Here is a 144,179-nt window from a genome sequence, read left to right as displayed (position 1 = left end):
AAGCCAGAGTTGGGATCTGAGGTGTGAAAACGGAATGTTAGCTGTGAAGAAAAGTACTCCTAATACTTGATGTAGGTGTAACTCAGTAGTGTTACTAGCCTCCATTTACACTTTGGCGACACATCCTTAGAACATATGTCCAGCATCAAAGACTATTCCGTGAAACATCTTTGGATCAAACTGAAGTTGGGTGACACGTTTCAAGCTGAGCAGATCTGTTAAGATGACATTTTCAGGAACAGGAAGAGCAATGCGAGTTGAGGATCTGAGATGTGAATCTCTATTCTCATTCTCTCAGTACTGAAAGGACACAGAAGGTGCTGAAATATCCCAAGTGTCATCACTTCCTGGTGAGACTGGCACATATTTGAGCGATGTTAGACACTCTGCTAAGACACGTCTCGATGGAATTATGTTGGTGAAATTAACCAAGGATCTAGTTTTTGTCATGAAAAATCTTATTTGTCTTTTCAAAATCCATGTCTCTTCTAAAGTGCAAAGAAGGAGGTTTTCTAGCCAAAACACATTCAAACAGTAGATTGAGGATAAATCAAGTAAAAGATTGCGGAAATGCCTGCTTTCCATCCTTTTACACTCTCTCCCTTTCGCACAACTTTCCTTTCCTAGAGCTCACTTCTGAGGCAAGCAGCTTCCTTGAGATATTGGCAAGAATATTCCCCAAAAGTATGTGAACTTGAAAGGAAAATGGAATTTGTAGATATTTCAGAAGTAACATTCACCTCTCTGCCAGATCAAAAGTGTCTCTTTTCTTCCAATTTGATATTCATCCAAATAGAACGAAGAACAATATACCAGCATACTTCAGGCTGATATACTCGAGTTGCCTCGTTGTAACCTATCCCTAAAAGCCTTCCAGTTGTACAGGTACAAACTGTTTAATTGCTACCAAGTAAGGATGTTGTAGTACTTGGTGTTAGGATCAGCGAGAGGAGTACTGAATAATCCGCAGGAATAATGTTACAGGGCTTTGAGAGATAGATGTGTTTGAATGCAATTTAAAGCACATCAGTGCCAGCTATGCTTATCACAAAACTATAAAAGAACACCATGTTATGATACATTTTGCCAATAAAAAAGAGAAAAAAAATTATTCCACCTGCAGGAGGGAAATGGCCCGACATTGAGTTTTCACAACTGAAGCTCTGAATTTGTAAGGGAGTACACACCTCTAGTAGGTACAGAAACAGAAGATAATTTTCTTTGCCCTCTGTTTTCTAGAACATGTAACATGTAGACTACAGGAAAGTGGAAGAACTATTCACAGCCTACTTTTTCTGTCTCTTCTCTCCCATCCAAACATCAGTGATGTGGCTGGAATTAAGTTCTAGAAAGACCGAATTTCTGCTTTCAGATTTTGAAATCATCACCTTAAAACACAGATTTAATTTATTTTTCTTGTTAGCTTTCGCCTGGGAATTCTTTTATCATTATTTTATCAAACACAGAGCTAATCCTTGTTTACTTTATGGAGTATAATTTGATAGAGCAAAATCCCATGACAATTCGGGGCTGGCCAGTAGTGCAGTGGTTAAGTGCGCACGTTTGGCTTCGGGGAGCCCAGGGATTGCCAGTTTGAATCCCAGGTGCGGACATGGCGCCACTTATCAAGCCATGCTGTGGCAGGCGTCCCACATATTAAATAGAAGAAGATAGACACAGATATTAGCTCAGGGCCAGTCTTCCTCAGCAAAACGAGGAGGATTGGCAGCAGATGTTAGCTCAGGGCGAATCTTCCTCAAAAAAACAAATCCCATGACAATTAAACAAGCAGTATAGAGTACAAAGTAACGAATTTAGGAATTACCAATAGTTTTTATCAGCTTTCAAAGACTAAAGAGTCATGGGTTGTAACAATATAGTAGCAAAAACAGAAGCAAAAGAAAAAAAAGGATCACTCTGAAACTGACAGTCTGTTGTCCCGGATAATCTCTTGCAATGCTACTGTCAACACCAATGGGTCAGGCCATTGGAAACATAAATGGGAGAAAAGGAGGTTGGAGGGAAGGTGAGCCAAGTAGGTGTAACAGACTCTAATTAAAAAGAGAATGAAATGATTTCTAGCATAGTCAAAGAAAATATGTTAATTAAAAAAAACTAATGATCTGAATAGATAAGGATTCAACTACAGTTAGATGTGGACCCAGATGTACAATTTAGAGATCAGCAAACTGCTCCCTTTCTTTTTTTTTTTTTAAAGATTTTATTTTTTTCCTTTTTCTCCCCAAAGCCCCCAGGTGCATAGTTGTGTGTTCTTAGCTGTGGGTTCTTCTAGTTGTGGTATGTGGGATGCCGCCTCAATGTGGCTCGACAAGCGGTGCCATGTCCGTGCCCAGGATTTGAACTGACGAAACCCTGGGCCGCCTGCAGCAGAGCACGCAAACTTAACTACTCAGCCATGGGGTCGGCACTGCTCCCTTTCTTAATATGCAACAGCAATTTTCATTTGGCCTAGATTAAATTATCTTTCTAACACGTAGAACACAAATTCACACCCAAAACAGAAATGTGTTTCTGTCTTATATTACTACTTTATTATGGATGTTAGAAACAATGAAGTTTGAACTTTCCTTGTGCAAAATACTTATGTTAAAGAACTGAATCTTACTTCTAGCAGCCTGAGCACTTTCCAAGGAGTATAGGACAGCTAAATGGTTTGAGGAATTTGCTTAATTTTTTTTCATATCTACGTATTATATCTTCAAATGATTATCTGATGATAAGCTGAAAAAATTAACATTTAATTATTCTAATGAAAGGAGCTTTTGACAATAAATTTAAAAAATGCATTTTTATCACAATTTTCCCCTTTGTCGTCGTCCTTTTTCTACTTTCTTTTTAAGTAAGTAGAGAGCAAAATCAACTTATAGAAAAAGATGAAATTAACAGCCAAAATCCAATCACTTAATCATCAAACAATGAACAATTTTGTTGTTTTAAACAATTTTATAAGTAGTTTTAATTATATTCAAATGTATGTATATTGTGTAATGAAACATCATTATTTTTTCACATTTTTCTTTCATCAATTTTTATGCCAGGAATATTTTTAAATGCTTTTCATTAATTTACATGAACAATTAATATTCACTTATCTTTATTTTACATCAATGCAAAAGAGCAATCTTGATTTAGAAGGTTGATTAAAAATATAAGCATTGTTCAATACTTTCCTCTGTTGAGGTTCTCTTAAAATCTTATTTTAATAGGCCAGATAATTTTACTTATTTAATATTTAACTCTCTCTTAAAACTGCTTCTGTAAATGAACATATCTTTTTGTTGCTGTGGAAAAATTTAATTATGCATGTATTCTCTCTTGCTAAAATGAATCCTTAATTTCACAAATAGAGCTAAGATTAATTCATATTTTATTAACATTATTTTCTACTTTTACAAAGTTGAAATCTTGCAAAATTAGAATATTACCCACTAAAAGCTCTCATTTTGAAGACATAATAAAAAGCAAAATGATAAAAATTTCCCTTAATAATGGTTGCATATATTACAACAAAGAAAGAGTTTGGTTATTTGCTCAGGTAATTTTTATTCAATTAATTCATGAAACTCCTATCCATTGTGTTACAGTGCATTACAATAATTACATTGCATTGTAACTTGGTGTTAAATTATTTCAATGGAAGAAACTATTTATGGACCATAAAATATTAAACTCACAAAAACATTTTTTTTCAGTGCTTTAAATTATAAAGCTACTTTTATATCCTAGTGTGTATTGGTATGTTAAGAAAAACCTAATTGGTTGATCAGAACTGACTAAAACAAGAGTTTTATTATTTGTTCTTCCAGCCACACAGCTCTGAGTTTCTCTCCTTAACTCTGCACTTTTGCGTGAGCGTGGCTCCTAAACACGAACAGTATATTTAAAATAAACAACAATAGGAATAAACTATGCAATGGTAAAAATAGAGCCCTCCACTCAATAAAACTTTCCTATATTTTAAGATGTTGGGTGATAACCTGAGCGCTATTGCCAATTAACTGTGGCAACTTAGGCAAGTCTGCTTTTTTTTTTTGAAGATTGGCACCTGAGCTAACATCTGTTGCCAATCTTCTTTTTCTCCCCAAAGTCCCCCAGTACATAGTTGTATATTCTAGTTGCAGGTCCTTCTAGTTGTGGTATGTGGGACGCTGCCTCAGCATAGCCTGATGAGCAGTGCTAGGTCCAAGCCCAGGGTCTGAAGTGACGAAACCCTGGGCCGCCCAAGGGGAGTGCGTGAGCTTAACAGGGCTGGCCCCTAGGCAAGTCTGTTTTTTAATTTTATGTCTCAATGGACTCATCTGCAAAGGAAGGAATGGAATCCATATCATTTAGAGGGGGACAAACAATATTGCACAGTTGTAAGATTAAGAGCCCAAACTTTCAGACAGGCAGATCTTAGAGTGAAACCCAACTTTTTGGGCAAATTACTTCACCCCTATAAACTGTAGCTGTATTTGTAAAATGGAGATAATTATACTTGCTGTACACAAAAAACAGCTAATGAAACATAACATAATGTCTAGTACCTAGTATGTGTACAAAGTAATGACTATTAAAATAATACTCTAAGATGCCTTCTGATTCTCTAATTTTCAAATTCCCTTTACTATGAGCCTTTTATATGAGTGAGCCTACTCATAAATGAGGGAGTAACAATACAAAGTACATCAGTAGATGTAATATATCTGCAACAATATTAAGAATTATTAATCAAAACATAAATCTATTATATTTGGAGATGAAAATGTATTATGTATTTAGTAGAAAGAACATGTTGAGTTCATGAATTCAAGGTAAGACAAGATAATGTCAAGGGAGACTGGGAAGAAATATGAAGATAAGAAAAAGGAAGCTGCATATTCAGTGCAATCCCAATCAGAATCCCAACATCATTCTTCATGGAAATAGAACAAAAAAATCTTAAAATTCATATGGGGCAACAAAAGACCCTGAATAGCCAAAGCAATCCTGAGAAACAAGAACGAAGCTGGAGGCCTCACAATCCCTAACTTCAAAACATACTACACAGCTATAGTGATCAAAACAGCATGGTACTGGTATGAAAACAGGTACACAGATCAATGGAAAGAATTGAAAACCCAGAAATAAAACCACACATCTATGGACAGCCAATCTTCTACAAAGGAGCTGAGAACATACAATGCAGAAAGGAAAGCTTCTTCAATAAATGATGCTGGGATAATTGGACAGCCACATGCAAAAGAATCAAAGTAGACTATTATCTTTCTCCATGCACAAAAAATAGACTCAAAATGGACCAAAGACTTGAAGGTAAGACCTGAAACCATAAAACTGCTAGAAGAAGATATAGGCAGTACACTCTCTGACGTAACTCTCAAAAGGATCTTTTCGAATACCATGTCTTCTCAAACAAGGGAAACAAAAGAAAAAATAAACAAAAGTGGGACTTCATCATACTAAAGAGCTTCTGGAAAGCAAAAGAAACGAGGAACAAAACAGAAAGACACCCAACCAACTGGGAGAAAATATTTGCAAATCGTATATTTGACATGGAGTTAATCTCCATTATATATAAAGAACGCACACAATTGAATGACAAAACCACAAACAACTCAATCAAAAAGTGGGCAGAGGATATGAACAAACATTTTTCCAAAGAAGATAAACAGATGGACAGTAGGCACATGAGAAAGATGCTCACCATCACAAATCATCAGGGAAATGGAAATCAAATCTACACTTAGGTTCCACCTTATGCCTGTTAGAATGGCTGTAATCACCAAGACAAAAAATAACAAATGTTGGAGAAGTTGTGGAGAAAAGGGAACCCTCATACACTGTGGGTGGGAATGCAAACTGGTGCAGCCACTGTGGAAAACAGGATGGAAATTTCTCGAAAAATTAAAAATAGAAATACCATATGACCCAGCTATCCCACTACTGGGTATTTATCCAAAGAACTTAAAATCAACAATACAAAGAGACTTATGCATCCCTATGTTTACTGCAGCATTATTCACAATAGCCAAGACATGGAAGAAACCCAAGTGCCCATCCACTGATGATTGGATAAAGAAGATGTGGTATATATATACAATGGAATACTATTCAGGCATAAAGAAAGAAAAAAATCGTCCCATTTGCAACAACATGGATGGACCTTGAGGGTATTGTGTTAAGTGAAATAAGCCAGACAGAGAAGACAAAAACCAGATGATTTCACTCCCATGTGGAAGATAAACAAACTTACGGACAAAGAGACAGTTTAGTGGTTACCAGGGGGAAGGGGGGTAGGGGTGGGCACAAGGAGTGAAGGGGCACATTTATATGGTGACTGACAAATAATAATATATGACTGAAATTTCACAATGTTGTAAACTATTGTGACCTCAATAAAGTTTTTTAAAAAGAGAAAGAAAAAGGAGGCTGCGTAATATTTACATTCTTGCCGACATCACGATTGTTCTTTGGACAAAGAGTAAGTTTCACGGGAATGCTGTTTGTGAGTTTTGCAGTGAGAAGGTGAGCTGGGAACTTCCGCCGATCTGTTGCTCTCTCAATGACCTGATTTTAGTCAGCTTGAAGGAACATGTGTTCCTGCTTCTGTTGCCTTATCTCATCAACCGGGGGCCATTTCTGAGGACAGGAACCTGTTGCATTTGGCTTTTGTAGATGTGTTCTTCCTGAGGTAGCAGCTCTTTCAATTGGCTTTGGTTACTAGCAATTTTGGCAGCTTGCTTCTTTGTTTACACCATCTGCTTTTTGCTGCCAACACTTTGATCTCTCTGCAAAGTTGACTCTACGCTTTGGGCCCTCTCTCTCCATCAAACTCTCCAAGCAAAATCTCAATGCTGGTTAAACCCATCTCTCTATACATTGAACTCTTGCTTCCAAAGAGGCGAATGTGGCAGGAGAAAAACTACCAATTGTGCTGATGTCTCACTTTAAATTTATGACCCCCAATCACAAGTGAGGACTTAGCGCTGCCTGACAATTCTATTGACATTCCTAGTAAAATTGTCCCCTTTATGCAATGACTATTTCACTTTTCAAGCCAGTTGTTCAATTTCCCCTCCTTCTGTGTCACTCCCAGCTGCTTGGCTCACTTCATACTTTCTTCACTGAGAAAGAAGAAACAATCAGACAAGTACTACTTTATCTTCCCACCACCGAATATATGAGCCCACTGGAGCGGTAACAAAATATGCTGCTCCCACTCTTGTAATGGTGATCAAACTACTCCTGCTTCTTCCAAGGCCAAATTCAACCTGTGGACGCAAAATCCAACACCATTTCACCTGCTCAAGGATTTCACTCCTGCAATCATCTCCTCATCCCCCACCACATTACCAATTCTACTCTCTCTACTGAATCATTTTATCAACATAAAAATTGCCGTAATATCCCCCAATTTGAATATATCACCCTTTACCCATATCCCTATTCAGCTCTCTTTCCATATCACTGCATCCTTTTTGGGAAAAGTTTACATTTGCTTTTTCTGCTTCTACACACTTTATTCTTATGCCCAATCAGATTTTTGTTTCTACTACCACAAGAAAATACTTTTGTCAACATGAACAGTGGCTCTCAATCTTACTAAATGTAATTTCTGAACCTATCTCATTTCCTCAGTATTTAACCCAGTTGAATGTTTCTTTACTAGAGAATAGCCATCTCAAATGAACATAGTCAACACTGACCTCTTGATTTCTTACCAAGCACCCTTTCCCCCACCTGTGCCTCTTTGAATTCCTCCTCTCACTTAATTATATATAATTCACTTAATTATCCAGGTCAAAAACCTAAGTGTTATGGTCCCACTTTTTTCTCCCCCTTGATATTCAATTATCAGCAAGTTCTCTTAGCTTTTCCTTCAAAATATACCCTGAATCTAACCACATCTCACCAATTCTTCTACTTCTGGTTAGGTCTAAGTTAGCATCTCCCTCACGTATAACACAATAATCCTCTAACCAGGCATCTTGCTTCATTTCTCGCTACATACCTTCCCTGGTATATTCCTAACATAATAGTTAGATTTGTCATTTAAAAGTGTAAAAAAAAAAAAAAATGTAACTTCCCTGAATAAAACTGTGCTGGCTTCACACCGCGCGGAGAATCAAATCTAAACTTATTTCTGTGACCTATGAAACCATTTCTGAAAGATATGGCCTCTCTCTTCCTTCCTCTCGGATCTTATAGGCTACCACTTCCCTCTCCCATCACTCTCCAGACATGCAAAGTTTCTGTCTGGTCATAGAATGTCCTGGTATTTTCTCTGTTCCATGGACTTTGGGACTCTATATTTGATCTTCCTCTGTTGAGAGTGTGACATTCTGGAAGATGTTAATAGCTGTAGAGGAACTCACTTATTATATTATTCAGGCTCCATCCTTTTCTTATTTTATGCAGTTTTAGTATAGCTATAAATCAAGATAACATTTTTTGTTCTGGCCAAATAGCCAATCTTTAGCTTTTACAATTCCTGGAGATAACCTTATTTGCATTCTTTCTGAGACTTGGTTGTTCAGTAACATATTTGTTAGGGCTGCCATAACAAAGTACCACAGATTGGGGGGCTTAAACAATAGAAATTTGTTTTCCCATAGTTCCGGAGGCTAGAAGCCAACATCAAGGTGTCAGCAGAGTAGGTTTCTTCTGAGGCTTCTCGTATTGGCTTGTAGATGGGGCCCTCTTCTCCCTCTGTCTTCACATGATCTTTCCTTTGGCATGTTTCTGTCCTAATCTCCTCTTCTTATAAAGACACCAGTCATATTGGATTAAGGCCCACCCACAACATCTCATTTTATTTTAATTACCTTTTTAAAGGTCCTATCTCCAAATACAGTTCACATTCTGAGGTACTGGGTGGGGCGGGTTGGGACTTTAACATGTGTATTTTGGCGGGGCACAATTCAACTCAAAACAAGTAATCTCTTTGATTTTGAGACTGACCTGTAGTTTTCTAGCACACGTACACATTATGTTTTGCTGAGTCTGAAGCAGTCTCTGTTGCTTGCAGTCAAAGAACTCAAATGAGTATAATGGACCACAGTTGCTTTCAGTATATATATATTTCAGGTATTGGACTCATTGAACAATTATGCCATTTTATGTCCTGTTTACAGAGAATATAAAAATACACGGCCATTCAGTTGCGTGAAAGAAACTTTATAACGCATGACTGAGTATGGACACTTTGCTACCTTTGTTTAAGGCCAAACAATTTCTTTGAATGTTTGTATTCATAGCCTTTTTTTTTTTTGCAACTGAAGGAGATTTTTCCTTGTTCAAGGGGAAGGAAAAGTCATTGGCGAACAGAGGAGAAATAGCAGCTAACTTTTATTAAGCTTACACCAACCTAAAATCAGATTCTTAACTTTGTACAAATTTTACATATCAGTCCTCATTTTGTTATTGAAAATCTTAGTTCCCTAATGAAATAAAGAGTGATTTTAGTCATTATTTCAATCCTTATTAAAGAACCATTAATTATTTATTTATTTAAGCTCAAAGAATAACAAAACATCATATCACACTTGCCATTTGAAGGAGTGAGTTGCACACTGAGACATCCAGTCTACTCTACACAAGGATTCTGGTAGCAGATTTTTAAAAAACATTATACTCATATAAAACTTAAAATAGTATGTAAAATCAAAATATAGCACGTAAACAGAAAAGTCTTCATTTCGTAACCTTTGTCCAATAGTCTCTCATCATCTATTTCCTTTTAGGCAACCCTAACCAATTATCCCAATGCCACCTGAAAGTCAAATTGTTCAAAACTGGATATGTTGTCCTATTCTTGCCTTAAACTTACTCTTGTTTCTGCTTTGACATTTATCTATTTTCACATGTACTCAGTTATCCAAGATAAGGAACTTGAAATCACACTTGAGTTTTTAAAAATGTGGGCCTTATTCAATGGACCAAGGTCCATTTCCCTTGAGTTACCACTTCACTCTCAGTCCCTGAGGATTAGGTGGAGATGACTGTGTCATTCAGTTCTGGGGCATCCCACTTTACTTCACAGAAATGGGAAATGATGACCCAAGCTGGTCTAATAAGACTCAGTCTTGGAATTTGTGTGTATGTGTGTGTGTGTGTGTGTGTGTGTGTGTGTTATTAGAAAGGAGTAGCCATATTTTTCAGAGATGCTGCTGAGCTGGGAGAATATAAGCCTGAAGCTGCCATTAGCCACCTTCCATCATGACGTGGAAATCTGTCTGAGAATATGGCCAACCAGAGTAAATCACTGATTGACTAGAAAGATACAGATGTTCAATGACATTATTAATTAATTAGTTAATTAATTAATTTGAGGAAGATTAGCCCTGAGGTAACATCTGCTGCCAATCCTCCCCTTTTTTGCTGAGGAAGACTGACCCTGAGCTAGCATCCATGCCCATCTTCCTCTACTTTATATGTGGGATGCCTACCACAGCATGGCTTGCCAAGTGGTGCCATGTCCTCACCTGGGACCTGAACCAGCGAGCCCCTGGCTGCCAAAGCAGATTGTGCGAACTCAACTGCTGCGCCACCACCAGGCCAGCCCCCAATGACATTTTTGAACTCCTAGTTCTGTCTGTTTCTGAAGTTAGCAGATATCTCTTGAGCTTTTGAGTTCCCTGAGCAAATAAATTCTCCTTTGTTGTTTCACTTTGAGTTGGGTTCTGTCAACTACAATAAAAAAGAATCCAGAGCATTACAACAATGAATAAGTAAGGAGCTACTGTTTTAATAATTTGGAAGCCATTTTCGAAATATACTAACACTTATCCCTCATTTCATCATCTCCACTTGATTCTCCTATGGCATATTTAGATTATTGTTACACCTTCTATTCCTTTTACCTTATGGTGCAATTTACAGAAACATATCCACATTTGGCCTTTGGCTCTTCTTTCATGGTGCAAAATAAGGAAGTGTGTGTGTGTGTGTGTGTGTGTGTGTGTGTGTAAGGAGTAGGGGTTATGCTCCATTTCCTTGAGGGTGGAGTATCTACATAAATTATTTAAATTATTTGGAATTCTTCTGTGTTGGAAATTTGTCCCTTCTCCTACATCTATTTATTTAATCATGTATCTATTTATGTTAGCATGGCCTCATGGATATTTATTTTATTATTAGGATTAAATTCCAGTATTAGATTATTTTGTTGTTCAAATTGTTCCAGCTTTAACTTTTATACATTCTTTCAGTTGGCTCCTGTGTCCCTTGGAGATACTCCCATTGCTATATTTGTTTTTTGCTTTGAGTACTTCCTTACTTTCTGAAATTACAAGATGCTCCAGGCTCGTCCTGTATATTTTCTGCCTGTCCTAGGATCAGCCATTTCTCCAAGGAATCCTGGTCCTTTTATCGGAGAATGATAGTAGCAAACAAGATGTGGGCATTAGGTGCTGTCATTGGTACTAGAGTGTCATTGTTTCTAGGACCTCTCAGCTGACAGAGCCAAAAAATGTGTGTATACTACACCATGTATATACATATATGTACATAAATATATATATGAAGTGTATAAATACTTTATATTTATCTATTTGTAGCTATATTAAGCTAAACTTCAGATAATATTGATGTCTCCAACTCTAAACCATTATCACATTGATCATCTTAGCCTTCTTTCCTGGCTCCTCTGAAAAGTCCCATGCCGACAGTGAGAAACCTGACTGTCACAATTCACCATCTATTGACTTAATTGTTCAATTCCAGTATACACATATAGTGGTGTCCAAATTTGCCGGGAGCCATGTTACCGACGCCTAAACAGCCATCTGACAGGGTCCGGGCTGAGAAGGGCCGAGGGACGCAGGGACGCCCCTCGGTGAAGAATGGCCGGCCAACACCCCTGATATTTTCTGAAATGTATGCATGCTTTCTATCAAGGTTATGACTATACTTGTTTCTGCTTTTTATTCTTGAAGATATATAGTTTAGCTTAGCTTTTCAGCCCTTTACCTTACTAACAAAATGATATTTTCTCTGGGCAGTGTGCTCGAAGGACTGTTAGCCCTTCCTCCAGAAAGACAAAGGAATGCTTTCACCCCCTAAGGGGCGCGGGAATGTAAAGATGTTTAACTGCCCGCTGAGAAGGCAAATAGCCCTGGGGATGAGATACCCTGGAGTTGCCTTTTGTTCCCATTAACCATCTACACTAATGGCGTAAATGATTGAGGGAGGCAGGGGTGGCTCCCCCAGGATGTAAACAGACGGAATGCTGTCCTGTCCGGAGGTCTGGACCTTCTCTCTTTGATTTAACTTTACCATGAATTACAACAGATGTCAAGGTACCTATCTCTTTCAGCTTAGAGACAACAAACACTAGTTTATTGCAGAGAAGACGATCATTAACCTTGTGCTCTATAGAATAGAATGCTAATAAATATTCTTGTGCTCATTTTTTTTACTTCCTTATCTCTCTGAGAATATTTGTAGAGCTATTTCTGTACTAATCCTGAAAAATATAAAAACGACACTTGTGCACAGTAAAGTTGGACTTGATAACACCAACCCAAGTCTCACGTCTCCTCCCTCATTCCGCCGACTCCGTCCATCCCTCAGGAACCTGGACTCAGCCGGAGCGGGACTCCGGCACAAATTGTTACTCACACTCCTGCAGGGGGAAAAACATTCATGAATTAGAGGACAGTGCTTATGTGTACTTCCTTTTGCTTTAGTCTTACAGACTCCAATCATTTCCAAGCTTATTTAGGCCAGCAACGTTTTTGCCAGCCCCTTCAGTGAGGTTATTTCATATACTTATAATACAGTTCAATTTTTTTATAGCCTTCATTCCATTCCAAGAGCCACCAAATTCTTAAATAATTTAATTATATATATTTTAAATTTATTATTATAAATTTTATATATTATATAATTGTATATATTATTATATAATATATAATGTAGTATATTATCACAATTAATTATAAAGTCTGTTATAATACATAATATATTATATATAAATTATATAATATATTATAAATTATTATATATTAAAGTATTAATATAATTTAATTTAAATATATATACATACATAATTTCATGTATCCATGATTACAGTATCATACAGAATAGTTTCACCATCATCAAAAAAGTCCTCTTGTGCTTTACTGACTCAATCCATTACCTGTTTTTCATGCAAAGGATTCCTTTTTCTTAAAAAAAAAATAGCTTTTGAATTTAGAATAGACTTAGATCTACAGAAAACTTGTGAAAGTAGTACAAAGAGTTCTCATATAGCCCAAGCCTAGTTTCTCCTTTTCGGAAATTCTTTTTTTTTATGACCTTATAGTCTTAAGGAGTGGTGATCAGGTATTTTGTAGAATACCCTTCAGTTGGAATTTATCTGCTGTTTCTCTCATGATTAGACTGTGATTGTGTGTTTTGGAGAGGACGATCACAGAGTTAAAGGGTCATTTTTGTCTCATTGAATTAAGGTTTCCAAGAAACCCTGACAACCACTGATTTGTTTACGATTTCCATAGTTTTGGCTTTTCCAGAATATTGAAAGAATGAAATCTTATAGTATGTAGCCTTTTATGACTTGCTTCTTTCACTTAGCAACATGCATTTAAGATTCATCAATATCTTTGAGTGGCTTAATAGTTTATTCCTTTTAATGGCTAAATAGTATTCCATTGTATGCTAGCACCATATACTATGTGCTAATACTATACATATTGTATGCTAAACAGTATTAATAGCTAAATAGTATTCTACCATGGCTTGTTCATATTTTCACTTATTCAAGCACATCTTGCTTGTTTCCATTTTTTGTGAAACATTATTTGGCTAATTTAGACATTTACACGCAGGCTTTTGTGTGGCTATAACTTTCAGATAAGTTGGATTGTATCTTTTGCTTTATAAGAAACTGTCAGCTGTCTTGCATTTCCACTAGCAATAAATGAGAATTCCTATTGATCATTCTCTCCAGCAATGATATTGTCAGTTTTATGGACTTTAGACATTCTAACATGTATGTTGTAGTGTCTCATTGTCATTTTAATTTTCACTTCCCTGATGACAAATTCTGCTAAACATTTTCTTCATATGATTATCTGTCATTCATATATATTCTTTGTTTTTCAGATCTTTTGTTGATTTTTAAATTAGGTTGTTTGCTTTCTTACAGTTTAGTTTTAAGATATCTTTGTGTATTTTGGATATAGGTCTTTTATCAAATATGTTTTGCAAATTATTTTTTCAGTCTGTACATTGTCTTTTCATTCTTTTAAAAGTGTCTTTCTCGGAGCAGGCATTTTCAATTTTAATCAAGATAAGCATCAATGTTTTCTCTCATGGATCATGATTTTGGTGTTGTATCTAAAAAGTCACCACTAAAACCAGTCATGTATATTTACTCCTAGGTTTTTTCCTAAAAGTTTTATAGTTGTTAAATTTTACTTTTAGCTATAGGATTGTTTGTGTGTTATTATTTGAGAAAGGTGAAAGATCTTTTACTAGGTTCACTTTTTGAAAAAATATTTGGATGTCCAATCACACAATTCCATTTGTTGAGAAGATTGTCCTTTCTCCATTGAATTGCCTTTGCAACTTTGTCGAAGATTGGTTGCCTATATATTTGTGTGGATCTATTTCTGGGCACTTAAATTGTGGATTCCTGGATCCAATTCCAATGTGTGTGGGGGGGGGGCGGGGGGTGTTTCTCCACACTAACAAGCAAATCTCAGGACATCAGCTGAGTGTCCTATAATTCGACTCAGTTCTGACACTATTTGCCTGGAGATAGCATCAGATCCCACAGGTTAAAGGTTCAGTCTACAAGACTCCCCCCCTCCCAGCACTTCAGATGCCAGTCGCAAGTCCACATTATTACTTACGCTTCTGATCAACTGGCTATAAATCAGAAGTTCCCACAACCCCCTGACCCCGTCCCTGGGTTCCATTAATTTCCTAGAGCGGCTCACAGAACTCAGGAAACCCATTTACTCATGAGACTACCAATTTATTGTACAAGGATACAACTCATAAAGAGATGGAAGAGATGAGTAGGGCAAGTTATGTGGGAAGGGGCATGGAACTTCTACGCCCTCTCCAGGCTGACCATTCTCCCTTTATCTCCACATAACCCAGAAACTCTCAGAACCTTGGCCTTTTGGGTTTTTATGGAGCCTTCATTGCATAGGCATGGTTGATTAAATCATTAGCCATTGGCAATTGATTCAACCTCCAGTCCTTCCCTCTCTCCAGAGATCAGGGACTGAAAGTTCCAACCCTCTAATCACAGGGTTGGGTCCATGGGAAACCAACCCCCATCCTTAGGTGCTTTCCAAAATCACCTCATTAATGTAACAGAAGACATCTTATCACTCTCAGGCCTTAGGAAATTTCAAGGATTTGGGGAGATATGAGCCAGGAACTGTGGGCAAAGACCAAATATACATGAGAAATATATCTTCGTCATCTGAATGACCAAATATATATTTTTTATAAATCACACTATCACAGTCCTCTATTCTGTTCCATTGATCTGTCTTTCGCCAATTCACCAACACCATGCTATCTTGATTACCATACGTTTATATTAAGTATTGAAATTGATGTGAGTACTTCCACTTTTTCTTGTTTTTTAGTATTGTGCTGCTTATTATACATTTGGCTTTTTCATATAAACTTTAGAAACAGTTTATTGATATGTGCAAAATAGTTTGCTGGGATATTTATTGGCGTTCATTGAATTTGTGGATCAAGTTTGGAAGAATTCACACTTTAATGATGTTGAGTCTTCAAATCCGTGTACACAAGATATCTCTACATTTCTGTTTAGATCTGCTTTGATTTCCTTCATCAGCATTTTGTATTTTCTGCCTACAGATCCTCTACATATTTTCTTGGATTTATACCTAAATATTTCACTTATTTTGGTGTTATTATAAATTTATTGTCTTTTAAATTTCAATGTCTAATATTTATCACTGATATATAGGAAATAACTGACTTTTGTTTATTGACCTTTGTATCCTGTGACTTTGCCATAAAGTCGTATGTTACTTAAGGACAGGGATACATTCTGAGAAACGTGTCATTAGGTGATTTTGTCATTGTGTGAACATCATAGGGTACACTTACACAAACCTAGATGGTAGAGACTACTACACACCTAGGCCATATGGTACTAATCTTATTGGACCACCAGCATATATATGGTCTGTCATTGACTGAAATGCCATTATGCGGCACATGACTGTACTTACTATTAATTCTAGGAGATAGTTTTTGATTATTTTGGGTTTTATACGTAGACAATCATGTCATCTATGCATAAAGACAGTTATTTATTCTTTTACAATCAGTATATCTGATATTTCTTTTCTTTTTCTTGTCTTATTGCACAAGGTAGAACTTCCAGCACTATGGTGAACAGGAGTGGTGAAAGGGGAAATCCTTGTCTTTTACCTGATCCTCTAGGGAGCTCTGTAGTCTCTCACCACTAAATATGATGTTACTTGAATTGTTTCTTGGTAGCTATTCTTTATCAAGTTGAAGAAATTCCTCTCTATTCCTAGTTTGCTAAGAGTTGTTATTTTGAATGTGTTGGTTTTGTCATATGCTTTTTCAGTGTCAATTAATAAGATCATATGATTTTGCTTCTTTATGTTGTCCATGTTGTACATTTCACCAAATGATTTTCAAATTTTGATCCAGTCTTCCATCCTTGGATAACTCACACTTCATGGTGGCATATAATTCTTCTTATACATTTTGAATTTAAGTTTTTAATATTCAGTTGAGAATTTTTACATCTATCTTGATGAGAGATATTGGTCTGCAATTTACTTTTCTTATAATTTACTTCATTTTGGTGTTAGGGTAATGCTGGACCCATAGAATGAGAAAGTATTAGACATTGCTTTCAGAAGAACATGTAACTGGGGCTGGCCCCATGGCCTAGCAGTTACGTTCGGTGTGCTCTGCTTCAACAGCCAGAGTTTGTGGGTTTGGATCTCAGGCATGGACCTACACCACTCATCAGCCACATGTAAAATACACTCAGTGACCCACATATAAAATAGAGGAAGATTGGCACAGATATTAGCTCAGGGCTAATTTCCTCAAGAAAAAAAAAAGAACACGTAATTCGTACGACATGATGAAAAATTCATTTTTTTATTTTACATAGAAACTTTATTTTGTAGAGTAATTTAAGTTGGCAGCAAAATTGAGCAGAGAGTACAGAAAGTTCCCATAACACCCTCTGCCCCCACACATGCACAGCCTCCTCAGCTATTGGCATCTTGCCCCAGAGTGGTACATTAGCTGCAATTCAAACTCATTTTAATAATTATTTTATTTATTCATTTTATACAATGAAATATATAGAGCTATATGGGAGGCAGTACCTCTTTATTCATGATTTATGTTTTATTTCAAGGAGTACACTAGTGATTACAATAAAATTTATTGAAATCACAGAGTAGAATCTCTTTATAACCTTTCTTCAATAATTTTATAAAATCCTCATGAACAGGAACCATAATCATATTTCTTTGTATCTCTCTGGCATATACAACATTGCAGAGGGCTAAGCACAATGTAGATACTTAATAAATATTAATTGTCTGGAAGTGAGTTTATATTTTTTAACTATAGTATTAAGATATGAAACAGCATAAAAAAACACTTAAACAGTTAATTTCTGTATATTTTACCCAACCAGACTGTACGCCAATTAAAGACAAACATATTTTTTACTTATACTTTCTCATAATCTTAGTATACACTCATAGGATGCATCTAATAATTAACATGTGGTAACTTGAGATGAAATGAATTCTATCAGTATATTTTTGAGATAGTTGGCATTGTCTCTGACTCTTAGAAGCTTACAGACCAAAACACCGAGAACTATTAATCCAATATTGTGAGAAAAATATACTTCTATTCTACTTAAAATATTTCCTCATCACATTCCAGTCTATAATTTGGCTGGACTGAGGAAGTAGAAGAATTCTCCAGGAATAATTTACAGGACAGTAATTTATTTACAGGACATGGATGGACGAAGACATGACTGGAATGACGATCAGTGTCTGAGCCCATTTACTTGCTCCTCCTGCAATCTAGCTTGCCCACATCAGGAAACAGGCTCAATTAGCCTATGTCATCTTTAAGAAACTTTATTGATTTACCTTTCCATTTAGATATATGATCCATCAGGAATTGATTGAGGTGTGGACAAAGGTTCTTTTTGTAAAAATGAATTTTCAATTTATTTAGCAGTAATTATCAGGTTTATTCCTAGCGATTTGATTTTGATACTTTCATAAATACATTGCTTTGAAAATCCTCCCTATTTTCAGTCCCTTGCAGTATTAAGATACAGATATAGTTCATTTTATACATTTAACTTGTATTCAGCAATGTCCCTTAAATCATTAAATAATTGTTATAATTTATTGTTGAATCCTTTTAAACATTTCAATATACACATTCATGTTGTATGTGAATAATGACAGTTTTCTTTCTTACTTTCCAATGCTTACATCTCTAATTTTTGGGGATGGAGTGGGGCTTATCTACTAGCTTTGATTTTTTTCAATACATCATTGAATAGAGTTGGTGCTAATGGGCACCATTGTCTTATTTTTCATCTCAGGAGAAAATTTTCAATATTTACAGCTAAATAAAATATTGCGTTTTGCGAAAATTTTATAGATTATGGAAGTTCCATTTTATTCTTAGTTAGCTGAGAGGTTTTTTGTTCTTGTTGTTGTTATAAATGGGTAGTAATCATTATCAGATTCTTTTTTATATATAGCAAATGATAATTGTGATTTTTCCCACTTTATTTTGTTAACCTGGTGATTGACATCCATTTAATTTTTTGTATTTTGACAACTTTGCATTACTAGAATAAATTTCAACTTGTTATGATATATTATCCTTTTTGCCTATTGCTGTAATTTATTTGCTAATATTTTGTTTAGGATTCTTGCACTTAGATTCATGAGAAGTCTGTTCTGTGATCTTATTAATTTATAGTATCCTTGTCAGATTATGATATCAAAGCTTGTCTCGTAAATGAAGTTGAGAATTTCAGAAAAATGGTGATGGTAGCTTTCCAAATCCACAAAGAAAAGCAGGTAGAACAACTATATAGCAAAAGCAAAAACCCATAGTCAATATTTACCACAAAACTGAGTGACAAATTCTTTCTATGGACACTAAAATGTAAGTGAGTACAGGCAAACCATCAAAAGTCCCAAGACCTGAATGGTATTGGCACCAATGCTGGAGAAATAAGAAGAAAGGCATAAGAGTGTCACATGAGGACCTCAGAAATGGACAATCCCCCAACAGCCAATTGCTGTTCACTGCAAAGTAAGGGGATTGATCTGAAGACAACAGCTGAGATGGGTGAGGTGTTGTTCCCCTTATCAGTGAGTGAGTACAAGGGGCTTCAGTAAGGGCTAAATGAACCTTAGAGCAGGCTCACCGTTATGACTTCTTAAGAGGACCACCAAGTTTCCCTTCTGGAATAGAGCCCATGATGAAAAATTTAAGGATGGAATCAAAATTGAGCAGGATAGACACAAGAAAGAGAAAGGAAAGAGAATGTACAAACCAAAGTTTGTCAGAGAGTAGCCAGGAAATCCCAGAGAGCAAGCTTCCTTGTTTGTGAACTTTACACAAAAGAAAGCTCTGTGAAGTTAGAAATGCTTTCCTAAACCCCCCTTCATTCTAAAAATTTAGTCATGCTAATTTCACATAAAGAGTGGCAGAAAGGTATCAAGATAAGATCTAATACAAAGTTATTATAAGGAAAAAAATCATAAGGAGCAGAATAACCTCCTTGCAGGGGCTATGTGAATGAAACCAGATCAAAGCCGTAACCCACTATTTTAAAATGAGCTAACAGATACTTAGAAACGAAAAACATGAGGAAATAATATAAATCACAAGGATAACAACTCAGAAATGTTAGGAGAAAACGCAAGGGAAGTTTTGATGATTTTTCTCTTATCCTTGGCTTTTAGCAGTTTCACCATTATATGGCAGGATATATTTTGTTTTGTTTTATTTTGTTTCTGTATTTACTCTGTTTGGGGTTCGTACGTTTTCATGAATCTGTAGATTGATCTGTTCCTTCTCTTTTGGAAGAATCACAACTGTTATTTCTTCCAATATTGCTTCTGTTCTATTTTCTTTCTCCTCTCTTTCTAGGCCTCTGATATACATGTTAGAAGTTTTCACTATATACACAGACACACGTATACATACAGACATATACATTACGCACACACACATACATATTTTATGTTCTTTTCTGCATTTTAAAAATTCTTTGTTTTTGTACGTGGATATTTTTCTACTAATGTCTTTTCCAATTCACTTACCCTTTCTTCTGCCATGTCATATCTATTAAATCTATATGTTCAATTCTGAGTTTCAATTGTTACAATTTCCACTTCTTGGCAATGACTCCTCTTTTAAAAAGTTCTGTGCTGAAAGTTTCCAACTTTGTCTATGTTTTATTGAAAAGATTAATCATAGTTATATGTCTTTCTGATAACTACAATATCTGAACCACTATGGATCTATTTCTATTATTTATTTTTTCCTTGGATTTAATTTACTTCTTTTTGGGGCTTGTCCTGCAATTTATGAATGAATTCTGTTTATTAAATATGAAAAACCTGATATGGCTCTGGCTGATGTTATCTTCTTTCAAACTTAATTTAATATTTTTCTGGAAAGCAGCTAGTGTTCAGCCAAAATTGGGTTTTAAGGTTTTGTTGGGAAGGTTCTTTCTCTTTGTTCTTGTTCTCTGCTCTCACTCCTAGTAGGATATCCCATGCATCTCGGGTGTAGCAAATTAGGCCTCAACTGAAAGCCTGGGGATTTTTCCAGATCCTCCCTACCTTTGCAGAATCTGAATTCCAACTTCAGTCTCCTCCGCAGTGCAAGACTGAATATATCTCTATTCAACATCCAGTTTTCTATCTGACTTTGCTTAGATTATAGATAAGGGCTGTCTGATCCAGATGGTTCTGAAAGGGATCGTGCTTATGTTTAGTCCTTTTAACTTAATTAATATAACTTAGTAAGGAAGTAAAAATTACAAAAATGTTATAGGAAGCTAGATCTTTCTTTTGTGAAGCTGTAGCCACTGGAGACTTGAGGATCTGAGGGGTAGATTTTCTTCAAAGGTAGGGAGAACATGGAGTGAGATGTGAAAACCGACAGTATGATATCTGAAATTCTTGCTGGGACCAAGGAATGAATGAATTCCTCACCGAAAATATCAACTTAACAGATAAGTGCTTCCTTTGTAATGACCTCTAGCTATCTTCTCCCAGCTGCACCTGTCCCATGGTAGATGAATTGGAGACATTTGTGTTGTATGTGAAAAGGATCCATAGAATTTCCATCACCTACAAACATTCCTGAGAAACTTTCACGCAGGTTCTGTATTTGTGTGTGCCTACTATCTACATAAGGAACATATTTCTGGTTGTTCTTCTCACTTGGAAAATTTGTTTCCGCCTTTCCTCTGTGGTAGATTTTTATTGCCAGTCCAAGATTACCAGTTTCACTTAGCACCATACTTTCTCCTGGAAAGAGATCCATCAATCTGGCTAGGAAAATCTCATCTATAACGCACTTAGTTGATCAGTACTTTTCTTCTCAGTCTTCTAATCATTCTCTTTATGGCCTTCATTTTCTCCTCTAGTTGGTGGGTTTTTGTTTTGTTTTTTGCTTTTGGGGGTTATTTTTGCTGAGGAAAATGCACCCTGAGCTAACATCTGTTACCAATCTACCTCTGTTTTATATGTGGGCCACCTCCATGTGGTCACTCACAAGTGGTGTAGGTCCACTCCCGGGAACTGAACCCGGGCCACTGAAGTGGAGCACGCTGAACTTAACCAGTAGGCCACCAGGGTTGGCCCCAGTTGTCACTTTCTTATTCAATTAATTTCTCCTACATTAAGTAGGACTGAGTTTTTGTCTCAGAGACCATGTCTAGTAAGATGTCCATGGTTCACCACAGAGCATGATTGTCTTCCTCCAACTACTAGTTGTACCCATGAAGACACAAAGTTAGATATTGATATTGGAAAGGACAAAGTAATACTATGTCTATTCAAAGACGCTATGAATTTGTATGGCGAGAATCCTGTGGCGATGCCATGAAAAGGCTTTTGAAACTAATAAACAAGTTCAGTAAGGTATTAAGGCACAAAGCAAATATGCAAAAATCTATTGTATTTTTATAGACTAGCAATAAAATGAGGCATATATAATTGTAGTTAAGAAAAACATTTCATGTACAATAGCATCAAAAGAATAAAGTATTTTGAAATAAATTTGACAAAAGAGCAAAAGACTCGTATACTGGAAACTACAAAATATTGATTTAAGGGACAAAAGGAAACTTCAAAAAATAGAAGACATTTCATGTTCATGGACAGGAAGACTTAGTGTTACACAGATGTTAATAGTCCCTAAATTTATCTTCAGATTCTATGAAATCTCTGTCAAAATTCCTGCTGGCTATTTTGCATAAATTGACAAAGTAATCATAAAATTCATGTGGAAAGGTAAGGAGCACAGAATAGCTAAAACAATGTTCAATAACGAAGTTGTAAGGCTCACTCTTCCCAATTTCATATCTTACTACAAAGCTACAGTCATCAAGACAGTGTGGTGCTAGTATAAGTCTAGTCCTATAGACCTATGGAATAGAATTGAAAGTCCAGAAATAAGACTTTACATTTATCGTCAGTTGATTTTGAAAAGGGTTTCAAGACCATTTAATAGGGTAAGTCTTCTCAACAAATCCTCCTGGGACAACCAGATATCCACATGCAAAAGGATGAAGTTCATACAATTTACAAATATTAACTGAGAATGGATCATAGAACTGAATATAAGAATTAAATCTGTAAAAATCTTAAGAGAGACCATCAGAATAAATTTTCATGTCCTTGGATTAGGCAATTTTTTAAACATATGACACCAAAAGCGTAGATAACATAAAATAAATAAATTGGATTTCATCAAAATTAAATTTTTTTTGAGGAAGATTAGCCCTGACCTAACATCTGCTGCGAATTCTCCTTTTTGCTGAGGAAGATTGGTCCTGAGCTAACATCTGTGCCCATCTTCCTCTATATGTGGGATGCCTGCCACAGCATCGCTTGATAAGTAGTGCTAGGTCCGCGCCCAGGATTCGAACCAGCAAACCCCAAGCCATCAAAGAGGTGCATGCAAACTTAACTGGTATGCCACCAGGTTGGCCCCCCAAATTAAAAATTTTTGTGCTTCAAAAGACACAATCAAGAAAGTGAAAAGGCAAGCCATAGAATTGGAAAAATGTTTCAAAATGGTGTTCTGATAGTGGAATTCGTATTCGTATTCAGAATAAATAAAGAACTCTTACCCTCAATAATAAAAAGACAAACAACACAAGCAAAAATTGGTGAAAATAGGGGGCTGGTCTTGTGGCATAATGGTTAAGTTCTCATGCTCTAGTTCAACAGTCTGGGGTTCGTGGGTTCAGATCCCAGGAGCAAACCTAGCACCACTTGTCAAGCCACACTGTGGCAGCATCCCACATAAAATAGAGGAAGATTGGCACAGAGGTTAGCTTAGCAACAATCTTCCTCAAGCGAAAAGAGGGAGATTGGCAACAGATGTTAGCCAAGGGCCAATCTTCTTCAAACACACAAAAAAATTGGTGAAAATATTTGAATAAACATTTTCCAAAGAAGATACATAAAGGACCAATAAATGTATGACAAAATGATCAAAATCATTAATCATTACAGAAATTAGGGTCAAAACCAAGGTGAAATGAGACTTCATACCAACTAAGATGTCTAAAATAAAAAGATGAAAAATAATAAGTGTTGACAAGGATGTGGATAAACTGGAATCCTCATATATTGCTTGGGGCAGGGGTTGTAAAATGGTACAGCCACTTAGGAAAAGAGTTTGGCACTTCATCGATACGTTAAACATTGATTTGCCATATGATCCAACAATTCCATTCCCAGGTATGTATCCAAGGGAGTTGAAAACTCACATCCACATAGCCTCTATACAAATATTCATAGCATATTGCTCATGATAGCCAAAACCCCAGAAATAATCCAAATGTACATTTACTGATGAATCAATAAACAAAATGTAATATATTCATACCATGGGATATTATTCAGAAATAAAATGAATGAAGTTCTGGAATAAATAAATGTTCAAATAAATAATTAGATGGGGGAAAAAAAGCGATTCTCCCATGCACAAGAATTATGTATAATTTATCTAGGTACTCTGCCTTCAAGCACATGGAGCATAACTACTTACGCCTTAAATATGGCCTGCACATACGGACCATTTTCCAAAGAGTACAGCATGGAAAGGCAAGAAAAAGAATAACTTTACAGTGGAAGAATCTGACAAGTACTATTTCAGCCAGATTTTCAGAGTCAACATCTACAATAATGAATCCTGTTGATAGTAAGTACCTTTGATGTGAGCTGAAAATGGCACTTTATCTTTTATTCCCCAAACCCATAACCCTAATCTAACCATGAGAAAAACATCAGACATATCCCAATGGAGGGACATTCTGTAAAGTATTTGAAAAGTACTCCTCAAAATGGCCAAAGTAATTGAAAACAAGGAAATTCTGAGGAACAGTCACAGCCAAAGAGAAGCCTAAAAAGTCATTGTGACTAAATGCAATGTGATATCATGAATGGGATTCTGAAACTGATAAGTTTTATTAGGTAAAAATTAGGGAAATATAAATAAAGCATAAACTTTAGTTAATAATAATGTACCAATATTGGTTCATTAATTTTAACAAAAGGACGATACTAATGGAAGATGCTAACAGTAGGGAAAGTGGGTGTGGAGTGTGTGGGAACACCTTCTACTATTTTTCTTTACAATTTTCTGTAAATCTAAAACTACTCTAAATATAAAGAGGAAAGAATGAAATTCTTATACATGCTACAACATAGATAACTTTGAAAACTGTATAAGTGAAAGAAGCCAATCTCCACAGGCCACATGTTGCATGGTTCCATTTCTATGAGATGTTCAGAATAGGCAAATTCATAGAAATAGAAAGTAGATTAGTATTTACCAAGGGCTGGGGGAGAGCGGAAAATGGAGATTGAATGATAATGAGTACAGAATTTCTTTTTAGTGTGAAAAAAGTCTTCTGAAATTAGATAGCGGTGGTTACACACCTTGTGAACATTCTAAAACCTACTGAATTGTACAACTTTAAGAATGGATTTTATGGCATATGAATTGAATTATATATCAATAAGCATGTTATTGAAAAAAATATGGAGATCTAACATTGAAATAAAATTGAAAATGAACTGGTCAGAAAAGTTCAAATCTGTTCCTATTGACCCAATCTTTAATGAATCTCTTTGATGTAGGTGGCTTTCAATGGATGAACATGTAAACATCACTTTCTTTTATTTCTTTGAAGCCACTTAGGTTGGAATGTCTCTATTAAACAACAAGTTTCATTTCTTGGACACATTTACAGCCTTCCATGCATATGGGTTGAGGTGGGAAAGGCGTAAAAAGTCTATATTGCCAGATTTCTTCTTCTGATATAACAACCATAGAAATTTGGATTGTTAAGGTGTAGCATGAGGGGCTAAAGAATCTATTCATGAGTAATTTAAAATTTTAAGGAATGGGAAAAGATTTTTCAGTACAAAAAATTAAAGGTGCAAAACTTCTCAATATTTTTCTTTACACTCCCCTTCCCTTTTGTATGTGGGTATTTCTGTTGTTAAGTTCTGTATTTTCCAACAGGTAACCTAAACATCTGCTAGATTACAGCACATGTGGAGCACCAAAGTAGTAAAATAATTGAAATAATTTCATATATGACATTTTTAAAAATTCACAAGAGCTGTCATGAATCAAAAAGTACTAAGATGTTCACTGGACTTCCTTACTCATTTTATTTTGGGGGTTATGAAATTTGAAATGCACACACAGAAACGTGATCTTAGTTCAATAACACTTTAAGGATGTCCCTGAGCATGTCTTATTAGAAGAGAAGTATGAGAATTGGCAAATGATTGAGATATTGAAATTGATACAACCTCCTTGAACATTTGTTTTTCAGTCTTGGAGGACATCATGTGTTCAATAAAATCTCCTGAATGTTTACTGACCAAGTATTTCCTGTAGAATCCTATGAGTACAGAGAAGACGGTCCTTCTTAACTGGCTCAGAGTTGGAGACTTAGAATATGCATTAGAGAAAATGGGGGCTCAGGCTGACCAAGGATATCTCAAATGAGTGATGAGTAATGAGTACACAGAGAATCATGGTAATTTTGGACACTATGGGTTTAGCATGTTTATAATCAAGAAGATTTAACTTTTTTTCTCCAACAGTAAGCAGCAATCTAAGAAGATGTTTGTTCACAGCAGAGCTGTTTTCCTAGGAAATATACTAGTAAGGTAAGTGTGCTAGCAAATGGGAGCTACAGGTGAGAAAACAGTTGAGACAATCCAGCTTGTGGTTCCATTAAGGTAGGGAAGAGATGCAAAGAGGAGGTGTACAGGTTGAGGAAATCAGACAAATCAAAAGATTGGAAATCTCCATGAGAACAAAGTACAGAAGCAACGAGAACAAGATGATGAGAGCCTTTGACTGATGGCGCTGGTGTTCAGAGAACAAATATTGTTATATGTTTCTGTGGTAGGGTTTTTTTTGGGTCCTGAAAGGTTTCGAGATGTGTCCCTGCAAATAAGCAGTTGAAGTGAACTCAGTAAAAGCATAGTTGAAGTAAGATAGATCCAGGATGAGCCAGTTACATGAACAGTAGAATTCATGTCTCATAATTATGATAGAAGTTTCGGTGGAGGTGAAAGCTATGCATCATGTTTCCAAGTGAATAAGGCCAATTGATTCAGGGAGAGTAGCTGACTTCAGATTTCCTGTCATTTCTCTATGCAACTGATATTTGACATTCTCCACACGACTCCCTCTCTGTTCGTGCTATTTGTCTAATATTTCTGACTCTCTTCTCTACAGGCACATGATAGGATTGCACACCTTGGCCCTCTCGCAAACCAAGGTAGTAGATTTTAGATGCACCCAAACTTTTATTATTCCTATTAATTTTGATAATGGTAATCACAGATACTATTCATTGAGTGCTTGCTTGTAAGGGCTGCATTGTTCCAAGCAATTTAAAAGTATTATTTCATTTAAACCTTACAACAACCCTTGCAGTTATTATCTCTGACACAGGTGAGAAAGTGAGGGCACAGAATGTTTATAACTTGAAAGTAATGAAGCGATTTCGAACCCAGGCATTCTGACAACAAAGCAGATTAGAAATAAAAAGCGGTGTGATGGTTAATTTTATGCGCCAACTTGACTGGGCCATGGGGTGCTCAGCTATTTGGTTAAACATTATTTCTGTGTGCGTCTGTGAAGATGTTTCTGTATGAGATTAGCATTTGCATCAGTAGACTGAGTAAAGCAGGTTGCCCTCCCCAATGTGGGTGGGCATCATTTGATCCATTAAGGGACTGAGTAGGACAAAAAAGCAGAGTAAGGCAGAATTCGCTCTCTCTCTGCCCAATTATCTTTGAGCTGGGGTGTTAGTTTTCTCTTGCACTTGGACTTGAACTTACACCATTGGCTCTCTTGATTCTTAGGCCTTTGAACTCAGATTGGTGCTTACACCACCAATTCTCCTGGGTCTCCAGCTTGCCGGATGCAGATTGTGGGGCTTCTCAGCCTCCATAAACATGTGAGCCAACTCCTTATAATAAATCTCTTTATATCCTATTTGTTCTATTTCTCTAGAGAATCATGATTAACACAGAGGGTAGCAAAATTTGGGTAGATCTTTTCCCCACTGTAGATCTCTATCATTTCCTGTTCTCTTACCCCCTCCTTTTTTACCCTCATGCAAATTCTAAGAATATCATCATTTCTTCTGCTGAGTTTCTGATCTATCCATCAGTGGATACTCAGTGGGCGCTAACCAAGTAAGACTGTAATTTAATAAGAATGCTTGAGATTTGATTCTTTTCCAGCTTTAATGTAACATCGCCTGTAGGTTTCTGGGAAGTTGTTCAGAGTACACGGGGGCCTCGTATGGCTGATTCATCTACGCACTTGCCTAAAACCAAGAATCTACACTAAATAAAATAAGCACATTTCTGGCAATACAATATTGTAACTCTCATTGAAATGTCCTTATAAATAACCCCAAGCGAAGAACACTAGAAATGGGTATACATCTACATCCACCTTTCTATCATAGAAAAAAATAAAAATGAAATACTGATTAAAAAATCTAGTTTCCTTAATAATACCCATAAATACTTGTTTCTAACACTTGAACATTGGCACTTGCTAGGGTGTGTGAATAACATTATTTGCAACCAAGTAAACATTTTTATAGCCTATTAAATATATTTTTAATTAAATATTCAAATTAAGCACTCATTATGCTATTTCACTGATGTAAGCAATAAATAAAAGTAAAATTTAAACAAAAAAGTACAAAGGCAAGCTGAGTGTCTTTTAACAAAAAGTCGTTTCCCAGTCTTGTGCATTGGAAATAGAAATAAAACAGAAATGACAAAGTTAGCTTAAAGTTAATTTTACATTTACTAGGACGACATACTCAGTATGTGTTTATGGAATTTCCAATCCAGGTCACATTACATGGAAATTAACTGCCTGTTACTGGGTTTCACCTCTAAAATTTTATATATATATATTATTCACAGCTAAAATGAAGGCATTGCTCTTGAGCAATAAGTTACCTGGGCTAAAGTGAGATCATCTTTCATCTTTCACAAATCTTAAGGGACTTGAGTGTCTCCAAGACCTTCATCTGTAACTGACTGATGTGATATGGCAAGTTACAAGTAGTTCTTAATGAGTTGGTTTGGACACTTTGGGAATTGCATTTTTCTTTTACCATATTCATTTTCCTTCTTGACAATGCTTTCTGACATTCAGATTCTGCTACCCAGCACACTGTGGGTGTTGGAGGTACATAATTAAATTTTTCTCCATGATTTTATTTTGCATAAAAAGCTAATATGGAGCCTCATATATCTCCCTCAGATGTGCAAACACATGAAAAGCGCTCCAGGAGAGAAGTATAACCGAATAACAGCCTTGAATTGCTCATCACACCATACTTCTTATCTGGGCACATAGATCTCCCTGAATATGCATTATTGGAATATTATGCAAGCTTGGTCCTACAGCAGAGGCTATGGAAAGAAATGCAAAAAATCCTTCATTCAACTTGCAGTTTTTCCATTCTACTTTACTCTCATATGAAATATTACTACTTGAGGTTTTTCCAACCATTGTAAAATGACAGTTATTAAAATATCATTTTTTGATAGAATATATATATATAATTGGGACGAGTAGAAACAATGAAAAAGTTTATTCACATGCTCACTCAAGCACTAGTTATAAAATATTTATTATTTGTCAAACATTGTCCTAGGTGCTATGGAAGTAAGTCTTTAAACATCAGTTTACATTCTAAATGGGAGGAGGGAGACCCCCAAACAAAGAATTATATAAAAATATTGAACTACTATTATAATAAGTGCACAATAGAAGTACTATGTGCTGCGAGAATATATGATTAAAGAATCAAAATTAGTTATTTGGGGAAGAAAATTGGGAATAGGTAGATTAAGCTGTGAAGTTGACATTTAAACTGCAACTTGGTGTATGAGTTGCAAAGTAAAGAGGAATAACAAGTGATATCCATCATAATACATCTATTCCCTGGATTATAAATTCAGAAGTCAGTGAGGGATATGCCTCGGTGGGAAAGACTGAATAATGAATGAAAACTAGGCATCAAGTCTGTGAATAATTAGCAATACCCCCTACCACCATTACAAATGAAATATAATTTTGCAGCTAAAGACTGAGGCCAAAAAATGTTTATGAGAAGAAAATCAGTTTATTGCTTCTATTTCTCTGCTCCAGCTCCTGTTTTCTCCGTAAATCCCTTTATCATTTTGACCCTCAGCAGAGCCCTGAATGGATTATGAAATAGTGAAAGAAGCAATATTTGAACAAAAGGTAAATATAAACAGGAGACCAGAATATTATACATTTGTTGCAGAAATAAATCTCTGTTGACAACTTCTGGCATGCGAAAAAATGAAACTTCTTCCTTCCTGATGCTGCAGCAATAGGCTCTTATTCAGTGCCAAGACATAGATTGAGAACAGGGCATCTGTTCTCAAGCATCAGTTCAAAGTTGACAGTGAAATTGCGTCATCCCTGCCTGCATGGCCCTGTGAGATCTAGTGCTTCTCCATGGCTCCTGAGCTCTTCCTGGGGGGACAGACATCTGCTTGTAGTTTTCCTGCCTGATCTTCTATGCCACCATTTCCATCCCGGTGCCTTGCCTTCCAGGTGGTGTAGCTGGGAAGCATGCACAACTCCCTTGTTCTTTCTAGACCTACATGTATTTCCATGTTTCTCTAATTCCCTAGCCTGGTGGATCTACTTGTAGTCTGAGTAAAATCTTTCTTTTTTCGTGTCTCTTCAAACCACTTTGTTTTTCTCTTCAAACCACTTCAAACCACTTAATGGAAACACAATCTAGAAACTAAAGCATATTCATTGCTTTCTGCCCTGCCACAAACTCTCCTGGGGCAAGGAAGGACAGACTTTGCCACCTGCTCAAAGGAGGAAAATATAAAGGAAGAAATAAAACATAAATTAAGATTTCAAAATATTTTCCAAGCAAATATGGAATCAGAGTGATCTAGAATAGATTATTAAAAATGAAACAAAAACAGATAATCCATTGATTTAACCTTCCAGTGATGTCTCCATAATCTAAATTCCCACTGTCGTCTGCACCCCTTCATCTTTGTAGTAATAGCCTGTTTGCAAGACGGTCATTGTGTACTTCTCATGTTCTCCCTTGAGACAGATGCAGTGTCTTGATTTTCTTGTTTTTACCCTCTTAAAAATCACCTCAGTATTTGGCATATAACTACACACTGACTATTTGCTAAACAAATTACTGAATACAAAAAAGGAACATTTTAACCACAGCATTTTAAATACATGAAGATCAAAGAAATATTGGCATAGTGGGTAAAAGAGAAACTAAAAGGTAGGTAATGAGCTTCATGGTGAGAATACGAAGCCTTTTTCTTTGAATCTCTTCAATCACATGTAAGGTCTAGTACATACCAGATCTAAATGCTTGTTTAAATTTTGAAAAAATGCATGGTGTATATGTTTTCATAATAGATCCTTTTAAAACTCTCTTTAGTGATATTTTTGAAATTATGTATATGGTCTAATTCTCTCTTGTGCTATACCTACAAATCTTGTCGAGAACAGGGAGCTTACCACGAAGAAATATAGGCTATAAAAATCCATATATATTAAAAGTTTATGCAAGAGACCACTATATAGCAGGTTTCCAATGAAATCTGCATTGAGTCACAGGCTGCATTCTGTGGACTGCAGATTCTGAGCAGAGGTTAGCATTTAGGCAATTTATTAAGGCGTGCTCTTGGGATTACCACCTATGGAAAAGGATGGATTGGAATAGAGAATTTGCCATCTCAGCAATAGCCCCAGCCAACCCAATGGGAGCTCTGAAGCTGAAACGGCCCTATACATTTGTCTCAAGTTCTAGGGAGGGGGCTAGATAACTGTATCCAGGTTATTGAATGTTGCCTGACCCAGTAAAGATTTGTGCTTAGCAACAAGACTCTTCAGCTGAGAGAATTTGGAAAAGGGCTCACAGCACTCCCAGCAGGTAGAGATATAAGTCCTTCATTCTTAAAAGGACACTTATGGGAAGAGGCACACCAAAACATCCATTGCACATAGAATTTAAGGAAAAAAATGAACAATAATGCTGTGCATATGAGCAAATAAGTCAATGGAACAGAACTGAGAGCTAAATATATCTCCAAGGGAAGTGGAAAATTTTTAAATTATGGAAGACATATTACAAATCAATGAAGAAAATATGGACTATTCCACGCTTGGCATTAGAATAATTACATTTTAATTAGCACAAGAAAATAAATCCTTAATACTCCTCCTTCGTAAAAATATATTTCAGATAATTGAAGATTTAAATGGGGAAAATACTTCAAAACTACCAGAAGAAAATGTATTAGATATTTTTATTCACATTTTATTCACATAAATTAGGAGGAAATGATTTCTTAAATATAATTAGATCATATATTATTAAGGAAAAACAAAATAAAGTTGACATTAAAATTAAAAACTGTGTATGACAAAATACTGTAAAGAAAGTAACAGGATGGGAGAAGGCACTGATTGAACATGGAAGAGCAAAGTATTGTGTATAGAATATTGACATGTTCATGTTTGTAGTTCTCATGCTAGGCAACGGAACACATAGTAACTGCTCCTATACATTTCTGTATTTGAAAAAGCTCTTCAAACTAAAATAACTATTGTCAAGATGTCAGTTCTTTTTAACTTGGTCTAGAGAGTCAATGCAATCCCAATATGGATATGAGCAAATTGATTCTAAAATTTATATGGAGGGGCAAAAGATCCAAAATAGCCAAAACAACATTGAAAGAGGCAAACAAAGTTGGAGACTTTGTTCAAGACTGACTTCAAGACTTACTAGAAAGCTACAGTACTCAAGACAATGTGGTATTGGTGAAAGAACACACAAATAGATCAATGGAACAGAACAGAAGATCCAGAATAGACCCCCATAAACATAATCAACTGATATTTGACAAAGGAGCAATAGCAATACAATAGAGCAAAGATAGTCTCTTCAACAAGTGGTGTTGGAAGAACTGGACATCCACATGAAAAATAATCTGGACACGTAACTTTCACTATTCACAAAAATTAACTCAAAATTGATAGTAGACCTAAATGTAAAACACAAAACTGTAAAACTCCTAGATGATAACAAGAGAAAACCAGGATCTTTTGTATGGTGATGTTTTTTTAGATACAACGTTAAAGACAATCCATGAAAGAAATACATAATTGATAAGTTGGGCTTCGTTAAGATTAAAAACTGCTCTGCAAAAGACAATGTTAACAGAATGACACAACAAGCCACAGAATAGAAGAAACTATTTGCAAAAGACACATCTGATAAAAGACTGCTATCCAAAATATACAAAGACCTTTTAAAACTCAAAAATAAGAAAGCACCCAAGCCATTTAAAAAGTGGACCAAAGACTGTAGCAGACACCTCACCAAAGAAGATATCCAGATGGAAAATAAGCATATGAAAAGATGCTCCACATCATATGTCATCAGGGAAGTCAAGTTAAAACAACAATATGATACCACTTGTTAGAATGGCCAAAATCCAGAAAACTGACTACACCAAATGCTGGTGAGAATTAGAGCAACAGAAACTCTCGTTCATTGCTGATGAGAACTCAAAATGATAGAGCCACTCTGGAAAACAGTTTGGTGGTTTCTGACAAAATGAAACCTACTCTTACTATGTAATCCAGCAGTTGTGCTCCTTAGTATTTACCCAAAGGAGTTGAAAACTTATGTTGACACAAAAATCTAAACACGAGTGTTTATAGCAGCTGTATTCATAATTGCCAAAACTTGAAAGCAACCAAGATGTCCTTCAGCAGTGAACATATAAATACACTGTGGTACATCCAAACAATGGAGTATTATTTAATGTTAAAAAGAAATGAGCTATCAAGCCATGAAGAGACATGGAGGAAACTTACATGCATATTGCTAAGTGAAAGAAGCCAATCTGAAAGTCTACATGCTATATGATTCCAACTATAGGACATTCTGGATAAGGCAAAACTATGTAGACAGTAAAAAGATCAGTGGTTTTCAGGAGTTGGGCCAGGGGAGGGTTGAACAGGGTAGAGTACAGAGGATTTTTAGGGCAGTAAAAGTACTCTATATGATACTATAACGTTGGACACGTCATTCTACATTTGTCCAAATCCATAGAATATACACCACCAATGGTGAACTCTATCATAAACTATGGACTTTGGGTGATAATGATGTGTCAGTGCAGGCTCATTCATTGTAACCAATATACTACTCTAGTGGGGGATGCTCATAATGGGGGAGATTATACATGTGTGAGAGTAGGGGATATGTGATAAATCTCTATACTTTCCTCTTAATTTTGCTTGAATCTAAAACTTCTCTTTAAAAAAGTGAAGAAAAAATGTGTAAAAATTTTTTACCACATAAAAAAATATTTCCTTCTTATCTTAAAAATCAGAAGATATACGACATTTTGCTAATGTAGTTTCAAAGGATAAATTGGCTGGAGCTTCACAGTAACTGCTTCTTTTCTGTAAGACATATTATCTCCAATTCAGTGTCTGATTTTGCAAGAATCTTGTGGTTCCAATTCTCCTCTCATGGTTAATGTCTTCTCCATTCGTATTCTTCCATTTTATCCTGGGTTTTAGTTCAAACACTACTCCGGATAAAGTACTCAGTAGACAATGTAAATATAAGTGATCCAAATGACTGAGTTGTCCCAGAATATCACCAATAACTATTTCATTTACTATTTCTATCCTATCTTCCTCCTCAATAGTTTTCAGCCTCCCAGGAAAAGACAAATGCAAAGTGTAGAATAGAAATAGAAAAACAGATGCAGGAATAAGAGAAGACTAACACAAGCAAAAATCAGCTGTAATACAGTTTCGACTTTGAGTTTCCAGGCAGTAAGGTCAAAAGGAGAAACATACTCAGTTATACAGTTTGTGGAAAAAAGAATATGTCAATTTCTCATCAAGATGAAGATTTTCGTATCACTTAATTTTACAAGAAATTTTCCAGATGAGACTTAATATAATGGATACTAGTTGGCATAATCGGTGTAATTTCTTTTGATTCCTCTCTGTAGGAAACTTAAAAAAAAATCTCAGTTTATAACTTAGAAATGCAACCCAGGAAGGGTAATTCTGGGAGGAGCTAAACTGATGTGGTTTAAGTATTTAGGATTTTGATGGCCTGAGTGCTTTAATTGAGAGTTAGATTTCTATCAGCTCTTGGATGGTGGTTGATTACCCATATTAGATGACAATGGAATTCAGCAGAATATCCTAAAAATATTAAGACATGTATTACGAAAAATACTGAGAAAGAATTTCTCAAAATTCTCATCATCCTCTCACCAGGCTTCTGTACACGTATGAGCAGGTTGTGGCTGGCCCAAGAGCTGAGTGTGCCAGTGGAAACAGAAACGTAGCCTGCACTCTACTCCCCAAGCCTTCAGCCCAGAGTAAAGGGTATCTTGTAATTAATCTACCTGGAGGGAGTTCCCTGACTAAGGTGACAGACCTCTTAGATGGCCAATTTAACACTCATTCCTAACCCTCATCTTCTTTGGCCACCTACATTGTAAAGGAAGATAAAACTCAAAAAGAATATCTCTTGCTATGGAAATCAGTTCAATTGCCTAGATTTCTATAGTAAGTATCAAAATATTTTTGTAGGATTCCTTTCAACATTTATCTGTATATGTATATCCATTTCTTAATTCAGAAATCAAGGGCTATCTTACAACCTTCTCAACCTCCTCTGTAGCTGGAGATGGTCATACCACAGTTCTTTACTTCTTCTGCTGAATGCAGATATGGTGAACGAAACTCAGGCAGCCACATTGAAACTATGAGGGAAGGCAACATGAAATGCACGAAATATGGTCAGGTGAGCTGCCAAAGCCAGGAGCTGGCTACCTCCACCTTTTCTCTACTGTAAGGAAAATAAGCCATTTGGTTTGCGCCACTGCAAGTTGGGCTTCCTGTTTTTACGTCTAACTCATTCCTTACCAGTATAGTGTCATAATAACAAAGCGGGCAGCAACAACAATAAGCTCACAGCAAGTCCACAGAGTTATACAGCTCTTTTAATTCTGACATATCGTATATTCTACTACTAGCACGTTCTCTCCAAAGCCTGTTAAAAGTCTATTCAAAAATAATTCACTTATTTCTTTGATGGTCAGAGTTTGTTAGAGAGCTTTTACCAGGGTTTTGGTGTTTTTTTTGTGCAACATTGTCAGTCACTGATGAGTCATTAGCTGCAAAATGTGTTTCAAACACCTCTTAGCCTCTTCTCTGAAGAACCCTCCCAATTCCATCATTAATTTTTTCTTTTCTCAGACTAAATCACTCATATATAAATGGCAATCCTCTTATATTTTATCCTAAGAGGAAATATTGTCATTTAATATAACAACATGAAGGGCACAGTTATTCCCATGAAGGCTTCTGACCTTTACACGGCACTTTCACATTGTTGTGTATTTTTATCACTTGCTTTGAGAATATCCCTTTGCATGGCAGTAAGCTTGGAATTTATATCTTATCCAAGTCCAACAGAATCCATGTTAATAGACTTCCATTCTGCTTGCTCTTCTGTAACATTTCCCCAGAGTTCATCACTGGGCTTGAACCCAAAATTCTGTCCTCTCTTTCCTGTACTCCAAGTGCCTGATAAATAGGCAAACAGATCCCAGGATGTGGGTAGCACTGCCAGAAGACGAGGCTCAGTGGTCCCCTAGTGGCCTGAAAGAGTTCATGCAGTTTACAAAAATGCTTATTCTACTCCACGGAGGTGCGAGAGAGACATTAAGCAATAACATCATTAAGTAGCTGCCAATTAGCATGTTCCTTTCCAGAAGGCCCAGGAAGTACACTCAGGATTTCACTTTGTCTAGGTTTGCTCTCCAGTGGGTCATGCAGTTCATCCAAGTGTCGTACTGTATCATCACAGTCTGAAATTTTGCTTTCAACTTGAGGATACAGTCTTCTGAGTTAAAAGGCTCCTTTTAGGAGCTAGTGACAATAACCCACTTATCTGGAGCAAAAAAGAAAAATTTATATTAAAGATACAGTGCTTTCAGGAGGAACTCCAGGACAGAAATGACACCTAAATTATGAAGGAATGAAGTCAGGGAGGCCATCAGAAACCTAGGCTGCCACTTTCTTGGATTTTTGTGGTGCAATGACTTGTCTCTGCTTCTTTCTGTAGGACTGCTACATTTCTGTTTTTTTTCCTCTCCTGCCACAGATATTTCTTTGAAGTTGCATGAACTTGGCCAAACATGCCATCTCCCAACACTGGCAGCCTTAATAAGTGACACAGGCCAAACTCTAATTTTCAACACCATTTCTACATGCTGGAGAGAAAAGATTTGATTTGGCCAAAAATGATGACAACAATGATGATCATAGTGACGAGGGTGGTAGTGATATTGACGGATGCTTTTACTTCTTGTTTACTATGGGCACTTACCTGTGATAAATGCCTTCACGCATTTTTCATTTAATCCTCAGCAAGACCCTATAATACCATTTTATAAGTGATGAAGGAGATGCATAGAGATGAAAAATAATTTGTCTAAGTTACTTGCCTGCTAATGCACCCAAGTTACGCAATTCCAAAGTGTTGATTCTAATCAATAGAGGATTGATACAGAATCAGATGTTAGAAGCAAGACAAATAAGGGCGCACTCCATGAAATAGCAGGGCAATTCTCAGAGGGAAAGTGCTTGTGAATTGTTCAGACAGCCCATTATCATCTGCTACAGATGCCCATGCCTTTTCTCAGATCCTCCATGAGGCGCATGCAAATCTCCCTCTATTGGACTCAGTTTTCTCTTCCAGCCCTTCTATCCATTACATTGCTCTTTGTTTCCTGTATTCCAGTTTCTCAGAGTTATCTGTTGTTCATAAACATAACATGAATTGCCACACCTTTGAGCTTACCATGCAGACTGGAATGGCCTTTTCAAATCTGCTAAAAGTTTCTTCAACTTCTAAAGCTTAGTCCAAATGTCATCTCTTTCGTGAAATAACCACTCATCCCTCCCTTCCTACACAGATGCCTCCTCACTCTATGCTTCCATAGCACAAGGTTAATAAACTATATTCTTTAGCACTCAGCATCTTATCAGTTCTATTATATTGACTATGAATATCTTTAATGTGAGCTTCCTAAGAGTGAGCATTATTTTTTTAAAAGTCCTATATTCTCAGCATATGGAAAGCACTTAATAACTAAAGGTTAAATTGAATGGATTTTGGTCGAACAGGTATAAACCATGAATTCGTTTACCTGTGTTCTTTTAGACATGACTTTTTGGTCCCTCTATAATTGTATTTTGAGGTATGAAATCGATATTGCCTTCCTATACTTTTTGGGGGCACCAAAGTGCCCTATAATGTGTTCAAAATTCTATTCTCAACCAAGCCAGAACAGTTTAAAGCTGCTGTCCAGAGAGCTGTCGCTTTATTGCCCTTTGTTTTCCAGAGCAATTTTATCCTTATTGCACTGGGTTCCCAAAAGGGAGTGCATGGGGATTTCCTACAGTGTCCACTCAGAGGTCATGTATCCCTTAAGAACAATATAAAAAATATTGTTGGTCCGGAGAGTTTAGCAACTCTAACTTGAGAAAACAGAGTCATCTGTCATATGTAAAGCACAGTGTATAAAAGTATATACTTTAGAATCAGAGATACTAACTTGCTCTGGGACATTAGGGTAGTTACATACCTGTGCGAGCCTCAATTTACTTTCTTGTAAAATGAAAACAAAAATAGCTACTTTGCAAGGCAGTTGCAGAGATTAGAGATAATATCAATGTATATGATTGACATATAGTAAGTGGACATATAGTAATATTCGATGAATATTAGCTATTAATATACAATCCACCACTTCTTCTTCTCCTTTAGTACAACATAGTAGGCCCTTTCCATTTTTTTCCTCCAAGGTACACTTTACCACCAGGAACCTCTTTAAATCCTCCTTTTCACGTCACTCCAGAGGAACTCCACAGGAGAGTCTATGAATTCAAATATTCACTTGAGGACTCCATCAAGCAACTCTTACTTAAGATACCCCCAAATAGCCTCAATCTCCTGGTGAATGTCCTTAGAGATCATGTAATTTCCTCCTGAAACATACATCCATGAAACCCATCCATGGTGTTTTATGCTATACTTGAACACTTTTGTTAACAGGAAACTCATTTTCCTCTATGGTAGCCCATTCCATCTTTGGATATATATGACAGAAATTATTTCTTTAATAGAACTTAAACTTATTTTTCACTGGATTCTACCCACAGGCCTTAGCTTGGAGCTAGTTGCTTTTGAATTACAACAATCCAGTTTTGAATTTTTATTCTGCCACTTACTTGCTGTGTGAGATTAGGCCTGTTACATACTTGTTGATCTACAAAATGGGTTCAATTATGGACAACTCATAGATTTTGTGTTAGCAGTAAATGAGTTGGAGTATGTGGAGTTCTTAACATAAGGTAAATGTTAAATATTTAGTAACTATTATTAATATTATGCTAATTTAGCTGTGTCTTACATTACATTTATTATTTTTAGACTGACTTGCTCTCCATAATGGTTTCTAAGGCAGACAGGAAAAAAAGTTTCAAGTTCTCTGGTGCTAGATAGGAAGTAGTTGCATAAATACCAGAATCCTTTAGTTCAAGTCCCTCATACACATGAGAAAACTAAAGAGTCAAGTTACTTGGCTAAAGTTGCCATTTGACAAAGCAAGAGCTTCTGGCTTCTTGAAGCTCAGCTCCAACATTGTTTTTTGAAAAGTCCAACGGAGATTTACAATGAGAAGATGCAAATATGTGTTGTTCAAGACACAATGTACATACTGTTGACCTTAAACAAACAGACGGCCAGTTATTTCTCTAGCAAAAATGGGTTTATTCCCCAGGCTGACCCAGTGGCGCAGCAGATAAGTTCACACATTCCACTTCGCGGCTCCTGGCTTCATCGGTTCAGATCCCGGGTGCAGACCTATGCACTGCTTGGCAAGCCATGCTGTTGTAGGCATCCCTCATATAAAGTAAAGGAAGATGGGCACAGATGTTAGCTCAGGGCCAGTCTTCCTCAGCAAAAAGAGGAAGATTGGTGGCAGATGTTATTTCAGGGCTAATCTTCCTCAAAAAAAAAAAAAAGAAATGAAAAAAAGAGTTTATTCCAGATCAACAAAGAATTGCAATTCTGGGTCTGCAACCATGGGAAACCACATGCAAGTCCCCATCAGCAAAAGGAGAAGAAACTCTTTTATAGAGAGAAAGAGGAAACTGGGAGAGCTATTGCAAACAAAAATTTCCGGGTGTAGTGGCTTTTTATTGGCTGAGTTGTGACAGTCTCTCATTGGCTGAGCTTCCTGCCAGTCAAGCAGTCTTTTTTCTTCCTGTTGGATTCTGCTATCAACATAGGGCATGAGAGCTCCCCTTTTTGGCCTCCCAATTCCAATTTAATGAAGTTTTTTGTTTAATTTTCACAATATATGTGTATGCATATATGTATGAATTGGTTCTTTTGTATCATGGGAAGCACTGTTTAGTGTCTGGTGCCAAGTCTGCCTTTTCTGTTCAATAATTCCCTCTACCCAACCCTGAGTCATAGATAAGTCATTTCATACACACAAACTTGTGTTGGCGGTGGGGCTACAAGGAGTTAAAGTTTAGGACAAGGAAGGGAGATAGATTTTTTCACACTGTCCTTCTCCTAAGTCCAGCATAGTAACAGCAATATTGCTGGGGAGGATGGTAGTTCTAGGCTTCCCAGTGGAGATAACCAGCAAAGCAAGCAAGCGGTTTTCTAAGGTGATTCCAAAAAAGTATTTTGGGAAAAAAACTGTGAAGCAGACAGGTGTGAGATAAATGTTCTCAAATTTACCAGAAGAAAGTAATTATCTAAATAGAGAGAGCTCCTGATGCTTGGTTTGCATAGGCAGAATGCTACATAAATGACCATACATTTCTCAGTCACAGCCATTGTCATGTTTTTGAACTTGCCCTTTTCTGGCTAGTTCCATGGAAAAATAATAATTGTAATCTAGTTAACAATGCTTCTAATAGAGCTTGTCTGCTCCATTTCTGACAGGGATGTGTGAACAAGGGATTTCATCACGTGCAGACACTGACATATAACGCAGATCCACAGAATTACAGAGCTTGGGTATCTTAGGTCCAGGACATTCATTTAAAGGTGAGGTCCCCAGAGGTGAAATGACTAAGATTACACACCTTGTTACCCTTCCATATCTAGGACTTTTTTTCTATCGAGAGTAGAAAAAGTCTTCCTTCATTAATTGATTGCTAATTAAAACCCATCAGAAAATAGAATCACGTATGTTGAGCTTCTCCTTAGAGACAAATGTAACGCAACTATTATTTGTTCCTTCTTGAATAAAGAATTTTAATGAGAAAAACATGCTTATTCTATGTGAATATATATATATGAGTGTACAATCTCAACCATGATCATTTTTTTTAACCATATGAAAAAAATCCCATCTTAAAACCCTCACTAAGTTTTCCCTCTGATGATACAAGTCAGAGATGCATGGTAAACATATTGATAGAAAAAAAATGATACAAGGTTACAGGGATAAGTATAGTGTCCTGTACTTGAATAAAAAAATAAGTTGTACTAAAAATGAACAGAGAACTATGTGATAGCATCTTATATACCAGATACTTAGAGTTTTAAGTAACAGTGCAATCAACAGGAGCTGAAAATATGTTGCCATCAGTTGGAGTAGATTTAAAGGAGAAGGAAAAGAATAAGAAGAGATAAGGAAACCAGGTACCATAATGAAAAAGAAAAGATTTTGGGAGTGTTTAGAGAGAACGTGATAATTACCTTTGTTTAAATGGCTGCCACGTGGTCTTTCCCTGCAAAATTATTATGTATGACTTACAAGATGAGAACTTTGGACAGGGACAGGTTACAACTCAGAGTAAGTAAAGTAATGTCTGAAAACAGATGCTAAATACCACTTGATAGGAATGCTGGAGAGAATTCAGGCTTTGGATAAGTAACCAGAAGATTCCATGTAACCATGAGATTCAGTAATCTCACAAAAGCTATTTCCTAGGAGATCTCGCACTTCTCCTTTTTCCTTTATTTCTTCTTGTTCATAGCTAATTTCTTGAAAAGCTCCTCAAATGATTTACATCATGTCTTGAGAAATAACCCTTAAGACTGTTGTATGTCTGTAATAGTTACCTTAAACTTTGCAGAAGTCGGGTTCTGAAGATACAGACTGTGAACTGAGTGGATGGTGAGTGGATTTCGTAGGACGATGGTGAAGCAAGACATTTGCTTCTTGCTCTTACATTCTGGAATTTAAAAATATATATGTATTCACAGTGTATTTATTATTTTTTTAATTTTTTATTTAAAGATGAAAATTTTAAGACAAAGAGATTTTTTTACTGTAACTTCCTCCTACCAGACTGGGCAGAGAATGCTATTTCTTGGATTCAAACATTTCGCTTTTGACCTGTGACAAGCCTAGTAAAATAGTGCCAGCAACATCATCATTAACCATGTCTATGAATGCTTTAATCTTATAGCATTTCTACACAGGGAACCTCAATTAGCTATTTCCAGACATTATCTCTTAAAGGCAGTATTCAGGAAATTGGCCAGGTTTCTAAAGGTAGTGTAGGACGCATTTTATGTCTTAGTGTGAGATGACACATCTTTGACAGCAAAAATCAGCAAAGTATTTTTAAAAAACACTAACCCAATAGCAAAATGACCTGGAGTTGTTCTGGTGTGTTATAAGTGTCTTTCAATGGGTAATAAGAGACAATTTTTAAATACAAAGGAAAGGTGTGTCTGATGCAATAAACCTGATGAAATCAGAAAGAGAATCCAAGAGGATTCCACTATCGTTAGGCTTTTTAGGTGGTAAGAGCTGTGTAGGAATCCTTCTGTGAACCATAGAAATAATAAATGCTGAGCCCATTGGAACATAATCTCAACCAGCAAGAAGCCACTGCTTTCCAGATTTCCTCACAGAGCCCTGCTAATTCCATGCCAAAACTAGCAGTGGATTTCTTCCTTCTAATCTCTCCTAATGCCTTATTCAATTATTGTCACTGCTCTCTGACCATGCACTGTCCCTTCAGACTCTCATTTTCCAACTGAGTCAGTCAGAGGAGACTGAGTGTCCATCAGGACATAGTCTAAGACCACAAACCACCTTGGTCCACGTGAAAAGGTGGAAAAGAAAACGAAGAGAGCAAGGAGAGCCCTCAAAGTTTTACTGGAAACCTTCTCATCTGCTGGATTACTGGCTGGACACAAACAAGGGAAAGGGAAATGAGGGGTCTGGAAGGTTGTTCTAGTTGATTGGTAAAGGGGAGCTGGTTGGGGGGAGGAGGAACCAAAAGAAGGGTGAACTGGGCATTTCAGTCCACTGCAGGATGGCGTCGCCTCTGCCCTGGCTGTACATTATTCTATGGTGAGTAAGATTTTTTTCTTATTTTTCATTTTAGCTTTGAGGAAAGGGTAAGCACACCCCCACTGTGTGGCTTCTCTACCAAATCATGGAAGAAGGCTGGGTGGTGTGCCATGTATTCGTGGTTGAGGGTAAATTGAACAGTATATTTGATCCGAGGCCGGGAGTGAGGATCATTGACTGTCTCCCTACAGGGTAGAAAATGCCCTAGGGAAACTTGAAGATGAAGGAAACTTCTACTCCGAAAACATCAGTCGGATCCTGGACAACTTGCTTGAAGGCTATGACAATCGGTTGCGTCCAGGATTTGGAAGTGAGAGCAGCATCCTTACTAGACCAAACATCTGTTTGCTCCTTCCCCCTTACTGCCCTTCCAAGGCCCAGAGGCCTCAGAAGGATAGCAGAGTGGTAAGGTGCAGGGGTATCTGAGAGAGGCCACATGTGTGTTCCCACCCAGTCTCTGCCCCTCCCTCAATTAGTGACCTTCTGTGCAAGTTATTTGAACTCTCTAAGCCTCAGCTTCCTCACCTTTAGTACAAACGTTTGCCTCATAGAGTGTGTGTGTGTGAAATGAGTGATTCTCTATGTAAAACACTCTCTTAGCATCTGTCCCATTAAAGCTATTAATATATGTTAGTGTTATATTTTTTATTATAATAAACCTAGTTTTCTTCCATTCTTTAAATTCCTCAAATCAATCAGAATAAATTCAAAATAAGGCAACTGGTAGGAGTTTTCAGAGTTGAAAGACCCAAGGATGCCCACTGCTTTAGGGTGGGTTGCAGATTCTGCTCATGAGAAGGGACTTTGTGATAGAGTTAGTAGATTCAGTCCCCTTAACATCATTAGTGATAATTGCCCCCATTCCTCTGCGCTAATTTCAGATGCTGTCACTGAAGTCAAAACAGACATTTATGTGACCAGTTTTGGGCCCGTGTCAGATGTGGAGATGGTGAGTGAGCTCTGACTGAGGAGGGTAATTTTACTTAGCGGGGAGGTTGGGGGCTGGGGGGAGAAAGCCAAGTCCCAGAACTAACGTAACGGGCATTGTTACTTAGCTTGGCTCCAGGTCCATAACGCAATATGTGTGCTCATGCTGGGAGGGCATGGCCATTACAGTGGATTACTGGCTTCATCTCCTGCACATTTCACTAAAGGCTCTGCTTGAGCACTTTATTCTGAGAGACTTTCTAAGGTGATGTCCTCTCTTCTGTCCACATATCATGCTCTGATTCTTCCCCACAAAGAGAAGATTTTCTCCATCTTTATGGAGTCCTAGTAAATTTTTTGAGTAGAAAAAAGAAAAATGAACAAAGATGCTATGCCATGTAACAGTGTATTGAGAATATCTGTGAAACTTAAAACATCATTGTTTTTTGTAATATATCATTCCCAGTGTATTTTATTAAAGCAGTAAAGGGAGTCACTTGGAAAGGCTAATGCTTTCCACCTTTTATGTTGAGAATGGACCAGCAGGTGTTCTGGGGACTCTGTTCCAGGTACAGATGGCTGTAGGATTTGTAAGAGAGTATTTATAGTAAGTGGCAATGAACACCTGAACTAGTCTTCTAGAACAAAAAGTATCATGGTATTCTTTCAAAGTTCTTGGGTAGCATTTCCCCCTAAAAGTAAAATACAAGTGCTAAAACTGAAATAAATATAACTCTTTAAAGAGGCGCTTCATTAAATTTTATTAGGAAAATGTAATTCCAGATAAATAGTTATTGGAGACTTTTTCATCTTCTGCTTTTTGAGTTGATAAGAAAAGAAGAAAAGAAAGAAGGAAGAAGGGAAGAAAGGAAAAAAAGGAAGGAATGTAAGGAGGAGGGAGGAAGAGCAGAAAGAAAACAAGGAAGAGGGAGAGAGAGGGAGGAGGACTTTATTTAAGAGATAATGTCTTAAGACTTGAGAGAAAGGAGAGTCATCATTATCCAGAATCCTCAAGTTTTTACTATCATATTTTTCATTTGAGTACTGACTCACTCCAACTATAAATAACCGCAACCATATTCTACTGTATTATTGAAGTCTGGGATGCATGAAACTTTATTTTATGCTAGTGTCACCTTTTTAAGCATATTTATACAATAGAGGCTTGTTATAGACTGGATCATTATTGTATGGATATTTTGTGTGTCAAATTATATTTTTAAAGTATAATTGCCACTTCCGGTAATAGGTCTCAAAAAGGAATACATAAAGTAGGCAAAACAATTTTTGGCAAGATTTTGATATAATTACAAGTTGTTATTTGTCATTGACTTTTGCAATGGCCCTCATCATAACTCTTAAGGTTTTTTAAGTTATTCCATAAAAACCACAAATTAAAACATAATTTTGATTATGCATACTTAAATGATGCTTTGAGTAATCATGGTAACATTTGCTTTTATGTTCTCTGAGAGCAATATGAAATAATTATGATGTGCAGCCAGAGGATGCTTATCAAGTAAAGTTTGTCCATCCTTGGAACTTTACTGAATGGTACCACGGTGCTCAGAGGTGCTTCGAAGGTGAACGAGATGCTAAGTGAAATGGTTAGACTAACTGATGGTAGGAAGGCCAGCACAAAACCTACACTGTAAATCTTTTTATGTTTTTATTCTAAATTAAGGAGGGGGAAGTTGATAGGTCTATAGATGGAGAGATGGATGACTGACAGAAAAAGTGGAGGAATGTTGAGGAGCGTCAGGCTGGAGAAGGGAAGTTTGCACAGCACAGCACTATCTTTTATATGAATATCATAAACTTTGTGTTTGAGAAAAATGACGATTTACTGAAATCATGGCTTTCTTGATGATCTATTATCATAAAAAGTAGCATCATTTCTGAAGTTTTAGAATTGGGTATATAAAGTTGTGAATAAACCATTCTTAACAAATCATCTCTCCATCCTGCGTAAATATCTTGTTTTCTCTTAGGAGTATACAATGGATGTTTTCTTCCGCCAGACTTGGACTGACGAGAGGTTGAAGTTTGGGGGACCAACTGAGATTCTGAGTTTGAATAACTTGATGGTCAGTAAAATCTGGACACCTGACACTTTTTTTAGGAATGGCAAAAAATCAATTGCTCACAATATGACAACTCCTAATAAACTCTTCAGAATAATGCAGAATGGAACCATTCTATACACCATGAGGTGAGGTTTCACCAATTCTACTTCTTCTGCCCAAATTATTTGTCCATCATACTAACTCAGATCCATTTGTGTCAATGTCCCTAGGCTTACTATCAATGCTGACTGTCCTATGAGACTGGTGAACTTTCCTATGGATGGACACGCTTGTCCACTCAAGTTTGGGAGTTGTAAGTTACAAAAAGCTTCTGAGAGTCAAATGATGAACTCAAATTATGCAATTATTTGGTTTAGTCAGAGACTGGAAAGCAAAAGAGAGATATTACTTCTCAGTGTGATTCCAGGAGCAAACTTACTTCATTGTGTCTGTCAATCTCATACATAGTTAGAAATTTTAGTCACCCAGATTAAAGAAAACATTAAAGAACATTTGTTTGAAATATTTGTTTTGAAAGAAAAGAGAAATACAACTAGTCAGATTCACAATACTATGTTTAATTTGTTTAAAAAATTCAGATGCTTACCCCAAAAGTGAAATCATTTATACATGGAAAAAAGGACCACTTTACTCAGTTGAAGTCCCAGAAGAATCTTCAAGCCTCCTCCAGTATGATCTGATTGGACAAACAGTATCTAGTGAGACAATTAAATCTAACACAGGTAAGAATTTGACGAATGCACTACATCCATCCGGCAAGGTGACTCCAGCGCACATTTTCAAAATATGTATTTCTTTTTTCTCGGCGTTAGCCATCCTCAGCTAAGCTTGCTGTTTTGAAGTGATCAGTATCCTTCTTTAAAATTGATTTTGCAACGGTGTGCATACATAGATTTGTGTAATCTCGGAATAGGTAGCTGTGTGTGTGTGTGATACAAAGAACCCCACCGAAAACTGAGTTGATGTATCTATCATCTGCTATCAAGTAGCTTTGTCATATATTGAAAGATGCCTTTGCTTGTTTTCTTCTGGCCCATGTTAACTTAAAGATCTCCAAGATTTATTTCTAGCTACATTCTTTTTGCACGCTGTCAACAGCAATAATATGATATACGTGTCTTCCAACAGGTGAATACGTAATAATGACAGTTTATTTCCACTTGCAAAGGAAGATGGGCTACTTCATGATACAAATATATACTCCTTGCATTATGACGGTCATTCTTTCCCAGGTGTCTTTCTGGATTAATAAGGAGTCTGTCCCAGCCAGGACTGTCTTTGGTATGCTTTACTCTTTGAACTCTACTTCCACTCATCCTCCAGCTATCATTGCTTGTGTATTTTAGTGGAATATTCACACCAGTGTACTTTTCCATCCACAAGGGAAATAGACTCCTATCTCATTCAGACACATGGATCGTGTAAAATGACTGTCATCTTATTGTAAGTTGTATAGTGAATCAACAAGAAAATAGTCTCAGCAAGAATTCTGGCTGGTTTCCTGTGACTTTTATGTGCTCTATTTAGGAGAGTGTTTGTTTTTTTTTTTTTAAATCTCCGTTTGCTTTTTCATAACTAAGGAAAAGCAGAAAAGTAAAAACTGACAAGTAAATCTATGAAAACAAATGCTATGATATTGAACCCCTAATAGGCAAATTATATTTTGCTTTTATTAGATTGAACCATAAAAATAATTACCATTTTTCTAGGTCTAAAACTAGTTAAATATCACCAGCTTCCCACAGTTGAACCCAAATACTTAGTTCCATTTTTGATGTATAGAATCCAACCAGTTTTGATGCGACAGAATGAAATAAGAAAAAGAACTGTAACAGAAAACATCGTCAGTAACAAAATCTAATTTTTTGTGAGTTTTCATGATTGTAAATTTAATAGTTCATAGGGAAGAACTGAATTGAATTGAACTCTCAGATGAATTTTGACTTTTTAATTTGCTATGTTCAAATAGATCTCTTTTTGCAAATTATAAAAGAATATGTATATAATGTTGTTGGCCATCTTCAGATTATATAAATTCCCCAAGTCATAATTCAAGACACTGCTGGCAGATGAGAGATGAAATTGTTTTCTCATGAGTAAATATTTTACCTTAAAACCAAGGTAGACATAAAAAAAAAGTGGAACCTAATTTTATGTTTATTATTCATCTGGTATAGACAACTATGATGAATTTTGTTTTATTACTTGTTATAATAATTTGCTATGTTTTCTCAAGAAGTAAACAACTAGAATTATTCCTGACAAATTTTACAATAGTTAAACTAATTCAATACAAAAAATATTTTTTGAGCAACTACAATGTACACATCACTATACTAGGTATTGAAGGATACAAAATTGATAATACCCATGATACTAATTGAGAATGATTATGAAAACAAATAATAAAAATTACACTTGCAGAGTGTTTAATCCTCTCCACAACATGTTCTCATTTGATCTTGTTGTTGGATCCCAAACGCTAATACTGCATTTCTCGTTCTTTCTCGTTTTAGGGATCACCACTGTTTTAACCATGACCACTTTAAGCATCAGTGCCCGGCACTCGTTGCCAAAAGTGTCGTATGCGACTGCCATGGATTGGTTCATAGCTGTTTGCTTTGCTTTTGTCTTCTCTGCTCTTATTGAGTTTGCAGCTGTCAACTACTTTACGAATCTTCAGACACAGAAGGCCAAAAGGAAGGCACAGATTGCAGCCTCACCCCCAGTGACAATCTCAAAAGCAACTGAACCCTTGGAAGCTGAGATTGTCTTGGTAATTGTTTACTTTTTTAATGTTACCAACCGTATAGGAAAAGGCAACTCAAACAGTGATCACAAACGACTAAATAGTCCAAATGTAATATTAGTTTGAGCACAAGTTACACAACCTCTGGTTTCAAGGCCAGCTTCTTTTCCAACTTCACAGAAAAAAGTCAAGCAAAAATCCTTCATTTATCTTTAAACTTTTGGCATTCTTCTTTCATCATTTTCACTAGTGCTGGCAGATTCCAACCTCTCAGAGTAGACTAGAAAATTCTTCTTAGCCTTCAGATGTTTCTTTTGAAGAGGTTCACTTCCACCAACTAGGGAGAATAAGGTAAAAAAAAAAGTTTCTAATGAAGCTTCAGAGTCTGAAAGAAAGAAACAGGAGTCCTATGGAATAGACAATTTTTGTTAGAAACTTGCTTGCTACTTTATTTCATGAGGGCAAGATGTGACTATTAGATTCTATAAATGCTGAGTCATAACCCAAGTTTTTGATTCATATGAAAACACTCTCATATTCACATTCATATATTAAATACATGCATATTCATGTCTTTTCATTCAAAGACTTATAATCAGTGAGAAATATCTGTAAAATTAAGTTTAGATTTGCTGTGTCTAAGCTCTGGTCCCCAAAGGCTTTTTGAATAAGAAACAAATCATAGCATTAAAAATTCACGGGTCATAAACATGCCACCAAAATTTCAATTTCACATATGAGGAAATTCTCATAACAATTAAGCCACACACAATTTTTTTTTAATGGATTAGAGAACTGATTGACAAGTATAATGTTTATTGTAATCTAAACCCAAACAGGAGCTCTTAGAAAAGAGGAAAATTTTGCTCTGTAGAATCAAGTAATACACTTTGAATTGAAAATTTCTTTATAATTGATCAATTCTTGTGAACATTTCCAAATCACAGAACCACATGCAGCCCAAGTAATTCATGGTTAAATTTGATGATAAAAATTATCAAGTTGTGGGGCTGGCCCGGTGGCGCAGAGGTTAAGTTCGCAAGTTCCGCTTCCTGGCAGCCCGAGGTTTGCCAGTTTGGATCCCGGCTGCGGACATGGCACCGCTTGGCACGCCATTCTGTGGTAGGCATCCCACATATAAAGTAGAGGATGATGGGCACGGATGTTAGCTCAGGGCCAGTCTTCCTCAGCAAAAAGAGGAGGATTAGCAGCCATTAGATCAGGGCTAATCTTCCTCAAAAACAAAAACAAAAAACACAGAAATTATAAAGCTATATGTATTTTACTCCTCAAAAACTTGGGCATTTATTGGCTAAAATGATGATAATTTTTTATGGAAATTTTTCTCTTTGATAAACTAAGAAACTTTGAGAATTTTCATTTTTTCCAAGGATTAAAATAAGGCCATTACCATGATAAGTAGAAATATATAATTTAAAGATTTTTTTCTTGAATTAGCCCTCATTAAAAAACAAAGTTTGCCATACATTGATCCAGTCTAATTACCCCCTTTTACAAAACCGGAAACAGAATCTCGGAGAGGGAGAGTATTAGTCACTAGTTGGTAGAAAAACCAGGAATTTATTCTAGAACTTATGATTTTCACAACTTTACAGAGGATGAGGCTCTCCCCTTCTCAACAATTCCTCAAAGACTGAAATAGAAAAGAGTGCGTATCATTGGGTAAACATTTCAGAATGTAGATGAGGTCATTCTCAAAATTCTTGCCTGGACTTAATGATGTTTTCTTTACATATATGTGTTTTGAAAGGTCACAAAAATATAAATTTTGTAACAAACATATGCTGATCTGAAGACTCAGTCCAAAACACTTGAAAATAATTCTTTTTTCCAGAAAAGATAAATTCCAAATATTTTTGAGAAAGTTTCTGTTTACAAAAATAAGTTATAAGGTATCTGCATTTGTATAGGCATGTAAGTGACATATTGTCCAAAGGTCATATATTATCTTAACATATATCTATAAAGAAATAAGAAATAATATTTATCAGAATTAAGTTTAACAGTTTCTTATTTGAGAAATACAGTAAAAATGAACAGAGAAATTCATGAGAAACAGGGTAAAACAATAACTCCAACGATTTTGAATATGCTCATTGATCTGATGTTGAGGTAAAAAGAAAGACCAACTTCCATGCTTCAGCTCTTTTGAAACATATATTGCTGAGACGAATATGATTTCAAATCCTTAGAGGAAGCATAGAGTTATCATTCCCTTTGTCTGTTATTTTAAAGGTATAATTTATTAATAAAATGGAATTTAAGATCTCAGATCTTCATATAAACTACCTTCTGCAATTCTAAAATAGTAACATATAATGAGCAGATCCTTTGGGAAGCTGTATAAAAAAATTGCATTTAAATCATCTCCAAGTACTTTTATTCTTGCAAGTTAACTTTTTTTCTTATGAAAAATTTTATTTCTAAACCTGGCGCTATTTAAAATATTTTAAGGCAGTGAAAAGGAGAATTTCGTTTCTGAAAGGCTAGGTCAGAAGTGTAAAAATAAAAACAAAAATAACCAAACCAAACAATACATACCTTGTAGGTATCAAAAAATAAATATAGATGATTACATAGAACATTCACATTTTATTTATTCATGTCAAAACTTCGCAATTTACCTACATAATGTAGAGGAACAAACAAATTGCACATTTGCAATTTATACAACACAACGGTATATTATGATTGCAAGGTCATTTTTTCTTTCAAATACCATGACATTTAAAAATGCCTATTCAATTGTAATCAAAATAACATTATTTCTGTAGGATGGACATTGAAATAGCAAACCACTGTGGTGAAGTTGAAATGAAATTAAGTGCTTGGATATTTCATGTGGTTCTATGTTGTATATTTTAATGTGCTCCTTGCTTTTCACAGGAAACTACATAGAATGAATGTGGGGAAAGTTTATCACTTTGATTTGACCTTGAAATTTAATATAATAATGATAAAGAAATTCAGGCATTTTAAATCTAGAACTCAAACCCAAAGAGACGCTAAAACTGAATCCTTAGACGTGCTCTATAGACTAATTATCTTTCTGATTTTAAGGCATTTGGAACTGGAGACTATTTTTCTTTAGGTTTTGAGAATTTGCCCGCAGCTTCTTTCCTGCTTATATGGTATCTTTCCTTATTGTTTCTACCTGGCATGCTATCTTGGCATTAGAGAGTTACTTTTGTGTGGATGTTTCAGAATTTATTATATGTCTGGGGTTTACTTATTCTGCATGTGAGATCAAGTTTGAACCTTGATCTCGTTATGGATGTTTTGCTAGTTTCCTTGTTACTTTAAAGGTCTGAGCCCTTCTCACTAAGGTTCCTAAGAGTGAATCCCCTCCACCCAGCAACACATCTAGTGTGGCTTCTCTTTTTCACAGGAGGTGTGATGTTCTTGGTAAATTATCTACAAATGAAATTGACCAAAATTTCATTAGTCTGGACAGTAACTAGATTTATACTGATTATATTGTTTATTCATTTGTTTTTTTTTCTTTTCACCTGGCACCCATTTATTGAGTACTCATGTATTCATTGAATTATTCATATCGTAAGTATTTGTTAAATGCTTTTATAAACCCTTTGTAGAATGCAGAGGATCCATTAGTGAGTGACATCACTAGGGCCTCTTCCCTCATGGAGCTTCTTGTCGAGCAGGAAGAGAGACAAAACAATGAGCCATGACAGTACATCGTGATGAAGGCTGTGGTTAGAGATGTATAGTAATCTGAAGAGAAACCATGCCACCATACCTATCTCAGTCTGGAGGAAGTGATGCCTAAACTGAGAGCAGAAAGATGAGCCTGCCCTCGCTCTAAGCACTAAATCTGTTGCTAGAAAGTTGGGCGTAGAGAGGGAAATAAGACAAACATCTTTTGTGTACTCCTTTTTGTGTACTGCTGGGTCATTACCATGTTGCCCTCCACCTATGTAGCGAGATATGAAGCATAGAATACTGAAAGATTTACCTCTCTGTTCCACATGTTGACAAGATTTCTTTGAGTACTCTCATTACTCCATAGAATTAAGGGTTAGATTATGACTGTCAGAGACCCTGAGCACCAGAAAGATCATGGTGCCCTTTCCCCATGGTTGTGCCATGGTATGACTTATAGATAGGTGGGGTGCATTAGATGAGGGGAGTAGGTGATTAGCTCTTTCCGTTACCTTCTATCAAATCCCCATCCAATATTTCTTTCTGCGCCCTCCAAACATTCCAATATGGTTTCTACACATGCCGCTAGCACCAGTGACCCACTAGAATGCTGCCAATAAGCTACTTCTCTGTGGAAATTCTAGAATCATCTCTGCTGCCAATTCTATCAGCTGTAACGTAAACACAGGAAAATTTGACGGAGTTCTCATTTTCTCCATAATGATAATATGATAGTTTTAAAAAATGTCAAATACTAAATGTTTTCAAAAGTATTTTCTCTTATTTTTGGTGCCCCTGTTTGCTGGTTTTAAAACAGATGCATTGTTTGTCACTTGAGTTATGCAGCCCTGGTTAGAATATCTCTCTTGGGAGGTAAACTCTTGCCCCCTCCCCTTTAATATATTAGACTCACCGAATGTTGTATCAAAATTGCTCTAAGTAATTCCCAAATGCCTTATCCCTACATCACATTATTGATTGTCATGAAGTCCAGTTTGACTCAAAGTACCTTTGCAATATGGCATTACTTAAAACAAAGCAGTGCTCTAAAAATACCCAAAGCAAGATGGCACTCAGCAGCAGGGGAGCCCTGGAAAAATTCAAAACCACAGGTGTTCCACTCAAAACAGTGACAGCCCCAAGCTGAGCCCTCATCTGGACTCTGACAAAAGCCTATTTTACCATCAGCTGAAGCTGCTGGGCTTACAATGGAGCAGGCGGGATCAGATGCAAACCTGTAGCTTGGCTGGCTTGCAAAATTGGCTTTCTTTTCATTTCAGAAATTCAATGCGATTCTTTTAAGTTGGTGTCTGGTCTCCTGTACTGCAAATTGCTAATTATCCAGGGGCTGATTATCCAGCGTGTGGGTTAGCCAGGCCTCTTGTCTTTCCTTGAGCATATCGTATGTGCTGCTTGCAGGAAATCCCCCCAGTCACCACTGGGCAGTGGGACAGTTGTAACTGTAAATCAGTGGTTCCCAATAGTGGCTGAGTTTCTCCCCCGGGGACATTTGGCAAGCTCTTGAGATATTTTGGGTCGTCACAACTCCAGGGAAGGGGTGCTACAGGCATCTTATAGGTAGAGGCAAGGGATGCTGCCCAACATCCCACAATGCACAGGACTGTCCCCCCACAGCAAAGAATAATTTTACCCCAAATGTCAATAGTTCTGCAGTTGAGAAACTGCGACCTAAACCCTAAAGTTGGGAAGAAAACATAGTAATTGTTAAAAGTGTGATTTTTGGCATCTGAGAGGAATTGAATTCAAATGCTGCCACTTGTTACTCATGTGAGCTTTCTGCTTGAACCTTCATTTGCTCAACTCTAAAATGAAAACAATATTATTACATTATAGATTCTCTCTTGGAATAAGCAAAATAATGCATGCAAAGTGCTTTGTAGTGCTTATCAATAGAAAGCATTTAGAAATGGTCCCTATAACATAATGTAATATAAAACAATATACTAAAATATAGTGTAACATAATCATAAAATGTTTTCCCCCTTCTCTTTACCTGACTACTCTAAGAAATCTTGGAAAACATTTAGATTTTCATTCATTTGTTGATTCAGCATATGTTTATTAAGCATATACCATGTTCTATGCATATACTATGCATAGAAGCATATACTATGTTCTATGCTCTGGCTAGGCACGGTGGGGCACTTCTACATGAGAATAATGCGCTCTCTACCTTAAGGAGATTTCATGTCAGGAAAGGAGATAAGGAAGAATAGAAATGATATTTACAAAGAAGAATGCGATAACAGTTAAAAGAGTTGTAACAGCTAAGTAGGCAGAAAAGTTTATAAAAGTATACACAATCTTACATTTTCTTTCTCAAATTCTTAAAGAAAAAAAGCTTACGGAAGAAGTAATAATTGTCCCTAACTATAAAGACTGGAACTTGAAGCTTAAGGAGAGTCAACATCTATGGCATGTCTAAGTCATACAGCAGGTAGATAGTTTATACAGAACTGCAATCTAGGGCTTTCTGACTCTCCTGTCCTCTTAACTCTTAAGCAACCGTCCATTGAGATTGTTTGGGGAAATAGATGAGGATTAAGGGAATCCTACTGTAGGGGACTTTTAATTCCAGGCCAATGCCATTGTGCTTAAATTTTTCATGGTGTTTGGTCTTGAATGATGCTACTTAACTCTGGACAAGGGTTATTTGACGATCCTCATTCAGTCATTTGTGAGACTGTGACAGTGCCAAGAAATTGACAAATAACTTTTTTCCCCCATATCTCTAAAAGAGAGGGGGAGATAAAATAATGACTTACATTTTTATGGTGGGTTATGTTTTACCACCACTTTTTTATCTCAATGAACTTTTTCATGTCTGCACTCTTTCACTCTAAAAAAGAAAGAAACACAGGTTTCACACAGGCAATGCACGCTATTAAAGTTAAGATGAGTTTAGAAAGTAAATATGCTCTAAAGACTTGCCTTCTTTCTACATCATCATGATCTTTAGACATTTTACTAGAGTGAAATATTTTAATGTTTCATAAATCTAGGAGGAATATAACTCTTTTTGGAGAATGAAACAGTGGCACATTTTGCTCTTTCAGGTGGAGAATATTTTAATAGCGTATTTAATGGATGAAAATTCAAATTAGCATCTGAGAAACATGATAGAAAGCTCTTGGAAGATGTTTCTATGTTTATTCTAGAAAGTGTCATTTCCTGTCCAAGGTCAGCAGACTAAGCCCTCTACTATGGTCAGTTCTCTTCTACCTCCAAGACTTATGATTTATTTAATTCTGTCCACAGTGCCCAGCACAAAACTGGGCCGATAGATAACAAATAAAGATACTTTTTGCTTGAAAGTTGCCATGGTCATGTCAAATCAGATTTAATTACACAGATTCATTTTTGCTTTTGCTGAAGAAACAGATTTTCCCATTGCCCCTAAAAGCATACTGGGCTTGAACTCTCAATAATGATTATAACTATTTAAATACTCAGTAACTTTCATGACATCTCAAACAGCAAAATTCAGGAGGGGAATGTGGAGAGAAGTTCGTGGGGTGGTTGTTTCCCACAGTCCAAATGTCACTACATCGGCGGGTCACTCTGGTCCTGTGGCTCAACCAGCACAGGGGAGGCGGCTGCCTCATCCTGTTACCCCAGGGTTGCTGGCTAAAGCCACAGGAATCTGCCCATGTGAGTAGCATACCCTGCCAGGCAGCAAAGTGGCAATTTTGCTGCCAGGGAGGAAACAAGGTGGTTTTACAAGAGCAGGGATAATGTACAGCAAGTGTTTGAAGGCAGAGTCCCAGTAAGGACACCCTGGCCACAAGGAGAGTGACTATTATAGGATGTAGACAAGAAAAGAGAAGAATCAGACCAAGGCCCTCTAGTCTCCAACAGTATGAAAGGAATCGAAAGCAAACAGAATTAGAGGCTCTGAATCAGAAAATGTTGTGATGAAACAAGCACTGTAATTGAGCAGTGTGTTTATTACAAGCTGTGCCACTATGGGCGAAGCAGTTCCGTTATCTGGACCTTAGCCTTCTTACCTATCAATTAGTGTGCTAAATATGCCTTTCAAGACTAAAATTGGTTGTCTTATGATTTCAGTGGAACAGAAAATCTAATGAGAGAAAAGAACATATAACATTTCTGACGTTAGTAAATGAATCATTTTTTGGTGACTTAAGATCAGTGGAGATCAAAGGAGATCAATGGAGAAGTTCTGAATGGGCAGCAGAAAGCTCTCAACAGAGAACTTCTGGGCTGAGAGGCAGTTGTATTTCAAGGGATGAATAGAATTCCTGCTCAATTTAAGGATATTTTTACTTTGTCACTGGCTTTTGACACACACGAGCACCTTCATATTTTTCTGTTGTTATCTCAGCTGGTTCAAATTTATGAATGTGCGAAGATGAGGATGTAGGCTGGGAATGTGTCAAGAAGAATGCTGTTATTTCCTTGTAATAACAAATTGTTCGCATCTTCCAAATTGAAATCCCATCTCATTGCCTGCACTCATTGCCCTGTAGGCTTATGCATAACCAGGGGGTGGATAAGCCTTTGTGACCTTGCTCATCTCTTCCTAATGGTACAATGTTCAACACAGGTTCTGGGATGTAGAACATGGTTGACATCAATTGCTGATGTATTAAATTATACTGGATAGAAGAAAATGAATTTTTTTAAAATTGTTTTACCACTTTCTTGGAAATGTAGCACCCTCAAATACTGTTAATAATTTTCTGATATTTTGTCTTCCATACTAAGTGGTCAATAAATATTTGTCAATGATGAAAAGATGAATGACTAAATAAGTGATCCCTATTCTTTTACCCAGCTGAATATTTATGTCTTTTCCCCCACAGCATCCTGATTCCAGGTATCATCTGAAGAAAAGAATCACTTCTCTGACTTTGCCAATAGTTCCACCCTCTGAGACCAACAAAGTCCTCACTAGAGCTCCCATCTTACAATCCACACCTGTCACACCCCCACCGCTTTCTCCAGCCTTCGGAGGCACCAGTAAAATAGACCAGTATTCTCGGATTCTCTTCCCGGTTGCATTTGCAGGATTCAACCTTGTGTACTGGGTAGTGTATCTTTCCAAAGACACGATGGAAGTGAGCAGCAGTGTGGAATAGACTGCATCCAGGACAACCTGTATTCTAAAGTTCCAGTTTTCTCAATTTTTTTTAAATAGCATTGAGACTTGTGTAGATGCTTTTCTGAACAGGAAATCAAAATTGAAAATCTCTAACACATAGCTTTGAGTAAGCACGTATGGGCCAAAAGCCAATAATGTTACTCCTCAAAATTGAGAGTTGAAGGTTGCTAAAAAATATGACTTTTCTGTACCATAGAGAAAAATTTTATAGGAGAATCAGATGGATTCAAGATGAATTTGCCAATCTCTGCCCTTCATTGTTGAATATTTTAATTGTCACTGTGAATAGCATTTACCACAAAACAAATATAATAAGAAATGCTGGCACTTCCACAGGTTGCCTTAAAATATGTTTATTTTGGCTTAGTTTTCAAGTGAGAAAAATAGAAATCGTCTAAATATTTATCAGTAGGTTAATACCAGCATGTTGGAGGCCTTTATGCTAGTAAAATGGCTTTCAGCGGCATTGTAAAGCCTGCGTTGAGCTTAGCCATTTGTTTTTAGCCTTGCTGTGCTATTTTACCTCAATAAAATGGGGTGTATACATGTGAAGTATACATAGATCATAAATTACATATGCATATGTACATAGCTTCACTTGGACTGCAATACAGTGTTGTTCTATCTTAAGCTCTCCTTTTAAAATAATACTGTCATTATAATTCCATGAAGTTGTAGAAAAAAATTGATGATTATAAGGAATTTTTGTATATCATGACTGTGGTTATATCTTGTATTTTCCACCTTTCTAAGTATACTACTAAATAAAACGGCAATAAACATGGTTTTCTGCATCAGTTTAATAAAGCTAAAGAGAAGGATTTCCTTAAACATGCAGAAATGAAGTGGTTACTTCTGCCCAGTGTTAGTGTCCCTGATGATTCTGAGAGGTAGGAAATATGCGACAGACAGGCTCAGTCAGCTCGCTCCGTGGAAAGACTTGAGTTCGTATTCAAACAGTCAGTTCTTCCTCTCCTTCCTGCTCACTCAATACACTCTCAGTTATGAGACGAGTAAGTTCAGAGGTCCTAATGTTTAACATGGTGACTATAGGTAATAACACTGTATTGTATAGTTGAAATTTAATGAGTGTAGAACTTAAATGTTCTCACACATACACACTAAAAGGTGAATATGTGAGGTGATGGATGTTTAATTAACTTGATGGGGGGAATCATTTCGCAATGTATATATATATATATATCAAATTATCACACTGTACACTTTAAGTATGTTACAATTTTGTCAATTTTACCTCAATAAATCTTAAACAAAATGAATGAAACTGTTCTTCTTCCTTTCTACTATTCCAACTCTTCCTGACACCAACTCTCACCATGTTCCTCCCACATAGAATTGTTCTAGGGAGACAAGAACCAGGAGTAGGAGAGAGGCTGGGAAAGATTCCCAAGGAGCTTGGGCCTAGACTTTAAGAGGGGACCGGTGCCTGGGGTCTGATGAGGCTAGTCCTGGGAATGCAGAAAGAAGCCACAGGCAGACCTTGGTGTTGCTGCCCGCGTGGAGGGCCATTATCAGGACAGTCCCCATGCAAGAACAGCCTTAGGACAGAATGAGGAAGGCCCTTTCCCTTCTTCCTTCTCATCTCCCTACACTGCCTCCTAGTCTCAGAACTGCGTAGGAAGCATCTTAAAAGAAGTGAAAACTGTACAGTTTAGCATGGGTGTTATAAAATTTAGAGGGTGGATTTGCAACTAAGAGACAGTAGCTTAAACATGAACACAGACTGGAGCTTAAACTCTTCTAGTGTCCAATTTCAGCTCTTTAAAATGCTTCCCGAATGGTTGAATTTTGGGAGCCATAAAGAGCTGGTGAGGAAGACATGCAGGAGTGGGGAGACTTGTCAAAAAGCACTCACTGTAAAAACTCATTTCCATATGTTTTCATCAAATGAATTTACATGTTTAAATTGCCTAGAACAGTGTCAGGCATATATAAGGCACCATAATAAGTGATTGTTTATAGTAGTAGTGGTGGTATCATCATCATATCATCTTATTATCCGCTAGTATTAAGCATTGACATAACAATTGATAAAATTAAGGTTAAAAGCATTCTATGTCTGGTCTATGAAATGTATAATCATAAACTTGCTTATAACAAATATTAGCTGGTATAAAATAAAATGTGTACTATCACACCAAAAACAAAAGAAAACCACAAGTCACTGTTGAAAATTTTGAGTGATGTGTGGTGCTGATAACCAAAAGGGTACATTTCCAAAAAGCTTCCCACAAAGTTTGGCTATCTGATCATGTTTTATGGTTTAATAATGTCCTTAGCCTGTGATTTTGGCAGTCTAATGCTTTCTGTCCCAGAAAAATCAATGGCAATTATTGTCTTACATCCTCCAGAACCTGAGCTACGTTCATCTTTCTGACTGCATGTGCTGGTGAGCAGGTGGGTGAATATTGGAGGGAAAACTAGAGATTCACACTATAGCAATATAATGTCTATTTGAATGGGAATTTTTCCAGACTAGGTGCCTTATGCACAGAGTTAGAAGGATAATATGCACACAGACTTTTCCTACATTTCTAAAATTAATTTGCTTCTTTCTCAACCATTACTAAATGAATTGAAAGACTGCCTTTTTTGTTGAACTAAGTAGTTTATTTTTATAAAATCTTTTAAGGAAGGTATTGTTAAGATCTTTTCCCCACATTTTACAGATACGAGAAGAGCTCATATAACTGGCTCACTGTCAGTGAAGAAAAGCAGAGTGAGAATTTGAATCCAGGTCTGTCTTCTGTCTGAATCAAGATGCTGTGTTGCTTCTCTCTGCTAGCCTATATATTATGAGCTATTTTTAATTTCTTTATTTTATGAAAAAGGGCTTAGAATGCTGGGAAGCATTATGCCAATATAAGGCATTTGTGTACGTCACTAAGTTTATAGCGGTGGCCTCTTAACAACTAGTTCTCCTCAGTGAATCATACACTCTCCCCGTGTAGGAGTCTATCCCAGATATTGAAAAGCAATATTTAGGATAGAATAGATGAGGGTGGAGTGCTTTTGCCATTGCCACACAGATAATTCAAGTGAGCCAGTTATCCAGGATGTGCATTATTTATACCCTTCCGTCTTTCTCGTAATTGTCCAACGGCTGGCTCTTTTCTCAGTGTTATTAGCAAAAACGTATTTAGATCAGGCCATTATGAAATTCATTAGCAGGTCATCTGAAAGTCACTTGGAGGAAGAGAGAAACAACACATGTATTCAATTGTCTATGAATTTGGTATCATCATTTTCACTTCCATGATCCAAGGTACTCATTTGTAAAATAAGGATACCAAAATTCCTTCACTGCAACTTGAGGACTGAAATTTAAATGTAGAGATCCCTCTACAGTTCCTGGTACATATTCAGAGATCAATAAACCATAGCATATTGTGTATAGCAATTTTAGTCAAGGTTGCAGCTCTTTAAACCAAAATATACATAGAATAATTAATGTCCAAAAAAGTATGGCTCATTCTTCATATATTATTCAAATAATAAACTCATATCAAGCATGGCCATCAGGTTTAAAAGAAGGCCCATACAGGTAGGACTATACAGAACACACACAAATTTAGCAAGTATGGTGACCATGAATTATATATGTCAAAGTCTCTATTACACATAGATTGGTTTCTAATTCAATATACATTGCATATATAGTTTTCTGTATTGCCTTTTTCTAAATTTATTTTCCATTATTAATCTGATATATAACTTCATTCATTCATATTGAGCACTTATCATGTGCCAGAGCTGTGCTGAAATTTAAAAAAGAAAGTAGTATATATCCTATGCCCTCAAGGAACTCAGTCTAGTGAAAAGAGAGAAACATCGACAGATAATTAGAATCTAAGGAGAGAAGTGCTAATAGAGATATTTATAACACAATATGGCAGGAATGAAGAAGACACGGGTAAGTGAGTGCCATGCTCTGCTAGGGGCATTAAGTAACACAGGAAGAGAAGAATGATCTTCGCCAAATTGGCTCACTCCCCAAACTTGTTCATTTTGTTTCTCAGTGGCAACTGCTGCAATGGAAGCTGAGAGATATGGAAACAAAATAGAAACATACATAGGTCAACGCCTATGCATTCTTTATCCATGGCCTAGTCTAGGAGAGGAGGAAGGGGAGAGCATTAGAAAACTGAATTGAAGAGATTTCTTCCCAATAGACCAAAAGGAAAAATTCACCTAGTGGCTTTTCAGACAAAGAAGCACATCATTTCATCTGTTTTGTCACCCTCTCTTCCTTCTTCTTTAATTTTCAGTATTTTCACTATGAATACATTCCCTTACTTAACATGAACAGTTCAATGAATTAGAAATTGATGCCCTAGTTACAAAACTGCAAAAAAATAAGGTCTAGGTTTTGGCCAAGCCTGCAGGCTGTTTAGGAGTAGTCAGTAGTCAAATTCAGGTGTTTGTCTCCAAACACTTCTCTCTCTCTCTTTTTTATTTTTCTGGGAAAGATTGGCCATGAGCTAATATCTGTTACCAATCTTCCCCTCCTTTTGTTTTCCCTCCCTGCAGCTCCAGTATATAGTTGGATATTCTAGGTATAAGTCCTTCTAGTTCCTCTATGTGAGTCACTGCCACAACTTGGGAGCTGACAGACTATTAGTGTGGTTTTGTGCCTGGGAACCAGGCCCGGGCCACCGCTGAAGTGGAGTGGGCCAAACTTTAACCGCTGGGCCATCAGGGCTGACTCTCTAAACACTTTCTCTTAAATCACTCTCCAACACAGCTTCAGCACATTGAAAAATGAGAGAACAGGAGCACATTATCACTAGGATCACGTCCAATTCTATAAATACCAAATGCTTCTAAAGAAAGTTCCTAATTTTATTTCTACCTTATCTATAATTCACTTTTTCAATGATAAACAAGATAAAGAAGTGAGACCTAGTTAGATGTATGCTTTGTGCATAAATTGTGCAAACACACAAATGTAACTTTGTACACACATTTGTACAAATTTGAGAAAGTTTTTGAACATTGAGGTTTGAAACAGTTAGCCCGTGGTGTCCACTGGCATTTTGCCTTTCAAAGGGTACAGACTGATATCAGATATAATGACAATAATATTATTTTGAATTTGTATAATGCATCTAAGAAGTTTAAATTTTTACAGAGCAATAAATTATCTGCCTTTTGCAGGGAGGGACAAAAAAGTTCAGCAACTTAGGCCAGAACACAGTAAATTAATGGAAGAGCTGATAAGTTCATGAAGGCTGGTGAATTCAATTTAGTTATTAAATTCTTCCTTGGAAAATCAGGAAGAACTTGGAATTTACCAACGTGGGATACTTTTCTTGAACCGTCATCAAAATCATGAAATAAATCTATAAGATAAACTATTTTTGACCACATGAAAAGAACATATGTGATATTATTGGAATAGTTCATCATACCCCAGGTAAAGAGATAATTAGTGTTAAAAATAAAGCTGAGGGAGGTACTTCTTAAAGTAAAAAGGGGCATCTTTATTCATCTATTAATACTAGCTACTTAACTCCCTCAAGGGGTTATGATGCTGATTAATTGGAACACGACTAGAGAGTAGTTTGTGGGGGGAAAAAAAGCGCCTGAGTACTCAAAATTATTAGCATGATTTCACCACAATTATCTCCATTTTTTACCCTTTCTTGACTTCAATTCCAACTTTACTGGTTCTTTGAGCAAAACAGAAAAACCGCTCAATACTACAGGCACACTCTCTTTTAAGAGGTTATAGAAAGGATAACAAGAGGCAAACTTGAGTGAATACGTCCTGCAATTTTGCTCCTCGGAACAACCCTGTAAGGAATCAAATTTCCAGTTTGGCAGCTGCGTCTCAAAGGATTCAGCAAAATTTTAGACACGTGTTGTGAAATGATAGAGCAGGAGGGAATCAGAGAGCAATTAGGCCAACATCTTTTCTTTACAAGAAAAACTGAAAGCCAGAAGAGTAGAATGATTTGCCCCACATAACACTATTGCTTCGTGTACTCTGGAGTTGAGTTCTTTCACTTTCTAGTTTATTGTTCAATGTCTCTCTCCACAGGCTGCGGGCATTTGGAGTTCAGGCTCTCATAGAATCATCAGGACGCATCTTCCTTTCGGTATGTAAGACTGACGCCTTCTGGAACAGACAATGTTTCTGACAGCGAAAACAAATACCATTTAGATTAGTAGTAAGATATGAGCAGCAACTCGCCAACTTGAATGCTTATCTACAGCGCGAAGGTTGCTCAGCTGATAACTCCTGACCAGAAGTCCATAATTAGAATTACAAGTGGTTGCCAATCAGGAATCCACCCACAGTAATGTAGAAACCACTCTGCGCTCTGGTAGGAAAGCAGAGAATATACTTACTTACTAAACGTCATCAGGTTATAACCAGCTACAGTTAACTAGCTGCTTTGAGCTCAACAAATCAGTGATATTGATTATTTCCTCATTAAATGATGTAAGGAACTAAAGTCTACATTTTATATTTACTATGATGTCACCTCTAGAATATAAATGTTTAAACTGCTTTTAGGAGTGTCAACCCATGAATTAAAATGTTACTCTGTTCGTTAAGTGGAACAATTATTTCTTCTTTTGTTTTAGCATAAATTCTAGACTCCTGTGAAACACTGTAATTGTGCCTGCCTGATTTCCTTTTTAAATCAGTCATGTATTTATCTATGAGGTCACTTACTCAGAAGGTAAGCCTAGAAAGGTAAGATGATTTAAAAGGAACTAGTTCTAACATTTTAAACTAATGAATAGAGAAAATATACCTAAATAATGCTGTACAGAACATTTCTTTCAAGTAGTCATGTCTCTAAGCCCATATTTACCTAATTCAACTTATTTTCCTCCATAGAAAAGAGATGAATTATAAAACAATTTTTCCTACAAGTTTTGTTAAAAGTTTCTTTTTAGTTTATTTTATTCTTCCTTCTTTTTTAAATCACTGCAATCCTCAGTTTATTTGGAAGGAGTTTTGGAATGTAACGTGAATAATTTGTAATAGTGGATTGTTTATTTATTTATTTATTACAACAGATCCACAATATATCCTTCAGTTTATTGGTGTCTGTGTGTATGTCTATGTTTGCATGTCTGTGTGTGTACTCTAGTTTTATTTAAAAATTTTTTGCAGCTTTATTGAGGTATAATTATACACAAAAAGCTACATGTATTTAATATATACAATTTGATTAATTTGGACATATACATATATCAATGTTGATGGTACCACAGCAATTAAAGTTATAAACATATCTATCGCCTCCAAAAGTTTTCTCAAGTCCCTTTTCTTTTCTTTCTTTCTTTTTTTTGTTGTGGTAAGAACACTTACCACGAGACCTACCCTCTTGACAGTATTCATGTGCACAATAGTACTGTACTGTTAATTATCTGCATTATGTTGGATGGCGGATCTCTAGAACTTATTCATCTTTTATAACTCTAACTTTATGCCCATTGAGCAACTCCCTATTTCCACCTCCTCCCAGCCCCCTGGCAACCACTATTCGATTTTCTGCTTCTACAGGTCTATTTCAAATATCTCACAGAGTGGAACAGGGCAGTTATCTGTCCTTCTGTGACTGACTTATCTCACTTAGCACAATGTCTTCCAAGTCCGTCCACGTTGTTGCAGATGGTAGGATTTCTTTCATTTTTTTAAGGCTGAGCAATATTACACTCTGTGTGTACATACCGCATTTTCTTTATTCACTAGTCTGTCAATGCACATTTAGGTTGCAAAGTTGAAGTATACAAAATCAACATACATCAATCGCATTTCTATATACTAACAATGAAATATCTGAAAAAGCAATTGAGAAAATAATCTCAGTTACAATAGCTGCAAAAAGAATAAAATGCTTAGGAATAAACTTACCAAAGAAGGTGAAAGACCTATACACTGAAAACTGCAATACATTGATGAAAGAAATTTAAAAAGACACAAATAAATGGGAAGACAACTGTGTTCATGGATTGGAAGATTTAATATTGTTAAATGTCCTTGTTTGAAACAAATTTAGAGGTCTTCTTTTGATATAAATCTCAAAGTGCATGAACCGGTTGTTACTAACCTGTAAGAGAAATGATAAATTTTCCTAAGTTTAATCATAAAAGCAAAATAACATAGATCTCTGTTTGTGGGTTTATTCATTTTATAAAACTTTGCTTGCCCTCATAATTTTGTTGATAATATTTTATTGCAGTTCTTATATCTTACGAATTTCAAAGAAATCTATTTTCTGAGTTGATCCTCTTGGAATCTCAGTGAAATCCACATGGGCAGGTACTATTATTCTCATTTTGTGGATAAGAAAATAGAGGGCACAGGCAGTCAAGTTATTTTCTGAAGTTTCCATGGCAAGTCAGTTGCTTTCCTTTGTATAGAACCGAACTCTGTGAGTCTCAGAGTTTAATTTTATAGCATTCTATTTTATGACATTATAATTGATGCCAAACCTGGACAAAAGTCACATAAAAACCAAATACATAAAATAGGATAATATAGTTCAGACAAACTATAATAGCTTAAAGCAGTATTTCACAGCTCTTTATTTTAGGCATACGTGTTGAAGGGGCATTGTTTTTTAAGGTCAAGTTGAAGGTCTAGTCTGGAAATTCGTCCTGTCTGAATAGAAAGAAAATTTTTACTCTTATATCTCTATTTTACTGACAACAACATGAAGCATACTGGAAAGGCAAAGACTTCAGAAATTTCACTTTATACAAGTATTTTTCTTAGCTTCCAAATACTGCAAAATTGTTCAAAGTCTCTTTGAAGAAGGAAAAGGGAACATATATTATTTCCCCATTTCTTTCCATTTTTAAAACTCTTTTGGAGTATTTCTTCAAAGCTAAATTTATAATGCAGGTAGTGTCTCTATGTCTTCTGTAAACCTTAAGAGAGGAAACAATTTTATCCCAAACTCCATTTATGGCGCTATGATGCCGATTTAAAGTTGTTCAAAGCCTTTTTTCATGTGTTTCTAGACACACAGTAGAAAATTGGGGAGGGAAAAAACCCTCTAAAATAGTTTATACTGATTTTGATTTATTTATGTATTTTTGAGATTGTATGCTGTGAGGGTGGAGAAAAACTTAAAATTGCAGCAAATGCTGAGAGGAATGCTGGAGCAGTTTAGTAGAGTTGAAAACAAGGGAATTTGAGAAAAAATCTGTTATGTTATTTATAGATATAATGTTCCAGTCTTCCTCTTCTATTTCTCTCACGGACACATTTGAAAATTCTTATTTTCTTTTCCTGGGAGGCATTATGTCTATATGGCTTGTATGTACAAGGGCTTGAAAGAACTATTCTCATCGTATAGCATTGCTAACACTGCTCATTCAACTCCTATCTGCTCTTTCAAAATAATGACTTAAATTAATCCACTCTTTAGTCTTCTGGACAATGCAGTTTCTGCGGTGAATTTTTCATAGTGGTCCAGCATTTTTCCTAAAAGAGATGAAGGAAAAAACCCTTTTCACATTTCGTATTTGAATTGATCTTAATAATTGAGTGAACATTTTATTGACCAACATTTCCAAGTAAATGCAAAAGAGTAGTGAAAAAGGAACACAGAATTTCTATGACTTCATATCTGTTAAAGGCAGCTTAATCGTTAGCATTCAGGTAATGGCATTCGATAAATATAACATACGAGCACATTTTTCGTGACAGCTTGCAAAACAAATCAAAATGAAAGCTTTATAATCACCAAGATGTTAGGAAATAGCTAGATTTCATTTATATCTGAAATGGGCATTTTACCTTCATCATGTTTCTAGCAGTTTCTTTTTTCTTTTTATTATTACCAAAGTAAAGAGTGCTGCATATAATATGTACATATATATACACGAATATATCAGGTCTATCTATCTATCTATCTATCTATATTCTAAGTACTCTGATGGTTCAATAATTCTGGTTTTGAATCCATCTTGAGAAATAATTTTATTTTAACTTGGCTTCTGGGCATTTCCTGAGTGAATGTGATCAATACAGGAATATTTGAACAACAAACAAATTACAGTGTCTCTTCCTACCAGAAAATATCTCCACATGGAGACAAAGTGAATATTTAATTTCCTTCTTTAGAGGGATAAAAAAAATTGCAATTCAGGGCACAAAGTTGTTGTTTTTTCCTGTGGATAAACTTATTTTTCTTGATCTGGATAAATATGACTATAGCCATAATTATCAAGAAACACCTTTCTCAACAAGAGATTAATTTATATGGAAAAGGAAAAAAACACAAGATTAGAGCGATCAGTGCCAGTACTGCAGGCATCTTCAAAAGTTCTATTTGGCAATACTTGCAGATGTTTGCTCTATGCACCCCCCATATGTAATGACTGAAGTTAAAAAGATCTGAAACTCATTAATGCCTTTATCTTAATAATGTAATTAAATATAGAAAGATTTAACTTTCCATTTTTACTTGTGTATATAACCCACTATTGCAAGCCCTGAAACCATTGCTTGTCATTTTGCTATATTTCTAGTAAGACATCGCACCTCTCCAAAGACTCCAAAGACTCTTTTCTTAGAGGGCATCATAATATAGGCAGAAGTAAATTATAGAGAGCTATTACTTTTAATGACCAACATTTATTTTGCCCTAAAAGAGACTACAGATATCTTTGCTATTATTCATTTGAGGAGTAGCTATTCTTTTTTGTTTTGCTCCTTCTCCCCAAAGCCCCCCAGTACATGGTTGTATATTCTAGCTGTAGGTCCTTCTGGTTCTACTTTGTGGGACACTACCTCAGCATGGATTGGTGAGCAGTGCTAGGTCTGCACCCAGGATCCGAACCAGAAAGGCCCTGGGCCACCAAAGAGGAGTGCACAAATTTAACCTCTTGGCCACAGGGCTGGCCCAAGAGTAGCAATTCTTAAAACAATGCCTTTGTCACTGTACAGCTACTTCAGTTTTTTTCTTTAATTTTCATGTGATATAAAATTCTACACATTTAACATTTCTGAAATTAGGACTTATGCAATAGAGGAACATAGTATACGGGATTCGCTTCCAAAGCCAGTATGTAAGGTAAGAATTATATGCAATCAAAAATAGGCTTTAATTCTTTAAATTGCCCATGGAAAATAAAATATACAATATGTCCCATTAGGTTCAGTACATACTAAAAGGGTTGTATGGTGACAATTATGTACAGGTCTTCCTTGACTTACGATGGAACTACATCCTGATAAACTCACCGTAAGTTGAAAATATCTTAAATCAAAAATGCATTTAATGCAACCTAACCTATTGAACATCATGGCTTAGCCTAGCCTACCTTAAACATACTCAGAACACTTACCATTAGCCTACAGTGGGGAGAAATCATCTAACACAAAGCCTATTTTAAATAAAGTGTGAATAGCTCATGTAATTTATTGAATACTGTACTGACAGTGAAAAACAGAATGGTTGGATGGGTACAGAATGGTAGTACATATATTAGTTGTTTACCCTCTTGATTACATGGCTGACTGGGAGCTGTGACCTGCTGCCATTGCCCAGCATCTTGAGAATATTGTACTGCATATGGCTAGCCCAGGAAAAGATCAAAATTCAACATTTGAACTAGGTTTCTACTGAATGCATATCATTTTCACACCAACGTAAAGTTGAAAAACTGTTAAGTCAAACCATTCTAAGTCAGGGACTGTCTGTATTTGAAAATAGTAGAATCCCATTTCACAAGATAAATGCACTCTAAGTGTTTAGGAATAAATAATAAAATTGGAAATTCACTTCTGTCATTTCATGATCACTCCAGTCCATATGCCCGTGGTGAGAAATGGTCAATGGAATCATCTACTCTTTTTAAATTGTTCTCTATTTCTCTCTTTCTCTCCCTCGTCCTCTCTCTGTCTCTCTCTTATACTTTCCCACCTTCTCTTCCCTCTCCTTCTCCCTCTTTTCTCTCTTCCTTCCCTCCTTCTCCTTTCTTCCCTCAGCTGAAAAAAACAGAGTTGGATTCGTGTGGCTAAAATATGATCATTGGAAAACCCTGAAGTAGAATGATAAGGAATTAAGACAGTAAAACATTTTCAGCACAGCCATCTGCATTGAATCTCTAGCTTACAATCTTCAGTAGGAATACTTTGAGCTATGAGTGATTAAGTATTTATTACGTTTCTACCAGGTGCATAACAACATTCTGGAAACGGGACACTAGAAGAGGAATAAAAGTTGGGGGTGTATTATTTAGGCAATTACTCAACTTTGGTCAATCACTAGATGAAATGAAGAAATCACAGAACTTGTCAAAAGACATAATTGAGGCAGCAAATCTAATGGAATAATCAGAGGGGTGGGGGAACGTGTTGTAATTATTAACATGTTCAGGATCTTGAGATCCTTAGTACCTAATTCTCAAACATTTTGTGCTTGTGGATGGCATACTTTTAAATGGCAGATTTTAGAGGCACACACATGAAGGTATTGCTATGGACTGAATTGTGTCTCCTCAAATTCATATGTTGAAACTCTTAACTTCCAATGTGACTGTATTTGGAGATGGGGCCTTTAGGAGATAATTCAGGTTAAATAAGGTCATAAGGTGGGGGCCCTATTCATTAGAATTAGTGGCTTTATAAGACAAGGCAGAGATCTCTCGCTCTGTGCACTGCACACCCGTAGGAAAGACCATGTGAGGACACAGCCAGAAGGCAGCCATCTGCAAGCCAGAAAGAGAGCTCTCGTTAGAAACCAATCTTGCTTGACATTGATTTGGGACTTCTAGCCTCTGGAACTGTAAGAAAATAAATTTCTCTTGTTTAAGCCACCCAGTCTACGGTATTTTATTATGGCAGCCCTAGCTAGCTGACTAATACAGGTGTATTAGTGAGTGTTCTCCGGAAAAGCCGAACCAATAGGCTATATAGAGATATATACGACAGGAAATTTATTATAGGAATCAGTTCACATGATTACAAAGGCTAAGAAGTCCCACAGTCTGCCATCTGTAAAGCTGATGGTATAATTCAGTCTGAGTCCAAAGGCCTGAGAACCAGGGGAGGTAATGATGTAAGTCCCAGTCTGAGAATTGGGGCAGTGGGGGTGGGGGTGGTATCAGGGCTAAAAGTATAAGTCCTGGTTTGAGTCAGAAGGCCCAAGAACCAGGAGTACTGATGTCCAAGGGCAGGAGGATATGGATGTCCCAGCTCAAGAAAAGAGAGCAAATTCACCTTTCCTCCACATTTTTGTTCTATTCAGGCCCCCAGTGGATTGGATGATGGCCACTTGCACTGGTGAGGGTGATCTTCTTTACTCAGTCTACTGATTCAAATGCTAATCTATTCTGGAAAACCCCTCACAAACACACCTAGAAATAATGTTTTACCAGCTATCTTGGCATTGCTTAGCCTAGTCATGATGACACATAAAATTAACCATGACAACAGGGATTAATAAAATCAAAAAGACATTAACATGTCATCAAGATTCATTACACAGCCATCATTGTTGTACAACATGTCATGGATAGGATAAATAAATCTATTCATTACTATTGGTCACTTCTCAGATCTTTATCAATAGACAGAATTGTTTTCTTCCATGATGCCATATTCCTATACACTCAGGAGGCAAATTCTTGAACATCCCATTTCACATTCAACCTTGTCTTTAGCATCAACTTCAGATAACAACTCTAACTTTTGACTTTTACCAAGATTTAGACCTTCTTTATCCTGCACTATAATCATGTTTACCACTTGAATCAAAAATTTAAGTTACACATTGATCAAAATATAGTGGTACCCTATGGTAGATTCACAGCACGCAGATTGAGAAGAGCTGAAGGACAATTTCTGCAAAGAAAATTATTATTTATCCTAATTTCAAGACATTTAAAATGTAACAAGCACTGTCATCATTGAGGCTGAGAACTTATTCTGAGGCTTTTGAGAGATTGACTGGGTTGATAGGAGAGTAATGTAATAATTTTGTACTGGTACTGAGGATTGATATGGCTTCTGCCCTTCGAAAGATGCCAAGAAAAATGTGGTGGGTGGTAAGGTGGAGATAAGAAATCTGGAATACTCAAAATAAAGGAGATAAAGTTATATATTCTGAAAAAAATTATTATGTTAACACTAGTAATAATTATTGTTAACAAATATATGCATTTGGTTATGTGTGAGGCACTTCACACAGAATATCTCATTACTTTTCCAATCAATCTTTTGCAGAATATATTATCACTATCCTTACTTTACAGAAAAACAGACATAATGTTCAGAGAGATTCAATAGTCTGTCCAAGGGTTCACATCTAATGTGCAGGGTCACAGAACTGAAGCCAAGTCTGAATGAGCTGAAGTCCAAAGCCTGTGCATATCACCATCTTGTAGCTTGTAAGAATCTTAAAGAGCTGATGCCTGAATCTCATCTATTCATCCTTGTTCAGCAATTCTTTTGTCATTTCTTGAAGATGGACAGCTCTGCAACATAGGACTATCAATTCTTCCTTTGATATCTTGTCTAATAGTTGAATTTATTGAATTGAAATTTGTCTCCCTATTGGCTGTATGCATTGATCACAGATTTTTCTTTGTTCATATATACACAGTATTTTTACATGAGAGAGTTTGTACATCTCTTCTTTGTATTCATTCGTTGAGCATTCAGGAAGTGCTCAAGGAGAGCAAGGCCCTGAAGGAGATGAGGATATGGCCCATGCTGCTGTCTGAAGGAAGTGGTTTCTAAGGTGGGGGAATAGTACAAGCCTTTTGAGGAAGAGACAGACAAGGAATAGCAAGGGCCTCAATATGGTTGGGGCTCAGCAAATATGGGGACAATTGGAGGAGATGGGAAAGTAACTAGAGCCTGGTAATGAAGGGACTTGAGGTCTTTTTAGAGCAGAGTTTCTCAAATTCAACACCTATTTTTGGGCTGGATGACTCTTTCTTGGGAGGGGGGTGGCTATCCTGTAGTCTGTAGGATGTTTAGCACCAACCTGACCTCTACCCACCAGATTCCAGTAGCACACTCATCCCCTCATTATGGCAGCCAAAAATATCTCCTGACTTTGCTAAATATCCTTAGAGAGGTAAAATCCACTCCTCCCAGATTGGTAACAACCACTGTTTTAGAAGCTTCAACTTTCTCTGAATAAGATGGGAAGCCATTGGATGTAAGCAGAAGAATAAAATCACCTCACATTTTGAAAGCATTACTCTTCTTTAAGCTTTCTTTTCTTAAGCTAAACAACACCCACTTCCTTTCATCACCCTTGAGTAAAGTACCTTTGACCGCTCTCACTATGTCACCTACTCTGTTTTGTACTCTTCATCTAAAAGTGTGGGCTCAGATTCTGGGTCAAGATGGCAATGTAAAAAGATGTTGAGCTCAACTTCTCCCATGAACAAATTGAATCTACAATTATATTTGGAACAACTTCCTGAAAAAACCTGAAAGTGGAGGAACAATTCCTAAGCATCAGGTAAACAAGAGAAAACTTACACGGAAGCACATGAGAGAGGCTGGGACACAATTTCTCCATAAACCCCACCCCTGGCAGTGCCCCATAGTCGGAGCTAACTCAAAACCCAGAGCTTCTCCCTGAGGGAGAAGGGTTTGAACCCTACATTGGACCCCCACCACTTTTAAGACCTGCACCAGAGAGACCAACATCCAGCTTTGAAAGCCCGTAGCTCTTGTGTCCACAACACCCACAAGGCTACAGGGATCTGAGAAAAGAACTTGGTTGCTCAACTCACCTGCTCAGGGCCCAAAGCTGAAGTGGCTGATGGAGAGGTGCCCAGACTTTGTGTGGGAGAGGTTCATTTGATTGTCTTAAAGCATGGGCCTGAGGGGCAGGCATCTGATTGGCACACAATGGGGATTCTGCTGGGGTACTCTCTCAGGATGGGCATTTTGCACTCTCCAACTGTCTTGCTCCAGCTGGCAAATGCCATCTTTTTATTTAACTGTGGGCTCAGAACTGAAAATAATTGGCCAAACAAGTTTTAATACAATATAAAGGTGCACTGGCCCATCTCTTATCATATTAATTAAGCTTAAGATGACATGTTGGTCATAAAACATGGTTGACTTATATTGTTCTTATTGTCAACCAACCCCTCAAACATTTTTAAAAACTGTATATATACTTTTATTGTCACATTAACTGTTTGCCCCAGCTAGATGGAGTATTTGGCTGCAGTGGGGAGGTATGGTGAGAAGGAAAAAGTATTTTTCCTCTACATACAAAATTCCCTTCCAAGAGAAAGGGTTATATTGAATTTTATATTTGTAGTTCCCTGAGAATAGCACATTAAAGTAGTAGCCAGATGGGGGCTGGCCCGCTGGCTCAGCAGTTAAGTTTGCACGTTCCTCTTCCGCAGCCCAGGTTCCCCGGTTCAGATCCCGGGTGTGGACATAGCACCACGCAGCACGCCATGCTGTGGTAGGTGCCCCACATATAAAGTGGAGGAAGATGGGCGTGGATGTTAGCTCAGGGCCAGCCTTCCTCAGCAAAAAGAGGAGGATTAGCAGCAGATGTTAGCTCAGGGCCAGCCTTCCTCAGCAAAAAGAGGAGGATTAGCAGCAGATGTTAGCTCAGGGCTAATCTTCCTCAAAAAGAAAATTAAAATAAAAAAAAATAAAGTAGTAGCCGGTGGATTATCCATAATAAAAAGATGCCTTTTTAATAGCTTGCCTATATAACAGCCTGATGTATCCAACAGTCAGCAAGCATGAATCGAACATCTACTGTATACAAAGTACTACACAAGAGACAATGATCAATAATATTTGTTGCTTTGCTCTTAAACATAGAGCAAGATCTCTATTATGTAAAAGGTGCTTTCTATTTTTCTTATCAGCAGCATTTTTTCTGTAATTTAAATTATGAACTCTACTGAATCCATGCCATTGCTATAGTCACAAGTATCCATAATGACTAAAATGTTATTTTCCTCGTTACATGCACCTTTCTAATGAGCATGCGTAAGTTTGGGTGAGTGTGAATGATATTTAGAGCAAGTGCTGGAGTTGAAACACAGTCCAGCCATACAGCTATTTTTTACTGTTATAAAATACCAGTGACCGTTCCATTCCTGAACTTGAGATACATAACACTTATTGTGCTGCACTATGTTTTGTGGTGATTTATCTGTGAAATCTTTAACATAGGAAATTATGTGCAGGATAAAACTTATAAATTTAACAAATCTACTTAGTTTGTCAGAGGTCAAACTTTATCAGAAGTGTAGTTATAAACTTCTGCACTGGTCACAAAACCCCAATGCCATTATCTATAAACGATCGTGTTTGCTCATCTCAGTGGGATAAATAGGACCACATTTTGACTCTCCTTAGGTTGTTTACACAGATTAGAAAAGAAAACTTTGTAGTGTATCATAAGAATCTAAAAGAATTAAGAATGAATGGGCAAGGGTTATCAAGTGCTTAGCACAATTTTATTTCCTTTCCTTTAAAATATGTAATACAGACTATCAATAAAACATTCAAATATTTATGAAACAAGACACAAATTACTGTAATTTGCCACATAGATTTCTGCAAGGAGAGTGTAAAGATCAGTCCTTTATGGGTTAAGCCATCCTGTTCCATGGACTTCTGATTAAACTTCTAACATGTGATGGCTATCTCATGATTTTTTTCTTCATATTCATAAAGGATAACTTGGTTGGAAGAATGTGGGAAAATTATTCCTACTACTATAAAAAAAATCAATGGCAATTCATGCTCTGAGATCAATATTATTATGAATAATTATTGCACAAATAACATCTTTGTAGAAAAAAATCAATCTTTTACCTACAAACAAGGATAATTCCTTCCCAACTCAAAAAGGCATTAACGTATATAGAGTAAGAAGAAGCATGATCTTTATTCTGAGAATATAATAGAGGCCTATATATATATCTCTCAAGATTGAAATTTGGTAGAAAATAAAGATTTTCTTAGACACCATTCAAGAAATCACGATAACTAATGATTTTCATGAACTCCAATTTAAGGGATTTAAGATTGCTATGTCTTGAATCTTTATGGAACAAAAAGTTATAGAACTAAATTCAGAGTATAAATCAATAGAAAGAGCAAGGAAACATTTATAGAAATAAAACAGTAGTAAGATGAACATTTCTTCAGTCCATGATATTTCAAATTGACAAAAAATAAATAAGAAAAAAGAATAATAAGCCAATTTGGGTAAACATAATGGATAGGTATGAGAATAGAGAATACGCTTTATTTTCAAGAAACGATGGGCCATTTTCAAAAGTTGACCACATATTAAGTCTTAAAATAAACTTCCATAGATGCTAGAAAGTAGACGTTTCATAGAAATTGTTCAATGTCCAAAGTGCAATCTAGTCAATAATTGATTGAAAAGCAGAAAAATTATATCTGAGTAGAGAAAGAAAACTCCTCCCTACTTAGCTACTCTTAGGCTAGAGAGCAAATTTAAAATATAACTCTAGATTATCTATAAAGTAAATATAATAAAAACGCTATCTAAATCAGTATACCATTGTGAAAACATCAGGGGCATTGCTATCAAGATAGAAAGAAAATAAAGGACCCGCTGTCAACATTATTGCACAATATTGTCTTGGAAGCAACAGTGAATGCAAGCAAGTAAAAGAAAGATATTAAGTCTAAACAATAAAGCACAAAAGTAGATAATATGGTTGTATGAATATAAAATTCAAAAGAACTATCTTAGAAGATGTTAAAACCATACAGCTACTAGAAGCTAACTTAGAAGAAAATAATCTTAGACGATCTAGGGTTTGTCGATGATTCTTTTGATGCAACACCAAAGACACTATTGTGAAAGCCAGAATTGATAAGCTGGACTTCATTAAAATGAAAAATTTCTGCTCTGTGAAGGCATTGTCAAGGGAAAAAAAGACAAGCCATAGACTGGAGAAAAAATTTACGAAAGATGTGTCTGATAAAAGACCGTTATCCAAAATATACAAAGACCTCTCAAAATTCAAAAATAAGAAAACCTGATTAAAAAATGGGCAAAGACCGGAGCAGATGCCTCACCAAAGAAGATATAGAGATGGCAAATAAGCATATGAAAAGATGCTCCATATCATCTGTCATCAAGGAAATGCACATTAAAACAAAAATAAGATACCACTACACACCTATTAGAATGACCAAAATCCAGAAGACTGGCAACACCAAATGCTAGCGAGGATGTGGAAAACGGGAAGTCTCATTCGTTGCTGGTGGGAATGCAAAATGGTATAGCCACTTTGGAAGATAATTTGGCAGTCTTTTACAAAACTAAACATACTCTTACCACATGATCCAGCAATAGCACCCCTTGGTATTTACCCAAAGTAGCTGATAACTTACATCCACACAAAAATCTGCACACGGATGTTTATAGTAGCTTTATTCATTAATTTCCAAAACTTGGAAGCAACCAAGATGTCCTTCAGTAATGAATGGATATATAAACTTTCGCACATCCAGACAATGGAATATTACTCAGTACTAAAAGGAAATGGGCTATCAAGCCACAAAACAACATGGAGGAACCTTAAATGCTCATGACTAAGTAAAAGAAGCCAACCTGAAAAGGCAGCATCCTGTATTATTCCAACTACATGACATTCTGGAGAAGGCAAAACTATGGAGACAGTAAAAAGTTCAGTGGTTGCCAGGGGTTAGGGTGGAGGGAGGGATAAATAGGTGAAGTACAGAGGGTTTTTAGGGCAGACTCATGACTTCTCTTTGAATCCTCACATGGTGCAAAGAAAGCTAGCTAGCTCCCTGGCCTCTTCCTATAAGGGCACTAATCCTGTTCATGAGGGCTCCACTCTCAAGATCTAATTACTTCCCAAAAGTCACATTTCCAAATACCATCACATCGGGATTAGGGTTTCAACACATGATTTTGTGGGGACAAAAATATGCAGTCCATGGCAAACTCTTTCGAGTAAATACTAAAGAGCATGATCGCTGCATTTTTTGGTAAGAGTGTGTTCAGTTTTGTAACAAACCACCAATGAACAAGAGTTCCTTTTGCTCCGCATTCTCACCAACATCTGGGATGTTCTCTGTGTTCTGGATTTTGGCCATTGTAATAGGTGTGTTAGTGACATCTCATTTTTGTTTTAGTTTGCATTTTCCTAATGACATATGACTTGAAGCATCTATGCTTAAATTAAGCATCTTTACATCTTCTTTGGAGAGGAGTCTGTTCAGGTTTTGTGCCCTATTTCTTGTTGGGTTGTGTCTTCTTACTGTTGGGTTTAATGATTTTTTTCAAAGATGAGAGTAATAACAGCTTTTTGTATGCTGATGGAGATGATCCGACTAGAGGGTGAAAAATCATGTAGGAGAGTGAGGAGAATTGCTAGAGCTCAGGTCTCAAATCACCGAATTTTCATTTCTGAAAATTAATTGGGTCTTTTAAATACGTGTGTATGTGCGTATGCATATGTGTATGTATATATACGTATACTGAAACTATGTGTACATACTGAAATACAACTATGAAAAACTAGAAATGTCAGGTAAATCATAACGTTGTTAGATAGAGAAACATTGTACTAGAATATTTTATTTCTCTAAAATTTGCAAATTTTATGTTTTCATGTTTTAAAACTACAACTTTGGCTAATGTCTTCATTTTATAAGTATAATCTTAGGAATAGATTCTCTCTCCCTTACATTCCCTTACCCTACCACCCCTCTGACCTAACATGTAAGAAATACAAGCCTATATGTTAGATCAGAGGGAATGCAGTGAAAGGGAATTTACTTTATTATTTAAAATATAGAGTTCTTTATATATTGGGCTAAATTATTGAATTAAATTATTTATAAATAAACGTAATTTATTTATATTTATATAAATATAAATAAAACATATAAAAATTTATAAATTATTGTTGTAAATGAACTAATCAACTTATTGGGAAACAGGGTTTTTTTCATCCTTGTCTTTTCTTTCAGTCCTCTTAATTTTCCTATGCTTTCACATTCTTCTTTTTTCATGTCTGTTAGTCATTTAGATTGTTTTTCATGTCTTTTATGACACTAGGTTTTAGTTATAAAAGAATAGGGTTGAGCATTCCTGGATATTTTGGCTTAGTGAAATTACTCAAAGGTGCTACCATCTTTGAAAAATGTATTAAAATTTCCTGTAAAAGTGTTTAATCATGAAAAATATCTTCTCCTCGCCAAATTTGTAATTTAAATAATGCATTTTCTTAGACTAATTATCCTGACAATTCTGTTCTGACACAGAAATAAGAAGTAAAAGATCCTTGACTTTCAAGTAATTTCTGAATGAATCAGAGAATTCTTTTGAAATACATACCCTTTTAGTTAACTTCTACTGACATGACCCCTGCTTTTAAGTTGCTTGGTCTTGTAGAAAGACAATAAATAAATAAACAAACAAATAAAAATGAATAAATATCTTAATAATGTAACGTAATAAATATCTTAAAATACAAGAGGAAATGAGATCCAAACTATAAAGGGATAATGACAATTTCTATCTGTTATGAGAGAACAGTCTCTCACTTAGTGCTGTTCTTAGGATCATGTGAGGTAATGCATGAAAATTGCTTAATAAAGTACCTGTTGCTAGGTCAGTGTTCACTAAATGGTAGTGCTAGGAATTGTTGTTTCATTGGGTCTTTGGTTTGGGTTCTCCAGAAGCAGATTGTAAGACAAGGATCTGAGTGTAAATAGTTTATTTGGTAGGTGATCCAAGAGCACTTCCATTATCAAGCTGGTTATCACTGTAAGCTTACTCCTGTGAGGGAGCTCTGGGAGATGGTGCACATTACAAGATCACACCTCAGAGTCATCCCCCAGCCCCCTCCAAGGGGCGAGGAAACTAAGGGTATTTAGCCAACGTACAGGCTGCCATTGGTAGAAGATGATTCCCAGGGCGTTAACTTTCTTATACTTCTGGCTTATACTAAGCATGGGTTTATTGTACCTGTATCCTCCCCGCAAAAGTCCTCAGCTGGAGAATTACTCATGGTCACATTAAGAAGTCTTTTGTGATTCAGGTGAATGCCAAGAACCCACAGTGTCTGGTACATTCTACAATGGTAATTGTTATTACTGAAATCATGTAGCAGGAAAAACAAGAGTCAACCAATTTAGTCTATGAGAGAAAGACTTTCCCAAAAAAAGTAATCAATGTGTAATATATGAAAGATGAACTTCTGGAAGTTAGGAGTTTGCCAGATAAAGTGGGAACATCACGCAGAAAGGTCTTAAGGCTTTGGAGAATGTGGTCCCTTTGATAACTGAAAATAGCTCGGTCTGCCTGCAGTGCAAGTTAGGGATAGGCCCTCCAACGACAGAGAGGTCAGCAAGGGCCAGACCACAAATAATGTCCCTTGCACTGTGACAGTACTTGGATCTTCTTCTGAGGACTCTTGTGGCCCACAGAAATATTTTGAGCCAGAAAGTGACATGACCTTATTTGAGTTTTAGACAGATTACTTTTTAACCAAGAATGAGTAGAAAAGTTCGGCCTAAATTGCAAGGAAGTTATCAACAGTTTTGACCTTGAAGACAGAAATGTGGCACAGGTACCTTCTAGGCCTAGGATCCAGCAGGCTGACCTGGCCTAGTGGGATGTGAGGGTTTTGGGGGCCGGGGAATAAAGGTCTTTCCCACAGGAACTAGATATTTTGATTTCTAGCTATAAAGAGCCTAAGTGGTCAGATGAGTACTTGCTTTCCTGGAGAAAGGACAAGAATTGTACAGTAAAAATGAGATCTCATATTGAAAAAAAAAATTAACAAACTACCTTAAGAATGAATCATATTAATCCATAGATGTTCAAAATAAAGCAATCTTGTTCATCTGGGTAGCAGAAACTTGAAAATAAAAAATAGTTCACCTAAAATCTCTTAAGAAATATTTAGCATTGCACATAGTACTAAAAAATAACAAATCTCAAAATATTAATAGTAGCTATTTCTGGGTATAGGGTTTGGAGTGATTGTAATTCTTTTGTTCTTTTGCTTGCCTGATGCATTTTTTAAATGCACATTTATACTTTCCATAAAAGTAATATTAATAACTAAAACCAATACAGTAATCTATACAATTATCCTACTTGAGGACTATCAGTGGCATAAGAGGCCTAAGAAATCTGGTTGAAGGATGGTGAATATATTTTTTCTTCTGTTCTAGCTCTAATTGATTCACAGTTGCCTAGAGCATTGTGCTAAGAATGATGCTGAAGTTGCACTTGACTTCAGTAAAGAAGAGTGCAGTGATTGACTAGTGATGGCTGCCACGGGTGCAGAATTCAGAAATTATGGTAGCTTTGAGGTGTTTACCATTTGTGATCTACATCAGGTCCCTCATTTAAAAAATGGCAAAAATGAAGCCTTTTGAAAGGAAGGGATTTATTGCCCAAGATCACACAGAGTTGTAATTCAGATCAATTATATGCATTTCTAATTCAAATAGAAAAAGATATATGTTCTGAAAAGTCTCACTCATATAGCAAACACTCCTTGTGAAGAATTTGCAAATAATATGAGGATCCTTTAAAATGCAAAATTAACGAATGAATAAAAATAGTCCTCCTGAGTTGTCCTAATCACTGAATCATTTTCCCGGTTCAGAATTCCACAGCCTGGGCTCACGAGGTCCACCTGACTCTGAGATCGCACACTTATTTTTAAATCCACAAACTAGCATGCCCAGACACGAGGTATCATTTCCTCCCAATTGAATAACAATCAGACTCTGTCACTCTCCTAATGGAGACTCGTGCACAGCACCGAGCCTCCTGAAGTACATTCAGGTGAGGATGTGTGATTTTAACATCTAGACTTGCTAAGGGACTCACTTAAAGAAAAAGGGTCCTAAAAGGAGCTCTTGAAATCAACACATGATTAAACAGGGAAGAGCTGGCAGAACTCTGCATTTTTCTCTAAGGAGAGCAAAAGTAGAAGGTTATCCCTTTTAGGACGAGACCTGCTACCAACTCATTTGACAATGAATGCAGCAAATGCCGGTGAAGGTGGAAAGTAGTGATGCTTAGGAACGATTTGACTGTTTTGCTACTTTGTGGACCACATTTTGTTACTTTGTAGACCCCATGGTGGAGATTGCTTTTCCTCTCAGGATTCGGAGCTGATCTTATGCATACATCTCTAAATATCAATCTCTGCCTGCATCCCTTAAGTGAGGAGTGGCCTCTTATTTGTTTGTTAGCTCTCACTTGAGTTGTCTCTTTGGTCAGGAAGTTTTTCCTACTCCCCACACTGGGTCTTGTGTCTTTCCTATGCAATCGTTTGGTGTTCTTTATTTCCTGGGTCACAGCACATAGTGGTGTATTATCTTGTCTGTTTACTTGCATTTCTCCCATTCCACGCTATAAGCTCTGTGAGGCAGCCTTTCATCTCTGTTTCTATTAAGAATTCTTCTGTGTCTTTAATGACGTCTACTGTATAATAAGTGATTAGTAAATATATATGAATGAAAGAACAAGTGAATAAATTAAAGACTTATCCATTGTATCTTTAGTGAGGAATTAGGAGTACAAATGTCCTAGACTCATCTCACCGGCGGTTCTAAGTCTGCCACTCAATTCTTGTGGGGTTGGTGGGAAAATGGGCACGGGGAGGGCGTTACTCCTGAGAAATCACTAAAGATATTCTGACAGGGTAAACCTCTTCCATCTGGCTTGTTTTCAAGATTTAAACTACCACCAATGTGAGAAAAAATGAGACAATAAAATCTAACCTATTCCTCTGGTTGTCATCAGACCAAAGTGATAATATATTGATTTGGGATGCTAGCATTCACAACAGTCAGAGCAAGTAAAATAATAAAAATTGTCAGTGTATAACTCTCATTAACTTGCACATTTTGAAATTGATAAAAACAAGTAAAATTGGCTTTGCTTCATTTCAGAGTAATTACTGTACTCAAAACTTAGAAAGTCAATAAAAGCATTTCAATGTATATGATACAATAATCACGCATTATGGTCCATTTTCAAACAAATCATAATTACTGTCTGAATATGACTCAAATCACCAAGGAACTTTCAGAAATGCTAAATTACTTGCAATTTAAACATGCTAAAAATGCCATGCCATTTACCACACAGAACAGATGAGTGATGGCCAGACTTGGAAAATGCCATTCATTCTAAGTGATGTGGCTGAAACACTTAACAGATGGTATGGTCACTGAGGTTACACAAGGCCTGTTTATTAAAAAATTTCTGACTTTAGATATTTTCAGGGATTTCTAATTAAGATGCTTTTAAATAGTCTAAGCCTTCTCTGTTCTGGGAATATTAACCCAATTCAGTCCAAAAATTCAGTTTTTTCTACATAAGATGCAGAAATCACTCCTTTGGCCATTAAGCAATTTGAGCTCCTTAAAATCTCTCTTTTGCATCTGGCTATTTTTTTAATTTAGTTAATATATTCTAATTGAGAATCTTTTATTTGCCATCTCCTGTGCTAGAGACTGATAAAAAAGAGTTCAAAGACGCTATCCCTACTTTGAAAGATTCGTGGTTTAGCACAAGATGACTATTGGTGCCTAAAGGGTGAAAACATGTCTTTGTTTTTTTTGAGAAAGATTAGCCCTGAGCTAACATCTGCCACCAATCCTCCTCTTTTTCTTTTCTTTTCCTTTTTTTTTTTTTTGCTGAGGAAGACTGACTCTCAGCTGACATCCAGGCCCATCTTCCTCTACTTTATATGTGGGATGCCTGCAACAGCATGGTTTGACAAGTGGTGCATAGGTCCACACCCAGGATCGGAACCAGCGAACCCCACCCTGGGCCACCAAAGCAGAATGTGCAAATTTAACTGCTGCACCACCAGGCCAGCCCTGAAAACATGTCTTTTATCTCAATGACTGCAGGAGAAGCTTCCTGAGCTATGGCTTGAACAGGGAGTAGGGTTCAATCAGGATGGAGTGGTTGAGAGAAAACAAAATGGCTAGTGAGTCTCTGGATGACTGACACTAGACAACACAAGAGAAGTAGGCAGAGGGATGCCTGATCATAGTGGACCTTGAGACTCATGCTAGAGTGTGGATTTTATCCTAAGAGAATCCATTGAGAAAGTTTCACCAGGGCAGTAATGCTTCAGATTTTTGCTCTAGAAGAACCTCTCTGGTTTCAGTGTGGAGGACTAATTAAAGAGAAGGAAGGTGAGGCAGATTGCAGAGGAGAGGCTAATGTAATAATTAAAGTGAGAAATAGAAGCAATCGAATATAGACTTTAGGAATATCAGAAGGAGGTCATTCCTCACTGGGAATACCGCTGTCTGAATGACAAGTGATATAGTACCTCCTTATCCTGTGGGCTGGGTGGAGTAATGTAAATCTATCCTATAGCTAAATTTAAATTGGTCCAATGTAAGTGTTTCATAAACCCCACAAACAAGGATACATCACATTTTTAAACATATTTCATAAATTATAGTTTTATGCACCTTATCTAACTTTATCATTTATTTAGCTATGCAAACATTTTTGTTGCGTGTTCATTATGTGTGTGTCACAGCGGGAGGTAAACAGGGAATTATACAGGCATAATCCCAAACCTGAAATAACTAGAATTCTTGTTAACAAGACACAAATTACAAAAAGATACTTAAAAATAATTGTAGGTCAAATTTAATAAAATGCCAAGATGTTTAAGAGAATATATGTTTTGAGAGTAAGGAAACCCGAGTAATTGATCTAGACTAGGATAGTATAGGAAGATTTTCTTGTGTAGACGAGGCACAAATCGAGCTTTAAAGAAATTGATAGAAAAAGGCTTAGAGGCCAAACCACTCTGGATTACATGACAGAAATAAAGATCCAACAGGGACAATGAGTTTTGGGCATATGGGATGGGGGCGGGGGGACAATATGGTACAATGGATGTCACAGTGTGCTTCAGAGATTGGCAGTTCTGCCCTTCTCTCCACTGACCTGCATTTATAAGGAAAGTCCAGCCATTGGGCCTGAGAAGCCAAAAGGGTTAGGTTAGAAAAGAATAACACGGAAACCTGGAGATGACTAATGGTAAGAGAGTCCCGTCAGCTCTTCGATATCACACTCTAGGCTCTTCCTGGGGCTATTATAATCTTGCCTTTGGCTTCTTTGATATATCCTTTTAGCATCATGATTAATGTCCCTTTTCTAACTGAGTAACTTGAATTTGATTTTATTATTATAATAAAAAGTCACACAGATAACCCACTTCAGTAGACACAAAAATTTAAAATTCTTAACACGGGCTTCATGATTGGGCCCCTGCTCACCTTTCCAGCATTTTTGTGCCGACTTTCCTGTTGTCGTATTGCCTTTTTCTGGTTCTCTGGACACATCAAGCCCGTTCTCTTATGAGGGTCTTTCTAGATAACTTGCTTTTCCTTGGATTGTACTTCATCTCTTCTACCCCTGTCCATCTCACTTCAAAGCTGAAGTGTGACTTCCTTAGATAGGGCTATTGTGACAGCCACCATCCGACTTTGTTCCCTCTGTTAAATTTATCAACATGAATGAATTTTCATTTGTGTGATATTTTAATGTTTGTCTTCCTATAAATTTATGGGTAGTATATTTTTGGTTCAGTTTCATAGACATAGTGCCTATGGCATTCTGGAAACATGCACATTTTTTAATGAAGGGTTGAATGGATAGAGAGATGGATAAATGTACAAGAAGAATAAAGACATATTCTGTTAGATTTATGACTAAGTATTGCTTTTTTGGTGTTATTGCAAATGTAATGTTTGCATTTTAAACATTCATTCCAATAATTTACCCCAGTGGTAGATAGTAAAGCAATCAACTTATGTATTGACATTTTACCCTAAGACCTTGCTATACTTGTGTATTATTTTTACGAATCTTTTTGGAGTTGCAGGAGGTGGTTTGGGACTTTCTACATAGACGACACTGTCATCTGAGAATAAAAACATTATTTCTTTCAACTTGTGTACCTTTCATTTCTTTTTCTTGTTTTATTTTACTGTCTAGGATCTCTAGTACAAGACAGAATAGGATTGGTGAGAGAAAATCCTGTTTTTTTTCTAGTTGAATATCAACTCAGATAAGGTGAAAATGTATATTGTAAACTAAAAGGCAGCCACTCAAAAATTTTTTTAAAAGAAATACAAATGATATGCTAACAGAGAAGACAAAACAGAATCATATAAAATGCTCAACTAAAACTGGAGAAGACAGAAAGTAAGGGGGGTTCCCTTTATCTAGTTTCCTTAGGGGAAAAGCATCCACTCTCTCATGATTAAGTAGGATGTTAACTGTACATTTTTTTATAGATGTTCTTTATCAAGTTAAGGAAGTTAACAAGTTAGCAAGACTATTCTCCACTTTTATTTTCTGGAAGCGATTGTGAAGAATGGATATTATTTCTTTCTTAAATGCTTGCTAGAATTCACTCATGAAATCATTTGGGCCTGTTGCTTAATGTTATTAATTATTGATTCAATTTACTTAATAGAGATAGGGTTATTCAAGTTATATATTTCTCCTTGTGTGAATTGTTGCAGTTTCTGTTTTTTCCGCATTTCTCCATAGGATCAATAGTGATAATCCTTTCTTCATTTCAATTTCATAGATCTTGTATAAGAACCAACTTTTGTTTCATTGATTTTCTCTACTGCTTACGTATTTTCAAATTAGTTGATTTAAGCTGTAATTGTTATTATTTATTTTCTTCTGCTTGCTTTAGGCTCTTTCTCTTTTCTCTAGCTTCCTAAAGTGGAATTTTAGGTTATTGATTTTAAATAGTTCTTCTCTTATAATACCAGCATTTAATGCTATAAATTTCCCTCTAAGTACTGCTTTTGTGGCATACTACAAATTTTTATAGATTATGTTTCATTTTCATTTAGTTCAGAATATTTTTTGATGTTTCTTGAGACTTCTTCATTGACCCATGTAAAATTTAGAAATGTACAAGTTAATCTCCAAAGATTTTGGAATTTTTCAGCAATCCTTCTGTTATGATTTCTAATATAATTCCATTGTAGTCTGAGAGTATAATTTGGGAGATTTCTATTTTTTAAAAAACTGTTAATGTGAGTTTTATGACCCAGGATGTTGTCTGTTTTATTAAGTGCTTCATTGAGCTTGAAAAGAAAATGTATTCTGCCATTGTTGGATGGAGTGTTCTAAAAATGTTGATTAGAACAAGTTGATTGACAGTACTATTCAACTTATCTGTATCCTTACTGATTTTCTGCCTGCTTGATTTGTCAATTACTGACACATGAGTATTGAAGTCTCCAGATAAAATAGTAGATTTTTCTATTTTCAGAACTAGTTTTTGGTCTCATTGAATTTCTCTATTGTTTTCCTGTTTTTGATTTCATTGGTTCCTGCTCTGATTTGTATTATTACTTGTGTTTTACTTACTTTGTGTGTAATATGTTGTTCTCCTCTTGGCTTTGTTGTTTTTGTTCTTTTTTTTTTTTTTTTTTTGCTGAGGAAGATTTTCTCTGAGCTAGTCTCTGTTGCCAATTTTCCTCTGTTTCATATGTGGGTCATCACCACAGCATAGCCAGTACTGAGTGGTATAAATCCATGCCTGGGAACCGAACCTGGGCTGCTGAAGCAAAGCACTCCAGAGTTAGGCCATTGGGCTGGCCACTCTCCTCAGGTTTTTTGAAGTAAGAATTTAAATAATTGACTTGAAACTTTTTCTGTCTTCTAATGTAAGCATTTTAGTGCTGAAAATCTCCCTCTCAGCACTGCTTTAAGTACATCTCACAAATTTTGATATATTTTCATTTTCTAAATAAGTTCCACAAATATTTTTATTTCTTTTGAGACTTCGTCCTTCCCTCTTGACCCATCGATTACATAGAAATGTGTTGTTTATTTTCCAAGTGTTTGGAGATACCTTCTTATCTTTCTCTTATTCATTTCTAGTTTGATTACTTTGTGATTGGAAAACAGTCTGTATTATTTCAATTATGTATAGGTTTTTGGGTCTGTTTTAAGACATAAGATTTGATCTAACAGTGAATGTTCCTTGGGCGATGGAAAATAATGTGTTTTCTGATATTGTTGTGTGGAATGCTCTATAACGGTCATTTACATCCTATTAGTTCATGGTGTTGTTTAGTTAATTTTTAACTTTCCAAATTTTCTCTCTAGGACTTTTATCAGTTGTTGAGAGAGTGGTGTTGACCTCTCTAATTATAATTGTTAATTTGTCTAATTTTTTTTCATTCAGCTCTGTTTTTTTTTTTAATTTACCTTAAAGCTCTGCTGTTTGTTGCATGCATATTTAGTTTTCTTGATAAATTGTTCCATGTCATGTCCTTTTATTTTTCTTTGAGGAAGATTAGTTCAGAGCTGACATCTGCTGCCAATCTCCTCTTTCTGCTAAGGAAGACTGGCCCTGAGCTAACACCCGTGCCCATCTTCCTCTACTTTATATGTGGGATGCCTGCCACAGCATGGCCTGCCAATCGGTGCCGTGTCCACACCTGGGATCCAAACCAGCAAACCCTGGGCCACAGAAGCAGAATGTGCAAACTCAACCACTGTACCACCGGGCCGGCCCCATGTCATGTCCTTTTTCGCCCCCAGTGATTTTCTTTTCTCTGAAGTCTACTTTAGCTGCTAATAGCATAGTTATTCATAGGTCTTTTTTGTTTTTGTTTAATTAACATTATCATGAAATGTCTTTTTCCCTCCTTTTGCTTTCAACCTTACGTCATGGTTACTGGGTTATGGTGATTTTCTTGTAGATAGCATTATTTAGATAATGATTTTTTTTAATATGCTCTACCAATCCATATCTTTTTAATTGGTATATATAGAACATTTGCATTTAATGTAATTATTGATTTGTTAGGGTTTCAGCCTGCCATTTTGTTATTTATTTTTTGTTTGTATCTTCTATTTTTCATTCATCTGTTTTCCTTTTCTTGCCTTCCTTTGAATAATTTGCTTTAGGATTCCATCTTATTTTATTTATACTACTTTTGAGTAAACTATATAGGTTTTGAATGGTTGCCCTAGGCATTATAATGTCTATGAGTAGTTTATCACACACTACTGGTATTGACCTGACTTTCATTTAGATTCCTATTCCCTCACACTTTTTAAATACCATTGTTTCAAGTATTTCTTCTACATATATTGAATTAACAACAGATTCCTATAATTTTGCCTCAAAGTTCAAACATGATTTAAGAAAATCATGAAGAGAAGGATAGTCTACTTGGTTTACCCTTATTTTTTTCACATTTCATTATTTACCTTTACTTTCTAAAGGTCCAAGTCCTCTTCTATTGTCATCTCCTTTCTGTTTAGATGGCTTCCTTTTATCATTCTTTAAGGATGGTTCTGCTAGCAAGCAATTCTCTTAGTTGCTTTTCTTTTTCATCTAAGAATGTCTTGGTTTCTTCTTCATTCATGAAGGATAGTTTCTTTGAATGTAAAAGTTGTTATTGACAGTTCTTTGTTTTCAACACATGAAAAATGCATGTTCCTTCTTTCTGTCCTCCATGGTTTCAAATGAGGAATTGGCTGTTATTCAAACTGATTTTCCCCTATAGGTAATCTGTTGTTTCTGTCTGGTAGCTTTTAAGGTTTTTTCTTTGTTTTTGGATTCTAAAAGTTTAATTATGGTGAGTCTTGGCATGGATTTCTATGAGTTTATCTTATTTCGGCTTCCCTAAGCTTCTTGCATTGTAGACATGTCTTTCCCTAAATCTGGGAAGATTCAATCACTATTTCTTTGAGTAATGTTTCAGCCCCATATCCTTTCCCCTTTTCTTCTGGGACTCCAATGATACACATGCTAGCTCTTTGCGATTGTCAGAGTCCCAGAGTCTCTATTCATTTTTTATCCAGTCGGTCTAATAACTCTTTGTTGTTTAGATGAAATTCTACTGATCTATCCTCAAGTTAACCAATTCTATCATCTGTCATTTCTACTTTACTATTGAGCCCATCCAGTTTTCCATTTTTGTTGTTGTATTTTTTAGTTAAGTTTGTATTGAGCAGGTGTTCATTTTTATTTTAGTATTTTATTTTTTTATTTCTACAATTTCCATTTGAGTTTTTTTGTTTGTTTTGTTTTTTGTGTGTTTGTTTTTATGGTGAGGAAGATTAGCCCTGAGCTAACATTTGTGCCAATCCTCCTCTATTTTGTACGTGGGATGTCACCACAGCATGGCTTGATGAGCAGTGTGTGGGTCCACGCCCGAGATCCTAACCCATGAACGTTGGGCCGCCAAAGTGGAATGTGCAAATGTAACCATTATGCCATCTGGCTGGCCTGTTCACTTGAGTTTTCTTAATAACATTTATTTCTTTGCTAAGGTTTTTTTGGGGAGTTTTTTTGTTTTCATTTGTTTCAAGGAAATTCAAAATTACCGAAACAATTTTGTGATGGATTTAAAAAAATCATTGCTAGGTAGTTTTAATATATGATTCACCTCTTTATTGGCACCAATTGCCATTTATTATTCAAGTTGTTGCTTTTCTGGTTGTTAGCATGATAAGTGGTTTTCACTTGAATTCTGGACATTTTGGATATTATTTTAAGAGACTTTATTCTATTTAAGTCTTCTATTTTAACAAGAACCTGTCCTCTTTAGACTTAACGTGTGCATTCTAGTTAACTTTTGTGGGCTGTAGTTCCAATGGTAGTTTAGTTTTCTAAGCCCTTGCAATGCTATTCTGGTCTGCTTTGTTCTGTGTGGGGCAGAACATGAGATCGCTAGTCTTGGTTTTACTGTCACCATTCCTGTGGGCAGATCAGGTGAATTGTTGTCAGCAGGTATGGGGCAGGATATGTGATGGTCTCCGAGCGCTGCTGGTAACATTACTACAGGAAGATCAGGACTGATGCTGCTGGCAGAAGTTGGTTGGGATGGAACAGCTCATCTGGGTTCTACTAGTGCCATTGCTGCAAGCACAGCAGACCCGCCACTGTCACTGGGTATAGCTTTCCTTGTTAAGTCCTGTCTGTTCTTCCCCTTTACTGATTCTTTGGACAAAGAGAGTAGGACTTTCTGGTTTGTTTGTTGTTTTATAAGCCTTTTGGCAGTTCTGGATGGTAGAACTCTCTGGTGCCCAGTCTAGGATATATGGGAAATATAAAGAAAACCCAAGGAACTCACTGTGGTGTCATTCTTCAAGCCCTGTAGTCCCTTGCCAGTCCACCATCTTCACTCCACTTTCAAGAGTTCTTCTATGATTGTCTGTTGAATTATTTCCAGAGTATTGAGTTGCATTTAGAAAGGAGTGTCAGGGAAAAGTGAATCTGTGCCATCTTGTTTCAGAGCTTTTTGTTATGTTATTTTTATTTATTGTATATCAAGTTTTCATATATCGGTAGGTCTATTTGTCTGCCCTCTATTTTGCCCTCTGGTGGTACTTAAACTGTTTCTGTCCCAGGACTATAATTATTTTGATGACAGTGGATCTGAGGTTATATCTCAATATGTGGTAGGCTGGTATTCATTTTCACTTAGACTTTGCACTTACTGTGAATAATAGAAATTTGCACTAAGTGTATTATTTTTCCCAGGTAATAGGAGGTCTGGAAAAAGTCTGACTCTGGCACTGGTTCAGTAGTTCAAGAATGTTAAGGTCAAGTTCCTGTGATTTTAGGGGGATTTCCCCTCTTGGTATCAAGAGGTCTATTCAATCTCCAGCTCTTGTCAACAATTTGGGTAGGAGAAAAATAAAGGACAAAGAAGTTCCTTGAGTGAATTTCTGAAAGATTCCAGAAATGGAATTAGAATTGCTGGATCAGAGGTTTTATATGAAATATGTTACCAGATTGCTTTAAACCTTTAATGTATGGGAGTTTTCTTCTCTATATTCATGATAACAGCAGACATTGTGGATTTTTTTTTTTTATTTTTGACCAACTTTTCAGTGATATAATATTTTTTCAGTTTCATTTGCCTGTTTTCTGACTATTAGTGATTTGGAGCATCAGTTCCTGTATTTTTTTGGTCACTGGAATTTCACTTTCAGAAATTGTCACTTATAATTCATTATTTTCCATCTGGGATGTCTTTTTCATATCTATTTTAAGTGTTCTTTGTATATAAGAGATATTATACTTTGTCTCTCATCTGTGTTACATTTCTTCCCAAAAATCTATTCTGTAGTTGTTTATTTATATCTTATAGCATACAACTTTTAAAATTTTGGTACAATTAAATACATATTTAACTTTTGAAAATATATATTACGGGGCCAACTGGGTGGCGCAGCGGTTAGGTTCACATGTTCTGCTTCTCAGTGGCCTGGGGTTCACTAGTTCGGATCCCAGGTGTGGACATGGCACCACTTGGAAAAGCCATGCTGTGGTAGGCATCCCATATATAAAGTAGAGGAAGATGGGCATGGATGTTACCTCAGGGCCAGTCTTACCTCAGCAAAAAGAGGAGGATTGGCAGCAGTTATCTCAGGGCTAATCTTCCTCAATAAAAAAAAAAGTATGTATATTACAAGTTTCCAATCTTGTAGGATTATTTTTCTGACTCATACATTGTAAAGTAGATACTTACAGCTTTTGTCATTTCATTTATGTCTTTAATGGACCTAGAACTAACTTTTCAAATGGAGTAGTATGGAGTCCATTTTAATTTTATTTCTGTTAGAAAAATAGTTGAATCCTCCCATTATATAACCTGTTATATTTCCAGTGAATTGAACAATTTCTGTCATATATTAATATCTCATATATAGGACTCTAATTTTGGATTTTCTCTTTAGTTCCATGAATGTATTTGCCTATTCCTATGCCAATACTGCACTGTGTTATGTTATGTTCTGATAAGGATGCTTACTCCTTTCCTCAGTGCTCTTCTTTTTGCTGATTGTCTTGGCTAAGTTAGTTATTTCATCTTTCATATGAACCATAAGTTGATAATTATAGCATACAACGTTCACAGATAGACACATTGAAAATCATTGTTGAAATTCTGTTTTAAATTCCATATTGATATTTGATTTTTAATCAAATACATGGTAAAAATTACACTTTTTAGTAATTTTTGCATATTTTTATACAATTTTATAATTTTCTATTTGTTCTAGATCTCTTGTTAAATATATTCATAATTACTTTTTACTATTTTTATATTTGTATAGTTATATTTTGTGCATATGATTGTATACATGTATTTAGGTTTTATACAGCTAAAGTAATTAATTCTTTCATTCATTCTAATAACATTTAAATTTGATTCTCTGGATTTTCAAGATGTAAAATAATATCCTCTGAAAATATAAGATAGATATTTTCTCTTTTTCTCCTGTGTTTTTTGCTACTTATTTTATTTTCTTCTTTGTCCTAATTATTTTATTTACTTCTTGTGCATTTTTCATTACTTCTAAGTCAATTATCAAGAATTATTATGGCCATGATTGATTCAAATAAAATTTTACTATATATAATAACAATTAACACCACGACCACTTGTGGTTCATTCCATGAATGCAAGGTTGGTTCAATATTAAAAAATCAATCAGTGTAATCTACCATACTAACTGACTAAAGAGGAAAAAACGCCATGATTATACCAACTGATGCAGAAAAATCATTTGACAAAATTCAGCAGCCATTTATGATCAAAAAACTCTTTGAATGTAGGAGTAGATGGGAAATTTCTCAACCTGATAGAAAGAATCTACAAAATACCTTCAGTTAACATTATAGTTAATGGATTAAGACTTAATGTTTCCTCCTAAGATTGGGGACAAAGAAAGGATAGTCAGTCTCATCACTCCTTTTTAACATAGTACTGGAAGTTCTATCCAGTGCAAGAAGGCAAGAAAATAAACCAAAAGACATACCGATGGGAGAGAAAGATATAAAACCATTTCTATTTCTAGATGACTTTATCGTCTTCACAGAAAGTCCCAAGGAATCTACAAAAGAAAAAATCTGAGAATAAGTGAGTTCAGCAGGATTGCAGTATACAAGACTAATACACAAACAACAATTTTTAACATAATAGCAATTAATATATGAACACTGATATTAAAACTACAACATCATTTATAATTGCTCAAATTGTGGTGCTTAGCGTGAAATCTAGCAAAATATGCACAGGACTTCTATGCTGAAAAGTGTACAACTCTGAGGAAAGAAATCAAAGATCTAAATAAATTTAGAGACATACAGTGTTCACAAACTGGAAGACTCGACATAGTACAGAAATCAGTTCTCTCCAACTGATACAAAGGTTTAAAACAAATCATACCAAAATTCTAGGAATATTTTTTATGGACATGGATGACATTATTCTAAAATTTAAATAGAAAGAAAAAGACCTGAAATAAGTGAAGTGATCTTGAAGAAGAGAAAATAAAGTGGGAGAAGCAGTCTACCTGATTTCAAGGCCAATTACATAGCTGTGGTGATCAAGATTGCCTGAATGGTGGAGATATGGACACATAGATCCATGAAACACAATAGAAAACCCAGAAATAGACCCACACAAACACGCCTGATTTTTGACAAAGTTTTACCTTTGTCAAAAGCAATTTAACGGACAAAAGATACTCTATTCCGTAAGTGATGCTGGAGCAATTAGACATCCATAGGCAAAACTTTAACCTTAATCTAAGTCACATCTTATACAAAAATTAATTACAAGTAGATCACAAACTGAAATGTAAAATATAAGACTTATAGAAAAGTACATAGGGGAAAACCTTTAGAACCTAAGGCTAGGAAAAGAGTTCTTAAATTTAACACAAAAAGCACAATCCATAAAATGAAAAATTTATAAATTGGAAGTTTTTAAAATTAAACACTGCTATGCAAAAGGCCCTGTCAAGAGAATGAAAAGACAAGCTAGAAACTGTCATAAAATATATTCAAACTACATATCTGACAAAGGAATAATATCTAAACTATATAAAGAACTCTAAAAAGTCAACAAGAAAAAATTCAAGCAAATCAATTAGAAAATGGACAAAAGACATGAACAGACATTTCACCAAAGGGGATACATAGATGGCAAATAAACACATGGAAAGATGTTCAGCATCCTTAGCCATTAAGGAAACGCAAAGGAAAACATTAAGGAAAACTACAGTGAGGTATCGCTACACATCTATCAGAGTGGTTTAAAAAATACTGACAAAGCCAAACACTGGTGATGATGCAGAGCATCTGAATTGTCATATATTATTGGTAGGGATGTAAAATGGTACGGACACTCTGGAAAAACGTTTGAGAGATCCATTGAAAAAAAAATCAACTAGGGCCTGGCCCCGTTGCTGAGTGGTTAAAGTTCCACTCACTCTGCACTGGCAGCCCTGGTTCTTGGGTTTGGATCCCAGGCACAGACATACTCCACTCACTAGCCACACTGTGGAGGTGTCCCACATACAAAAAAATAGAGGAGATTGGCACAGATATTAGCTCAGGGCTAATCGTCCTCAAACAAAAAAGAAGAGGACTGGCAGCAGATGTTAGCTCAGGGCAAATCTTCCTCAGAAATAAAAAAAAGTAAATAGCATACAAACCACTAATTGCACTCCTGAGGCATTTATCTCAGAGAAGTGAAAACTTTTTCACACCAAAACCTGCACATGAATGTTTGTAGCAGATTTGTTTATAAAAACCACAAGCTGGAAGCAACCCAGATGTCCTTCAACTAGTAAGTTGTTAACCAACCCGTGATACACGTATATCCTGCATTACTACTTGACAATCAAAAGGAAAGGGCTGTCAATAAATTTAACAATCTGGATAATCGCCAGAGAATTATGTTGAGTGAAAAAAAGCCAGGTCCAAAAGGTTACATAAGCTATGGTTCAATTTACATGATATTTAATAGATGACAAAATTATAGAAAAGGAGAAGAGAATATTATTTGCTAGGTACTGCGGAGGGAGGTATGGAGGTATAAGGAAAGTGGGTGTGGCCATGAAAGGGCAACAGGAGTGATTCTTGCAATGATGGAAATGTACATCTTGACTGTACCAATGTCAGTATTCTGGCTGAGATACGCAAAACAGAGTCGCACAAAGTTCCCACTAGAGGAAACTTGGTAAAGAGCACTCTGGATCTCTCTGCATTATTTCTTATGTAGAATGTGAATCCACAATTATCTCAAAACAAAAAATTTAATTTAAAAAACAGTAAGATATATGGCACTCAAATGCAATATAGGAACTGTGTGGATCGTGATACAAAAAAGAACAACACTCAGAAGTTTTGACAACCAAATAATTTGAACATGGCCTGATTATTTGGTGATACCAAAAGAGTTATTATTTTGTTAAGTGTGACAATGGCACTGTAGTTATGTAATAAAAGCAAGTGTTTATCTATTCAAGATTCATACTGCAGTACTAGGTCAAAAGAAGGGTGATTTTCTTTGAAATACTCTAGAAAAAATTATAAAAGTGATTGTGGAGGTTTTATGAAACAAGATCGATAATATTTGAGAAACAAAGTGGTGTACAAACTATATTTTCTAGTTTTGTGTATCTCTCAAATTTCCATAATTAAAAACTTAAAAGAAAACTTTCACTCTCAATTGATTTTCTAATCTCCCTATGGCCCAGCTGACCTTCCTTTTCCAGGCAGAGCCCAACTTTCTCCTCTCTCTCCAGGGTTTTCAGTCTTTTCTTAAGCTCTTTAGATCCATTGCTCAATGTTTTTTGTTTGTTTCTGTTTTTTTTTTAACTGTTGTGGTCTCTCTGGATTTGGACTGGGGAAAGCAGCCCATGACCTTTATCCTCCTCTTACTCCTGACCTCTTCTTCTGGAGCACTGGATAGATGGTGAAACTTCTGGAATTTATCATTATTAATTTTCTCTTACTTTTCAGTTTCGTTTTTACTTGGTGATGTTATTTTTTTCTTGAAAGATTCCCAGACTCAATCTTCAAGGTCACTAATTCCCTCTGTAACCAAAGGGCTCTAGTCCATCTATTGAGTTTTTATTTTAATTAACATATTTTAATGTCAGGATACCTAACTGAATTTTAAAAAAACAAGTTATAAACAAACAAATAATAAATAAATGAAATGATAAAATGATTTTCCATTTTCATTTTACTGCTGTGTTATCTTTCTTGGAGGCTGCATGTCTTTTCAAATTTTCTGTGGTTGTTTTGTTCCAGTGACGCTTCCCTCAAATCTTGGTTCTCCTCTTGTTAATCAAGTGCCTCTGGATCTTATATTTATTTTTCTCCCTGGAAATTTATTTTTATTTCTGCAGGTCTGATCACCTTTGTAGTTGAGATTTCATTGTTCCTGCCGTCTGGTTTCAGTTTCTGTTTCCAAAGCCATCTCTGGTGACTGAGAAGCACAGAGTGCGTTATTGGGAGGTGAGCTGTGATGGCTTTTATCTTAGGTGTTTGGGTGCAGCATCCCTCCTGTGGGTCAAAAGGCAAGGAGTACCGACACACCTTGGCAGACACAGCATTCAGCACCCTACTTCAGCCTGCGGGTAAACACAAATGCTTCTTTTTTGTTGATCCCAGTAGGGAAATTTCTTGATAAACCAGACTGTTCTGAAGGCAGTTACTCAAATGCTCACTGAAGTGGATGCAATAGGGGCTCCTCCTTGTCAATACATTTGGTTCTGGGTTTGAAACTCTTCTCCTGTATATTCTGAGTACTGATTTCTCCACTTTCTGTTTCTATGTACACATAATCTCTCACTTCTAATTTTGAAGAATTTCTGAGGGCCGGCCCCATGGCCAAGTGGTTAAGTTCACGCACTCTGCTTTGGTGGCACAGGGTTTTGCTGGTTCGGATCCCGGAGGTGGACCTAGCACCACTCATCAAGCCACGCTGAGGTGGCGTCCCACATAGCAGAGCCAGAAGGTCCTACAACTAGAACTATGTACTGGGGGGCTTTGGGGAGAAGAAAAAAAAAACAGAAAACTGGCAAAAGATGTTAGCTCAGGTGCCAATCTTTTTTTTTTTTTTAAAAAAGAAGAATTTCTCAAAGAAAGAGATAGTGTCAACAACATGGAGGGCTATGAGGTCTCAACACTCATCCCCTCCAATAAACAATAAATAAACAACTACAAACTGACAAAAACAGCTCACAGAAAGCTCTGGACTACAAGGAAGAAGCAATAAAAACCCTGGAGAACCCAAAAACAGAGATAGCCACATAGAAAAGTACAAGACAGCCAGCCCCCATGGCCTACTGGTTAAAGTTTGGCACACTCCAGTTTGGCAGCCCGCATCCAGTTCCTGGACATGCTGAGAGTTTGTACTAATTTATATACAATAGCTAATTCAAAGGAAAGGAACCCCCTCCTGCAAAAATATGTGTATCTCGTGAGTATGCATATACATGCATATAGTCACTGAAAGTTTCTTTTATATTTTTCTTCCTTTTATATATTCTCAACCATCTTCTATAATTTTCTTTTTTTAGAATCAGGGAAAGCAAATCAATACTAAATCAATCTTTCTGGATACTTCTTAGCCGTTTGTATGAATTTATTAGCTAAAATGAGACTGTTGGATTTCCTGGGGAGTCCATTAATCCATGCCATTTCTTTGATTTTTCACAGCACAGGTAATTCAGAGCTGATTAGAATCCACAGTTTCTTTGTAAATCCTAATGTTTATTTCATTGATTTACTGGGTTGAGAAGAATCAAAATGAGAATCCTGAGTAATTCATTTTAGAAATATTGCCTGGCTATTATTTCAATTTAAAATTATTTAATATTAAAAAAAGTTTGATATTTTCTAGTAAATAAAACTCAGTTGCTCTTAAAAATGTTGTCAAGTGGCCAGTCCTTAAAAATCTGCCTGAACAACTAGATAAAAATGTTATGTAATGAGAATTTGAGTTGTTTGTTTAAAAAGCACTGAGAAAAGGCTTTTACTTATCAGATTACATTTCTCTTGCAACACATTTCTAATATTTGGATTCAAAGACCCTTTTTTCATGGTTTGAGAAAAGGAAAACATCAGGCTGACTACAAAGCCCACAAATTCCATATTAGTGGGCTCCCATTGGGTGAACGGCAATGAGTCCAGATCACCCAAATGTTTGCAAGCTCCATAAAATGATATTGAAAAGGAATTGACATTAGCTTGTCTCAATATACCTAAATTGTACTCTTGACATCCCACAAGTAATTTTATTTAAGCCTGATTAAATAATGAGTATTAATTAGAAGTACCATTAGAAGTACTAATGTCAGAAAATTATGTGAATGACTATGAATAGGAATGAGTTTTTCTTAAAAGGAATGAAATTTTTCATGTCAAATATCTTGAGAAGTTAGTTTTGTGGCAGAAAAATGAAAATCAAGGAGGTGAGCCTCAGACAAGAGTGAGAGAAAATTTCCTCCTCTCTCTGGGTAAGAAGTAAGGTATAATACAGAGCATGAAGATTTTTAGTGTGTTGCCTAAGGAGGGAGGGAGGGTTGAATTTCCTCTCAGTGTGTGGAGACAGCCAAGAGCAACACAGAGAAGTAGCTCAGGCAGGGCTCCTCAGGAGAAGCTGTGACTTAGTCTATGTGTTGTACTTCCCTCCCATTATCTCAAGCGCTCAGTAAACTCTGATGAGAAAGGAGAGTCTCGGCTTTTCAGCAGTATGGTGAATAGAGAGGATGATCTTTCTCCATGCTTGAGATAGAGTAGAAAAGTGGAAAGAAAGGAAGATCTTTCTTCACGCTTAGGATGGAGTAGAAAAGTGGGAAGATCTTTCTCCATGCTTGGGATGGAATAGAAAAGTGGAAAGAAAGGTCTTCCACTGAGCTCATGGAGGGGAATAGTTGGGTGGTCACTAAATGCTGCAGATCCATGCATTTTTGAGGGTCATCAGAGCAGCAGCAGCAGCGTGGGGATAGAACCAGGTCGTAGTGAATGATCTGTTCCTGAAGACAAGTCGGCATAAGCCTGTCTGAAATAGTTAATAGACACTTACAGGGAGACTAATTTTAGCCTATAAATCACTGGGAGTTCGTGGTATGAACATGTGTGTTTCATGAGATTTTTCTGCACTGGACTTTTCCCAATATTGACTTATTTTTGTCTGAAGGGAGCCAGGTCTGGGCTATGGTTTATCAGCCTCATTATTTCTGACTTTGCTGTAAGCACCATCTTCCCTAAAGAACCTTCACACTGCACCCTCCCAGTCTACACTTGCTATTTCTTTCCTTTCTGTGGCTCATAACAGCTCTCCAAGTGTGAGAGGCATCTTAACACACTGGTAAGTGATAGAAAGAAAGAAATTCCAAGGTTGGGGATGAGGGTGGGAGGCAGAAGGGGAGGGAGGAGATAATCACACAGATTAGCCTCTCTTACTAAAAATAAGATGTGTGATACTCTGAAAAGCAGAGATTTTTAACTGCTAAATCCAAATTTCTAAATGGAGTGTGTCTCTCTGGGACATCAGATTTTGCAAGAGAAATGACTAACAAATACTGAGGACCCCAGAGTACATGGGTCCATTTTACGTTAAATACACACTGCATAGGGAAATTAGTTGTCTATTCTAACATGAATAGGCAAGCAGTGTCATCTAATTTCATTTGAAAATCCAGTGTTTAGGCTTTGGGGAGGAAAAGGTCATGGTTTGGACTTTTGTCCCTCACTTGCCACTTTGTGAAGAAACTCTGCTCCAGTATTGGGTGTTGTGTTAAAGTGTTACATGCTGAAATGTGATGAGCTATGAATTACATTGGCTTGTAGAGTAGTAACTGAGCTATACTCTCGTGTCACTTGATGTAGGGGGATGTCATTTCCTCATCAAGTCATTCCACAACAAATCACTCTGTAATACATTTACACACAGATTCAATGTAAAAGTCAATGCAAGAAAAGGGGAAAATCAAAGTGCAGAAGAGTAATCTATGGCCATAATTAGGGGTTTTTGTTTCCAAATGAACTCAATACTCCCATTCTTAGGTGAAGTTATTATGTTCATAGGCCCCTCCTCCTTGGAGTAGTGGTCTCTGGGAGATCCCCGTGTGAGCTTGAAGAGACAAAGGCAAACAGTCTGTTGGGTTTTGGATAAATGTATTATTCTCATGAAGTCAGTTCTGTACAGAAGTGAACAATGTGATGTCTTATACTTATCTCATAGAAATGCATTTGAACCAAGTTTATAAGAATCTCCAGAAACTGCTTTACCTCGGGAAATAGGAGGGAGGAGTATGGAGTCTATAGTCTCCTGAGTCATATATAGAATAGATGTGCCTTTAGACTATTCAAGACAGAGAATATCCCCAGATGTTTGCCGATCATCTCAGCATCTCACTCTTCTATTTCCCAAGTTGTCTAACTTTTGAAACTGCAGAGGATAATCTAGGTCCCTATCAGAATTATAAAAAACTTAGAAGCAAGAAAGACATAAAAATTAGTAGGTATCTCAAAGAAATTGACTAATCAGTGGCTTTCAAACATTTTTCATTGTGCTGCACTATAAAAAATGCATTTTATATCACAACCCAGTACACACTTACGTATACATATATATTTACTTTAATTATGTTTGCTGCACTCACATATTTCCTTTTATTTTTATTCTATTTCATTTAAAAATGCTTTTGATCCATTAAGTTGCTATAATGACTACTTATGTGTCTCAATCTACTGGCTGGACAACCCTGAGTTTTACTAATGAAAAAAATATACACTACATATACAAAAAAACCAACAGATTTAGACATACTCTATCTGGGTATCCACGAAATATGAAAGGGTCATGTAGAAACGGAACACATTCAAAAGTTTTCTGACTTGCTTGCACAATGTAAACTGCTTTAATATTAAGCTTTTGAAGGTACCTGAGAATAACAAAGGATACTTTGCCTAGTTTTCCCTGATAACAAGGCTTGGGTTGTTAGAAATGAATGGGCACAAAGAAATGCCAAAGAGAAGGGATTATTTTTCAAGAAACTGATTGAAGAGTGACTGGAAAAAGATATTTAAAAAACCTGGCCTTGCAGAAATAATCAAAAGTTCCTTCGAGACACGGAGGGAGGAAAGTTACCTTGCAGAGGTTCACCAGGCTCAAGAGGGTCAGGGAATCCTAGATAGCTAAGAGAAGGGTATGTATCATAAAAAGCCTTTGTACCAGGATACCAGCTTCAAGGAGGCGAAAAAGAAAATGAGAGAAAGAGAAGAGAAAAGAGCCTCTTTCGGGGGGGGAGGTTATTGGAGAAGAGATATGAATGAAATGAATAGTAAACTGTTATAATCAAAGAAGAGTTCAGAGGAGTGGGCAGGATGCATTTTTAGATGAGGCTCTGCGGAGCATAGTAGGAAAAAAGAGGGGGATTTTACTCTTAGTTAAGTGGAAAGTGATTGGAAATGTATTTTAACTAGCTTAAGACAAATTCCCTGAGTGGAAAGATGTTTGAAAAAATGGTGTCACTTTTTTCAGATTGACAGACTACCAAATAGTTCCTGAGAAAGTGACATACAGGATGTTTGTGGTTCATAATGGAAAAGAGTGGCAAATTCAAGCATTGGTTCAGATTAGAACATCCAAAATGGTGAAAACTCTGGACTAAATGTTCTAAGAACTCCCAAAGGACCTGGATTTATTCATCTTAGAGAAACAAATACTAAAGGGAGACAAAATCTGTGTATACAAAGACGGCATCTTTTGTGTAGAAAAGAATAACACATTTTTGTAGTTTGAGTCACTCTTGAATCTAAGAAGGACGTGATCCTTCATGGAAAGGAGGACTGAAGATTTCTAATACTGTCTCCAACTCTAGGACTCTGTGACTCTAGGTTTTGATGGACAAAACTTGAGAGATGCAAGACCAGTATAAATTTTGGCTTTCCCATAAAGTTGCCTCCTAAAGGTGGCTCTGTTAAAGGAAACAAAAACATGCAGGATGTTTCAGAGCTAGCATCCATCTAAGCAAAGAGAGTCAAAGAAGTTTTATCTTTCATGCCAAATGAGATGGACTGATACTGGCCTTCTGTAATATGTTGACATGGATTCTAAAACCATGCTTGGAATGAGCAGGAAGACAGTTGGCAATGTCTGTCATGAGCATAGCAAGATAGAATAGTTCTTTAAGGTTGATTTTGTTTGTCCCTTGTTTAGTATCCAATTTTGAGACATTAGAAGCAATTCATTTTATCTTCTAAAAGAAAAATGACGTAGAAATAAAATACACTTTTAGAATTACTTGAGATTATTTCATATGTCATGGCTATTCAAATAAAGTATGTCAACAATTTTGAAAATCTAAATCTGAACTCAACATGTGCCATAGTTCAAAAAGAGTACGGCATGAAGTCAGGAGACCTGAATCTTAGATGACTGCAAACCAGTAACTGATCCTGGGTTCATTGCTTAACACCCTGTTTTAACAGAATCGCTATAAAGTTACTTACATGTGTATGTTATTGATCAGGTAAAACTATGTTTTCTAGTCACCAAAAATAAAAGAAAGGAGAAATAAACCTTCGAGAAGTGTTTTTGTATTTACTTCCTATAGTTTTATAAGCTAGGAAGTCTTCCTTTGAATGCCTAAAATACAGCACTGTAATAAGTTGGGTTCCTCTGAAAATCACATGAACTCTTCCAGATTACAAATTTAGAAGTAATTTGACAGAGCAACTTAGTATTTTAAATAGCAGCCTGTATGTAATTCATTTGTTTGCCAAATAGTTCCTGCTTAGATCTGAGAAACACAAAGCATAAATTTCATTGAGTATTCTAATGAATGTAGTGGAGTATTTTAGGGGTAGCTTTGCAGACAGAAGTTTGCCCTCTGCCTGGATATCAACTGTAGTTAGCTAGTAGTAGGAAATGTGATTTTTTTTTAGTTTAGAAATTATAGAATAGTAAGTATATGATCCCTAACTAGTACCCAATTTTGCTTTCCTTTCAAGAGTAATAATACAAGTAAACATGACCATTAATGGCCTGTTAAATCAGATAGCTGTGATTTAGGTTAATTTTGAGAGAGTCTCATTTACACGTTAACTCTTTGGGGGCAGGGTAAATATGTGTAATTTTGAGTTGCATACTGAGTACTACTAGGAGAATACCAGTGTATATTCTTAAAGCCATTTTTGGTGAATAGGTGGACTATAAGAAACTGAGTCAGTAAATTTCTGATTAATCACAACCAAATTTATAGGCACCTTAAACTGCTTCATTTTTTCTCAACATTTGTATTTTAGGAAACTAAGACATAAGAAAATACTATTGTAATATATTTGTGGTTTGTTTGTCTTCATATCCAGATGATAAACTCCATGAAGGTGGGAACCTGTATATAATGTTTATCTTTGAGTCTTTTGAGTCTAGGAAAGAACATGATAGATCCTAAATAATTGCCTGTTGAATGAATGGATGAAAACCCCTGATAGAATTTAACTCAAAGGCAAACAAAAACAACCCAAAAGAAACAACTTATATGTTGGAGATACCTAGGTATCTTCTGGAGCCTACGCACTAATTTTTAAGTTTAAGTTTGTTGAGAATGAGACACCAGGAAATCCTTGAATTGTGAATAAAGTATCATTACAGGGTCATTAGGCTATAACTTTTTATGGCAGGAATATGAACTTGAATTAATAGAAATATTTCTCATGGACCAAAGGTACAGTGTAGCATTATGTTTAAGGTCTTTAATTTTGAATCAGTCTTATCTGCCTTCAAATACCCACTTGGTCACTACCTCTATAATCATGGGCAAATTATGTAACCTCTGTAAGCCTCAATTCTCTTATTCCCTTATCTGTAAAATGGGAATGAGAGTATCTACTACCTCCTAGGATGGTTTAGAAGATGAAATGAAATTATATCTGTATATAATATAGATAATATGTATATAAGTGCAGTAATTAGCACATGGTAAACAACAGATGATAGCTGTGATTAAAGTGATAAATTTCAATTTACTAATAGGTTTATTGGAAATTTTATTGAAAATTTAAAAATTAAAGTTGTTTTTCTGTTCTGGTAAACAGAGTTTTAAAATCCTCAGTTAAAAAAACTCAGTGAATTTTCTGATGAGTTATTTCAATATTTTCCTAACTCAGTCACAAACCATTGATTAATTTTTTGTAAAGGGGACAGTATAAAATGGAAATTAGGTTTGAAATATTAGATGCTATCAGAAATGGAAGAGTATTTAGAAACAAAAATTTATAATTTCTGAAATCATGATATCAATGGGAAAATAGAAATTCATTTATATATCATAATATACATATTGTTCTGAAAGTGAATAGGTATTTTAGGTTAAGAGGCCCTCAGGTTTTTGAGTGGAGGAGCTTAGCTTTTACATTTCTAAATGAAGATGACAACATCTGCCTTTTCTCTCTTTCTTTCTCAAGTGAATTGATATATAGACATAAAAATATATATAAATAGAAATTGACATAGCAATTAGTACAATGCTTGGCACATTATTGACAATAATAATAATGAGTTTGCTAATAAAGCTCTTCGAAAACATGTTTAGCCAATTAAGGCTAAAAACGTCAGCAGAATGTCCAGAAGAGACAGTTATAAATACCACAGGGAAATAACTACTACAGTCAGAAAATATCATTGATTATACTAATTTATCTTCAGGGACTTATTTTAATTCCAAGTTGATGATATCTGTTTCTCTGCAAGAATGGGAGTTAGACCTTAACATTTCCTCAACTGTGTCAACATAAATGGATTTTATGGAGTACTGACGTAAGAGTGATTTTCTCTTGCTTTCATTCCCTTTCTGTTACTTTGAAAATCTTCTTCCTGAGAAACTAATAATTATGTAAACTTACGTCATTGGGATTTCTTTTCTTTGCAAACATGTACAGGGCAGCATGGAGGCAAACTAGCATAACGCACAACTATCATTATTTACATGATATGAGTGCCCACGCCATTACACTTTGATGGGAATTAAAGAAAGACACTTTGCCATTGTGATTATGATAACATTTTTTTTTTTTTTTTGCTTTGGATCTTGCTTAAGGTAAAAATCGACAAAAAACAAAGCATGGTAAATTGCACGTGCTTTGTTTTTACTTTGCTTTCTGAATGTAAAGGAACCCTGTGATAGTTTATTTTATGTATCAACTTGCCTGGATCATAGGATGCCCAGATATCTGGTTAAATATTGTTTCGGGGTTTGCCTGTGAAGGTATTTCGAAAAGCGATTAGCATTTGAGTTGGTAGACTGAGTAAAGTAGATTGTCTTCGCCAATGTATTTGGGCATCATCGGATCTGCTGAGGGCCAGAATACAACAAAAAAGTGAAAGGCGGTTGGTTAAATTCACGTTCTGCCTGAGTGCTTGAGCTAAGACATTGATCTTTTCTTTCCCTCAGCACTCCTGGTTCTCAGGCCTTCAAACATGGACAGCAATTGACACCATCGACTCTCGTTCTCAGACCTTCAAATTACAGCTCCAACTTTCCTGAATATCTAGCTTTGAGACATCAAATCATGGGACTTCTCAGCCTCCAAAGTCACATGAGCTTGTTCCTTATAATAAATCCCATTATATATATATATTATATAATGCATATATATCTCATACTGGGGTCTGTTTCTCTAGAATACCTTGATTAATACAAATGTATAAGATATGGAAGACATGGAGCTATAACAAGACTCCTGAAAATAGGAGCCTGAGGTATGAAAGCTGGAGGAGCTCTTTACCTTTTCCCACGCTGGGAAATACTTTAGATAACGTAGATCATATTTGAAGAAATAAAGTCTCAGTCTGGAATTGCTGGAAATGTACTAAAGTCTGGGTTTTCCCCAACAGAAAAACTTTAACTTGAATTACACTTAACTGCTTATTGCTTTGTCAAAGTAGGACCTGTGACAGGTGGAAACTTAGTGGGCCAAGGTGTATGAATTAATCTAGTTTGTGGCTTAGAGCAGAGGAAGAAAATTGAAACAAACCTCTAATAAATGATGACATCCATTACGTGTCTGCTGACAGTCTTTCCAAGACCTTGACACAGGATGTAGTGGAATTGCAATGAAACCATTTTCCTTCATCATTCAACAAAGAAACTATTGATTTCTCTCAGTGCCACCAGCTTCTGATTTTCCTTTATTGTGTGCATGCTAACAATATCAAAAATCCCCTAGTTTTGTAAACTCTTTTTGGAAAGTGCAAATGCAATTGAGATCTCTGAAGTGATAAAAAGTTTCTTTGCCAAGCAAAGTTTTGACTGTAAGAAAAGTATGGGCCATCTGGGATCTTGGCAGCAAATCTGGTTTGCTACTCTTGGAACAAGAAATTCTTCTGTTATTGTAACCCATGGGCATCAACTGATTTAAAAGATGCTTCTAGAATAATTCTTTCCCACTGGCTTAAAAGTCACCAAGTAAAGTTTTGTCAAAAGAATTTTCTCCTATGCAGACAATCTATGACAATAGTAAAGAATGTTACACATATTTGAATGAAATTTAGGCATAAGTTTCACTTTTATGAGAAAGAAGGAAAATGTTCACTTGAAGAATAGTTTGACAATAAGGAGTTTATTAATTGCTTGGATTAATTAGTAAATTCCTTGAGCCATATGAATAAAATAAATTTTATTATTCAATGTCATACATTCAGCCACCTCAAGTGCTACCTAAGGTGGCTAGTAAACCAGTCTGCCATGGTACAATGAAGTATTGATGGCAACAAATAAATGGAGTTTCCCGTGCTGGAGGAAGTGCTTCTTAGTGGCAAACTCTCTTGAGTTCTCTGCAGGTAAAAACTGGCACACCAGAGCAGTGTCCAACTTTTCTGAAGGTTAATATTCTTAAATGACTTTAAAGTTGATTTGTAGATTTCTAATCCTTTACTATTACTCACATTATGGATGACCTAAAACTTGCCAAAAACAATCTTGTGAGCAAAGGAAATACTTCAAGTCCCATTCCATCAATGAGTCCTGTAGAATCCTGTTGATCATTAATGCATGAGTACCAATGTCCAGCAATGAGAGTTTTTCAATTTTTATTTTATTTGCTACCTTTTGAACTAGCATTTTTATCATTGTTGTCCTCAAAAAGATCAACAGAAATCAAATGGTTGTAAAACATGAAATGCATCGCCAGAAGAAACAACACCCCAAAAATTTAACTTCATCTGTAAAGCAAACAACATTGACTTTTAAAAAAAAATGTGCTTTTGAGCTAAATTGAAATTTAGTTTTCAGTGTTGCTTTCCCTTTTTAGATTTATTTAAGCTCTATAAAAATGTAAAGAAAGCTTTCAATCCATATGAAGGGCATAAATTTCCAACTCGGTAAAATAAACGGCACATGTATGTTCCCTGTACTTGGAAAACTTTTTGTCTACTCTTTGCTTAATTCATTATTTTATGTAGATTTCAAATCAGCCATTTATTTCTGAGAAAACTGTTTCCTGACTTCTCTCGTCCAGGCGAATTTGCCTGTTCTATATTCTCACACGACCAAATACCAGCCCTTCATAGCACCTATCATAGATGCCATTTTATGTATTTGTGTGAATTTTTTAAACTGATATGCTCTTCCACCAGCTTCATCTTCCGTGAGAGCAGGGACTCTGCCTGTCTTTCTCTACTATTGTTTTCCCAGCACCTAGAAGAATGACTGCACGTGGTAGGAAGTTGCTACGTCTTTACTAAAGAATAATGAAATCTTACCCAATTGAAAGCTTCTTGAATTTGACTAAAAAGAGCAATAGTTCTGTGGTGGAGAAGACTAACACTTAACATCCTGAGAGACAAAAACTGTGACCTTCAAGCTGCTAGGCCATTGATTTGCTCAGGTTCTAGAGAGTTTGAGAGACAGACAGACAGACAGACTCAAGACAATTGCAGACATTTTAGGCTAGATAATTTTGTTGAGCCTTTAAACTGAGATTCATTGCAATAGTCTACATATATTTTACTATTAATGGATGCACACAAATATACATATACTTATATTTCATACACATATACAACATATACATTTATTACATAAATATATATGTATATATTTCACTGTTCCATGTAAATGTAAAGGCACATTAGCTTGAGTGCTTCATTATTTTTGCATACACATTCCACGCACCCTATGAAATAAAGTGTTATACAATTATCCCAAGGTGATCATCTTGGTGAATTACTCTTCTCACGTTTCCATTTCAGTTACTCCTAAGAGACATGAGAGTTTCCCAACTATTTACCAGGGGCGCCAAAGACAGAAAACTGTCCTCTAGTCAACAGAAAAATGTTATTTTTTTCCTGAAATATAAAGAATAAAAACTTGTTATCCAAGCTGGTTAACATGAATAGATGTTTCTAAGACATAAGCAAATACTATTCTGACAATTTTTTATTTTTGCTTAAACTAAATACATGAAACCACTAATTAATAAAGTGCAAAGATTGGAAACATCACTAACAATTAATTACTTTGATAATTTGGCTGGCAAATGAAGATTTTTACTGTATTACAAACAGTTGGTGATTTTGTCCGCAGGGTCTTTTACAGTATGAAAAGATGTTCACTTGTCGGGAAGACTGCAGTGAATCAGATAGGACCTGGTAACATACCATGATGTCCAATGACACCCTGCATCTTGCATAGGAGACCGGGTTTTGCAGTCTGTTTGATCTAGGGGTTAAGATCTAAGGGTATCACCTTCTTAACACCCACCACTCCTATTTGACTTAAACACAGCTGTTATTAAAAGCAACCTCAGATCATTACTAACCCTCATGGCTGCTTAATCATCCAAGTGCAGTGCTGAGATGGAGAATGCAGTGATATTCTAAAGTCTACTTAATTGCTAATAATAGAAAATACACCTCAAGGAGAAACCCTGGATTTCTAAGAAGAAATAATTGTTTCTCTCTGTTCACAGACCATCAGAGTTGATTCTTAGTTACTTTCAATAGTTTCTTCAGCAGCACGGAATTCTTCACTTTGGGTTCTGGAAGACTATTCTGACCATATTGAGTACACAATATTAAGTCTGGGACGTCATTCAGATCCCAGTATTTAATGGCAGAATACATCTTTGGTAAGCACAGCAAAAGACAGGATGGTTTTGATGAAGCTATCAGTGCCAACCCTAAAAGCTCATATTTCAAACAAGTTTCTATTTGTTTAACAAACTTTCTATTCAAAGCAATTTAAAATACTACAAGATAATGCAAGATCTTACAACTTACGTACATTTGTTGCACATATATGGATATATAGTTCAGTGAATTTTTGTGCATTTACTCTAATAAAATATTATGTAGCATGTTAAGGTTTATTTAAAATATCTATTATTATTTTACTAAAAATAGTAATATGTATAGTAGGATTAGTAAGAATAACAGTAACAACAAGAATTACCATTAACAGTTACTTACCTAGTGTATCTATTTAAATGTTTTCTAATTTTATTTAATTGCATTGGCATGAAATAATAATGTGCTCTATAGGTGTTATTATTCACTCATTACGTCAAGGTAGGCTACTGCTGAAACACATAACCTTAAGAGTGCAGAGACTTACATAGTCAATGTTTATATGAACTCATCCAATGAAGATGTTCTTCACAGTCGGCCTTCCATTTCATTAAGACATCTTGCAAGTCCTTAGAGCATCCTGCATTCATCCAACAAATAGAGACAGGGAATAAGTAGAGTACCACGGGGCAGTGTTTTATGGGATGAGCCCAAAAGTGGTTGTCATCACCTCCACTCATAGTCTATTGGACAGAAGATAGTCACATGGCCACTTCTTACTGCAAACACAGCAGGAGGAAAATGAAATGTTTTCTGGTGAACACATGATAGTATCTGCCAGATTCCCATTTATCAGTGAATAAAAAAAGATTTAGAGAATTATATCATCTTCCCAAACCAAACTAGTAATTGAAATTCAAGATGTTATTTAAAGTTAAGTGTGGCAGTGTAGCATTACTGGCCATGATGAAGTAACTGGAGCCAAACGATGTCCCATAATGAGAAATGAAAAAGTGAATAAATGTATGAACCAACTGCTACAGACACTGGTCAACATGCCAGGTAGGAGTAAGAACCCTTAGAAGAGCAAAAACCAGTGAGGTGGACCCTACAATTACCTTGACTTTTTAGGGACGTCTCTGGACCACAGCATATGAAAAGGGAAACCAAGCAGATTGCAGCAAACTACTCAACTGTGTAGACAGAGATTGGAGTTTGAGGAGCCTGAGGAAGCTGATATTCATGATCAGAGCATCAGAGAAGAGAGAGCTATGCAAAGAAAACGCATTATAAATCTACAAAGGGCTCCCCATGTGCCTGTTGTTGAATACTAAACCATATATACTTTGAATGAAACTCTGCAAGGTTGGGAAAAAGTAACTAGAGTTGTAAACTAAAACATTCTCCTAGTTCACTCAGGGCTGGGAGGATTTAAGTTCCAAGCAGCCAGAAGAAGTGTTTGTTGAACGCTCAGGCCATTAAGCAAAGAGCACAGAAGATCATGACTTTGTATTAGGGCCAAACAAGCTGTAGAGCAAAGGCTACAATAAATCTGCTCTAACAAGGCATAAAAACAAGTTTTAAAACGATTGAGATGTTCTGCAAGTAACTTACTGCCAGCCAGAATAAAGTGTATTAATCTATAAAGAAAACAACAAAATACAACTCTCAAAAATGTAATGTTCAAAATTTCCAGCATCTACTATAAAATTATTACGCGAAGAAGTGGGGAAAATATGACCTATAGCCAGGATGAAAATCAGTCAATAGAAAAGACCCAGAAGTGACTGAAATGGTGGAATTAGCAAACAAGGAATTTATAATTCCCAAAGTTATAAAAGAAAAGATAAACAGAATGAGAAGACGAGTGGAAGTCATAAAGTAGAACCTAATGGAACTTCTGAAATGGAAACATCCAATACTGAAAGGGCAAAATTCACTGGATGGGATTAAAAGTGATTTGAACATTTCAGAAAAAAGAACAGAGAACTTCAAGAGTTTATATTGAATCTATACAAACTGAGGCTCAAAAAGAAAATGGAGAATTATGATGCATTTTGTTAGCATCAAGACAATGGTGAACTTGATAAATTCTTATATGCTAAAATATATGAATTTCATGACAAGATAAAAAGTGGTTTTACTCCACTATATAAAACCTACTAATGGCATTCCAAGATATTTTAAAAACATTTTAAATATACTTTTGCATATAATTTATATGACATAAATGATGTTTATGTTATAATATAAAGGATGACAATATAAGGGGGTATTATGCAATAGGCCATATTCACAATTCATAAATTGCTCAAGATGATGGAGGAGGCATTACTAATTTTTCGCTTCTTCTAATTACCTAGCAGTGAATGGCACCTCTGTCTATATCTATATAGTTACTCGCCCAAGCATAGGAGTTATTCTTGACTTACTGCTTTCCTTCCCTCCAACCTATAAGATACAATTCCATCACCAAGTTTGTTAATTCTCCTTCTTAAAATATTTTCATTCCCTATCTCAAGCTATACTGTCTAGAATTGTTCCAAACATATCCAAGTTGGTCTACTTGACTCAGTCTTGCCCTTCTGCAGCCCATTCCCCACCCTGCAGCAAGACTAATCTTTGTAAAACACAAGTTTGAACCAAACATGAAGTATAGTGTCCTTGCCATAGTTCGTAATGTCTTGTCTGATCTGGCTCCTAATTATCCCTCCAGTATCATCTCTTCCAAATTTTCTCCTTTTGCTTGAAGAGAAAAAGACAAAGCTACACTGGAAGTGAGTTTTAAGCAAAGAGTTTACCGCCATAATCTTCAGAACACAGTCAATCAGATGTTGACTCTAGACTCTCCGCCTTCAGTTTGTACAAGTAATAGTTTATATGGTCAGACAATGCTTAAAATTGTAAAAGATTGCATATGATGGATTATTTCAAATGTTATTTCTGTAGTAAAGCAACAAGAAATACGTGTCTAATAAAATTATTAGGTCTATTTTATATCTACTCGATGTGTTTTGCTGCGCTTGCAGTGCAGGCCTTTTATTTATTCTGGTTACAATTGCAAAGAAGAACTCTGAAGAATTTCTGTAGTAGCCAGTGAAAACTGTAATGTGTTTGCAATTTTGGGATATTTGTACACATCTTTTGCATTGAAGTTTTAGAGAAGTCTTCTCATTTAAGGAAATGCCTTGAGCTTAAAATGAGATTTTTTTCCCTTTATTTAAAAAAGAAAATCTGTAATTACTGCTATGCATCTCAGAAGGAACTGATTTTTCTGTTTGTTTGAGGAGAATTCAGTCATAAATTCAGTCAAATCTTTTCTTCCAATAATCAGATCGTAAAATGATCATGAATCACCATATTAGAGATAGGAACAGCTAAACTACTGATTAATGTACAAAAATATCTGTAATAATAATTCTGCTTATGTCAGTTTTTATTATAAAAGTTTTTATTTTCCTTTAATGTTCATTGACACTCACTATTTTATATTTTTAAAATAATTTACATTTTTAAAAATTGAATATTTTATGTATACATCAATCAAACAAAGCAACTTTGAAGGCCAATAAATGAACTTTTCAAAATACTATAAAATTATATAGCCACTATAATTAAATTTAACTTAATTAATTAAATTATTATATGTAAAATATATTTAAATTAAATTAGTTTTAATGTCCCCTTTCACCCTCAAAATTAATTCAATTTGTAGAGATGATTGAAAGAAAAGTTTCAGTACAATTTTCACTTTACTTTTGGTCTTGCTATGTAAACATATAAGAAAATGCTCAGACAGAAATATTTTGAGTGTAGAGTTTTTATCTCCCATTGTATTTTTAAGGCTTCGTGTAGATAAGGTGCTAATAAACACTTGAATTAATAAATCAGAAAAGTTCATTTCTATTTTATGCTTGTTTGATAATTATATCCAGAATATGAGATGTTCTTTCCTAGAGATTAGGACAGATACAAAGGTTTAAGGCAAGATTAAACAAAGTCTCTACCCTCCAATTTAATTGGAATCATGGCATGCCTGCAAAGTGCCAAGTACAGAGTCTATATTGCCCAGTGCATTCTTTCATTTATCGTTTAAATATATGTTTTTAAATTTAGACTTATTTTCTCAAATTTCTTTAATTCTGGGAATGCTTTATCTGCACTGTTTTTGTAGTACCTGTCATTTTTGCTTCTGTATTAGAGCTATTTACAAGACTTATTTTCATACCAGATCATAACCAAGTTGAGGTCTCATCCATGTTTGATTCACTGTGATTCTTTCAGAGTTCTTAACAAATGGAAGGAGCTCAGAACATTTATTGAAATGATGAATGATATAACCACTCTACCAGGTAGTGTATAATGAATGCATATGAGTGATGCTATACAATCAGAGAAGGAATATAATATTTCCAATTAGAAATATTTCTTTATTCAATACGCATTTATATCTTGCTGCTAGGTGGCATGCATTGCACTGAGCACCATCATACAGAAGTGAATAAGACAAATATGATTTCTGCTCTTGTGAACATAAACATTAATTATTTTATTGATAAATATTTTAATATGAACAAATATTATGAAGAAGCCTCAGGGGTTTATGAAAATAGGCAGTGAAGAGGTCTGACCTGGTCAAGGAAGTGAAGAAGGTAAAGGCTCTGTCAGGATATGCCTTCACAGAGGACGAAAGATCAACCTGGCCCAGGAATATGGGCATGTGCGGAGAGGTAGAGATTAAAGAGGCAGGATAAAGGGAGCAAAGGGATGAAATCAGAAAAGTTTGGGGGGGGCGGTGGCAGTCGTTGACTAGACCAGGAGCAGGAGGAAATGCTAACGAGGTTGGGAAGGTCAAACTCTGGAGGAGCCTTAAATACATTAAATCTCAGCTTCGTCCTGCACCAGGGTGGGGGGAGGTAGAACATGGACATTTTAGGGGGAATAGTGTTGACATAGAAAAGAAGATTATGCATTAGATACAGAATGGATTTGAAATTGGAAAAAATAGGGAATACAGAAAGATATTAAAGAGAAAAGTCAAGAATTAAAGATATTTGTTAAAGTAATACGGCGATTGCTTAGTAATGAGCTTGAACTAAGATGAGGAGGACTTTGGGATGGCTTTCTTTAAAAGGTAGGACATCTATAGCTCTTCTTTCAACGGTCAAGTTCTCCAAAGGTCCCAATTTGGAGAAACTCTTGTAAGAGTGTCTATTCATATTGAAGAAAACTTCTCAAATTCTAATAAAGCTTGCATCACTTTAATACCAAATGTCTTCTGAAACTCATAGAAATTAAAAAGGTGAGGGTAATTAAAGACCAAAGGCAGGGGCTGGCCCAGTGGTCCAGCGGTTAAGTTTGCAAGTTCTGTTTCAGTGGCCCGGGGTTCACCTGTTCGGATCCCAGGTGCAGACATGGCACCACTTAGTAAGCCATGCTGTGGTGGGCGTCCCACATATAAAGTAGAGGAAAGTGGGCATGGATGTTAGCTCAGGGCCAGTCTTCCTCAGCAAAAAGAGGAGGATTGGCAGCAGTTAGCTCAGGGCTAATCTTCCTTTAAAAAAAATAATAAAAAGACCAAAGGCAGTTGCAAAGTATTATTCAAATACAGGAAGTACAGGGTGATGGACCTCTTAACAGACCTGACTCTAGTGCCACAAAAGAACATGTACGTAAATTCATCCAGAGCTACAGATATTTCCATCATTTATTATACTTATTATACATACAAATGCTAATACTTTGGGGAAAAAAATCTATTTGGTAATTTTCGTTTTATTAACTTTGACAAAAATGAAACCCAATTTTGACATAAGCAATAAGGCAGATTCATTTCTACAATTCTCTAAAAAAGATTTTTTAAAAATATGCAGAAAAAGTCTATTTCTATTCTTAGCAAAGAAAACTATGTTTCTTTGTAAATGAAAACACCACTTGTCAGAAAAACCTTGAGTAGGAAGAGTAAATTTTTATTAATATTAATTCCACGATCAGTGTTCCTTTAGCAACTAGCTACTCTGGGGGCTCCACAAGACTCTGAAAGTGTTATTCAAGGTTTCCCCCAGAGTCTAATGAAGATAATTTACTAATGGATGCACTGTTTGATTTGTATCCAAAGGCAAAGAAGGACATAATTGATTAGCATCTGAATGTGAGAAACACTAGAGAGGTTCCTTTAAAAAATGATGCTCTCATAGTACAAACAAAAGCCAAGATTAATGTTTTTGTCAAATCCATAAAAGAAAATGGAGAGGACGCTGCCTTCCCCCATCAAAGATGTACAAGGATGAGAACTTGCCTTGGCAGACCGTTTCTGCATTCCCTTCAGATATGGCACCAGCTTGCTTTTTTTAGTCTTGAGTTGTAAACAACTGAATAGACTGTTAACATCTGATCAATATTTAGTCCTGCCCTTGCAAGTTCCACATTTGTTTCAGTTATGTTTGTAGGCTTGTGTCACTTGAAATAAACAGATGTTATCATGGTTCTTGGTTTGAGATTATACTACTTCCTTATGTATTTTTGGAAAAATATTTTTAGAGTAAAGTAAAATTTCTAAAAGCAGAGAGAGGTATAACGTGGAATTTTCCCTTGTGCTTTTTACTACCTCCTGTTTTACTCCCCAGAGTTAACTATTAATAGTTTCTCATTAACCAAAATGGGAAGAAATACAAGAAATTATTTATAAGATGACATAAAAATAATACCTTGCATGTGCAAAGTATTTTAGAATTTACTAATAACTTTCATATAATTTTTGATCTTTATGTAATCTTGTACAGAGGATGAAACTGAGGTTTAGAAAGGGAAGTGACAAATTAGGTCACATAGCTAATGACTGTGGGGTAGTGCTTTGATACAGATCTTCTGTCTTTAAGACAACTCCCCAACGCAGGCAGACAAGCTTACTCAATCTGCAGAAGGCATCACAGTGCAGTAGAAGAAGAATTTTAGAAAAGCAATAACATAGTATTATAATACATAAACCTTATTAACAGAGGGAAGAAATGGGCATTCAGAAAAGAGAAAGGTTGAAGAATCTGCCATATATTGTTAAAGCACTAAACCTATAAACAACCAAAATCAAGTTAATTTGGACTTTTGTCCAAAAAATAAGAAACAGTCCTCTGCAATTGATAATCCACTCCAAACATCATGAACTATGTAAGATGTGCCTGAAATTTCTACCTCAGGGTTTCCAAAAGTGCCACTATGGCACACAAATCTTGTAAGATGCTGTAAAAAAATCTGTGCTTACACAAATTTGGATAAAATGGTACTATATCTCTGTCCCATCCCTTTGTAGTTCACAATGGATACAAAAGTATTACAGGTTCTGTGAACTCCTACAAGAAAGAAACTTGTTTAATGTTTTTTATGCTAGTTTTTCTCAAATTTATTTGACCCTTGGTCCCAATATTATTATTATTTTTTTTTGAGGAAGATTAACCCTGAGCTAACATCTGCTGCCAATCCTCATCTTTTTGCTGAGGAAGCCTAGCCCTGAGCTAACATCTGTGCCCATCTTCCTCTACTTTACATGTGGGACACCTACCACAGCATGGAGTGCCAAGTGGTGCCATGTCCACACCCGGGATCAGTACCAGCGAACACTGGGCTGCCAGAAGCGGAATGTGCACACTTAACTGCTGTGCCACTGGGCCGGCCCCTGGTCCCATTATTGAAGTCAGACTAATAGCTTCACTGGGCATCATTTTAGGAAATGGCGTCTACTTAGATGTAGAAAGATTTGGACTGGAAGTGTAGCATGTCAGTTAAAGAAATAAAGCATACTGTTCATCCTATGTCATTTCATACCTTATTCTTATTGTTGACTTTTCTTACAAAGGCAAAAAAATCCGTGGACACTTTATTGAGAATTCTCACAGTTGCTTCCCCGACGCTAATATATTCAGGAAAATCTGATTAGGAGAAGACATTTTTAACTTTCCATTATTCATGCTGCTTGAATTCCTTCATAGTTAAATGGATATAGTCAATCAATTAAACAATCAATCAGCACACGTTTTCCTTGTTTACAATGCTTTCTGTAGGACAGACATGGAATCTGCCTCAAGGAGCCTGCAATTTAATTGAGGCGACTGGGCGTGGATACACTGATAAATTATATAACTATGAGATGTTAAATATACATCATCAGAAATGTCACAAGGCAGGCTTGATTAATTACTGAGTGAGAGTTAAGGGTAGTTCACACGCTGTGAGTTCAGAAGGAGTGAGGTCATGGTGGGTGGTGGTGACCTAACGTGGTGGTAGGGTCCTGAGAGTCACATATGCTGAAGCCTATATTTATGTCTGAGCTCAGGCACAGTTTGAAAAATGGCAGAAAGCTTAAAAGCAAGCAAACATACTAATGCATTTGCATTTCTGAATTAGAAAAGATACTAGCCAACAAGAAAGCAAGAAAAAGAAGTTAGGAAATTGGCCACTTTGCAGGGCTTCAAGAAGAAGATATTGGAGGAAAACAGTAAAACAAATGAAATGAATACTAAAACACGTGTATTAATTAATCGAACACACCACTCAATCACTGTTCGTTATCTTTATCACTTCTAAAGGAAGAGACGCACAAATAGATTTCCTTTTAGATGGGGCTGAAGGTTGGGACAAGGAGTGGAAATTGTCCAGTGAGGCAGTTCTAAGTTTTAGCTCAGGGATTTCAAATGAAATTAGACATTAATTTAATACAGATATTTCTCTGATTCTATAAATCAGGAATTAATTTAGTTAACAGCTTGAAAAGAAATAATCTATATAACTAGATAGAATAAATCTAACTTCCAAGTTCTGAGTGTATTTTCCAAAACAGTGCAGGATTTGCTATACTGTTTATATCTGGAAATTGATATAAATTTATAATCTTGAATATGTAGATATCGTTTGGCATACTTTAATATAGATGAGTACTTTTCACAAATATGAGTATATGCTGCATAGATGTTTTTTCAGAATTTTAAAGCTTCAAGGAGGCCGACATCTTACTGAGTTAAATTTCTTTGTCTTCATGGAACATGAAGGAATTAGGCAGCAATATCTCCATGTGTACGAAGAGGTCTCTCACTTCTGCCTCTTACATTATTTTGGCAATACTGCACTCCAAAAGAGATAGGCATGAAGCCCCAGAATGGTGCATTTGAACCCATGTCTTTATAGAAGACACAGGAGATATATATATATATATATATATATATATACTTATATATATACATATAAGTTGCTCTAAGAAGCATGCTGAAATGTAGATTACTCTAGTGAACTTAACCCAAATTAACTAAAAACTGAGCTAAATCATCCTCAAAACTGAATCCCGAACTATATCACAGTTCAAAACATTTTTACAGGACCATTAAAAATGCTAATCCAATATTAATTTGCCAAACCTAAACACTGTCTACGCAGGTTTCAAAATCTATTCTGAGCCAAAACTACCCACCGTGAGTCGGTAGTTCTATTCTCTCACTCAGTTCAGTTTACTCCGAACTGTGTTATTCCCAGTTATCAGAATGAGCCAGACTCATCAAGGAACCAGTATAGCATTGGAATAAAAGCATTTAAATTAGGCCAGTAGGGTGATCTGCCTTTTGTTTCTCCTGAAAAATTTAATGAGATATCCAATGTATTCAATTGTTCATTTAAAAAATTATTTACTGAACACCTACTATGAGCTCGACACTGAACAGGGCACTGGGAGATACAAGAGGAGTATGACAATGGTTTTGCCCTGTGGAATTTACTAGAGCAGAAGAAGAAATTAGGTATTTAGCAAATATTTTCCCCAAAATTTGTGCAATAGATTGTGATATGTGTGCAGAAGAAGCAGCAAAAGCATTCGTAAGAGTAGCTGATGCAGGGCTCTCCTGAGCAAACCTTGGCAGTCAGAAATTGGAGGCTGAATCAAAATGCTCTCGTCTGTTAAACTAAATTTGGCTGGTGAGTGAAATTTTTCTGGATGTGTAAGTGATGCAAATTTATGCAAATACTTTATATCCTGACTCTTCACACTCCTTTTGATACAATTTCCTTATTGGGCTCATTGCAGTTAAAATCATGTTTGTACTGTAGAGAAAGTCTTAAGACTGCATGAACTTTGAGAAGATGAGAAAGTTTAGAGCCAGTTTTTTGCCTTTATAACATTATAAATCTGTCATTTTTCAGGTTGTTTAAAAAAGGTGGATATACTTGTTTAAGCAAATCTATTATTTTACTCTGATAAAATCTCTGGGTTATATTTAAGTTGTCTGATTTAAATAATTTCTCAGTATTTAGTTCATGCCTAATTTATTTTATTTGTTAATTTGACTGGTGGAGATGGAAGTGTATGTTACAAAAGATGTGGAAATCTTATCACGGCTTATCAAAAACATATACCTGAGCATCATTCTATCTCGGAAAAATACAGTAAACTTAAAATCATCTGCCCCTCCAAGTTACTAATTTGAATACTTACAATTATGTATATTTCAATATCTTAAAAATGTGTGGTTATGACAATACTTTTGCTGATTTATTCTGCATTTGTTTATATTTTCATTCTTCAAAGCACTTCTTTGTGTTAGTTTCTTGAATTGCAGGGTGTTGTTCATTACACCTTGCTTTGTAAGGTTTACACAAAAACTCCCACACGACACAAATATAAAGAGGAATGTAATTTGTGAGGTTATAGATGGCATCTTTTTACTGCAATAAAATAAGCAAAGAATAAATAAAACTGAATTAAACTGAAGCCCATTAGTGAGACATGAAACAACGCAAAAAGGGACTGGAAGGGATTAATAGCAAATCTTCAAAGAGTGTTCTTTTGTGCACTAAATGTTTGACTAAGGTAGGAAGTTTCTAATTGTGCCTTTTAGAATGCCAGATTTTCCATTGTCTTTGCAGCTAGGGTGAGGAGAACCATGTTTTCCATACATATAATAGTGGCTCCCTTGTTTCTACAAGACTCTAGAAAATAGAGAGAAATTGGGAAGCGTTGAAATAAACTTTAATTCTAAAATAATTTATTTATTTTTTTAATTTATTTTTTGTGAGGAAGATTGGCCCTGAGCTAACATCTGTTGCCAATCTTCCTTTTTTTGCTTGAAGAAGATTGCTGCTGAGCTAACATCTGTGCCAGTCTTCCTCTACTTTATGTGGGACACAGCCATAGGGTGGCTTGACGAGCAGTGCTAGGTCCACACCCAGGATCCAAACCTGCCAACCCCAGGCCTCCAAAGCGGAGTACATGAACTTAACCATCACGCCACCCGGCCAGCCACATAAAATAATTTATTTTTAATCCTGTCAATGACTTCCATCATGTAGACACTGGTTTCTCTTTGTTCTTGTCTCCAACTCCACAACTGGGTTCTGCTGTCATATCAGAGAGGGGAAGGCAAAAGAATGAGGGAAGGAGGAAGGATAGTAAGAATGTGGAAGCTGAAGTCAGGTCCTCAGGACTCAAATTTCTCCATCAATTAGACACTGCATCATTTTAGGCAAGTTATTTAACTTTCCAAACCTCAGTTTCCACATCCATAAGTGGGTATAACAATAGTCGCTACTGAACAGGTTGTTGTGAAAATTTATTGAAACACAGCATGTAACATGCTCCATCCAGGGGGCATACGACAAGCTCTTATTATGAGGAAAATTAAAACAGAAGACAGCATATATTAAACATCAAAGAAGTAGTGAAAGTAGATACAAGAATTAAGAGAAGACTAGAGAAGAGAAGGATGTAAATACAGTAGTATTTGATGTATCATGGTGGTTTCCACACATAAATGAAGGTGACATAATTAAGAATTTTATGAAATCATAGTCAGATTTTTATTTCAGAAGCTATGTAATCCAGAATCTGCCTCCCACACCTTCCTAAATTTATGTTATGATCACAATTCAAGAATTGCTTCATAGTCAAGGAGCTTCTTATTGGTTAAAAATCTCATATGGGTGTCTTCTTATTGGTTAAAAAAACTCACTAGTCAGTACCAAGTGCTGGAGATACTGAAGGAAGCTGGACAACATCCAGTTTGAGACTGAGACTGCGAGAGTCTCTTAGTAACTGTTGTCATGCATAATATCCTCCAATGGAACTTAATATTTTAGTTATTATCGGAGGACAATACAGAAAAACTCTGGTGCTTAAATTTCTCTGTTCATGAAATTCTTATGTTAAATATTTTTATGCTAAATATTTCAGTTCCAAACATTTTAATGCAACTGAAAAATTCTCATGACCTAACTCAGTGATTTTATTGAGTCAGTTTAGTGATCAATTGGTTGAGAAGGTTCAAATAAATTGTTCTGTTCACCCCGAACATAAATGCTGCTGACTCTCCTTAGTGACAGAGTATAAATAGATCATGTTATACGAGGCATATTGAGGGTTTTTTTTTAACCTTTCAAAAGAATTAGCATTGCACATAGCATTACTATTTAAGAATTTCCTCCACACAGAACACGGTGTAAAAAGTCTACCCCCACTGACACTCATCAAAACAGAAAGCAAACAAAGATCGAGAATTTGGTTTTGAGGAGTCTTGGTAGATGAACATAGATTGGCGGTAGGCATAGACATGAATGCCTTGAACACTGCTGAGAGTAGGCATCTGGTTAAATCAATTTTCTATTTAACAGAGAGTCTAGAATAAACTTTAGTTATCTTTCACAAAAGTCAGATGGCTATTTTTACTGGTTTGGAAAATAGAGTAGCACGTGGAATGGTCCTTAAATTTCATAACTACTTTATGAGTCTTGACCACCTTCCTTATTTTCTTCCAGTAGCAGTGACAGGCAAGAGATATCAATCTGGCCAATTTGCATTGGAAAGACTTCAGGTAGACTAAGTCTCATCTTACTGAGGGTGAAAGGCTTTAGAAATTCATGACTCACACTGATACTGTTGGGTTCTCTGTTATTGGACCTAACGAGCATTCATATGAGTGTCTCAAAATCAGTTGGGAATACCCTTCGCCCCATGGCAGTCAACTTGATAATGACAAGACCAAGCTTCTTGACAGAATCTTCACACTAATCTTGTGGTATCACTGGCAGTTGGGCACCAGACTTGACACTTGAGGACATGGGCAATTTGCCCTTCATACAGGGGTACTCCTCTCTCCTGACTTGTGTGTGCTCTGTGTGAGCCAGGTCGTAATCTCACCCACATGAAAGGACATAAGATCACTTCCTAATGCCTGTGGCATCTTTCCATCAATCACTCTCACCAGTGCATGAGACAATTATACATTATCTGGGGACTTTGTTGGAGTCCAGGTATTACATTGTACTCCTATCATCTCATTGCTCTGGCAGTTCCACTACTATAAGAGACAAGTGTTAATTGTGAATACAGGAATATAGTAAACTGAAATAATTATATTTTCTCACCTGAAGCACATTTTAATAATACTTCAACTATATGGACATATTTTAACTTCATAAGTTTTCTGCCAGAAAATAAATTGAATGATACTTTAGAAAACATAAAGCCAAAAGGGGAGAAAAAAGAACCAGAGTATGGAGTGAGTCTCATATTATTAAAAAATCTGGGCTGCCTAGCCAAGTAATTAGCTAACTAATTAGGAAAAATAATTAGTATCTCAAAACTTTCACTTCATCATCTATACATTGGAGACTATTTCCCTAGAACAATTTCTCAAGAATTTTTGATTCTTAAGAAAAAATGTATTAAACTACATTCGAGGATTATAAAGTATCCTCTTGTAAGAAATCATTAGCACCAATTATTTGTTTAAAAAGTAAGAATAAATAGCCAACAAAGAAGTTAATTACAGTACAGTCAGCAATTATTTGGATAATTAATCAAATACGAACGCATTTGTTTGTACAAGAAAAAAATAACAGGGAAAGAGAAAATACAGTTGGAATGTGTTAATATTTTTAACATAATTTTTTCTTTTTTACTAAACTTGCCCTGAGCAAGAGTATGATAAGAAAGTAACTGAACTTTGTTGATTGTCAAAGGGTTGATTTTGTCACTTCCAAGACCTACTCTCTCTTTTATTCAAGAACCTGGAATAAAAGAAGACAAATAAAGGAAAACAAGAAAAATGAGTTAATTCTTAAGAACAAAGTGAGTTCATTTTTGACCTGATGAAAGAAAACATCAATATAGAGATGAAGTTAGGAAACTACAAGACAACAGAAAAATGAATTACTACACACAACATTCCAGTACATTTTGCAGTCTTTATTTTAATGACCACTACAAAACATTAACCCGAGAATAAATGATTTAGTGAAATAAATAATGCTTTTATGTGCTTTTTATCATCATCCCTCAGCTGCCATAAAATATAACAATTCTGGAATCACTGGAAATAAACATTGCCAGTTCATCTAATCCCTTTCCTTGTTTTTAGCTGGTATCTAATCTTAACTATTTTATTTGTGGATATGAGATACAACCAAAAAAAATCAGAAAAGGGTGGAAAATCTTTAGAATAGATGTCTGGGTTCATTCTTCTCACTCTACAGATGATGGAAAGCAGGTCCAGGATGGTTCTATACTTTCCCTGAGGCCAGATACCTCAATTAGTGGCAGAAGCAGGAGAGAAACCCAAGTCTCGTGACATTGGTTCTTATCTCCTTTCCAATACACCAGGTTGCCAATGTTTAAAACTTGAAATATTCATTAATGAACTTGCTGGTAGATTCATCAGTGATGACATGGAAATTAGAAGACGGTAGAATGGTTTTCTAAGGGAACAGTGAAAGAGCATACTATTGAAAAATATTTTTTCTTAATATTGCTATTTTATTTTATGTTTTAAACATAATATCCTTAAATATCCATTATGTATCCATAAAGAATTGTATAGAGTAAAAAGTGGAGAGCTCCTTTCTCTTCTCTCCACCCTGCTTTTTTCATTAGTTTCCTTTCTAATTGACATATGTTCTTCCAATCTTTTTTCAATGAATTGATGTACTCACATACATACGTAAACAGGCTAACCTCAGGATGGTTTTGGATGCAACAAGATAAATATACAAAATAAGCTAGCTTGCACATTAAGGACATTTATTGGCTCACCTTACTAAAAATGTAGACTTCAAGGTTGACTTAATCCAGGCTATGTTTCCTGTGATTCCTTGTTGAACTCTGCTTGTGCAGTGAGCATTTAGTGGGATGGCTTCAGCAGTTCTGGGTATTATATCCACAAACAGCAATATCCTGAGAAAGAGAGAGCTACATCTAGAAACTATTCCAGAAGGGGAAGAAGAACTTTCCTAGAAGGCCCTCAAGAAACTTCTTCTCATAACACATAGGCCTATATTGGGTCACATTGCTGAACCAATAACTAGCAAGGAAGAAGGATTTGTAGAGTCTTGAGTAGGGCCATTGTCCATGGAGACACATGGATGCAAGGAGAACTGTGAATTGCTGCAGACAATTTGGATTCTTGTAAGAAGAAGAAAGGAAGGTACAGATGTGAAGTAGATAATTTACAATGGTCACTACACACATACAAATAAATAGTTCTCTCTCTCTCTCTCTCTCTCTCTCTCTCCCTCTCTCTCTCTCTATATATACATACATAACTCCATGAGAACACATCTTGGACATCTTTTGCGCCATCATAGAGCTCTATCTTATTCTTTTGAATTGCTTCATAATAGATCATGATACAAACATACTAGAATATTTAATCAATACCCTAATGATATGAATCAATTTTTTAATTTATCAGGTATATTTCCTAAATTTGGATGAGGTCTGAGTGAGAAATGTTTAAATAACCCTCATCACAAGGCTAAAAGCAACAAACAAGATACAGAATCCTAGATTTTCTACATTTTATAAAACATTCACGTAAAACAACTATAGGGAGCAGCACTATATGCCTGGTCCTTTGAGCTTTTCATGTAGCAGCCAGACAGTAGTTAATGAAGTTTCATATGCCATATTTCTCCAGTTCTCATGAAAAGCAAAATGGAAATTCTTCATCAGTGGCAAAAAGGAAAATGAGAGTGGTAAAAGTCTGAATAAAGACACAACTGAGACCAGAATTTCTTCCCAGCAATTTATTTAAGATAAAATGTGAATTGGCTTTGAAACATTTAAAGAATACCTAACTTTCCCAACTAACCAAGTGAGTGATGTATAATTTAGTCTTCATTCAATGTAACACCTAAAAATTTATTTCCCTGCCCTAGACTGTAAGGCCCACAAGATCAGAAACAACATCTGTCTTGTGGACTATTGTATCCCCAGAGCCTAGCATAATTCTTGGGCCTGGAAACAAGTAGGCACTCAATAAATTCTTGTTGACCCAACAAATAAATGAATAAAATAAAGAGCTGTAAAGAATGGCATGGACCTTGCCCTCTACTGGGGATGATGATATAGTAACAGTTGTACTGTGTGATCAAATATCTCAGGGCTAAAACGAAGGGCTAAAGTCTTATGTGACAAGTGAAATTAATAGCAATGAGTGAAGTCACTAGAAACGAGAAATCATGAAATCTTTTAACAAGGAGTAGTCTTATATCCTGTCTATGTGAACTGGCAAAGCCTCATTTTATTTAAGATTATTTTGGTTGCAAGGAGCAGTCACACAATCTCAAGGAGGAGGGAGAGGAAATTTATTCTAATGAGACATACATTTCATAGGAATTGAAGTGCAGAGACTACTATACAGCTGGGAATCATAGAAACAAGAAAACTATCAGAAACAAACCCAGCTCTCTCTCTGTCCCTCTCAGGAGTTGAATGGTGGGTGGTCCAGCCCTGCTAGTCTTACCCAGCCAAGTTCTCTGTCAATGCCAAATCAATGCCTCTGCTTCTTTGTGTTCTTAATATATCATAGCTGTAGTTTCCTTCTACTTCCTTGTCTTTATTATAACACTTGTACTTTGCTGCCAAATGCTGACTGATTAACCTCTTTAATGTCCTGTATTTAAAATGCCAAATGAAGTATCTCATTTGCCAAGCTCCTATTTTCTGTTCAGACAGTAAGTAACTAGCCACCCAATATATAGACTAAATTTGTGGCTCATGGTCATGTAGCGTGCTGACCTTTCAGCAGGGGTGTAAACAGTCACAGATTTCTGAGAAGAAATCATGGGAAAGTGGGCAGGCACAAAATAGATCTAGTGCAAATGTTTATTTATTGGCTAATTTTTGGATTATCAAAGCAATATATGATTAAAGATAACTCATGATTACCTTTATAATACTGAATCATTATATATATATATCTTTGTATATTTTCCTCCAGTCCATTTTCATGCATATAACTCCAATACTATGTCCTATATACATTTTTTTTAAAAGATGTCGGATCTCATTCTGTCTATTTTTATAGATCTCACATTTCTGGTTGCTTATTTATATTACTTACTCTCCTTAAAAACATTAATTTAAATGACTATATAATATTCTCTCTTAGAAATTCATCATCTTTACTTAGTTACCCTCCCCCAATTCCCTGCCATCAAACTTCTAGACACAATAACGTTATGGCAAATATCCTGTTACCTAAATATTTTTATGCACTCTGATTAAGTTCTTAAGATAGATTCCCAGAAATAAAATTACTGGATAAACTTGCATGAATTTTTTTTTTAAGTCAGGTGTTTTCTTGTTTTTGTTTTTTTTTGCAGGGGAAGATTCACCCTGAGCTAACATTTGTTGCCAACCTTCCTCCTTTTTTCTTCCTTTTTCCCTCCCAAAGCCCCAGTACATACTTGTGTAGAGTTGTAGCTTCTTATAGTTCTTCTTTGTGAGCTGCTGCCACACCACGGCTAGTGACAGACAAGTGGTGTGGTCCCACACCCGGGAACCAAACCCAGGCCGCAGAAGTGGAGTGCACCAAACTTCACCCACTAGGCCATCAGCGCTGGCTCTGGCATGAACTTTTTAAAGGCTATTGAGATACATTGCCAAGTTAGTTTTACTAAAGTTTGTGTTTACTTTTTCTCTCAGAAATTGTATAAGAAGCTATCATTTAATTCTCACCAAATATCCCTAGCATGTGGCTAATGACTATATTTAGTAGACTATTTCTATAAAGTTCAAAGACAGAATTTCTAAATAATGGAAGAGTTGCTTGAAGTATTAAAATCTAAAATCACTTAAGAATGTATACCTTATTTTGGAGTTGTAACAGTCTAGGCAAACTACATAATCAAAATCCTCCTAAAAATTTAATAGCATAGAATGTTAGACCAGAGACTATTATTACAACTCCCCATATTTTTAAATTAATTCATTTACCTGTTTATCTATATTTTCAGTCTCAATAAATATTAGTCATCTACTGTAAGTGCAGGCTGTGCTAGTTGCTAGGGACACAAATATGAATAAAATGTTTCCCACACCCCCAAATCTAAAGTGGTTGACATACATGGAAACAGCCTATTACAATGCGATGTTTACGTGATATATGGGAAGAAGACACACAGAGCTATGGGTTCCAAGGGGGAGAGATGGCGGACTCTGCCACAAGAGATAAGCAAGGGAGACTTCATAGAGAAAATGACATTACTGTGATATTAACGCTGAAATTTTTATTAAAAAGCAAACACAAAATGGTTACTCTTGTAGCTGGAGAACAGAAAGAAGAGCTAGATTTCGTCAGGTGGTGAAGTGTCTCTGCTATTTCAAATAGTTTGCATTTATCTTGAAAGTAAGAATGAGCCACTGAAGGCCTGGGCAAATTAGAGGCTGTTGCAACAATCCAGGGAAAGATGAAGAGATGCTGATAATGCCGAGGCCCTGGAGAGCAGTGAAGAGACTTGGCGACATTTAGGAGATAAAATCAATGATGTTTATCAACCAATTAGATGTGGATTTGGGGGAAATGGGAGCTGAGCTTTTTTTTAGTGGGTTTATTAGTACATGGTTGATCTGTGGACATAAGGCAGAACTGGTCAGGGTCAATTTGGGCTTTATTAATTTTGAAGTGACTGAAGGATATGAATTTTGCCTATAAGTTTAGAACTCGGTAGAGAAGCAAAAACCAATGATAAAGATTTGAGAGTCAAAAGCACATAAATAGATCATAAATCATATTTGAAAATATCAGCTAGGGAGAGTATAAAGGGTAAAAGAATGTAGGGTATAAAATAAAACCCTAAAACAGTGAATGTTTTAAGAATTGTACAGGAGAATGGAGCTACTAAAGGAACCAAGAATCACTGTTTCTAAAGACTGAGTGCTACTAAAGAAGAGAATAAATGTTTCTGAAGTGCAAAAAAGAGGGGATGGCCAACTTTGTCAAGCACAGCAGAGTTCAGGCAAAACGAGGGCTAAAATTGCCTAGTATACTTTGTAACTGGGAGTTACTGTTGACCTGAGCCATTTATAGTGGCTCTTGTGGTGGTATAAATCATATTATGGTAGACAAACTAGAGAATGGTAGGTACAGACAGTGGAAAGATAAATTACTATTTCAGGAATTCGATGGTGGCATGAAGACTACAATACATAGTTATAAGCCATTTCACAGTTTAATGAAGTTATAGGTTAGCAAAGTCTCTGAAGATAAAGGAAGAAAGCAGATAATTAGTGATGAGAAATAGACTAGAGAGAATCTGGAGACCCAATGCTTTAACCTAAAATGACCAAAGTGAGAGTACATTTTGATTAAATATTGCAGGTCTATGTTTTAAAATTTTCATATAATTGAAATCAAGTACTATCATATACTATATTTGATTTATAAAATGAGTATTCCCAATTTAAGCATACACATCCCCGGATTTCATCTTGGCACCATAGTCAATACGTACAAGCATTTGATGGATCCCATCCGTGTGTACTTTGTCAATTTCAAATGCCATGGCTGTGGCCTAGAATAAAATGTAGAAAGGTATTTCAATTAAAAAAAAAAATAAGCAAACAAGCAAATGTAAACAGGCATAATATTCAGTTGGATAAAATTGTCTGAGTAGCCTGGAGACCCACTAGACTAAAAAATTTATGAGTGGAAAACTCTATCTTCTTTGTATTTTTATCTCCAGGACCTAGCACAGTTTCTGGTACAGGCTAGACATGATAAAGTGGATTGAGTAAGTGAATTTTGGGAACACCAAGACTGGGGAGATTATTAGAGCGATGGAAAACTGATTTATTTTGTCCTCCATTTGTGTAATTTAGCAGAGAAGAGGAAAAGAAATTTAAAGGTTATGACCCATATGGTTGGTTTCTAAAAGCAAATTGATACTGGTGAAAAGATGATAACGATTTTACATTTGTAATCGTTCACCTGTTTCGTCTGTTTTTCTGTATGTACTTCCTACATTTTCTATAACCCTGACTCTATTACTTCCTTGTTTACTCTCCTCACTTTTCTTCCATCTTTCCTTGATAGTGTTTATTTTCAGGGTTTATTTTTGGCTATATTTACCTGAAGAAAAGTAATAGTTGGTATCCTTCTTTTATATTATATAGAGAATAATCAGTGTCATCTTTCCAAATGGCGACTGATGTCTTGCTCCAAAATTTTAATGGCTCCATTCTGCTCTCAGGAACAAGTCCAAAATCCTTTAAAGTTTTTAAATTCATGCTTAATCTGGCCTTACCTAACTCGCCATTATTATCTCATGTCTCTTTTTCTCTCCCTCACCGTGCTGTTCTATTGTTGCTATACGTCTTCCCAACTAGTCTTTGTACCAGCAGTGCCTGAAATGCTCTTCCCAACCCACTTGCCCTCTTCTTACAACTAGCTGCTTCTGGTCCACAGAAAGTAGCTATTTTCCTAGTTCCACACATTCATGGCAGGCTGTATTCTTTGTAACAAATATCAAAGACTGTTAATTAACTGGGTTTTTTTTCTTGTGTAATATTCTTCTGCGTCTATAGAATATAAATTCCACAAGGTCAAGGATTTATCCATTTGTTTATCTCTATGTTCCCATTGTCTGATATATTGCCTCAATATAATATGCACTCAATAAATATTTGTTGGAAAAATAAATAAATGAAATGATGGGTGTTGAGAAAAAACAGGATAAGAGCCACTCATAACTGATATAACTTTAAGTGATTTTCAAGGAAAAGTTTCTGGGATCATAGTGCAGAGAAGAAAATCCAATTCTTTCTTAACCTCCCACACATGTGAGTCTCATGCTCAATAATGTGGTAAGAAAGTTAGGAAAGTACAGTTTTTATTAACTGAATCCTAACTACCTAAAGTTCTCAATGTTCCTATGTTAATGATCTTTTAATGTTCAGTGTTAATTAAGGAACCAATTTTAACTTAAAAAATAGTGGCATCCATCTCTACTAAATGGAACACAATTTCAAGTTTTGTCCATGTAGGATTGTATAATCTGGTACAAATTCCCGGAATTAAATAGTTGACGACTTTACCTTTTTAATATTGGATAACGATACTTGTTTTTTGATGGCTAAAAGTTTTAATCAGCCTCTGGATCTTCAATCTGGATGCCAGAAATTGCAAACCATGTTGTGTTAAATAACAGAGGAAAATGAACTAATTGAATGTTACTTTCAACAATAAGAGCAAGACCACCCCAACAATGTTTTTTCGTAAATTTCAATGAATCAGAAGTTGCGTGTTTCTGAAGATCCTATTCCCCCCAAATTTTTGTTGTTGTTATTGCAGTAAAATACACATAACTTAAAATTTACCATTTTAGCCCCAAATTTTAAGATTAAATAAAGATATAATATACATGGTAGAGACTTCCTGGCAGTTCTCTAAACCTGTTTCTTCTGTTTCCTGTACTTACAGCTATACTTTATCTCCCAGCTGTCCCCTCAGTTCAGTGTGGCCATATGGCTGGGTTGTAGCTCGCGGAATGTGGAGTGTGACCAGAAGCTAGCATGCTCCCCTAACATCTTCTCCATTACCAAAGACTTACTCCATACTTTTTTCTCATCTAGTGGTTGAACGAGAGGCCTTAAATTCCCTAAGACTACCAGATGGAGGATCCTGGTTTCTTGAATGATCACTTGGAAGGCGACCTGATACACTGGAGCAGTTAGGATCGCTTATTATGAGGTGGGATTTGGAATTTTGATGCTTCACAATCTGGCATTACCCTAACAAATACAATGTGCTTTCCATAGCAGATACAAATATTGACCGATAGATTTTCACAGGTATTGAAGTAGTAACATATACGGTCGGTGCTTTTTCTTTTGTTTTTGTGTTTCCCTCTTAATTGACCAGCATCTGGAAGTTGGTGGTAGCAGTTGGAGAGACAAATAAAATGGCCCTATATTACCAGTAGCAGGAAATTGGGCTAGGATAAGCAGCACATCCTTTGAGGAATGGCGCAATTCTCCATGGAATGCCCAAGCCACATCTGAGTTCACATCAGAATTCTATGATGGTTGCCGCGACAATGGGGTGGTGGCATTTACTTCTGCTGAAAACATCTGAAGCACATACTGCATCTTTTCCAAATTGAAGGCTCTCCTTAGAAGTAATTTGCACAGATTCCATGTCCTAACTGCCACAATTCCCTGCTGAGCTCCACTACTTACCAGAAAGGGCAAAGGGCTCGGTGCAGATTTGTCGTGTCACTGTTGGCTCCCTTTTCAGCTTATCTGAAGGACGAAAGGGGAATACAGAAGGATCCTGCAATTGGGGAGAACTTGAACCATAAAAGAGACGCTATAAACTTCTCCCTGTGAGAGAAAGGAAGGAGGAAGTTACTGACTCCGTTCTGAATCACCGTATTTGGATGGATCTGATAGTGAGCTCTGCAAGGGTTAACTTAGAAAATATAGCTCCACTTTCTCGTCTTTACAAGGTTAAAACAACACTGTTAGGAACACCTGGGGGATGGGGAGATCTGTAGTTTAGTTAAGCTTACTTAGAATGATTCTTTTGTAAAACAGCCAAAATTACCAGGGAAATAACCCCCTTGTTTAAAATACTTCAGTGGCTTCCATTAGGATAAATGTCCGAATCCTTAATGAGACCTACAAGGACTTGCATAATCTTGCCCTTGCTCACTTCTACAAACTCATCTCAGGACAATCTCCCCATCTCTGTCTTTATTTCAGCCTTATTTCTTTCACTTCTCCAAAAGGCCATGCTTACTTTCATCTCATGATCTTTGTACCTGCTATTTCTACTGCATGGAATGTTCTCTGTGGGCCATGGATTTTGGGGGTTATTTTTTTGTTTGTTTTTTTGCTGAGGAAGATTTGCCCCGAGCTAACATCTGTTGCCAATCTTCTTCTTTTTATATGAGCTGCCACCACAGCATGGCCACTGACAGACGAGTGGTGTAGGTCCATGCCCAGGAACCAAACCTGGGCTGCTGAAGTGGAGCATGCCAAACTTTAACCACTTGGCCACCAGGGCTGGCTCCACAGTTTTCCGTTAATCACATCTCATCCCCTAGGACACTAAGACAGTGCGACCTCAGGCCTTCCTTGACTCCCTGACTAGGTTAGGACCTCTTTCACATGTCTATTGTGGGCTGTATTACTTGTTAAAAATATCGGCTGCCTTCTGGACTCACCCTGGTAGGACCTTTTCCTGGTGTCTCTTTTTGTAGGTATATTTCCTTTCTTACTGATGCCCAGTTTTATGCTGAGGCTCACTTTGTACAATGAAATGCTAGTGGAAGTGATGACGTCTTGTCCATGAAGAGGCTTCAAGGCTGGTGTGATTAATTCAGATGTTTTTTTCTCCTGGATTCCAGAAAGAAAAGGCCATGGAGCAGATTCGCAGTTGACCCATAAGGGGCACTAACATGAACAATAAGTAAATAAACCTTTATTGTTTATAAGGCACAGAGACTTGGGGAATGTTTGTTATTTCAATATAATGCAGTGAAAGCCGACTAATGCATTGACATAGTACACTTTTTTTTGAACTTGAGAGGATGTGTAGCATGGCAGTGTTAGACAGACTCTAAAGTCGAGCTCTTATATTCAATGTGCTTAGTATTTTGTGTTCTAAAATATCACATTATTTAGTGCCTCTGGCCTCAGGTACTTTACATACTTGTAAAATAGAAATAATACTAGGATACACTTCAAAGGGTGGTGGTGAGGATTAAATGAGTTAATACTGTTAAAGTATTTACACCAATGTCTGGCACAGAACAAGCCCTCAACAAATGTTAATTATTAGTATTCACAGGACTTAGCAAATTTTTCAATCATAACTTTTCTATGTTTATTTGACTAAGGCCTGTTTCCCCTATTAAACTGTTCAGATCCTGAAAGAAGAAACCTTACCCACTTGATTGGGTTTTATATCACCAGCGACTAGCATAAACTGACACGTAATAAGGACCTAACAGATATTTGTTTGTATGGTGAGGTTTAAAAAATGAATGATTGAATGAAGACAAAAACCCAAAGCTAACATCAGTAATTATATTGAGAAGAATAAAAAATAACCAAATGTTATTAATATTTAAAGTTACCTGTAAGAGGAGTAATATTTCAAACAATGCTAGCTTTAAGTACTGAAATTATAAAAAATCTGCATGGAAGGAAAAGCTGGACTTTTGGTTGAAATCTTCAGGGTAGAAATTTCTATGGTGGACTGTACTACTGGTCTGGCGTGAGCACCGTGGTTGTTCCACAAGTCACAACTGTGTGAAATATGAAAAAGTGACCATCTGTTGAGATGTTTTATTCTCAAAAAAATTCAGTAATTGCGCATCTAATTCTTGAATTTTGTGATGGGTAAAAAAAGTACTAATATCTAAATAATACCTGTTCCCAAATTCTCCTGTTGTCATGTTCTGCCTCTCTTAGAGGACATGCTCTGGTACACAATGTTAGCCATGATTTTTCAAATTATCTGCCATGACTGCAACTTAATGCCCATCCCTTCTCTAATAGCAGGTCCTTATTTTTCTAGCTACTCTGCTTCCCATTTCAATATTGTGTACCAGGCAATGTCCTCGCACAGAGGCTTGAAATTTAAAAATTATATCTCATGGCATAAGATACATGGCTGAACTGGTAAATTAAATTGAGTTCAGATCTAGATGAGAAACTTGGGAGAAAAATGGGTACGAATTTAAGTCTTAGTGAAGTTAAACTTATTGAATGTTGGATGAGCGCTACATGAGAACAGAGCTGGCAGTAAGGCCACCTTGGTGTCAAGGGACATGTGTGAGCCAGTGGACTATCACCAGATACAACACTAATCCTACAGCCTGGATAATGACAATTCTTGGAAGCAGAATTCAAGAAAATGATTTCAACTATGTTTTTTCCCCCAAGGTTATTGAGATATAATTGATATATAAGATTGTGTAAGTTTAAGGTGTACAATGTGATGATTTGATACATGCGTCATTTGTGAAATGATTACAATAGGGTCAGTTAACACCTCCATCACCTCACATAATTCCTTTTTTTTAATAGTGAGAACACTTAAGATCTACTCTCTTTGCAATGTTCAAGTATATAATACAATATTGTTAACTATAGTCACCATGGTGTACATTGGATTCCCAGAACGTGTTCGTCTTACTCCTGGAAGTTCGTGCTCTTTGACCATCTCCCCATTTTTCTCACTCTGTAGCCCCAGGCAACTACCATTCTACTCTCTGTTTATGTGAGTTTGGTTTTTGTAGATTCCATATATAGGTGAGATCATGTAGTATTTGTCTTCTCTATCTGACTTATTTCACTTAATATAATGCCATCAAGGTCCATCCATGTTGTCACAAATGGCAGGATTTCCTTCTTTCTCATGGCTGAATATAATGGAAAATATATATCGCATCTTCTTTATCCATTCAGTTGTAGACAGTCTCTAAGATTGTGTCCATGTCTGGGCTGTTGTGAATAATGCTGTAATGAACATGGGACAGCAGATATCTCTTTGAGATCCTGATTTCATTTCCTCTGGCTATATATCCAGAAATAGGATTACTGGATCATATGGAAGTTCTATTTCTGATTTTTTGAGGAACCTCCATACTGTTTTCCCCAGCTGCATCAATTCACATTCCTACCAAAAGTGCCCTTTCTCCACACCCTCATCAATGCTTGTCATTTATTAGCTTTTTGATAATAGTCATTCTAACAGATGTGGGGTGATATTTCATTATGCTTTGATTTCCATTCCCCTGATGATTAGTGATGTTGAGCACCTTCTCATATACCTATTGGCATTTGTATGTCTTCTTTGGAAAAATGTCTATTCAGGTCCTCTGCTCATTTTTAATTGAATTTTTATTGCTACTGAGCAGTATGAGTTCCTCATATATTTTGGGTATTAACCCATTATCAGATAGAGAGTTTGCAAATATTTTCTCCCATTCTGTAGGTTGTCTTTTCATGGTGTTGATTGCTTATTTTGCTATGCAGAAGCTTTTTAGTTTAATATAGTCCCACTTAGTGATTTTTGCTTGTGTTGCTTGTGTTTTTTTTGCATCATATCCAAGAAATCACTGCAAGACCAATGTCAAGGAGCTCTTTTCTTGCTTTCTTCTAGGAGTTTTACAGCTTCAGGTCTTAAATTTATCTTTAATGTATTTTGAGTTAATTTTTGTAAATGGTGTAAGATAGAGGTCCAATTTCATTCTTTTGCATGTGGTTATCCAGTTTTCCCACCATTTATTGAAGAGACTATCCTTTCCCCATTAAGTATTCTTGGCCCCCTCGTCAAATATTAGTTGATTGTATATGTAATGGTTTTTCTTTAGGCTCTCTATTCTATTCCATTGGTCTATGTGTGCATTTTTATGCCAGTACCTTATTGTTTTGATTACTATAGTTTTACAATAAAGTTTGAAATCAAGAAGTGTGATGCCTTCAGCTTTGTTCGTCTTTCTCAGGATTGCTTTGGCTATGAGGGGCTTTCTGTGGTTCCATATGAATTTTAGTATTGGTTTGTCTATTTCTGTGAAAAATGCTTTTGGAATTTTGAAAGAGATTATATTGAATCTATAGATGGATTTAGGTATTATGGACATTTTTACAATGTTAATTTTTCTGATCAATGAGCGTAGGATATCTTTCCATTTATTTGTGTCTTATTCAGTTTTTTTCACCAAAGTCTTATAGTTTTCAGTGTACACATCTTTCATCTCCTTGGTTAAATTTATTCTTAAGTATTTTATTGTTTTTGATGCTATTATAAATGGGATTGTTTTCTTTATTTCTTTTTCAGATATTTCATTGTTGGTGTTCAACTGTGTTTTAAGTTAAATCATCCATACACACAAATGATTTTACTTCTAAGAGCCTCTATTTGAAAACCTGGGTCCTAGTTAGAGGCAAACCTTTGAAATTGGGAAGCTTGGAAGAGTCAGATAAAAATATCTGCATGTTCCATTATGGGAGAAACAAACACAACAAACACCTAACAAGTCATGTTTGTTGTTGCTCTTATTTTTGTTGACTTCCTTTGCCAATGAGTGCTTTCAGACTCTCCAAGGACGACAGTAGGAGATATCTACAAAGAGATGAGAAATGGACACCTACATTTTCAATTGATGGCATTTTGGGGTGAGGCTTCTGTAGGTTATTCTTTCCTTGATTTTGCAAAAACAGTACCACACAAAGGTGTGAGGATGGGAAGAGACAGGTGAGGTGAAAAAGCATAGGGAATAGAAAAATGCTAATAATTTATCCATCAACTAATCATTAATGCGCGACAACTAATTGATCACCAACTTGCATTTTTTAGAGTTCCCCAGAAGTAGACATCAGTTTCTGTTCTCAAATGCTTATAATCTATACTTTGTAGTCAAGAATATCTGAATGAATTCTAAAAAATTAGATAAGAATCATTCAAATTAATAAAGCTACATTCATAAAATAATAGATGAGATTCACGTGACAGTAAAAGTTTTTCTTCCCCTTAACGTCCAATATTTGAAAGAGATTCAATTTTTCATGTCAGCATTCATATTATTTTTAAAGTCATTTTTACTTTCTCGTCTGTCCTTTATTCTCTTTTGTCACTGAGAAATAATCCTAAACACAGTAAAACTACTTAAATCAACAGGTATTTGCTTTAATAGACAATTTTTTAGAAGATTTATGGAAAGAGTATATGAAGCATTTTATTAAAACGTTAGTAATTAAACCCAATCCTGATGTAAAACATAGTGGTGGAGATAGCTTGGGTAACAAGTAGAGACAGTTTATAACAATAAATTACAATACTTGGTTTAAACAAAGGAAGATTAGAGATGTGATAAGCTTTGGAGTCTAAATTCCATGCCACGTTCACCTTATTAATACAAATCTGACTTCCTTAGAAAAACCAAGGTGCTTTTTTCTCCCAGGTATTTTCTGGATCATATTTTGATCTCCTCAAAGAAAACTTTGATATCTCTGATACATTATGCAAGCCCCTGGTGCTTCTGTGTTTTGTGAGATGCTGTCTCCTATGTGCTTGGGCTGCATTAGTCTTGTGTTGATTGTGGGCATACTTAATCAGGGCAGGATACCAAAGGGACAAAAAAGCATATTCTTGAGACTTCAACATAAAGCACTCCATTCGTACAGCCCTGGCACTAAAGGATAAAATATCAATTATTACAAACATATTCTGGGCACTTAGAGGCAATACTCATTCTTTGATGTGGAATGGGAATTTGTCTTTCCAGGAGAAGAGAGGGAGTTGGCAGGGGCAATGAGAAGCGCTGCAGTAAAAATTTTCTCTGCAAAGAGAAATGTGTGTAGATAGTGTGTGCAAAATCTCCTGCACTGCTTAATCCATTTCTCTTGGGGTGGAGAAGCCAGTTTACATTTTTCAGTGAACCATATCCATTGACGATTGCTTTGATTTCATTGTACAGGAGGCTTAACAAACAGCCAACGGATTTATGTTTTAGTGGAAAGCCCGGCATAACCTTCAGCGGAAAACCTCCTTCAGAAAGAAACTATGTGCTTAGACTGCCAAATGCATTTAAATGTTGCAACAGTCTAAGAAAACAGGACATCTGTGTGCCATGTTCATCAGGCTGAGTGTCCTCTGAATTACCCCCTTGGGGACAAGTCTACACACAAGAGCAGGCACACGCTTCTTGACCTTAGCAACTTGTACATCTCTCTAGTTGGTGCCATAGAGGCTTGAGAGAAATTATTTGATGGTAAGATTTTTTTCCCATTTGAGGGATTTATGCCTTTAAGAGATGTTCCTGTATAACGCATACATTTTGTTCTCTGTTGAGGGCAAAAGCAAAACAGTAATGTGGGTAACAAAACATATCACTTAAAAAGATCATTTTCCCTAACTGCAAATTTGTAATTGCAAACAGGACAATTTTAACTGCTTTACTGAGCTCAAAAAAAGCTTTATATTTAATTTATACAACAATGTGTTTGGAGAAAAGTATACACCCGTGAAAGCATCATCACTGTAAATGCCATAAACTTATGCATCTCTTCCAAAAGTTTCCTGTCTCCTCCTCTGTTCTTTTTTTTCCCCACTTTTGTGGTAAGAACACTTAACATAAGATCTACCATCTTAGGAAAATTTTAGTATAGAATAGAGTATTGTTAATCATAAACCCTTTGTTGTACAATAGATCTCCAGAAGTTTTTTTTTTTTTGCGTAACTGAAACTTTGTATCTTTTGACCAACACCTCCCCTTTTTTTTCTTCCCTCAGTCCCTGGCAATCACCATTCTATGTTCTGCTTCTATGTGACTATTTCAGATTCCATATAGAAGTGAGATCATATAGTGTTTGTCTTTCTGTGTCTGGCTTGTTTCACTTAACGTAATGTCCTCCAGGTCCACCCATCTTGCCACAAATGGCAGGATTTCCTTGTTTTGTAAGGCTGCATAATATTTCATTGTATGTATATACCACATTTTCCTTATTCATTCATCCATTTATGGACATTTAGGTTGTTTCTATATCTTGCCATTGTGAATCATGCTGCAATGAACATGAGGGTACAGATATCTCCGAGATCTTGATTTCAATTTCTTTGTACATGTACCCAGAAGTGGAATTGTTGTATCAAAAGTTAATTCTATTTTTAATTTTTTGAGGAACATCCATATGCTTTTCCATTATAGTTGTACCAATTTACATTCCTACCAAGAGTGTTTGATGGTTCTCTTTTCTCCACATCCTCACCAATACCTGTCGTCATTTGTTTTTTTGATAATAGCCATCTTAGCAGGCATGAGGTGATATCTCCTTATGGTTTTGATTTGCACTTCTCTATGATTAGTAATATTGAGCACTTTTTTATTTACCTGTTTGGCCATTTGTATGTCTTCTTTGGATAAATGTCTATTCAGGTCTTTTATCCATTTTTTAGTTGAGTTATTTGTTTTTTGCTATGAAGTTTAGGAATCCCTTACATATTTTGTATATTAATCCCTTATCAGATAAGTCATCTGCAAATATTTTCTCCCATTTTGTAGATTGCCTATTTATTTTGTTAATCGTTTCCTTTGCTGCACAGGAGCTTTTCAGTTTGATGTAATCCCACTTGTCTATTTTTGCTTTTGTTGCTTGCTCTTTTGGTGTTGTATCCAAGAAATCATTGCCCAGTCCAATGTCAAGAAGTATTTTCCCTAAGTTTTCATCTAAGACTTTTGTTGTTTCAGGTTTTACATTCAAGTCTTTAACTCATTTTGAGTTGATTTTTGTACATGGTGTGAGATAAAGATCCAGTTTCAGTCATTTGCATGTGAATATCCTGTTTTCTCAACACCATATTAAAGAGCCTATCTTTCCCCCCTTGCCTGTTCTTGGCATCCTTGTGGAAGGTCAACTGACTGTGTATGAGTAGGTTTATTTCTGCTATAATTAGTAGATCTGTTCCGTTCATCTATATGTTTGTTTTTATGTCAGTACCATACTATTTTAATTACTGTAGCTTTGTTATATGTTTTGAAACCAGGGAGCGTGATGCCTCTAGCTTAGTTCTTTTGCTCAAAATTGTTTTGTCTATTCAGGATCTTTTGTGGTTCTATATGAAATTTAGGATTTTTTTTTTCTATTTCTGTAAAAAGTGTCTCTGGGATTTTTATAGGGATTGCATTGAATCTGTAGATCACTTTGGGAAATACGGAGATTTAAAAAATATTGAGTCTTCCAATCCATGAACAGGGGATGTACTTCTATTTATTTGTGTCTTTTTAAATTTCTTTCATCAATATTTTGTCTTTTTAGTGCACAAGTCTTTCACTTTCTTAAGTTTATTCCTAAGTATTTTATTCTTTTTGATGCTAATGTAAATGGAATTATTTCCTTAATTTCCTTTTCAGATAGGTCATTGTCGGTGTACAGAAATGCAGCTGATTTTCTATCCTACAGCTTTACTGGTTCACTTATTAGTTCTTCCAGTTTTTTGTGGAGTCTTGAAGGAAAGGAAAAAGTAAAACTATTCCTTTTGCAGATGAACTATATAAATTTGGAAAATACAGAAAAATATAAAGAATAACCAAAAAGTTACTTATAATTCTACTGCTAAAGAAAACATTTTGTTCTATTTCATTTATGCACATATGTTTGCACATTCTCATATATGTGTTTGCATGAGGATACATAAGTGTACCTATTTATAAAGACACATCACAATCTATCATGCTTTCTTCATTTTCCCTTGCATCTTTAAAATTTTCTCTCGTCAACGTAAGCTCTCCCAAAGTTTGATTTTAAATATTTTTATGCTATTTCATCATATGGTAGACCCAAATATCCATTTATAGATAAATATCTTATTTATCTATGTCTTTCCCAGTTGATGTTGACATCCTCTCTTTCCTCATTTAGGTGTCTGTGATATAGGCATACAAAAGAGCATGGGATTGGGTTAATCATTTTTATTCCTTTTATCCAGGGCTCTGGCTTGTTTTAGAGAATGCCCAGGTGACAGAAAATAACAGACAGGTGGGGAAGGCAGCCTGCTTCACAGCTGACCAGAAAATAGCTTCTACCCTGCAAACTTCTTCCCAAACTGTTCCCTCGTAACCAAAGAATTTTGGATCTCACCTTGAGCTTTTCAATTCTTGTTAAAATGTAAATCCCTGGAAGAGATACTATTTGAAGCTCTTCCTTATCATTTCATGCTGAATGAATTTTCAGGGAGTGGGTTTAGATGCCCGCCTGAGACAGCAGAGCTGGAAGGGACTAAGGAAACTGTGAGAGGGGTGTGCAGTCCAGAGTAACAAAAAAGGGGGTTCCACTGAGGAGTTGCAAGGAGGCTCAAACTCTGGAATGAACAGAGTGGGTGACCTGGTAATCGCTTTAAGTATGTTTGATGACTCAGATTACACACAAATGGTTCATTGTTTGTAGGATTGTTATAAAGAGACAAGGCAGAGGCAAGAAACGAAGACCTAGCTTTGTTCAGTTTTATAGTGAGCAGAGAAAACTGCCAAGGCAGTGACCGGGCCAAGTTATTTTGGCAACTCAGACTAATGGGTTTTTGCTTGCTTGTATTATATGAATAGAATCATGATGCTCTGCTTTATTTTTCAAGCATGGATACTACCTTCGGAGCAGCATCAAGAAAAAATGTGGGATAAAACATGATTTCTGTGGCTGGTTTCTATGTAGGTTAATACAGAGACATTATTTTATGCAGTATAGATAAAGGGAGAGAAAAATCGAAGCAGAAAATTTGTTGATCCTTGATCTCCTTTATAGGTCTTTGTCTCGAACATGGGTTCCGTGGCTTAACCCCAGCTCTGCTTTTTAATTAGTGGTTACAGTTAGAAAGTAACTACTCTCTGTTCCTGTGGCATTCTAATATAAAATTTGGGGATAGACAGAAGCCTTATTAATTTTATATTTGTGCAATGTATGACAATTTTAAGGGAAAGATTTTTTCCTTATTTGTAAATAATCTTTAAAATTGTTTTTAAAGTTATTCATTCTTCACAAGCCAGTATGGCGTCTTTAACACATGAGGCGCTGTTAGAACCTTGTCCCTGCTGTTCCTTCTCTCTGAGACATTTCCTCAAAGCACCAAAGGACTTTCTCCCTCACCTACTTCAAGACATTGCTCAGATATCATTTGCTCAATGAGATCTTCCGTGGTCACCATTTGAAATCTCACCTCCACACTTCCTGTCCCCCTTCCTTGCTTTATTTTTCTCTCTAGCGCTTACCACCTTATAACGTTGTATATAATTTTTCTACTGTTTATACGATCTCCTTCCACTAGGATGAAAGCTCCATGAGGGCAGACATTTTCAGCTGCTTTTTCTCTGATACTAACCAGCACCCAGACAGTATATACAAATACGTTGCGTGAGCGCTATTAATACCAGAAGTTTCTATCAACAGGTAAAGATAACTGCATGTGGCTTAGATTTAGTTTAGCAAACTACACATAATCAGGAACTCTAATAGAAGCAATAACCAAGGATACTTGTCTAAATGCTTATAGTGTTGTAATTTGACATTTGGACAATTATTTAAAAATTAAGCAGACTGCATTAATTTTAAACTGAATAATTTATCATTGATTTGGCCACCAGTTTCTGAAATCTTTCAAAATTTCAGTTTTGCAAGGGATATTTTAGCTTAGAGAATATTGTTGCTTTCAAGATGTTTTCCTAATAACAAAAGAGAAATTGTTTTTGTTAAGTTGTAAAGGAGTTCAAAAGAAATTATAATCCAGTTTTTCAGCCATTAACTGGAAACATCTAAAACAGGAAAGAGAAAGACAAAAACAAAAAAATTACACCTTGAGAAAAATAACAACATTGCAGACTCAGATTTCAAGGGTTTTTTTTCTTTGGCACCCTCTCTCCCACCTGTGTTTATCTGCCTGTATTTACTGGCAGAGGGTCTAGCTTTATAAGATCTGTTTTCAAAGAGACATTAGCCAGAAAACCTGATGTGTGAGTTTGTTTTCCATGTTAAACCTGACTAGGAATTAATTGCCAAAGAAAGGACTACATATTAATTCACTGTTCATTTATTCATTCGTCTGCACCTATGCATCTGCCTGTGTATTTAGTGAAAGCCTATTAGGTAGAAAACATTGAGCTAAGCTTTGTGTTATCTATAAGAAGAATAAAACACAGCCTCAGTCCTCGAACAACTATGGGAGACAACGGCTTGAAAATCCGGGCCGTGTGGCTAGACCCTGACGACTTGCCTGGGGGTCTTCTGGGAGTATTGTTCTCTCCATCGTGATCTCTAGAACTGTGAAGTGCACAAGTATCCATAAGTACCAGCCATGATGGGAACAATTTGTCAAATAAGGCAGGAGATCATAAGTGCTATTCCAGAGGTTTAATCAATGTGCTGTGGGAGTAATTAAATCTGACTCAAAGGCTAGAGGATGGAAAACGGGTGCAGGGAACCGGAAATGGTGTAATGTGATTTCTTCCAAAGTCAGGAAGACTATTTGCTTTAAGTAGACTGTCAGAGTAATTTGTCATAAAGATAGAAAATATTTTATATGTCACTTCT

At 36.1% G+C, this 144,179-nt stretch overlaps 1 protein-coding gene and 2 long non-coding RNA genes across 4 annotated transcripts; 2 read left to right on the top strand and 1 right to left on the bottom strand.

Moving 5' to 3' along the window:
• The first annotated feature begins 42,874 nt into the window (after nucleotides 1-42,874).
• GABRA6 (gamma-aminobutyric acid type A receptor subunit alpha6) lies at nucleotides 42,875-59,218 on the top strand. 2 transcript variants are annotated; one of them, XM_014842750.3, is made up of 9 exons: nucleotides 42,875-43,343; nucleotides 43,535-43,653; nucleotides 44,225-44,292; nucleotides 46,262-46,482; nucleotides 46,567-46,649; nucleotides 46,936-47,079; nucleotides 47,486-47,638; nucleotides 48,874-49,133; nucleotides 57,638-59,218. In XM_014842750.3, exons 1-9 carry the CDS (start codon nucleotides 43,306-43,308, stop codon nucleotides 57,911-57,913), a joined length of 1,362 nt encoding a protein of 453 aa, XP_014698236.2. In that variant the 5' UTR covers nucleotides 42,875-43,305; the 3' UTR covers nucleotides 57,914-59,218. The 2 variants fall into 2 exon arrangements, with proteins under 2 accessions (XP_014698236.2, XP_070373217.1); XM_070517116.1 differs by lacking the exon at nucleotides 43,535-43,653 and having other exon boundaries at nucleotides 42,878-43,343; nucleotides 57,638-59,204.
• Nucleotides 59,219-63,938: 4,720 nt separating this feature from the next.
• On the top strand, nucleotides 63,939-131,844 carry LOC139046141 (uncharacterized). The gene is made up of 3 exons (XR_011505736.1): nucleotides 63,939-64,058; nucleotides 64,552-64,649; nucleotides 131,724-131,844. It is a non-coding gene; the product is annotated as an uncharacterized lncRNA (long non-coding RNA).
• On the bottom strand, nucleotides 124,915-132,467 carry LOC139046140 (uncharacterized). Its single transcript, XR_011505735.1, has 3 exons — nucleotides 132,330-132,467; nucleotides 129,605-129,664; nucleotides 124,915-125,042 (listed from the first exon to the last, which is right to left on the bottom strand). It is a non-coding gene; the product is annotated as an uncharacterized lncRNA (long non-coding RNA).
• Nucleotides 132,468-144,179: the final 11,712 nt, after the last annotated feature.

The sequence above is a fragment of the Equus asinus genome, chromosome 9 (assembly GCF_041296235.1).
Source record: "Equus asinus isolate D_3611 breed Donkey chromosome 9, EquAss-T2T_v2, whole genome shotgun sequence".
In the NCBI taxonomy this organism is placed as follows: domain Eukaryota; kingdom Metazoa; phylum Chordata; class Mammalia; order Perissodactyla; family Equidae; genus Equus; species Equus asinus.
The sequence above is the reverse complement of the archived record's forward strand: the minus strand, read 5'-3'. Positions and strand labels throughout refer to the sequence as shown.

What these genes read in the sequence shown, in the direction of transcription:
- GABRA6 (XM_014842750.3), top strand. Translation starts at nt 43,306, where the DNA reads ATGGCGTCGCCTCTGCCCTGGCTGTACATTATTCTATG. An exon ending in ACCATTCTATACACCATGAG is followed by an intron (nt 46,483 to 46,566) that starts GTGAGGTTTCAC and finishes CAATGTCCCTAG; the next exon opens with GCTTACTATCAATGCTGACT. An exon ending in TGGAAGCTGAGATTGTCTTG is followed by an intron (nt 49,134 to 57,637) that starts GTAATTGTTTAC and finishes TTTCCCCCACAG; the next exon opens with CATCCTGATTCCAGGTATCA.